This window comes from Musca domestica, unplaced genomic scaffold (assembly GCF_030504385.1).
Source record: "Musca domestica strain aabys unplaced genomic scaffold, Musca_domestica.polishedcontigs.V.1.1 47, whole genome shotgun sequence".
NCBI classification, from domain to species: Eukaryota; Metazoa; Arthropoda; class Insecta; order Diptera; family Muscidae; genus Musca; species Musca domestica.
Window position 1 is genome coordinate 3,608,404 of NW_026712338.1, and position 144,179 is coordinate 3,752,582.

At 34.1% G+C, this 144,179-nt stretch overlaps 4 protein-coding genes and 1 long non-coding RNA gene across 11 annotated transcripts; 2 read left to right on the forward strand and 3 right to left on the reverse strand.

Moving 5' to 3' along the window:
• Positions 1-576: 576 nt before the first annotated feature.
• Positions 577-10,349, forward strand: LOC131804638 (GPI inositol-deacylase-like). 4 transcript variants are annotated; one of them, XM_059127690.1, is made up of 26 exons: positions 700-717; positions 784-961; positions 1,087-1,291; positions 1,379-1,525; positions 1,591-1,666; positions 3,342-3,835; positions 3,893-4,072; positions 4,154-4,318; positions 4,381-4,475; positions 4,854-5,004; positions 5,070-5,208; positions 5,545-5,674; positions 5,740-5,865; positions 5,920-6,113; positions 6,174-6,363; positions 6,420-6,570; positions 6,640-6,992; positions 7,053-7,157; positions 7,210-8,567; positions 8,633-8,758; positions 8,813-9,006; positions 9,067-9,256; positions 9,313-9,463; positions 9,533-9,885; positions 9,946-10,050; positions 10,103-10,349. In XM_059127690.1, exons 2-19 carry the CDS (start codon positions 906-908, stop codon positions 7,373-7,375), a joined length of 3,123 nt encoding a protein of 1,040 aa, XP_058983673.1. In that variant the 5' UTR covers positions 700-717; positions 784-905; the 3' UTR covers positions 7,376-8,567; positions 8,633-8,758; positions 8,813-9,006; positions 9,067-9,256; positions 9,313-9,463; positions 9,533-9,885; positions 9,946-10,050; positions 10,103-10,349. The 4 variants fall into 4 exon arrangements, with proteins under 4 accessions (XP_058983675.1, XP_058983673.1, XP_058983674.1 ...); XM_059127692.1 differs by lacking the exon at positions 784-961 and having other exon boundaries at positions 577-717; XM_059127691.1 differs by lacking the exon at positions 700-717 and having other exon boundaries at positions 803-1,008.
• Positions 10,350-17,979: 7,630 nt separating this feature from the next.
• Positions 17,980-115,292, reverse strand: LOC131804694 (inhibitory POU protein). Of its 4 annotated transcripts, none has more exons than XM_059127755.1 (9): positions 114,098-115,292; positions 102,888-102,944; positions 95,554-95,733; positions 25,586-25,763; positions 25,369-25,509; positions 25,026-25,257; positions 24,009-24,172; positions 23,615-23,951; positions 17,980-19,452 (listed from the first exon to the last, which is right to left on the reverse strand). In XM_059127755.1, exons 1-8 carry the CDS (start codon positions 114,221-114,223, stop codon positions 23,890-23,892), a joined length of 1,140 nt encoding a protein of 379 aa, XP_058983738.1. In that variant the 5' UTR covers positions 114,224-115,292; the 3' UTR covers positions 17,980-19,452; positions 23,615-23,889. The 4 variants fall into 4 exon arrangements, with proteins under 4 accessions (XP_058983738.1, XP_058983739.1, XP_058983740.1 ...); XM_059127756.1 differs by having other exon boundaries at positions 24,009-24,166; positions 114,098-115,286; XM_059127757.1 differs by lacking the exon at positions 102,888-102,944 and having other exon boundaries at positions 114,098-115,290.
• LOC131804692 (uncharacterized) lies at positions 60,432-64,412 on the reverse strand. Its single transcript, XM_059127753.1, has 2 exons — positions 63,489-64,412; positions 60,432-63,423 (listed from the first exon to the last, which is right to left on the reverse strand). The coding sequence occupies exons 1-2, from the start codon at positions 64,073-64,075 to the stop codon at positions 60,447-60,449; spliced, it is 3,564 nt and encodes a 1,187-aa protein (XP_058983736.1). The 5' UTR covers positions 64,076-64,412; the 3' UTR covers positions 60,432-60,446.
• On the forward strand, positions 109,012-109,590 carry LOC131804695 (uncharacterized). The gene is made up of 2 exons (XR_009343227.1): positions 109,012-109,163; positions 109,219-109,590. It is a non-coding gene; the product is annotated as an uncharacterized LOC131804695 (long non-coding RNA).
• A 17,782-nt stretch (positions 115,293-133,074) lies between the features above and the next one.
• Positions 133,075-135,586, reverse strand: LOC131804632 (uncharacterized). Its single transcript, XM_059127684.1, has 7 exons — positions 135,051-135,586; positions 134,857-134,978; positions 134,659-134,799; positions 134,387-134,599; positions 133,965-134,315; positions 133,758-133,911; positions 133,075-133,085 (listed from the first exon to the last, which is right to left on the reverse strand). Exons 1-7 carry the CDS (start codon positions 135,352-135,354, stop codon positions 133,075-133,077), a joined length of 1,296 nt encoding a protein of 431 aa, XP_058983667.1. The 5' UTR covers positions 135,355-135,586.
• Positions 135,587-144,179: the final 8,593 nt, after the last annotated feature.

Below are 144,179 nucleotides of genomic sequence, written 5' to 3' on the forward strand. Positions count from 1 at the left end.
AGTGAACACTTAGGCAGTAGCGGGTGGTTATTTTCGAACTGCCTCACTGCTTTCAGGTTTGCCCTGATAATGGCCTTTTCTCTCTGACTGCAAACCTTGGAACACAGATAGGCACGGTTTACGTAACATCCCAACGCTAGTAGCATCGATATATCGGGCGTTCCACTATCCGCAACCTGTGGACGCGTCCGGTCGCACCCAGCTATGCATACAATACAGAGATATTGGCCGAATAAAATTTAGAAAACTTTGGTTCGTGTTAGTTGGACATAACCAGAGGAGAAAATAGTTTAAAATTTACAAAAAGTTGAAAATTAAGAAAACTTAAGTTCGCGTTAGCCGGTGTCGGACATACGACATAAATAGGAGGTTGCATTTTTCAACAATTTTTACAAATTTGAAAAATTTTTTCAAAACTTTCATTGTCCCAGCAGCTGTGCCGATGCGACTACCTGTATTGTTTTACCATGATTATAGCTAATGCATATTATAGCGAATAACAAAGAATGTTATCAATCCATTGTGATTAGCCATCGTAAACACCGCATATGTTTTCTGGGCGAAAATTAGGGCTCTGTAAACCGATCTTAAATTTTGTTTTGATTATAAATATTCTTCATTCCCGCTTTGCTGTTTGTTTTTATTTCTGCGGATGCGATGTCAAGTTGCTTTTATATCGGTTCGACATCTCAGCTTGAAATTTTGAAAGTTTAGAAAGTAAATCCCTTCTTATGAATTATTTTAATAATTTAAATAAAAATCTATAGATCATGTCTGGTTTAGAGCACCCTTGCGGATCTATAAACGAAGCAATATGGGTGTCATTGTGAAACTTGATGTCCTGGTTCCGATATATTCCATTTTCTTAATGAAGTCGTTGCCTTTACAAAATCTTTGAAAAATCTATGAAAATTTTAGAATTTGGAGGAGTCTCTTCTCAGGGTCCCGAGAGCTGTATATGGTAAATTTTAATCCGCAAGGGACTTTAAACGAGGCTAACAAAATGCTGTGTGTATATACATATATTGTATAAAATAAACTTTCACGGTCATCGATTTGTGTCAACTTTTTAATTGGGTGTTTCAGGAACCACAGGACTAACAAAACTATTGCCAAGGAAATCAAAAGACCTACCAAGACACATACTACAAATAAAATGTTTAGAAATGCAACAGTATTACTAATATTGGCGTCATTTCTTTGTTTTCTTTATGGAATAAAAAATCTATTTTTGGAAGTTGAGGAAAATGCTTGTCGCATGACATATATGTTTGGTGTTCCCCAATTTTCTGTAAGTATTCTGTAGCAATAATACGAATATGAATTTATGAATGCGCAAATGCATGTCATCAACGAACTAAATGAGATTTTTTTTAAGAAAGTAAATATTAAGGATAATTCAGAGTTCCCGCACTATGGCCTGTTTTACTATTACGAAGGAAGAATACTTCAAGATGTAAATAGGATGAAATTGAAAGGCGCGCCCGTCATTTTTGTTCCTGGAAATGCAGGCTCTTACAAACAGGTAAGTAGTGTTATTCAATCACTGGAGTTTGACTTTGTCTTGTTATAAGGTTTTTTCTCAAATAGGTTCGTTCATTGGCTTCGGTAGCGTTGCGTAAAGGAATGGATAATGATCGCGGCATACATATGGACTATTTTACAGGTATTTTTTATAAATTGAAACAAAATGCCGGTTTATGGGCCTAAGTACTCACCTACTCAGCAATTTTTTAGAGAAGTTTTTGATAGTGGTCCGTCTAGGGCCGGCAACTTAAGAGTACTACGTAACTTAATAGTTTTTACTACGAATTCATACGTCCCAGGTCTTTCGCCGGGATGCAATTTTGTAATATTTTATCATATCAGTAAATTGAGTGTTGATTTTATACACTTCGGTATATATGTAGGTACTTTAGTCGAATATAATTTTGTTTCGATCTGCTGACGAAGTCTATTTTCGGTAACGATAAGCATTTGGAAAAGTTAGAATAAGGAAACTATATCTTGAAAAAATGTTATTTTCATATTCTAAAATCCTTGTTATATTTTCAACTGAGCGTTTATAATTTGATATTTCGGTAGCGGGTAGAAATGGAAAATGAAAAACTTTTCGTTATGGGTGCAGATTTTGGAATTTGGTACATTCAAAACAATCCCTGATCTGGGAACTTTTCTCCAAAACAAATATAAATCAAAAATATGTGTTTGTTATTTTTATATCATTCCTCTGAATGTATAGTTGTAAGCTGTAGGTACAAAATTTGTAGGAAAAAAGATTTAGAAATCATGTAAGATACAATATTAACAAATGCTTTTTCCCTTTTATAATATTTCATTTCATAATATAATAACGTAGTTATTTTAGCCTTAATTAAAACTAATCTGCATTTTGTGCATCATCATTTGTGGTCATTAGTTAAAAAATGCTGATTTCAAATCTGTTGATTTAATAATGTTGATCATTACGTGCAAAGAAAAAGCTGTGGTCATTAGGTATATCTAGCTACGCCACATTTGGTCACAATTGTTACAAATTGTTACTGGATATGTCAACTAGCAGAAAACTCACTTTTCCGCGTAAAATGTTTGGGTAAAAATATCAAAATTTCCATTTAACGTTGAATATTTTTTTATGCTGAAGCTAAAGTTAGTAAAAATTTAATTAGAAAAACGCTTTTGGGCTTGTTAGATTAAGAAACCAAAAAACTCTACTTAAGCGGAGTTCCACACTCTTGAAATAGCGACCGTAAATGTTGTATCCAAATAGAAAATTCAAAGAAAAATATAAATCTATGCAGCTGTAGGTTTTACAATCACGGACATCATTTCTTAATACAATTGCTATACAAACTATTTTTGTACAATTGTGTTGGTGAACACACATACATCCCATGGAACTCTCTTTGCCTTGCCTTGATTTAGAGATTTCCATTTGCGCATCTCAAAAAGAACCAAAACTCAACAAGCCCTATACACCGACCTAAAAATGCCAACACTCAACGCAATGGATATATTAAACAAATTATATACTTCCTGACATAAGGATTTTCCACATCTTCCCCTTTAGACACTGAAATGTCCACTGCATTTAAGTATCAAGAATTAAAAATTGTACATAAAAAACTAGTTGTTTTCAACATATTTTTTCCTATTTTTAACGCATAGAAAATTGAACATTAGAAATTAGTTGTCTTCGACATATTTATTCCAATTTATAACGCAAATATGGCTACAGCTCCCACACAAATTGACAACAAACAGATTTTAATTATTTATTAAAATTAATATCCTTCGTAAATGTATGAACAATTTTTATTCATTAATTATACTCTTTCTAGTAAATTTTGAGGAACAGCTTTCGGCTTTATACGGAGGATATTTAGAGAATCAAAAACTTTTCTTGCGAATTGCTATTTTAGCAGTCAGAACATTATACAAAGAGGCGAACAATGTGGACAAATCTATAATACTTGTGGGTCATTCGATGGGTGGTAAAGTGGCTCAAGCTGTAATACAAGACCCCGCAATTGCCAAATATATCAACACCATAATATTCATATCATCGCCAATAGACAAGCCAGTTGTAAATTTCGATCCCAAAATTAATGAGTTTTATTCGAATACTGATGGATATTTCCATAACAAACGAACTACACATCTGCCAAACCGACAAACAAATGTATGCTTAAATTATCAGGATAAAATACCGCACCAGGGAAATGAGTCGAAAATATTAGATAACATTCTTATGATTTCTATGGGCGGAGGCAATCGCGATCTGTTGGTACGTGATGGTTTAACTACTTCTCAGTACAATGATATTCACGCAATGGTAAATAAATTACACATTTTATTTTTTGTACTTGCTCTAATATGCATGTTATTAAAGACTTCATCGATACCTAAAGTTTGGTTGAGCTGTGACCATTTGTCTGCTGTATGGTGTTTGCAATTGGTATTGGTGATTAACCGCTTCATTTTCGGGATATCTGTCATTGATGAAAACAAAAATGTGTTCTTTTCTCCCGATAAATACTATCGCACTCAAACAGCTATAAATTACTTTGTGGTTTGTATTTACATACATGGATTTTAACTGGCGTAATGGCAAATATATATATGATCATACAATTTGGTGTTGCTTTTTCAGAAACCCTTAAATAAGCCTAAATCTAATGAAGTATATTTCCCCAAATTAAATTCTGGCTCAAGTTGGCAGGAAGATTCTAAAATTGCTTTTCGAAAAGTGTTTAAAAATGGATTACGTGCTGATTATAATCACTTATTACCAACAGCGAAATACAAGGAATTGAAGGTTTGTTCGATAATTGTGACATAAACGCAAAATGAGATGCTTATACTTCATGCGACTTTTAGAAAATCTACATTGAAATTGATAGCTACGAAGATTTCGAAAATGATTGGGTTTTCGGCTGTACAGCACATAGAACTGAGGCCAGTGGATTGTACTGGTGAGTATTTATCATCTCTATGAATAGTCTTTGTGTAATAAATTGCAGAACACCAAAATGCAGTTAAAAATGCAAATTTATACATTTGATTTGTTAATGTAGCGGTTTTGTGAAATATTAAGTCAAAGTATATCATCAATGTATGTAACTGTGGGTCTATATTCCCTGCATTACATGTGATAAAAACTTATAAAATTGTACTCATTTGAACCAAAAAGAAATATCCTACAAAAAATGAAGAATCGATGCAACAGAATGCTTAAAAAAAATCAAATAATTTCGTGCATATTTTTTTCTTGAAAAACGAAATAATTGAGCTCTCTAAAAAATATGAGACAGTTCAAACAGGTGCTAATCTTTATTAAAATTTTTAAACAGTCAGAAGGGAACTTCGCTTTCACATTTTGTTCAAACCATACCCTCTCATGATAACTATCGATACATGGTACTACTCGATATCCACCGCATGCTAAAGTACTATCCAGATTGGACACATATCCTCGTTCGGCTAAAACCCACCAACAAGCCGGTTAGTTTGCCAAAGTATAATGAAATTTCTGCAAATTTAAATTTATTTTTTTTTATTTTGCATAGACTTCACTAAAAATCGATGCTTATAGTGTAGAAGATCGGAAATACAAAATAAAAGCTCCCAAGTTTTCCCTACCAAAGCTAAAAACACTCGTTAATGAAACAGTCATGGGAACAATACACACCGGAGTTCTTATTGAAGGTAAGTGGTTTTATACTGGACATTTTTCTATATACCTGTGGAAACGAATATTTTTACTAAAGCATTAATATATTATCTCAAAATTGTGAGAATCGGTAGTGGGATTCTCTAATCATTTCACGACACAATTAACTACAATAGTACTATTTCTTATAATTTCGGTAAAGAAAACGAAAATTGTCGGTAAGCTAACGACGAAAATTAAGTACTTGTTAGGTCCCCGACAGAAAAAATGTGGTTGAATGTTATTTCATGTTTGCTGGAACATTTTGTATTTAAATGTAGAATATACCTATGGTGTTGATATGTTTGTAATTTTTGAATCATACTTTAAAGGATTGGACGAGCCATTTCCCACTGTACAATTTGATATTGAACCTGTAGAATGTGGAGATGATGAGTTTGGAGTAACTGCAAAAATATGCATTCCTTGGGCTCGTGGCTTCAATAGGCATATTCATCTAACGTATGTCGTGAAGCTATCACTAGTTTTAGTAGCCTCTAATAAACTACAGCCGTTATTTCTTTCAGACATGATACAAAAGTAAAAACAATATATGTGAATGTGCCATTTTCTACGCCAAGTGGTTATAACACAACTCAAAATCCAGTAACTTTAGATTTATTTTTAAATCCAAGTTGCCGTTACAAAATAAGGTTTGACTTTAAAAGCATTTTGTATAATAATAATTAATAGTGAAATCATTTTAGTTACCAATTTTCTATTGCTGGAACTTTCTCCAAGATTGTACAGGAGTTCTATCATTGGTTGCCGGCGCATTTAACTGCAGTACTATTTTTAGTTCTTCGGAATCAAATCGTGTCATTTCAAAACTCCGAAGATGCATTGTTTGTGAAGCCCTATGCCGGGTTTTTTCAGAGTAAATCGCTTTACATTGTAACAGGTGACCAATTGCCTTGAAAGTATAAATATGAGTGTTGAAACTAAAATTTGTCTTTTTTAGGGTGCCGACTTTTAAAGAAACTCTTACTAAATTTGAAATTTCTTCCAATATCTCCTGATACTTCGAACTACAGTTTCTATGTTTCTATAATTATACACGGAACTGCAATTGTGCTATCCATCGTTTCAGTTTTTTCAATATGGACGATCTTGACATTTCATGGTAACATTCTTCACAAAATTGCACTTAAGTAAGTTTATTTAGAGAATTTATTTCTGACTACTGACCTTTTCTATATATACAAAGATTGACAAGACTATCAACGGCTTCGTCGGAAATTTTAATGAAAGTTGTTACCACTTTACCCTTATCCTTTGGAGTACTGTTTATATCGATATCAGTAGGCACATGTAGTGGAATTGGATTAACACTGGCAACAATATTTTACTTTTTAGTGGTACGTATTACAGTAGTAATATTGTGTGAACTCGGCAATGTTCTTTTTACACGTTGTTTTTATTTAAAGATTTCTAATGCGTACAAAGATTACCTGGAGAATTGGGCATGGGATAAAGCAAAGGGGATATTTAAAAGAATTCGTCAAAAAATTAGATCAACCTCAAAAAATAAAGGGACAGTTGCCCTGTCACAAAGGGAAATAATTGCTGTTGATGGAAACCCTGGACAAGAATTGATTCCAAATAACGAGAATGGGGACACCAATGAACTTGACGACTCCAATGAAGTGGCCAATGAGGAGAAATGTTCTTATTTTGAAGGATTAGAAAATGTTGCCTTTCACATTACAATGCTTATGTTACTCGGCATAATGTCCGCACTTAATTTCGGTCTTAGTGTAGCATGGATAAAAGCTAAGTAGTATGTGTCTTAAATCTCAGTTTTAATGTTCAATATGTATAATAGTTCATCACTTTTTAGCCAAGGTCACATACACGAACATCTTCCGGATCCATTTATTATACCCACAATAATAACTCTAACATGCCTCAGCGTGCTGTTACAATTGGGAGCTCCTCGCAAATCGTAAGTATATATAAATAGGTACGTTGCAAAATTTAATCTTTTTGTTTTGCAGATCTGGATACCATTATGTAGCGATTATACTATACTTATGTGTTTGCGGGTGTATTTTGTTTTGCCAGGAGATAGTTTATCGTTTGAGTTATTTGATAACCTTCGTCTATGTATGCGTAGCACTGCAAGAGGTTTGTTATAACTTTTACACACTTATGCATAAATAATAAAAATGTTTGTTATAATTTTTTCTATGTCTTTTATTTTTTTAGTATTTTTGATTGATCTAGCAGTGGGTAGGTCTTTAAATTACGGAACCCATATCAGAAAAGTTTAGTAATCATTGTACCTTTTATTTCTTTCCAAATGTGCAGGTTAAAACTGTGTAGTCGATAAAGATCAAATAGCACACATTGGTACTACGGTTTACAATATTACAATTTTGTATTTTATACATAAATATTTAATACAAAATTGTTTATGATTCAACAGAAGATACACTTGTTTGTGCAAGTTGGTCCAAGAAGAAGAGCATCATATTAAAAACTGGGGGGTTACTATGTAACTCGATTCGAAAGTAAAATATTTCGGATGCGATTTTTTTAAAAACTAACTCAAATTCGCAAACCCATTTCCTACTTCCGGACTGTCATATCCGAGTATAGGATACTCATACTCTACTTTAGGATTTGAATCACTATGTACTTCGAATTTAGAAGTAAAAGTCGTTCAATAGTTTACATTTCTACTCGTTTGATATTTAGCTAACGAATATGAATAAAAAACGGGAAAGTTGTTGAAATTCAAACAACTGAATAAAACACTGAAAATTGAAATGAAAAACTTTCGAGGGTATTGAACCATTAGCTAAAGTGTATTCTATAAATAATAAAGTGGTTTGAACCGTTATATGGGGGCAATGCCAAAACAAAAACCCATATAGGTTTGTTGTTTTGTGAGTTTTAAATACCATGTGTGTAACAATTATGTGGAAAATATGGCTTATATAATCGAAATGCCGAATATCGGTGGGTATCGTTATATAGAAACCATGGACCAGTATGGACAATGTTCTAATACCGAACGTTCAAATTCCGAATTTTAAATAAATCCGATGGAAAATGTGGCCTAAATCGGTAAGCTAACGACGAAAATTAAGTACTTGTTAGGTCCCCGACAGAAAAAATGTGGTTGAATGTTATTTCATGTTTGCTGGAACATTTTGTATTTAAATGTAGAATATACCTATGGTGTTGATATGTTTGTAATTTTTGAATCATACTTTAAAGGATTGGACGAGCCATTTCCCACTGTACAATTTGATATTGAACCTGTAGAATGTGGAGATGATGAGTTTGGAGTAACTGCAAAAATATGCATTCCTTGGGCTCGTGGCTTCAATAGGCATATTCATCTAACGTATGTCGTGAAGCTATCACTAGTTTTAGTAGCCTCTAATAAACTACAGCCGTTATTTCTTTCAGACATGATACAAAAGTAAAAACAATATATGTGAATGTGCCATTTTCTACGCCAAGTGGTTATAACACAACTCAAAATCCAGTAACTTTAGATTTATTTTTAAATCCAAGTTGCCGTTACAAAATAAGGTTTGACTTTAAAAGCATTTTGTATAATAATAATTAATAGTGAAATCATTTTAGTTACCAATTTTCTATTGCTGGAACTTTCTCCAAGATTGTACAGGAGTTCTATCATTGGTTGCCGGCGCATTTAACTGCAGTACTATTTTTAGTTCTTCGGAATCAAATCGTGTCATTTCAAAACTCCGAAGATGCATTGTTTGTGAAGCCCTATGCCGGGTTTTTTCAGAGTAAATCGCTTTACATTGTAACAGGTGACCAATTGCCTTGAAAGTATAAATATGAGTGTTGAAACTAAAATTTGTCTTTTTTAGGGTGCCGACTTTTAAAGAAACTCTTACTAAATTTGAAATTTCTTCCAATATCTCCTGATACTTCGAACTACAGTTTCTATGTTTCTATAATTATACACGGAACTGCAATTGTGCTATCCATCGTTTCAGTTTTTTCAATATGGACGATCTTGACATTTCATGGTAACATTCTTCACAAAATTGCACTTAAGTAAGTTTATTTAGAGAATTTATTTCTGACTACTGACCTTTTCTATATATACAAAGATTGACAAGACTATCAACGGCTTCGTCGGAAATTTTAATGAAAGTTGTTACCACTTTACCCTTATCCTTTGGAGTACTGTTTATATCGATATCAGTAGGCACATGTAGTGGAATTGGATTAACACTGGCAACAATATTTTACTTTTTAGTGGTACGTATTACAGTAGTAATATTGTGTGAACTCGGCAATGTTCTTTTTACACGTTGTTTTTATTTAAAGATTTCTAATGCGTACAAAGATTACCTGGAGAATTGGGCATGGGATAAAGCAAAGGGGATATTTAAAAGAATTCGTCAAAAAATTAGATCAACCTCAAAAAATAAAGGGACAGTTGCCCTGTCACAAAGGGAAATAATTGCTGTTGATGGAAACCCTGGACAAGAATTGATTCCAAATAACGAGAATGGGGACACCAATGAACTTGACGACTCCAATGAAGTGGCCAATGAGGAGAAATGTTCTTATTTTGAAGGATTAGAAAATTTTGCCTTTCACATTACAATGCTTATGTTACTCGGCATAATGTCCGCACTTAATTTCGGTCTTAGTGTAGCATGGATAAAAGCTAAGTAGTATGTGTCTTAAATCTCAGTTTTAATGTTCAATATGTATAATAGTTCATCACTTTTTAGCCAAGGTCACATACACGAACATCTTCCGGATCCATTTATTATACCCACAATAATAACTCTAACATGCCTCAGCGTGCTGTTACAATTGGGAGCTCCTCGCAAATCGTAAGTATATATAAATAAGTACGTTGCAAAATTTAATCTTTTTGTTTTGCAGATCTGGATACCATTATGTAGCGATTATACTATACTTATGTGTTTGCGGGTGTATTTTGTTTTGCCAGGAGATAGTTTATCGTTTGAGTTATTTGATAACCTTCGTCTATGTATGCGTAGCACTGCAATAGGTTTGTTATAACTTTTACACACTTATATTGGACCGCCGCCGTTAGTATTACTTTTTGCCAATCTTAGTTGTTGTTATTATATTATGCATAAATAATAAAAATGTTTGTTATAATTTTTTCTATGTCTTTTATTTTTTTAGTATTTTTGATTGATCTAGCAGTGGGTAGGTCTTTAAATTACGGAACCCATATCAGAAAAGTTCAGTAATCATTGTACCTTTTATTTCTTTCCAAATGTGCAGGTTAAAACTGTGTAGTCGATAAAGATCAAATAGCACACATTGGTACTACGGTTTACAATATTACAATTTTGTATTTTATACATAAATATTTAATACAAAATTGTTTATGATTCAACAGAAGATACACTTGTTTGTGCAAGTTTGTCCAAGAAGAAGAGCATCATATTAAAAACTGGGGGGTTACTATGTAACTCGATTCGAAAGTAAAATATTTCGGATGCGATTTTTTTAAAAACTAACTCAAATTCGCAAACCCATTTCCTACTTCCGGACTGTCATATCCGAGTATAGGATACTCATACTCTACTTTAGGATTTGAATCACTATGTACTTCGAATTTAGAAGTAAAAGTCGTTCAATAGTTTACATTTCTACTCGTTTGATATTTAGCTAACGAATATGAATAAAAAACGGGAAAGTTGTTGAAATTCAAACAACTGAATAAAACACTGAAAATTGAAATGAAAAACTTTCGAGGGTATTGAACCATTAGCTAAAGTGTATTCTATAAATAATAAAGTGGTTTGAACCGTTATATGGGGGCAATGCCAAAACGAAAACCCATATAGGTTTGTTGTTTTGTGAGTTTTAAATACCATGTGTGTAACAATTATGTGGAAAATATGGCTTATATAATCGAAATGCCGAATATCGGTGGGTATCGTTATATAGAAACCATGGACCAGTATGGACAATGTTCTAATACCGAACGTTCAAATTCCGAATTTTAAATAAATCCGATGGAAAATGTGGCCTAAATCGTAAAAATGAGACATATCTGGTGGTACCGTTATATGGGCGCTATATATAAACGTGGACCTATCCATTGTTCAGCTACAATAGGTAGAATCCCTTGGAAACTCTTAATACCGTATTTGGAACAATTCCGTTGAAAAGTATAATATATAGGGAGCTACCGTTATATGAGGGCTATACGAAAACGTGGACCGATGCCGACGCAATACAGGTTATTGTGCAAATTTCTGAACGTCAAATAATGAGGGCTGTTTCGTGATAGGATTTTTTTTTTCCCAGAGATAGGCATTTTTACCCTGATTCCGGGAAACTATTTTGACCCGAATATCCGGGTTCTAGACTCGGCTTGGACCCGGATCCACTTACCCGATATAGAAAATATAGGTATCGTTGGAAAGCTTAATACCTATCCAACAAGTGGTCACATGTCACATTTCTTATATAACCCCCAAACAGTCCAAAAACGGCCCATTATGGGGGTCAACATAATTGACGCCAAATTATAGCTGACACTCTTTACCTTTCCAATATGCTACAATTTGATAATAACTTTTTCGTTTCCAGAGATATGGGTCTTTCCATCCGCATAACCCGATTCTAACCAGTTCATTAAAATTATGTTTTCAGTAAAAAAGGTTTATTTCGCGTAGCCGTCGTTGAAACTTTGGTTCGCGTTAGCCGGTGTTGGACATATTCAGAGGAGAAAATCTCAACCCCCGGTTAAAGGCCGGCTATTTACAAAAAGTGTCAAATTTAGAAAACTTTGGTTTGATTATGTGACCACATGTTGGATAGGTATTTTCATAAGCTATACTGTCTATATCGGTTAATTGGATCCGGGTCCAGTCTGGGTCTTGAACCCGGAATTTAGGTTCAAAAATCTGGAGTCCCGGGTCCGTTCCCCAAGAAAAAAATAGTTTCCCGGGATCAGGTTAAAAATACCTACCACTGGAAAAAATGTCGAAAAAATTAAAGAGTTTTACTAAACTAGAGTTAAGCCAAAATTGAATATACCCTGCTTTCCATGATGGAGGATCAAAACAAAGCAAAGCCAATTTCAGACAATACTCAATTCTATAAGGGAACATCCACAGTTGGCCAAAGGCAGCAAATGAATACATTTTTTTGAGGTGCGTGAAACTTAATTATTTCTAATTTTTGAGTTTTCTATGACGGAACAATCACAGTTGGTTAAAGGCAGCAAACGAATGCATTTTTTGAGGCGTGTGAAACGTAATTATTTCTAATTTTTGAGTTTTCCTTTTTTATATTTTCGATATTTTACGAAGTAAATGCTGCCAATTCTGAATAATACACTCGAAAGTACTACCAAAATAAAAAAAAATTAGTTACAGCATTTTTTACTCGATCCGAAACTGTTACATAGTAAGAGTTTAAATTCGGATCGAATACAACTTTCGACTTGTTCGAACTATTAAAGGTGAAAATTGGCGTGCATTGATAGACCAACAATTGCATTGAGGACGACACATAAAGCAACAGGGAGTACACAATCCAACGACGGCTTGGAGGAACAATGTTCGTTTCCATTTTTCGTTAAATGATGCGCAGCTCCATAAGTTGTTTGTGAGGTAAGAGATAGAAACGTGAAAGAGAGGAAAGGGGTTAAGGAGAGATGTATATTTAGCAGCGTAGTTTGCCTAGCCAGGGAAATTTGTAAATTTGTAGACGATGATGAGATCTATTTCTGAGAGGAACATTCGTTTTTCTATCTCCCACTTACCAAATAGGCTATATCCCCTGGTTGATAACAAATGACATCATCAAGTAGATGTTCAATCGTCTCCACCGCTTCTTTATTTTCGTTAAGTCTATAGAAGCCAAGAAGTCTGTTATCCTACATTGAGGTCAGATATCTGATACTGCAGTGACCAGTCAGTATGACAACCGCAATTCTTAGATCAGACATGCTAAGTGGTAGAAGACAGCTTATTTTTTTCCCAATTCCAATTGTGTTTTTAATTTTTTAATGCATATCCCAATGCCATGAGATGTTTATTAAGAGTCTCGTTCGAACACTTTGGCGTTTGTTTTAACCCACAAATATATTTTAAGGGTCGACATGCCCTGTCTCTTCTCTTTCAGCTCGCCATTTAAGAATGGAGTTCTTAAATCCCTGAACAGTTGAAAGTTTGACAATGCGAGCATACAAGTCACTATAATACAAGTTTTTCATTTGCTGAAAACCTTTTACCACTAAACGGACTTTGTATCTTAATGGATTCTAATCTCCATTGTACTTGTTTCTGAAAATCCACTTTAATTTCAATGACTTTGTCGTTTGGGAGGTTTTAATTTTACCATACATTTTCCATATATACATTTTCCATATATATTTGCGACAGTATTCACCGGTTTTTTTTTTCAAGTTTCGTATTTGAATATTGTAATGTCTCCGTGTAGACCCCAATATAACGGTAACTCCCTATATTCAGAATTTTAATGATTTTAACAGTTTTTTTAATGTATTTTATTTTTGTGCAAATTTCCAAATTCCTTACAAATGGTGGAGGGTATACAAAGTTCGGCCCGACAGAACTTATTGGTTGTTACTTGTTGTAAAAACGAACATATGATACATCTACCTATACATTTCTAAATACCGGTCCAAGCCAGGTTCAATTATTTGTGGTTTTAGAATTTTAACTGTAAAGTGATGATTGATGTTTTTGATGTGGGCTACTTTTTTATTGGCATTTTTGTTGATAAGAATTGAGGAGGAGGATATCGATTATAGCTTCGTCTTTGTGGCAGGTTGCTCCATAATGTTGAAACCAACTGTTGTTAATATCTTCCCCCTCAATTCTTATCAACAAAAATTTGAATACAAAAAGTAGGCCTCTCTGGCCTGGACATCATTTGATGGAAACTTTAGTAGCGGTATTTGTAAATGTCAGAAATGTATAGGTAGATGTATTATATATCCATATTTACAACAAGTAATAACCAATAAGTTCGATCGGGCTGAACTTTGTATACCCTCCACCATTTGGAAGGAATTTGGAAATTTGCACAAAAATAAAATACATTAAAAAAACTGTTAAAATCATTAAAATTCTGAATATAGGGAGTTACCGTTATATTGCGGTCTACACGGAGACATTACAATATTCAAATACGAAACTTGAAAAAAAAAACGGTGAATACTGTCGCAAAAACACAAAACTACCGAATTTAGTTAGGTTCTGTTAAATGGGGGCTGACATGGACTTGCATAGACAATTTTTTTTACTGACTGGGACAAACTTACAATACGAAATTTGAAACAATCCGGTGAACAATGTCGCTAAAATCATCAAAATAGGGATTATAAGGAGGTACGGTTAAAAAGGGGCTATACGTAGAGGTGGATCCGCATGGTCAGTTTTCTGTCACAGACTGTAGCACCCATAACGTACTACAAATACGACATTTGAATTAATCCGGGTGAATAATAACGCCAAAATCATTAAAATACCGAATATAGTATAGATAGGTAGTTATAGTTATATAGGAAAAGGAATATACTTCATTTCCAAAACCAAAAAAACCTACAGACCAAACACACATCTGAGTAACATTTTATTAACCTACTTCAATTTGTTCGGAAGCTGGAGTGATTTCCACATACGGACACCATACTATGGTGGAGGGTATAAAAATATGAACATATGACTAAATGTTTTTTTATACGACGCCATTCAGAGGTTATTATGATATCTGTTTTTCAAAAAATTTAAGGAATTTAATTAACTTTTTATACACAGCTTCGAATTTCAAAAATGTTTTGACAATTCATTGTGCGGCTACCTATTCATCTTTCGAAATGTGTTGGCTACGGCAAATCCAGTAGCTATTGATTGTGCCATAATATGGCTAAGTCGGGCAAGAAAACTACTTTTGACGACAATCGGACAATAAACTTAGTAGTTTTAGTATGATTGTGATTTCACTTTTTCTGAATTTAAAATCACAACTATGTCCTTTGACAGAAAACTTAGTTGTCAGGTGAACCGAACTTCTATAGGCCATGAAAAGTTTTTTAAACAATACGACGACACTTTAAACAACAAATACTAGTAAGACCGTTTGGGTAATGCTGTTTAACTTTTCAAAAAAAAAAAAACCTTGAGAGAGGTCGTTATATGGGGGCCATACCTAAACGGGAACCTCTATAGACATTTTTATACTTTAAGTATTGTCATCTACTAAATCTTCTTAAATATCAAATTTGAAACAATTTCGTGCGTAAATGTGATTAGGATTATCAAAATACCGAATGTCGGTGGGTATCGTTATATGTGCGCCATAGGGAAACGTGGATCTATAAATATAAAGTCACGCCACCGGAGCTTGAACCTATTATGAAATACAATTACCAATTTTTAGACAAATTCATGGATACCGAATATCGGGTGGCACCGTTATATGGGGGCTATACAAAATATACAAAATGTTTCGCCACTGGAGCTAAAATTCATTATAACCTAAAAATACCATTTTTTGTGGGGAAAATCATCAAGATACCGAATATCGGGAGGTACCGTTATATGGCGGCTATACCAAAACGTGGACCGATATATCTCATTTTCAATACCAACTACCCTAGACAAAATACAAATTGTTCTGCCTAATTTTGACGCTATAATTTAAATAATGTGGACTGTATTGTGATTTCAACAGACAGACGGACATAGGTAAATTGACTTGGAATTTTATGCTGATCATCGATATATATACTTTATGGGGCCTACGATGAACATTTAGGGATGTTTCGAACGGAATGACAAAGTTAATATACCCTTCTTTTCAAGGTGGAGGGTATAACAGAATGTAAAGGCTATAGTCGCGCGGCACCGACCATGTAATACCCTACAACGCAATAATATTTTGGAAGCCCCCTTATGTCTAAATACCTTTTGGAAGATTTCGTTTTTAAAATGATGTCATAGAGCTCTGCCCAGAAATTACCTTAGCTTTTTGACCGGGGCATTTGTCTTATATTAAAGTTCTCTGTTGTGCTGATAGGTGTACAAAACAATTTCACACAAAAGTTTCTACCTTTCTAAATGTAATCCAATGGTCATCCAAAGACTTCCTTCCTGTCCTTAACTCTCTTCTCTGCAAAATTCCGTGTCGATTTGTATGGGACCTGTAGAGCCACTAGAAAAAAAAAATATTTTTTTAATCCATTTGAACCCCTAAATATACACATAGTGTTGCGGGGTGTAGAAAAACTTCAGAAATTGTACGATTCAAAATTGAAAGTCCAATTTAAAAAATCGCATGCGATAAAAATTAAAAAAAAATAACTACAGATATTCTCTTTTTATACCCTCCACCAAAATATGGAGGGTATATTAAGTTTGTCATTCCGTTTTTAACACCTCGAAATATACTTTTAAGACCCCACAAAGTATATATATTGTTAATCAGCATAAAAGTCTATATCGATTTAGCCATGTCCGTTCGTCCATCTGTGGAAATCTAAATCATTTTCAATTTCGTGAGGATCAATAATTGCGACTTGTAGCATGATTACAAATTAACGTGGACAGACGGACGGACGGACATACATAGCTAGATCGAATCAGCTCGGCAAGATAGGAAGATCTATACATACTGTTTGGCCCAATCAAACTTATAATACTTATCTCTATCTATGAAAAAGGAAAATGTTTGTATGTTTGTAATTTATAAACTTGTTTCTGATAACCTAATACCATTCCAAAGGCGTTGTAGTTCAATGGTACTTAATAATAAAATCATATCCCAATCTGAACCGATTTCAATATAATTTGATAAAATATACTTTTACACTAAATTCCGCCAAACCTTCCATATTGGAGGTAAATACCGTGTTTGGTGCACAAATATGTGAAATCGGCTGAGAATATATGTATGAGCTATATCCAAATCGTAAACGATTTCAATATAATTTGGCAACTTTTTTTAATTTGACAATTTTATTTTCTAATCGAATCCGTCACGTATTCCAAATTTCATTGAAATGTGACGTACACAGCTTGTTTAATGCAGCAAAAAAATGAATTCGGTCGAAAATATATATGGGATCTATATCCAAATCTGAACCGATTTCAATATAATTCGGCAAATGAATGTTCGTATTAAATTCCGTTACACATTCTAAATTTCATTGAAATTAGAGATACAAAGCGTGTTTGGTGCAACAAATATATGAAATCGCCCGAAAATTTATATGGGAGTTACATCCGAATCTGAAGCGATTTCAATATAATTTGGCAAAATTTATATTTGTTCCGAATTCCGTTACGCATTCCAAATTTGGAGACTGTATCTGTAATCGATCAATAGATATGTGCAGATTAAATCTAAATTTAGATATTGATGCCACATCTCTATCTATGTTACTTTCAGGCTATGTTGTAGTATACTTAGAAATTTTCAGGAAAATCTGTTCGAGTCCATAAATTACAAACAAACAATCAAACGTAGATACATTTTCCTCTTTTATAGATATAAATCGTAATATTGGCATTACACTTAGGTCAGGTGTTGTCCACGCCTTTCCCTGTCTATTGACATAATATTTTCTTAATTGTGACTGTTTGTGTGGAAACTTCCAAAAGGAGCTAGCGTAGATTCTTGATTTTTGCAACTTATATACAGGGTGAGATAAGAAAAACTGCAACAAAGTCGAACGCCATAAGTTTTACATATTTTTAAATTTTATTGAATAAAAGCAAATAGCATCAAATGTTAGAATATGTTCAGATTTGTTCGAAATGGTCAACTTTGGCACGAATTATAGCCTTCAAACGGCCAATGAAACAGTCACACGCTGCCCGAATGTTGCTCTGCGGTATTTTGGCCCATTCCCGGCGAAGCGCTTGCTTGAGGTGATCGACACTTTTGTATTTCGGCCAAGCGAAGCAACTCTTTAGCTTTTTTTAATTCTATTTTCTTTCTGTTGCGGTGTAAGCTCTTGCACTTTTTGGAATTTCAATGGCTTTATCCCGAGCTCATTTTTCAATATTTGCCAAATGGAATGTTGCGATATGTTCAGCTCATGAGCCATTTTTCGGCCACTGCGACGAGGTTTTCGATCTTACTTTTCGAACCATTTCTTCTGATGATTAAACTGATTAAAATAATGGCCGAGAGCGGATTTCCTTGTTGCAATCAAATGTCTTCAGACACAGAAAATTGAATGCCATTGCTTTTAACTAAATTTTATTATCCTCTATATTAGATAGGAGTACATCTACGGTTAGCATTTAATTGAAATTAACAAGTTACTGATTTTTATTCTCTTTAATTTGTTATTTTTCTTTTATGCTTCTCTTTCTTTTTTTTAGTTTTCAAATTACATATTTACATATTCAAAAATAGATGGTAAAGAATACTGCTTATCGGAATCGAAATTAAAATTAAAATTTCAATTGGGGTATTAAAATTTATTGCTACTTATGTAGATACAAAACTACTTAAAAGTTAATCTGATAATTTAATTAATTTTCTTTTTCTCTTTTCAAAATGTATCTTTTCTTTTTGTTTATTGTTGTTATTTATATTTGTGTGTTATGTCTGGAGAATCTATCTCGCACATAAATGTTTTAGCATATGTATGTACGTATGCGCTTCTATACATAGGTTGGTATGTATGTAAGTCTCTGTATAGGAATATGTACATACATATTCTAATAGTAGAGTTTCAATATATAAATTTTGTGTTCTGTACATCTCTAGTCTTAGGAGTATTTTGTAAAAATTTATTGAAAATTGCTAACAGTTCGGAATCGGACGATCGGTGATCGTCGTCAACTTAATCGTCACCATTAACATCGCTGTCGTGATCATCGACAGCCTCCTCCTCTCCTCCCATGTCTACAATGAAATTAATAAATAATTGTTATACATATAGTTTGGCAACATGTTAAATTCGTTGCATTTCCGAGTGCTTGAGTGCTGCTTTCGCATGAAGTTCCAATGACATTTCTCTTCTATGGTATCGGCCAGTTGCAGTTCTGTTGGTATCATTTATCTCGTAGTTTAATTTCAGTTAATTGCTTTGTAGGTAGTACTCTAAAGGAAGCATAGAGCCCACGACAATGCCTTTCATTAAAAAAAACTAAACTTAAAATACAATCCGAAATTCCTTGAAGGTTTCCGAAGTGCTTGCACAAGAATAATATTCACTATACACGGCAATGTCGTAGGTCTCAATTTTAAAAATGTATCTGAAAAAAGAGAAACGGAATACAGTAATGTAACAATAATCTTTGTACATACATATTTGCTTAAAATGTATATAAAACTAATATAAAGAGAGGTTTGGTACAAAAATACACATATATATTTTTAATTTTTTTTTGTTGTTGCAAAATGGTCAGGCTTTATCCCTTTTTTTGTTATTTTTATAAAAACAACGTTAGTTTATTAGTGGAGAACGATGGTAATGTTTACCAGGGGGTAAAAACAACAAAAAAAGGGATAAAGCCTGACCATTTTGCAACAACAAAATACTACGGTATCCCGAACAAACAAGCCACACTGTTCTATTTTTAATTAGTTAAAATAACAGTTCCTTCAACTCGAATGCAAACGGAAATAGAAGAATTCTAAAAAAACAAACGATTAGACATTAGCGCCGCGAAGTTTCATAAAAATGTTGTATGTACATTCATAAGTACATATATACTGAAATCAGAGATTGAATCCTGTTTTCTATTAAGTTGAATTTGAATTTTGAAATTTAATAAGGTAAATACATAGAAAGCTAATAACTAAATAAATACAAACGTTTGAAATTACAAAAATATTCTATTTGACCAAATTATTAAGGTTAGGTTAGGTTGAAAAGAGGGACGAAACAATTCGCGCATTCCCTGTTGGGCATACACTTTATCCAGTATAGGCCTGTTGTGCGCTCTAGACTAAGGGTGTTTTTGAAGAAGACGGGCAGTTTACAGTCTGTTATATTTGAAATTCGGTTGCCTTTATAATATTTCTTAACTGTCTTATATCATTTACCATGACCTGATTAAGGTCTGGTATGGAGTCGTTCCCTAAGAATTGGGATCTGATATTTGCAAACGCTGGTCATTGGCAGAGAAAATGTTCCAATGTTTCGTCATCTTCCCCACATGCCCTGCATATGCTGTTATCTTATCTCGTGTTTCAGTTTCAGATATTCGGTCCGGTACAAAATTTACCAAATGATTTAGTAAGATTTGAAGATATGGACCTGGGTATTTGAATAATACGACCGTACTAAACAATTACCATAGTGGGAAAGTTGAAGTTCTTTGTAGGTAGACCTACCAGGACCTAAAAAGTCCAAACAAAGTCTATGGCTGGAATTGGCTCCGTCATTTCAGCACCAGTAAACTATTTTTTATATATATGTAGAACGATTTCTCAGGTTGTATACATGAAGTCAATAACAATTATGATAAGCTTGACAAATATTCAATCGCCGTGTTTCTGACAAAAACTCTTATTATATGTCTAGGTTTACGACTTTTTTGATGTATGTATGATACGTCGGATACATCACAATTTTACATTTTTTAAGCTTTCTGTATTCTCATTGGGTGGGAGTTTTATACACAAGCTTATACATATTTAAATATGGGCAAACGTGGACCGGACCAGCTAATACTTTCTAAATATTTTAAGTCGGTAGTACCTCACGACTTAAAATATGTAGAAGGTTTCAAATGTTTTTTTTACAATCAACATGAGTTTTTATTTTAGAGGCTTGATTCAGTACTAGCTGGCCCAGTCCACGTTGCCGGCCCGTAGTAGGAGTAGGTTTACGATATGATATGAGCCCCATACGGCTGTATCGGCCATTTTTGTTTGTTTGAAGGAGTTCGCATCTCCCGGCAGAAGCGCGATATATGCCCTGAGATTCTTGAGTTATAAGCGTAGGAACTACGGCAACTTTCTTTCATATCACACTGGCACCCACAATATTTTGAAGCCTTCGAAGTACCTACAATGAAATTTTTCTTATGGTGGATCATGGTGATTTTGGCTAAACCATACCAATATCCATTCAGAATATACTGAATATCCATTCAGAAAAATAAATTCTAAATTACAGCTATTTCGGTTGGCAATTGTGGTTAAAAAGGACTAAAAACTATTTTTAATGGAATTAGCCTTCTTCCTTGATATCAACAGACAGTCGCAAGTCTGAAATCCATGTTGATGGAAATGACCAATATGGGTCGACGATTTCGAATTTGTGGTATCACTGAATTTCGGTTCTATACAAGTTCACAGAGCTGGTTTAGGTAGAAGATAAAGAACATATCTATATGAGCTGTCACTCGGGATTTAGGAACATTCATCCCAAAAAGGACAAATTGGAGAGATAAAATGATAACAAAATAATTCTCAACATGGGCTGTGCGGACTACATGAGTCCCAGAAAACACTTAGAAAACAACCACTCTAAATGAGATATTTATAAGCGATTTTTACAAGTTTTTTTTTTTTTTTTTTTAACAAAGTTTGCATAATATTAAACATTTATTTCATCTCGAAAAGGGGAATTCAATTTTTCATGGCTCATTCCGTCCAACTTATGTGAAAATTATTAACAAAACATTCCACTCCAATTCAGCTGTAAATAAAAATCCCATTATTCGGTATTTTAACGACTTAGATCACATGTTCTAACAGGATTGTTTGAAATTCAGTACCTAGGATTCGTAATGGGTTCTACCTCATGTGGCAGATCATTGCCTACATAGGTTTACGTTCTGCTATAGCCCCCATGTTTCGGTACTTCCCCATATTCTTTTAACAGATTTGAATTTGAAACTCGCAATAAAAAGAATGCGGTACTATCGACTTTAGGGCATTTTTAAAACTTTTTACAAACCGATTTCACTGGCAAAAATGGAAGTGGACCAAATATTCAATCTCAGTTTTTTAGAATTTTTTAGTATTTTGATGATTTTAGCGACATTATTCACCGGAATTGTTTCAAATTTGGTATTTGAAGTTCGTTATGGATATTACAGCCTATGACAGAAAATTGTGTGTGCAGATCCACGTCTACGTATAGCCCTCATATAACGATACCTCGCTATATTCGGTATTTTGATGTTTTTGTATTTTAGGTCCGTAATGGATACTACAGCCTATGGCAGAAAATTGTCTGTGCAGATCCATATAACGATACCTCCCAATATTCGGTACTTTGATGATATAGCTACGTTATACACCGATTTTTTCTAGTTTCGCATTTTAATATTGTAATGGCTTACGACAAAAGTTGCCTATGCATGTCCACGTCGTCGTATACATACGGCTACATTCGGCATTTTTAAGATTTTAACAGAATTTTTAACATTTTTATTTTTTTTTGAAAATTGTCAAATTCGTTCCATATTGTGGAGGATATTCAAAGTTCGCCCGGCCGAACTTACAGCTTTTTTACTTGTTTATTTTTAAAGGTTTTCTTTTCATGGTGGAGGGTATTAAAAATTCTGGCCAGCTGTACTTAACGTGTTTTACTTGTTTCAGTCTGGTTTAAAGACGTTTTCGATTGACTTAGTTCGATTTCGGCCCTAGACTCCTTTGTTCTTTTCCGAAGAAGCCTGCCGAAGACTTAAGCCAGTCAGAAAAGCGTTTTATGTATTCTCACATTAAGTCATACAACATGGTCTCGTTTTTCACCAGTGAACGAAAATAAACTATATCAAACGTTTGCAATCGATCGTTCTGTAATTTCTCGACGTACGAAACGTAACAAAACGGATTTTAAGATAACGGGACTTGTTTTTTTATTTGTAGTGTTTGCGTAGATGAGTAAAAAAAAAACAAAACGGAAATGTTCTCGGTTGGATGACGCAACATTTGAAACAGTACAAAACTCATTGGAGACTTTTCTTAGTGTATTAAGTCATTACGAATGAAGTAAAAGCCAATATTAAGTTAAATGCATGTATTTTTATTACTCATTTAAAATGTCCATCATACAATGGGAAAGGTGCAAAATAATGGCAACTCTAAATTTAGCAGTCATCATTACGCACAGCTAAGGTTTGAAAAAGTTTCCGGGCGATTCGTTCGCAAACGATACCGCTCGCAACCCTAGTCAAAGTACAATAAAGCAATCGTATTGTTTCCGGCATTGAAATGTTTATGGTTTTGTTTTGTTTGGAGTACAAAACGATTGAAAAATATTTAAATGTTTGTGACTTCGTGTCGGCAGTACGTTATTCGTTTCGTCTGTTTTCGTTCGCTGTTTTTCACAATTACTTATCCTACCTTGTATTTATTGCGTCATATATGTATGCATACTCGTATGCCTGTATGTAACCAACTATGTATGCATTTTGCACCAAACTCTCCAAACCATCAGATAGTTGATGGACTCACCTTTACTTGTAATGTTATTGCATTTGATATGTTGGTCCATTGTTTGCATTGATCGTTCCATAAATAATCGCATTTGATTGTTGGCATATTGAGGGTGAATCCGTAATTTAGATCGATGTAAATAATAAGTGCACGCTCGCTGGTGTTGGTCTCCTCCAGGGTCACCGTGGGATCGGGGGTGCTCACATCCATCGGGTATGGGGCCGGGTGTTGTCGAGCGTCTAGTGAGGGTAGGAGGAAATCTACATGTAGTGGTCTCCAGGGAACATCGGCTATCAGTAACCAAACCCCGCCGATCCGTGTCCAGTCATCGAGGGTGTAACGCTGCTAACTATACCTAATTGTGTTGTTGTATTAGTTGATTGTCATGGTTGTTGTGCAGCAAATTTCATACGTTTTTGTTTTTGTCTCTGATTACAGAACCAGACTCGTACCACATTCTTCTTCAGGTCCAGCTTCTCGGCAATGGCAGCTATCTTCTCACCAGATGGCCTCGGTTGAACGGCAAAGTACGCTTCCAGAGATCGCTTTTCAGGTGCCGCAATGGAAGTCCTTTTTCTTGAAAAAAGACTCGATATAGATTACTTTAGAAAAACAAATAAAATAAAATGCGAGTGCCTAGTTTGTGCAATTCATGTGGAATAGCTGTCAGTCCGGATTATCGCTTGACTAGTAATATGAAAAAATATCGCTATGTATTAAGTATATATCATGTCTTTCTGAGTTACAGGTATGTATGTATGTGTACGTACACTTGTAACCAGATGATAATTGTTAGAAGGCTGGTAGGTTTTCAATACACAAATTCAATACACAATTTGCATACATTTTCAAGGTTTGAAGGAGGGAATTACATTTAAGCCATAGTTGGGGCTTGTATTGTGATCGGGTACACTGTTAACAGTCTCTTTCATGATTTCTTTGACGTGAAATGTAGAAAATCATGTGCCAAATAGATGGAAAAGGAACAATTACACGACAAAGAACGTAGCCTATGTCCTATCCAAGAATTTCCCCACATGATTGAGGCGAAAATAATGCATATTAAAGAGAACCGATTTAGATGGAAATGATAATACCGTCCTACTCATGATTTACTAAGATCCGACATTCATTCATGTTACATTGTGCATGCAATGTAAATGTAGATGTAGATGTAAATGTATGTATGTTTGTAGGTGTTTTATGATTTGCTCGCAACTCCAGCAGTTGGGGACTTTAGATTTATTGTTGCTTTCAAGTTAACAATACGGAAATTTCCAATAGAATGCCCGAATAATTTCCAAACATCGTTTGGAATAGATTATCGACATTATTGCTGGACCTAGGCAAGGCTCGCTTTTTTTTGCGGACTGGAGTCGCGTGGATGCATGCCGAGTTTGGATGTAGCATTAACCAGAACGCTGTCTACCTTTTCTTTTCGCCGGCAGGAAGTACACTGGGGGCATCAGGATCTCTTCGCTTGTTTTTCGCCTGAGCCTCCGCCTCTTCTAGCCACGCCTGCAAAATGGGCTTTAGGGCAATCATATTATTGTGCGACAGCGTGAGACTTTCAAAGCGACATATTGTACTTTGTGAGAGAGCCCCAACTCCAGGTAACTTTAAATTCGCTAGTGCTTTGCCGACATCGGCTTGTGTGACACCTGTAATAAAGTTGATGATTATTTCTATAAATCTACAGACATGCATAAAGCTTGATTGGCTACTGCATGGCGGATAGCGGAGAAGATGTCCAAATAAATACGTATATTCACCTAATTTTATCCTTCGTTGCTTAAATCTCTCCGCAAAGGCTTCGAGTTCTCTGGGATCTGTGTCGGTATCAGGATGAAGGCCAGCCGCCGCAACAGCTGCCGTTATCACAGGATGATGTACTGCCGAATGTCCATGGTGTCCTGCGTTAGTGTAAGGGAGTAAAATAAACAATTATATCTGTGCCAAGAGGAGTTTTGGAACATTGAATGGCCGTACCCGCAGAATGTCCACTTAAACCGCTCGGATGATGGTGACCCATCATATGGTTCATACTGTGATAGGATCCATGTAAGTGCTGGTGCGTAGGTGTTAAAGGCGTTTCTGAAATGGGTGCTAAGGTTGTCATCGAACCCGTTGGATCCAACATATCCAATTGATCCATTGTGGGGTGCATCTGAAAGATGTAAAGATTGTAAATATTTTTATTTTAATAATCAGAAGAATGAGTTCATTTTTATTATATTAAAAAAAATAATGAGAGTGCGAAAAAAAAATTTCATGTGATGATTTTTAATGATATTTGAAAATAATGTTTTTTATCGATTAGTTTCTATTTAGCGGGAAGAAGGAAGATCAAAAATGTATCTGTTTATTCTCCAAAACATTGAAGGAACGCATAAAAAGCTAGCAAGAATTTAAAAAAGCGTCATGACATCTGATCATTCAACCGCTATTAGTGAAAAGAGTATGGGAAGTCTTTGGTATCTGCCTTCGAAAATGGCTAATACCCTTGCCATCGAAAGACTTCAAATCGTTAAGCTACTCCTCCTATGATAAGATATGGAAAATAAGAATTTAAGAAATATGAAAAAATTACCATAGTGGGGAAGCTGAAGTTTTTTGTATACAACGTCGAAGTTTTGGTAACTCTGTAACACGAATTTGTTTCCACCAATCAGAACATTGAAGTTTGAAAAATAAACTACTAGCTAGCATGGTCCGCCTTGCCGCCCCGTACTTTTAGTTTTTAATGTATATTTTTTGAGGCTTTATATGCTTTCATAAGAACCTATATGATATAGAACATCTATAATAGTAAAGAGCTTAGCAACATAATCAAATTAGCCGTAATTTGTATTTCCAGCGTTTAGAATACCGTGTTGCGTGGTATTTAGTTTTGTCCACCTCATAAATTGGTTGGGGAAGTGGACTTGGGAGTACACTAACGTGGGGGATAATAATCTGTAAGATAGCCCTCTACTTCAGAATAGCCCAAATACAATTGTTTAACCAAATCAATTGATGGATGTGGTCAAGACCAAGGTGGACCCTACTCCGAAAATTTAAAATTATATGCGAAGAGGTTTGCTGCCCCCTTGGAAAAAAATATGCCAAATAAGGGCGAAACAAATGGCCAAAACACCGAAAATAGCTTAAATCACATATTTATCACCAACACATGATAACTTTTTGCAAGGATGGATTCTTCTCAAATTACCAACATTTTCAGAAATTATTATGAAAACAAGTAAGCAAAGGCTATAGTTGTGCTGGGCCGACCATGTGATACCCTATAAATCTACAATATGTTCGAAGTCCCCTTATATCCCAAATCTATTTTGAAAGATTTCGTTTTTTGAAATAATGTCAAAGAGACCCGTCCAGAGGTTACCCTTAGTTTTTTGGCCCGAAAAATTTGGCCAATATCCAAAATGTTAGACTTCTTCCCTATCCTTAACTCTCTTACAATGCGAAATTCCGTGTCGATTAGTCTTCAATTGTGGCCTATAGAGCGACTACAAAATTAGAAAAAATTAATTTTTTAGTCCATGTGCACCTATAAATGTACATCTTAAGAACAATAGGCTTTAATTCTGACCCTAACTCTACTTCATGAAAAATTTCGTGAGGATCGGACGATAATTGCGACATGCATATAATCAGGGCTGTCATAGAAACCAATTTTGTCACTATTGGTTTTAAAACCGACAAGAAAAAATGCTTTGGTGTCATGAAAATCATGAAAATCGGTTTTATTTTCGAATTAGAATTTTGTCGGTTTTGGTTGTCATAGAAGCCAATGTTATTGGTTTTGTTATTGGAAATAAACCAAGTTGCTTAGAGCTGTCACTTTTCATTTGCGTTGGATTTTTTAAAGAATTTTTAAAGGACTATAAACGTGGATATTTTAAAGAATTTTTAAAGGGCTATAAATGTGGATATTTTAAAGAATTTTTAAGGGACTAAAAACGTGGATTACAATCCAAAACTGTCAGTCAAATTGAAAAAAATCGCATGCAATAAAAAATACGACAAAAATTGAAAAAAATCGACAAAAGATAATCATTTTTTATTGGTATATTTTCCGCGATTTTCTTAGATTTTATCGTTTTCTGTCAAGAGACCAATCCGTATTGATGGGAATTGTGAAAATCGGGCCAGCGGTTCTTGGTTTATAAGCAGAATAAATAAGATCAATTCTTTTACATGTACATATTGTACCTATTTTGCTATATCTCCGATTTCTTGGCTATTAGCATCACTGTAATGGTCAGAAGTGATCTTTTAATGTATTTGTATTGGTATTGCTGGTATTGAAAATATTTACGGTTTAGTGGACATTTTCCTTATTTTTTTAGGGTCTATTTTACCCGCTTGGTAGTTTTCCGCCCACTCCTAAACTCTAACTCCATGTAAATTTTCGGGTCGATTGGTTCATAATTGTGGCCTATAGAGCAACTGCAAAATCAGGAAATTTTCTGTTTTTGGTCCATTTCAACCCCTAAATATCGTGCGATCATCTCCAAAAATAGGGTTCTATTCTGACCATAACCCCACCTCCATTTTCAATTTCGTGAGGATCGGTTCATAATTGCGACATGTAGCTTGATTACAAATTAACAGACAGGACAGACGGACGAACAAACACAGCTAGATCGACTCACCTCGGCGAGATAGGAAGATCCTATGTGGGAAACCAATTTTTCGAGGTGTTACACAATTTTTGGCCAATCAAACTTATAATACCCCCAACAGGGTATAAATATGGTTAAAATGTAAAATATGCATGAAATCGGGATGTACCCTTATACGGGGGTTATGGCCCTCGTAATAACCTTATGTTATGGCCAAAAATTAGGAAGAACTTCTGGAAGGATAGATATATAGAAGGATTATCTTACTAAATGCCCAATTCGCTCCACTATTTTGCACCCTTTATATTCTGTATTTTACTGATTGCAGTCCCAATAAATTTTGCATTTTAAGTTCTCATTGGACGGATTATTGTCATGTGATAGTAAGTAACATAACTTTGTAAATGGTGAAAATAATTCTTTATATTGTTCAGAAAAAAAAACGATTGGATTCAATACGATAGCCAAATTAAAAAGTCGTGCATTATATGAAATTGAAAAGAAAAACAAATTAAAAAAAGAAAACAGAAACCTTCAACTTGTTCGCTGATTTTTTACAGCAAATGTTTGAAGGTCTTTACGAAGTTTGTCAATGTAATGTACTATTATTTTAAAATTTGATTCCATTGAAAACTTTTTCTCGATTTTTCCCGATTTTAAAATTTTTGCAATTTTAAAAAATAAAATATTCTTTAACTTCGGTGGGACCGCGTTAAATTATCTCGACATCATCTATTCAGTTTTGCCACCATAAATATAGTTAATCACTTAGAAAAACCCGTTCGTACACGATAAAATCTTTTTTTTTTTTTGTTCATAAATTATCCTTTTCTGAAATTATATTATTCCTACAGTTCCCCTTACCCAATAAATACATAACGTCTATAAATAACAATTTTGTCCGTTGTCGCTTTATATTACCCTAAAAAGTCTACACATCATAGGGTAAGTGTTCTCTGCTCTATTTCTGTAAAAAAACAATGAGCTCCAATCATTTATTACGAGAGAATAACGGTTTTCGTCAGTGAGTGTCTTCCAACGCGTGCGATAGAGCTTGTTTGTAAAGAAAAAAATTAGTGGTGGCGTCAACTTAATAATCGATTTAAGTAAATTAAATTTAATACTTTTGGAATCAGAAATATTTTATAATAGTAAATAAGAGTCTAAAGATCATTTTATAACTTAACAAGTTAAAAAGCAGTAAGTTCGGCCGGGCCGAACTTTTAATACCCTCCACCATATGCAACGAATTTGGAAATTTTTAAAAATAAAATCCTTAAAAATTCTGGTAAAATTTTAAAAATACCGAATATAGCCGTTATATTGGGGTCTATACGACGTGGACATACATAGGCATTGTTTGTCATAAGCCATTAAGCAAATTCGAAACTTGAAATAAACGGCGAATAATGTAGCTAAAATCATCAAAATATCGTATATAAGGATGTGCCGTTAAATTGGAGCTGTGCGAAGACCTGGACCAGCATGGACAATTTTCTGTCACAGGCTGTAGCATCTATTACGAACTTCAAATACCACATCTCAAACAACTTCGGTGGGTATTGTACCTAAAATCGTCAAAATACCGAATATAGGGAGGTACTGATGATATATGGGGCCTATACGAAGACCTGGACCCGCACAGAAAATTTTCTGTCACAGACTGTAGTTTCCATAACGAACTTCAAATACCAATTTTGAAACAATTCCGGTGAATAATGTCGCTAAAATCGTCAAAATACCGAATATAGGGAGGTACCGTTATATGGGGGCTATATGAAGACGTGGATCTGCACAGACAATTTTCCGTCTTAGGGTGTAGTATCCATTTTGAACTTCAAATAGCAAATTTGAAACAATTCCCGTGAATAATATCGCTAAAATCATCAAAATATCGAATATAGGGAGGTACCGTTATATGGGGGCTATATGAAAACGTTAGGTCCACGTTTTACGAACCCATTTACGAACTTAACCTGCCTACTGGAAAAATAAACATGTGTGCAAAATTTTAGCCATCTATCTCAATTCATTCGAAATCTCAATTCGTGATTACAACACACAGACAGACAGACGGACAGACAGACGGACAGACAGACAGACAGACGGACATCGCTAAATCGACTTAGAATTTTACGCTGATCAAGAATATATATACTTTGTTGGGTCTGATATGAGTATTTCGAGGAGTTACAAACGGAATGACAAAGTTAATATACCCTCCATAATATGGTGGGGAGTATAAAAACATACATTCTGTTATATTACCTATTGCCGACATTAGGAACAGAAAAATAGGGATTTGCCAGTAGTCGGCATGGGGTGCCGATTTCATTTTTCATTCATCATCATTTTTGACAAATTTCACCAAAACTGGAGAAACGTATAAACAAAATAATCCAAAAACTAATCAAATAAAAAAATAGTTTTGCGTCGGCAGTTGTTTTTATTTTTGCTTTTTGACCAACTTTTCTAAATTAAGTAGGGTTTTTAAATCAGCTATTTGACGTTTTAGATAGCGTTGGCATTTTTGAAAAAAAATATTGGCTATCTAAAGGAAAAAGATCAATTCACAAATTCCAAATATAAGAAAGGTACTTTTTTTATTTGATCTCATTTTTATTTTAATTGAAAATCCATATGTTACTGAAGGTAACCATACTATTCTTGATTTTCTACCTATATTTGGATAAGAATGATAATGAAATAAAACACTATTTAAAAACGAAATTAATTTCAAATTCTGGATTAAATTGTGAATTAGTAATATAGCATTATTTTATACTATTTGAAATAACAAATATACAAAATAATATTTTTTACTGAAATACCATATGCAGACTACTGGCAAATAGACATGCCGAGCATTGGAAAATGGTGCCGACTACTGGCAAAAAACTACTATTTTAGTAAAATTGCAAATTTTGCCAATTTAATAAAACCAAATTCAATTTTTGTTTATTATTTCGAAAACTAAACAAAATTTGGAATCTGAACAACTTTATTTTTCAGCAATTGAAAGATTTCACTCAGAATGTTGAAAGATTGAAAAATCGAAAATCCTAAAAGTGCCGACTACTGGTACACTTACCCTATAAGATTTCAAAAAGAAAGAAAAAAACACTGCAAATGTACATTCGAAAATAGTAATTCAAAATGGAAAAAATCGTGCAATATAAAACATTACAATTGTACCAAAAGTCTAAATGAAAATGTTCAAATTTGGAATTTTTACACGAGTTTTTTATATTTTATCCTTTTCTGTCAAGGGACAATTCCGAATTTGTCTGAATCTTTAAAATCAGACCAGCGGTTGTTGAGATATAAGCGTAGTAACTAACACAACTTTTTTATATATAGAAGATTTTGTGTTTATTTTTTTTTTTTTTGTTAAAATTGAACACATTTTAATGTTTGAATCATTGTTACCCAAAATCGATGTATTATTTTGTCAAAACATTATTTATGGTCCTGCTCCAAAGTGGATATAAACGTGGAAGTTAAAGAACCATTTGACTTCTATGAGTATTATCTTCTTCTTCTTTATATATAAAAATCAATTGTTGTTCGTTGGTAATTGAATCAGTTGAGAACGGCTGGACCGATTAGCGTAATTTTTTGTACAAACGTTCATCATACTGTTTACTTTCGCTCCTATATCTGTTTCATATTTAGTGTACGACGTACTCTTGACTCTCCCTCTAACCCTATGTATCTGTTTGGGGTCAGAGTAAATGGCCACACCTACTTCTTTAAATCTATATATATAAAATTTAAAAAAAGTATAGCAACACATCAATTGAGAACGGCTGAGCCGATTTGACTAAAATTTTCTATTGGTTATTTGTAATTACAGTGGAAACGTTTTCATGAAGAAAAATTTTGAGAAAAGACTCTAGAAAAATCGCGGAACTAAACAAAATTCAATGTTCTATTTTGATATGGAATTTTGTGTAGAACTGATTCCTAAATCGATTCAAAATTGCTACACATTATTCCAGATCACACATACACGAAGGGATTCATCGGCTTTACAGCAAGATTGATAGGAAGGGGGGGGGTCTTCTGCAGAACTTTCAAGGATCTACAAGCTTTGCAATTGTTTTTCGATATTATAAAGGAAAAAATGGTTACTGTATTAATGTTTTTACGTTATTGTATGAGAACTGATTTACCCAGAAAGCCCAGGAACAAATCAGTAAAGAAAGTCTTAAAGTCGGTCGGGGCCGACTTTATGATACCCTACACCACTTTGCTAATTTAGTAGAGCTGCGCATAACAATTAAAAGTTTTTGTGGGAGAATTCAATCATATACGCTATGATTATAATTATAATTTAAAGTTCAAAGGGCTAAATATGCCGAAGCACTTGTATCTTTTAAATTCGGACTTGTATTACCCATTTGGTGCACAATAAATTTGAAATCGGATAAAAATATATATGGGAGCTATATCCAAACCTGAACCGATCTCGATAAAATTTGGCAAAGATATTTCTGAGCTGTATTTGATATATTTCCCTGAAGGTCGTTGTTACGGAGTGCATATTACGGCTGTGGGTAACAAATACAATAAATCGGATGAACAATATATATGGAAGCTATAGCTATATCTGAACCGATCTTCACCAAATTTGACATACTAGCTTCTAGACTCAATTCTGTCGTAAGTGCCAAATTCCATCCCATTTAGACAAATATTAGACGTTTGGTGCACAATAAAAGGTAAATCGGACAAAGTTATATATAGGAGCTATATCCAAATCTGAACCGATTTCGATAAAATTTAGCACATGTATTTCACAGCTGCATTTGATATATTACCCCAAATATTGTTGTTGCAGAGTGCATATTACGGCTGCGGTGGACAAAAATAACAAATCGGACGAACAATATATATGGGAGCTATAACTATATCTGAACCGATTTCGATCAAATTTGGCATACTTATTTTCAGGCCTATCTTGGGTGTATATGCAAAATTCCATACTATTCGGGCTGATATTACAAGTTTGGTGCACAATAAAAGGCAAATCGGACGAAGATATATATGGGAGCTATATCTAAATTTTTACCGATTATCTCCAATTTCAATAGGGTTCGTCCTTGGGCCAAACAAATGTTGTTTGGAAAATTTCATCTCAATCGGATAATAAATGCGTCCTGCATTTTGTTCACAAAAATACATGGACAGACGGACGGACGGACTGACATGCATAAATCAACTCAGAAAGTGATTCCATGCAGATCATCAAAAGGAACTATGGGTCTATCTCGTTTCCTTTTGCCTGTTACAAACAAATGCACAAAGACATAATACCCTGACCACCTTGTGGTGTAGGGTATAAAAACTACACAAAATGTTGTTGCCAATTCTTCAAAATCGAAATATGAGCCAAATTTACGTAGTAATTTGTGTGTGCTTTCTCTTCATTTTGTTTACGAGTATTTTTTCGGGAATGGGAACGGTGTTTAGCTGAAAATTGTAAAGGTAGTACAATAAGTACTACATTTGCAGGTTTTGGAACACAAGTTATTTTGAGAAAATCTTTTTTTCATGTTTATACTAGCCAAACAATATGCAATGATTAACGTATTATTAGTTTTGATACAACACATCAATAAATCTGAAATCGAGATCTAATTTGGCGTGAAAAAGTAAAAAATCGAAAATGGGATGACCGATACTCTACTTTTTAGCTGGAGGCTGAAATTTCTGATAACAAATTGTCATGCATAATTTTAGGCAAGTTCTGATAAAATAGTATTTCTTGCAGGAATATCAATTGTCTCGTTTTTGCAAAACAAAGTGAGAACTTTACAAGTGTCGTTAGACTGGAGCTGAATAAAGCCGCAAAAAGGATAAATTAGTCGAGGACTGATATTTCTTTTTATACCCTCCACCATACTATGGAGGGTATATTAATTTTGTCATTCCGTTTGTAACTCCTCGAAATACTCATGTCAGACCCAACAAAGTATATATATTCTTGATCAGCGTAAAATTCTAAGACGAATTATCTATGTCCGTCTGTCTGTGTGTCTGTCCGTCTGTCTGTCTGTTGTAATCACGCTATCTTTCGAACAAATTGAGATAGAAGGCTAAAATTTTGCACACATGTATATTTTGCCAGTAGGCAGGTTAAGTTCGTAAATGGGCCATGTAGGTCCAAGTTATCATATAGCCCCCATATACCATACCCCCCGATATTCGGTATTTTGATGATTTTAGCGACATTATTTAGCGGAATTGTTCCAAATTTGGTATTTGAAGTTCGTAATAGATACTGCAGCACAAAACAGAAAATGGGTCATGTGGGTCTTCGTCTTCATATAGCCCCCATATACCGTACCCCCCGATATTCGGTATTTTGATGATTTTAGCGACATTATTTACCGGGATTGTTTAAAATTTCGCATGTGAAGTTCATAATGGATACTTCAGCCCATGCCAGAAAATTGTCTGTGCAGGTCCACGTCTACGTATAGCCCCCATATAACGGTACCCCCTATATTCGGAATTTTGATGATTTCAGCTACATTATAAACAGATTTTTCTTCAAGTTTCGCATTTAAATATTGTAATAACTTATGACAAAAGTTGCCTATGCAGGTCCACATCGTCGTATAAGCATTCGGCATTTTTAAGATTTTAATAGAATTTTTAACGGATTTTATTTTTTTAACAATTTTTTTTTTTGGAAATTGCCAAATTTGTACCAAATGGTGGAGGGTATTAAAAGTTCGGCCCGGCCGAACCTACAGGTTTTTTACTTGTTTGAAATGAAATGATTCCTACAGTTCCCCTTACCCAATAAATACATAAAGTCTATAAATAACAATATTGTCCGCTGTCGCTTTATATTACCCAAAAAAGTCTACACATCATATAAGAGTTCAAAAAAAAAAAAGAAAAAAACACTGCAAACGTACATTCGAAAATAGTAAGTCAAAATGGAAAAAAAGTTGTGCAATATAAAACATTACAATTTTACCAAAAGTCTAAATGAAAATTTTCAAATTTGGAATTTTTACACGAGTTTTTTGTATTTTATCCTTTTCTGTCTTTCATGTTTATAGTAGCCAAACAATATGTAATGATTAACGTATTATTAGTTTTGATACAACACATCAATAAATCTGAAATCGAGATCTAATTTGGCGTAAAAAAGTAAAAATCGGAAATGGGATGACCGATAGTCTACTTTTTAGCTCCAGGCTGAAAATTTCTGATAACAAATTGTCATGCATAATTTAAGGCAAGTTCTGATAAAATAGTATTTCTTGCAGGAATATCAATTGTCTCGTTTTCGCAAAACAAAGTGAGAACTTATTTTCGGCCCTACAAGAGGTGTAACCGCTTCAGCTTAATATGTGGAATGTGATAAACTTAATCAGAAGATATGACCAGATATTCCCGTAGATATCCCCATCTTTGCTTCCGATAAAAAGAAACAAAAGTTTACAAGTGTCGTTAGACTGGAGTTGAATAAACCCGCAAAAAGGATAAATTAGTCGAGGACTGATATTACTTTTTTTTACTCAGTTCCACCATTTCAATTTCATTTTTTTAACATGAATGTTCCCCAAAAGTTGTCAATAAAGCAAATTATTAAATTAAAGTACAGGAAGTAAATAAAACAACTAAGAGAAATTGGTACAAATCAGTCGATCAGTATTCATTTAAAATTATGCTACCACATAATGCCTCTATTATAATTATTTTCAAATAACATAGAGCTGGAACACAAAATGTCTGTGCGTTTGTATTTTGGGTGAGCGTACTTAAATTAATTACTAATTTTGTTTTAAAATTGTTTTTACATAGTAAAATACTAGGCACTCACACAACGATGCATCGCACAAAACAACAATTCCGAATATCCAGGAGAAAATAAATTGACACAAAGATGGGATCAGGATGATAGAATAAAAGTAAGGGGAACCAATATACATACGTATGTACATAAATCCTGAATGCAGAGTGAAAGAGATGGGGAGACTGAGTAATAGAATGATTGAATGGGCGGCGTGAGAGAAGGGGAAAGGACATTAACAATAAGACAATAATACATAATGTCGTTAAAGTGGAGCTCTTCAATTATAAACCAATCCCGAAATTAGAAAGGCTTTTATTGGTTTCACCCTTGGCTCTATCTATTCGAAATGAGCCTTTATTTATGCACAAGGCACAGGATTGTCGCTGTGTATCTCTTAGCGTCTGATGGGAGCTAGTCAGTACGCCGTCGCACAAAATTTGCAACCCCTTGTTTTATTTCACCAAAAAAAGAACATAATCTCAACTATTCTACGACTACAAGGCCCACACACAGGCATACATACACATACACACATACATCCGTTCACATATACACTTGTATACAGACAAACAGAGAGAAATCATTTGAATCTGGTCTGTGGTTGGCTGGAGTGGCTGTAAAATGTCAGTTGATGGGAATGTTCGTTTAGAATTGAATCAAATCTTTGTTGTTGATGTGTTGCGTTGTGTTGTTATTGTGCCTCTTTCACCATGAAAATCAGCAGTGGCGAAAAAACAACAATAACAACAACAACAGCAGTAGCAGCAGCAGCTACACAAAGGACTAACAATGAATGCATTTTCATTGGGAGTTCCATTAAAAATTCCATGTTCCACAGTGTTCAACAATATTGATAAGACATGTAACACACATACACATATAGATATATGTAAGGCCGTACACACCAATACAATACAGATGAAATGCCTACATAAGCCTACACTTAACAAACTGTGGTGCGTATATATGTAAGTATGTACCTACGTAGGTATATACACCCATTCATATACCTACACACATAAGTCGATGAATATAGCAAACAAATACTGCGACACGTTAAGAATAGAGAAATTGTATTTTGCATGAACATGGACCAAAGCATTTGTGTCGGTTCAGAGTTTTAGTGAGAACCCCACACCACTCCAAATAGGCGCATATTGTGTTCCAACTTTAATATATGTAAATATGTGCATATGTATGTTTGTGTGTAAATATGTTTTACAATAAGAACAAAGGAGAAAATACAATTAGATTTTGTAATATACAGTCCAGTTCGAATAGGCGAACTATAACAAGCCCATGATATTGAAAGGAGAACATCTATTGAACAAATATTGTATTAATTGGAGATGCGCACATATTTATTATGAATTAGTTTTTACTGAGAAAAATTATTAAAAATATATATCAAAAGTTTTATATAGTATGCTGCTTACATGTATGTGTCAACATTGTATATAAACTAGTTAATTATTGGTATGCTGTATGCCAACATTGGAAGGAATTTATTTGATTATTTTTGCACCTCAGATGCTTATAAATATTAGTTGGTCTCAAAACTTGTTTCAGTCGAAATAGTATTTTGATATACACAAATCGTATTATGTTCGACACAATTCGAATGACATCTCACACGGACCGCTCTAGTCAAATATTGAGAAATTTGTCAGTATTTCAATTATTTAACATTTCATTCGTTTCTGAACACATAACAACAACTGATCCCCATGACACATTCCAGAACTTTAGCTTTGCAAGCCAGTCTTAGTAATACAACATTGCCAAATAACATGCAATTAGAAATTTTTAAAAATAATGGTTTTGTGTTTTTTTGCTTGAGATAATATTAGAATTATATAAGGAGAGAAAAAACTACTGAGCAAATGAAAATTTTATTTTTTCAAACACTTCAGGCTGTGGGGGATGTTTGTTTTTAAAGTGACAATTTAGACGTATCTTTTGTTATGTACATGTTAACATTTATATACATATCTATATTGATCCAAGCAACCAAATTTACTTACGGTAATTTTCATTTGTGCAACATTTTTTTTATACATCACTTGGGAATACGATTTTCATTATGGCAAAGGGGTGTTTTCCAATAACAATATAATACTATGATTATACTGTCGTTTATAGTTTTGCAAATGATTTTGAAATGCGTCAATTGTAGACCGTTTGATCTGTTTCTATAATCAGCAATTGAATACTACTTTCGCAATTTTTTGCTAAAAATCACAAAAAAGCGTTTTCCCTACATATACAATGACAAAAGTATTAAGACCATCTTATTCTTAACGTTACAGAACCAAACATTAAATGTCCCAGTCACAGTAAATTTATCCCATGCGATGGGAAGACGGTTACAGTTGAATGTTGTTGGTCTTGAAACCCACGTCGAGAGAGAATAAATAGCTTTGGGTGACCACATTAAATTCCGTAACATATTAAGGAGTATATGAGCACATGTTAAGCAGCGTGACATCTTTTTTTAATTATTACAAAAAGTATAATTTCTAGAAATATTAGCATAAATATTTTGAGACAGGGGTGCAATATTATAATATTGATTTTGTCTGAAATACCGTAAAAAGTTGGTCCCAGACCCCCCATATAGTATGTCAATTTATCTACGCGTGTCCGTCCGTCCGTCTATTCAGGTATAAAGGTAGCAATTATTGCCGATCCTCACGGAATGCTGGAAGGAGATTTTCGAAAAAAAAAGTTAGGCGTTGAAATAAGCAAATAACAGAGTTTTTCCTAAGTTTGCACTCGCTCTATAGGTCGCAGTTATAGATCAATTGACGCGCAATATTGCAAAGGGAATAACTCGGTAAAAACCTAGCATTTTGTGGAGCAATCGAATAAAATTTGTGGGAGAAATGGACCATAACTTTGGTGCGAAAAGTACCAAAATTTTCATTCACTTGCGAATATTTTAAATGCTTGATCAGCACAAACTTCTAAGACGATTTAGCCCTGTCTGTTGTAATCACGCTAGAGTGTGCATGCAGATCAAGTACGAAGATGGTCAATATCGGTCCACGATATCGTATAGCTTCCATATAACGGTACCCCCGATATTCGGTATTTTGATCATTTTAGCCACATTTTCCAATGAAATTGTCTGAAAATCCACACAAGAAGTTTTTCCTGAGTACTTTACCCTCTGGAATAGAAATGTCTACCCACGATATTCCATATTTTGACATTTTTGTGACATTTTTCACCGGTTTTTTTTTTCGAATTTCGTACTTAGATTTCGTAATATAAGTACTTTAACCTATGACAAAAAAAATGCGTATGAAGGCCCACGTCTTCGTATAGCCTTCATATAACAATATTCGGTATTTTGATGATTTTTGCGACATTAAAAAATTGTCTAAGCAGGTTCAGGAATTTGTATAGGCACTATATGTCAGTTCCTCCCTATATTCGGTGTTTTGATGATTTTAGCGTATTTGAATATTGTAATATATACAATGTATTGCCTATATTAGGTATTTTTAAGATTTTAACAAAATTTTTAGCGGATGTTTTTTTTTTTTTTTTTTGAAGCCTTCCAAATTCGTTCCAAATGGTGGAGGGTATTCAAAGTTCGGCCCGGCCGAACACTCTGCTTTTTTACTTGTATTAATTCCTATTACCATCTGGCCTGACTACATGACAATTGCTGTGTTCCAAAACCTGCAAGAATCTACTAGTTTTTCAATTTATTTTCGATTTTATAAACGAAAATTGGTTATGGTAGTAATAACTGTTACATGCTTGCAGTTCTGGAACAGACCAATTGTTTTAGGAATGAAATGTATCAAAACACACACATGCGTGACGTAGTTGTGTCATACACCAAAATATTGGTTTGAAACCAATTGAGGAACATAATAATGACCACATTTAACCTTTAAACTTAAAATGAATGCATTTTTTTACACCAACAATCGAAAACAAACCTTGAGATTTTAAATGATTTTTTTAATATTCTTATTATGTATATCAAAATCTTGAGGAATTCGTTCATCCCAGCCAAAACCAAACTTTGCCGAAATGTACAGGGTGAGATGAAAAATCTGCAACCAAGTTCAGACTGCTGTCATTTCTAACTCACTCGTCCTACAGCTGTTAAAATTATTCCAGTGACAGCTCAATATATTGTTTACAAGCGTACAAAAGCATTTTGGTGAGAATTTTCCAGAAAAAATGTTATTAGTGATGGAATTCAAGCGTGATTTCTTTATATTTGGCTGGAAAACCGCAAGGTGATGGTGGTCTCCGCTCGTATTAATCGACCGTGGCATCAGCATATAAGCCGAATATTATCGCGAAAATATTCTCGAGGCTGTATTTAAGCCTACAGCACGCGCCCCCCAAGAATGGTTACAAAATTAGGTTCTTCGCTTCATTTCCAGCACACAATGGCCACCAAAATCTCCGGATACCAATCCGTTGAACAATTGTGTCTGGAGTATTTTGGAAAGTAAGGTTGGCACTAAAAAATACCAAAGTATCGATCACCTCGAGCAAGCGCTTCGTCGGGAATGTGCCAAAATACCGCAGAGCAACATTCGGGCAGCGTGTGACGGTTTCATAGGCCGTTAGAAGTCCATAATTCGTGCCAAAGGTAACCAATTCGAACAAATCTAATTTTTATACCCTCCACCAAAAAAGTATGGAGGGTATATTAAGTTCGTCTTTCCGTTTGTAACTCATCGAAATAATCATTTTAGACCCAACAAAGTATATATATTCTTGATCAGCGTAAAATTCTAAGACGATGTAGCCCTGTCCGTCCGTCTGTTGTAATCACGCTACAGTCTAAACGAATTAAGATAGGAAGCTAAAATTTTGCACAGATCTCTCTTTTGTCTGCAGGCAGGTCAAGTTCGAAGATGGGCTATATCGGTCCACGATATCGTATAGCCCCCATGTAACGGTACCCCCGATATTTGGAATTTTGATGATTTTATCCACATTTTTCAATGGAATTGTCTGAAAATCCACACAAGGAGTTCCTTGTGGGTACGTTATACCTCGGCAGAGAATTATCTATATAGGTCTACGATATCTTATAGCCCTTATATAACGGTACCCCCGATATTCGGTATTTTGATGTTTTTAGCCATATTTTTCAACGGAATGGTCACAAGGGTTTCTTTGTACACAAGGGGTTCTTTGTGAGCACTTTACCCCCCGACAGAGAATTCTCTATATAGGTTAACGATAACGTATAGCTCCCATATAACGGTACCCCGCGATATTCGGTATTTTGATAATTTGAGCCACATTTTCCAATCGTATTGTCAAAAAATAAACACACGGAGTTCTTTGTGAGCACTTTACCCCTGAAACGGAATTGTCTATATAGGTCCACAATATCGTATATCCCCCATATAACGATACTCCCCTATATTCGGTATTTTGATGATTTCAGCCACTTTTTCCAATGGAATTATCTGAAAATCCACACAAGGAGTTCCTTGTAAGTACTTTACACGCAGACATAGATTTGTCTTTATAGGTCCACAATATCGATAATCCCCACATATATGGGCACCTTACTTTATTAGATATTTTAAAGATTTTAAAAGAATTTTTAATGGATTTTATTTTTTTTTTAATTTTTTTAATTCGTACCAAATGGTGGAGGGTATTCAAAGTTCGGCCCGGCCGAACTTACTGCTTTTTTACTTGTTTTTCAAAAATTTGTTTGTTATTTCCGACATTTTTTGCTTTCGTTCAATAAATTTAAAAAAAATGTAAAAATTGTGGCGTTTGACTTTGTTACAGTTGTGTTATCTCACCCTGTATAGTGGTATAGTTTTTGTAATTTCTATTAATTAACTTTTTTGACAATTAATTTCATTTGTTAAGACAGTCAGGCCTCATTGTTTACAATTTCGACAAATTCTTCCTACCTTGTAGGCATGGGCCGAAACAGTATTACTTTCATACATGAAATTAGAAAAAGTAGACGTAAGCTGTGGCTAAAAATGAACGTGCACCAACTGCAACATTAATAATTGATGATTTTTTAGCTATTTTCGTTTTGAAAACACTGGCTTAAATAGCTCTCAACATTTCATGTTTTGTTTCACTGCCAAATTTATTCAGTTTGTTTTATAATTTAACCATGAATCGCCTTACAAACGATCATCGCTTGCAAATCAATCGAAATGCCTTCACTGTTGAGAGAGTTCATCGCGCGCCACTTCTATTTTACGACGAATCTCATTTTTGGCTGATGAAAATAAGCATATTTGTCTAGTGACTGAAGCTTTGCAAAAGTCACCTTGTTATAGTGAGACTTAATGTTTTTCAGTGACTTCTTGATGTAAGCCACCACCAAGGTCCATAAATATTTTATCACTATGTATTTCATTGCGGAGGTTATAAAAGATAATGATTTAAAAAAAATAGTTGAACACAAGGCTTCTATTGTCTTATTCATAAAAATACATACCCACTCATACACAGTGTTTTCGATCTATCTATGTATCCACAAAAGAATAAGACAGAAAAATACAAGTAAAACATGCAACGAATTTTAATAGCTGACTTAAACAAACAAACTCACACCTTCACAAGTATTTAATTATGTACACTTGTCCTAGTTTATGAAAAAATGTCAAACTTTTTTGCTCTTGCCACCCTTGAATATTGAAATGAATTTTTAAAACTTTTTTTAGAATTGCATCTACAAACAAACACTGACGGCTGATCATCAATAATGTTTTTGTAAATTTGCTATAATTGAAATGAAAGGGGAAGGAAAGGGGAGCGACAAAAGCATTATATATACATATCTCATATTAAACATTTACGAATGAAATGAAAAGGTAAAAAAATAATGTTCAACACTAAACAAAAATTTAATAATGACATAAACAGTTATTCACCTCACTCACACAATCACTCAATATACGAGTATTTGTGTAGGAAACTTTGTTATTACACTCAGTATATTGTAATGATAATTTGTACTGGATGTTAAGCGATAACCCAAGAGTCCTATAAATTGGAGTGAGTTCAAGAACGGGGTCTGGATCCTTGTGCTATGAAAGTATAAAATGAAAAATATTTTCCTCACTAAAATGTTCATTTGATATTTCTATTTAGTACAAAAGTTTTAATTTTACATCTTATAGAACAAGATTTGATCTCAGTTTCGATAGTAAAAATTATCCAGTACTGTCGACTGATTGTTTTGAGATCGATGTGATGTTTTGTGACTGGTGTGAAGATGTTTAAGCGTTTCAGGCAATAATATATATAATCTATATACCTGAACTGGACCGATTTGCGTGATTTTTTGTACTAAGGTTCGTCATTCCCCGAGTTAGCTTTTTAAAGAAAAAATTATTGACCAAGCCTACTTTTACGTCCACTATTTCGATTTATCTAAAATTCTTTTATTTGCCAAAATAATGAAAATACCGGTTTTTACACAAGATACTGTTGACTTTCCCTCCAACCCTAAGTATTTATTTGGGAGGAGAGGAATTGATTATGCCTACTTTTTATCCATCCATATATAAAAATCAATTGTTGTTCGTTGCTAATTGAATCAGATGAAAACGGCAGGACCGATTTGGATATTTTTTAATATTAATTGTTTAATATCTACAATATTTGCCAACATAATGAAAATACCTGTTCCACAGTTAGTGTACGACGCACTCTTGACTCGCCGTCCAATCCTATGTATCTGTTTGGGGTCAGAGTAACTGGCCACACCTACTTCTTTAAATCTATATGTATAAAATTTAAAAAAGTTTAGCAACACATCAATTGAGAACGGCTGAGCCGATTTGGCTCAAATTTTCTATAGGTTATTTGTAATTACAGTCGAAACGTTTTCATGAAGAACATTTTGAGAAAAGTCTCTGGAAAAATCGCCCAACTAAAAAGATTGCATGTTCTATTTTGATATGGAATTTTGTGTAGAATTGTTTCAAAATACGTTTTGAAATTTAAAATTCTTATTGAAAAATAAAACGAAAAAAATCGAGAGCAACCATACCAACATTTTCAATTTTAATTAAAAACTAGTTCTCAAAGCATCAAAACATATAAAATCTCTTATTATTGCCCAATGATTACCCATTAGTAAACAGTTATTGCCGGTATTAATTTCACAATACTGAAAACGCTAAATTTCGCATCACAGTCGATTCGGTAGAAATTGTAACAAAAACATGTGAAAGTACGAATTTTTATTGGTATTATTATACCTAAATGAAACGGATGCATTCTAAATTCCAAGGAATACTGTATAAAAGCTCAATATTATCCTAAATATTTCGCCTTTATTGTGATTTCTGCGAACGGTCGCATTCTCAGACAGATATAGATTAATTGACATAGTATTTTACATTGGTCAAAATAATAATACAATATGGTCTTCTAAAAGTTACGAATTCAAAATTACTTTTTGCGGTTTGAAAAATTAATTAAATACGATGAAGTAACAGTTATAAAGGCCTACTGGTGAATAGATTAAGTGGATTAAGTGGACTTTTGTTGGGATTTTTTGACAAAGTTTTTATAACCTCGGAAAGTTTTTATATACCTCAAATTGGCGGGTTATATAGGAAATCAGTATTAAAGGACTAGAATTGATTGTACTGAAATGATCAAATGCCAAATTAGAGCACATTCCGTAGGCGAATATTAGGAGATAATATTATATGAGGACTATATCTAAATGAGAACAAATATATACCTTTTGTAACATCAATCATCCTAATTATAAACTAAAAGCCTGTGCAGAGTTTGGACGACGCACATTAAATTTGCTGACAAATGGTGAACGGAGAAGCTCACGGACATAATTTAATCGAAAAAGAAAATAAGGTGTCATCGGGTTATAAAAGTTAGGCACCTCATAATGTGTGTTAAAGAGTAACTTTATGGGGCCCCTAACTTTTATAAACCGATGACACCTTATTTGTGAGAGTTAAATTAAAGTCATGTTGCCAGGACTTCAATTTAGAAATTTCTATCGATTCTGACGAAGAAAGCTCCAAAACAACAGCTCCATACCAGAGGGCTGCAAAGAGTATGCAAAAATTCAAGCATACTCGGTTTCTTACATGATTTTTGTTGATGCAGTCGTTTAGTTTGATCTGAATGAAATGACCGTTTGAATCACTCAGTTTGAATCACTTCACTCACAATCAAACATGAGCGTTCGAGACGGTTTGATGTGTTCAGCAACATAAGTTGATCGAACACAATCACAACCGTGATTGTCTTCTTTGAATCTAGTTCGCTCAGCGTCATTGTTTATTCAACCATTTAATCAAGTTGGGACAGTTTATTTTGCCTTTTTTATATTTGAAATGGAAGAATATTGTGATAGTGCGACCGAAATTGTTGCAAGTAGAAACTACACAGGTGTAGGTAAACGAAAAGGTGGAAGTTTGTGAATAATCTTGACCAATATTGTAAAATAAAAAAAATATTTAAACATTTTTAGTTTTCTAAATACCAATGATGTGTTTCTTTATTAAAAAATTTACTTTTTTTTTTTCAAATGAGTTACTGAAGTCTAGCATACCAAAAACCCAAATAAAATGAAAAATTGTATGCTTATTAAATATAATTTGTACCAATTTCTTTAATGGGGACATCTTTTAGTTATGAAATCCTTAGTAAAATTACAATCATGATTTCGCTCAAATTCGAACATGTGTGTTTTAATCAAATCAAATCACTCACTTAACTACGATTAATAAAACCGATCAGACTCATCATCAGTGTTGCCGTTTGAAATTTTTATTTCAGCCCAAATTTTTTCTAAAAACCGCCCAAAATCGACCATATCCGCCCAAACTATAAAAAGTTGAATAATTTGTATGTAGTTTGTATTCAAGTAAATTTTATTGAAAATTTTACACTATACATAAAGAAGGTACTCAAGTTTTATTACATTCAATGTATAAAATACATTAGAGAAAATAAAGATTTGATTGTTGTTTTACTTCAAGTTTAGTATATATATGATAGTTTAGTATATATATAATAAATAGTATATATATAATAAACATTTGATTGTTGTTTTACTTCAAGTTTATATATATATATATATATATATATATATATATATATATATATATATATATATATATATATATATATATATATATATATATATAACAATCAAATTTTTATTTTCTCAAGGTCGCAATTATGGTCCGATCTTCACGAAATTGGGGGGAGGGGGTGGGGCTCGGGTCATAATAGAACCCTTATTTCTTTTGGAGATGATTGCATAATATTTAGGGGTTGAAATGAACCAAAAACAGAAAAAAATCTTGATCACACAATTGAAGCCAATCGACACGCCTGAGAAGATAGGTAAGCACAGGGAAGAATTCTGGCATTTTGGATGACCATTGGAATATATTTAGCCGTAAAATGAACCACAAAAACTAACAGCACGACGGAGTGCATAAATATTGGGAAAATGTCTCTGGTCAAAATGCTGGGTTGCCCATATTCGACGGACCCATGACTATTTGGGCCCATTCCAATCGACGAGTCTTGTCCGAAGGCAACTTTCTTTGCGTCAATTGAATTTTGTACGGGAACAAATGCAAATCAATGCGAATAATCCGTTGTAAAGTGGACCGAGCCATGCCCAACTGCTGAGAAGGGCGTTTTTGGCATGTTTTTGGGGACCTTTCAATACTGGCTCGTACGGCAGCGATATTCGCGGCCGATCGCCTTGGTCGACTTTTATATGGCCTCTTCGGATTTGAAAGAGCCTTACTAGTCGAAAATGTTTCGTATAAACGCCTAATGGTGTTCTTAGAAGGCGCACTTCTCACATTTTTTAATGTTTTAAAAGCACGTTGAGTTTTCATAATTGACTTCTTCTGCTAAATGTAAATTTCAACTATTTCAGAGCGCTCGCGTGGCGTGTATTGGTTCATGGTAAAAATCTTGGACTGACGCTTCAAACGCGGTATGTCATTTAGCGATGTGACATCTCTGTCAAAAGTTATGGCGTTGCCAGATGGGTCCGTCGAATATGGACAACCCTGTATGTTGGAGTGCTCCGTGACATAGTTTCAAAAGCGAAATCTTTCAAAATGGATTTGGACATGAGGGGGCTTCTAACATATTGTAGTGTTGTAGGGTATCACATGGTCGGCCCCGCACGACTATAGCCTAATGTATTATATATATATATATATATATATATATATATATATATATATATATATATATATATATATATATATATATATATATATATTATTAAAAAACTTAACAAAAATCTATAAAATAAATAACGATTCATCTCAATAAAAAAATAAAATTCAGTTAGTAATAAAAAAAATTAAATTACATAAAAATAAACAATAAAAAATAAATTTGTACCCAATATGGAAAAAATCCGACCAAAATCCGCCCAAACCACAAAATTTATCTTTTTTCCGCCCAAATTTGGACGGAAACGCCGAAAACGGCAACACTGCTCATCATAGATGATCGACCCGTTATGAACAATTCAACATAAGTTCGTAAACAAATAACTCATGTGAGCTGTTTGATTGCGTTCACAAAACTTCGATCAATACATGTTTGATCACAACTTTTTCGTTTGGCTTGAGTAACTCGAATGAACATGTTGCATCTGACCGACTGATTGAGTTTGATTGTATTTCCACTGTGTGTGATCAAGCCTACTCAATCATACTCATTGCAGCCCTCTGCTCCATACACAAGTGTGTACGCAAAATGTCCTTCATTCACCATAAATATTGTGCACTTTAAATAAATAAGTTGAAAAGAATACAACAATAAACCACAGGACAAGAAAAACATTAACAAGTAAAAAGCAGTAAGTTCGGCCGGGCCGAACTTTTAATACCCTCCACCATTTACAACGAATTTGGAAATTTTCAAAAAATAAAATCCTTAACAAATTCTGTTAAAATTTTAAAAATACCGAATATAGCCGTTATATTGGGGTCTATACGACGTGGACATACATATGCATTGTTTGTCATAAGCCATTACCATATTCAAATTCGAAACTGGACCCGCACCGACAATTTTCTGTCACAGACTGTAGTTCCCATAACGAACTTCAAATACCAAATTTTAAACAATTCCGGTTAATAATGTCGCTAAAATCATCAAAATACCGAACATAGCGAGGTGCCGTTATATGGGGGCTATACGAAGACGTGGACCTGCACAAACAATTTTCTGTCTTAGGGTGTAGTATCCATTTGGAACTTCAAATACCAAATTTGAAACAATTCCAGTGAATAATGTCGCTAAAATCATCAAAATACCGAATATAGGGAGGTACCGTTATATTGGGGCTATACGAAGACGTGGACCTGCAAAGACAATTTTCTGTCTTAAGGTGTAGTATCCATTTGGAACTTCAAATACCAGATTTGAAACAATTCCCGTGAAAAATGTCGCTAAAATCATCAAAATACCGAATATCGGGAGGTACCGTTATATGGGGGCTATACGAAGACATAGACTTGCACAGACAATTTTCTATCTTAGGGTGTAGTATCCATTTGGAACTTCAAATACCAATTTTGAAACAATTCCGGTGAATAACGTCGCTAAAATCATCAAAATACCGAATATCCGGAGGTACCGTTATATGGGAGCTATATGAAAACGTGGACCTACATGGCCCATTTACGAACTTAACCTGCCTACTGGAAAAATAAACATGTGTGCAAAATTTTAGTCATCTATCTCAATTTATTCGAAAGATAGCGTGATTACAACAGACAGACAGACGGACAGACAGACAGACAGACAGACAGACGGACAGACAGACAGACAGACGGACATCGCTAAATCGACTTAGAATTTTACGCTGATCAAGAATATATATACTTTGTTGGGTCTGACATGAGTATTTCGAGGAGTTACAAACGGAATGACAAAGTTAATATACCCTCCATAGTATGGTGGAGGGTATAAAAAGCTTGAACACCTCTAAATTTGTAGATTGACGACGGTTGCAGCCAACAGTTTTTTTTTTTGTTAAAGTTAGGCTTTTTTGAAGAGAAAAGCTAACCGGTTAAAACTTTTTTTTTAGGTTCTTAAAAATATGCATAAAACGCTAATGCTATGGGCCAGCAACGCGGTATGGGTCAGCTAGTCTGCTATATATAAAAGTAAGTCTGAAGAACCGCTGATCTGATTTTAACGATTCAGACAAATTCGGAATTGTTTCTTGGCGGAAAAGGATAAAATCCAAAACATCGCGTAAATTGTGAAACTTGTACATTTTCATACTTTTGAAATATACAATAGGAATGTTTACATTGCATTTTTGTTTTCATTTTGACTTACTATTTTCGAGTATACATTTGTAGTGTTTTTTCTTTTGATTCTAATATGACGTGTAGCCTTTTTTGGGGGTATAAAGCCACAACGAACAAAACTGTTATTTACAGATTTTATGTATTTATTGAGTAAGTGGTCATGACTCGATTTCTGTAAAACTGAAATTGCAGGCGGGTTACATTGTAGTACATTGTACATAGTAAGTGTAGTACCGAATTATGTGGTGGGGAAACTGAATAGATGATGTCGAAATAATTTAACGCGGTCACACGAAAGTTAAAGGCTAATTAATTTTTTTAAAATCGCCAAAAAATCACAAAAATAAGAGATTGATTGCAAAAATTCTAAAATCGGGAAAAATCGAGAAAATGTTTTCAATGGAATCGAATTTTAACAAACTTCGTAAGAAGTTTTAAACATTTGCTTAGGGAACAAATTACTTTCAATTTGTCTTATCATATTTTTTGGTGAACAAAATAAAGAATTATTTTCACCATATAAAATAAAGTAACATAATACGCTTATAACTCAAGAACGCCTTCACCGTTTTTGACAATTCATACAATTTCGGAATGTCATCTCAGCAAAAAAATAAATAAATAAAATCATGCTAAAATATGCGAAATGTGGATGAAAAAATCTTTTTGGATTGATTTTTTTTTCAACTTATTGAAATGTAAATTTTTTATTGTTTATTGTGGGCACCAAAAAAATGTATATATTTTGGGGTGTAGCTTTGTTCTATCTTCTGTAATTGTGCCATGGGTAGTAGGGTATTTATGATGGCACAGAATAGATTAAATAAATTACCTTTGCCACCTTTCTGACCTTTTAGAGGTTTGTCCTTGATAAAGCCTGGGTTGTCCCAGTTTATTGACCAGCTTCTGTATGTCTAAGCATATGTTTGTGTGTCCAACTAGATTTTATTGGCTCCACGTGCCGGCATTTGTTGGAGAATGTGAGGGTTGGCCTTGTTAGAGTTGAGATTAGGCTAGTTTTTAGTCGAGATTGGCCTATTTTAAAGCTGAGTTGGTCCAGTTTATTGACCAGCTTCTGTATGTCTAAGCATATGTTTGTGTGTCCATCCAGACTTTATTGCTTACACGCGCCGTCATTTGTTGGTAAGTGTGAAGACAAAAAAAAAAAAACTTTTTCGTTTTGGTCTGTAATGGTCTCCCTCTCTCTCTTGCCCCCACCCCTTCTCCCTATTCAGCACCGTCTTCCACTATCCCCCTTCTTTCTAATCAGTGCCGAATTCCACTGTCCCCCATCTCCCTATTCAGTGCCGCCTTCCAATGTCCCCCTTACCCCCCTCCCCTTCATTGCACCGTCCTCCAACTCCCTATTCAGAATCGTTCTCCACTATCCCTCTCCCCGCCACCCCCTCTTCCACATACTTTCCTATCTTCCCATTGCTTTATACCGGCCCCTCTTCCATAGCATTGAAACAATCTCCCTGTTCCACAGAGCACTCTTCTTCATTAGACAATGATGCTCTTATCAATACAAATTATGTTAGAATTGTGTGTCGATCTGTCGAGATGTAAGTCCGACCACTTACATGCTGTGACGAAATTGGTCATAGAAGTAAATTGTAACAGAAACATTGTTTTTATTTTGTTTTTCGTTTTGGTCATATTTCAGATGCATTATTGAATATTGACATGTTTTGTCAGCCTAGAAGTTGAAGGCATGCTTTGAATTTGTATGAATAATTATTTTTCAGATTAAAAAGTGGGCATAGAATTTAAGACAAACTTGTTTTAATTAGTCATCAGTTTTTTCTTTCAAGATAACGAAAACTAGGAAAGAAAAAATGTATTTAGTTCTATAGACTATTTGACGCCCTATATGTTTAATAAATAATGTGTGTATGTCTGTGTGCGGGTATTGATTCTTTTGGTTATGTAATATTTTAATATGAGTATAGATTCATAAGATGTGTAGTTTGAAGTGTTGTCATAATTTAGATGCATTTCTAGGCGTATGTGTTTGTAATGGTGATATCGTTGTAAGAGTTGAGAAAGTCATCATGAAGTTTACAAACTTTCCCATAATAACATAATCTATTTTATATTAGCAGACCCAGAAAATATCATTGATTATATAAGAATGCACTTTCATTATCAATTATATTTGGCTGAATGTTAAATATATAAAAGCAGAAAAATTTGGAAAATGCATTCAGTTTCTAAAGAACTCTCAAAAATTAAAAAACAAAAATGGAAGGACAAAATTTAAAGTATGAAGGAGTGCATCCCATTCTCATGGAAGATGTGGAGGACGAAGCCGCGTTTTGCGAGCACGTTTCCTACATTCTACAGGACGATATTGCAGCAAGAAGGGAGGAAAATGATGACGTAGAGCTGAATTCTGATGACTGTTCAAGCGAAGACACCGAATCAACGACTTTATCGGACACCGAGGATGAAGTGGAGGCGATACGAAATAATCTTCCCGAGAATCCTGTTATAATTTCTGATGAATATTTAGGAGATGCTTTCGTGCCCCTATGCAATGCAATTGAAGAATGCATAGATAATAATTATTTACAGTTAGTTAAAATGGTAAAGAATTTAGAAAATAGCATAGAAAATAAAGAACTAAAAGATTTTTTTGTTAAATATCATAAAAAATAAAATTAAGCAATATTGAATCAAAAACAAACAAAAAACCTGTCTTCATTTTATATTGGGGTATAAATTAAGGGAGATGAGGGGGGGAGGGTAAACCTCTACTTTCTTGAATATAATTTCGTATAAATAGTGAAAAAATATGTGTTCAACAAATAGTATGAAAACAAACTTAACGTGAATATGTCCAATTCCAATTTAATAAATGTATTCAACTCCTTCAGCTTTAAAAAAATTATGAGGGTGAAGGAAATGAATGAGAACGAGGAGTATATAATCTGTGGAGCATACAGGACGCAAACTAAATATGGAGAAAGGATTGTTCTTAAATTAGATGATGCTATACTTTACTTGCCATCGAGGTTTCTATCGCTGGGAGAAGGAGATGTGAAAGAGTTGGGGAGTGGCATCTATTCCATAGTAAGATTACCATTGCGAGACGAAGATGAAAATACAGGCTACAAATTGGAATTAAGAAAAAATAAACCATTTTTCTATACACCCTACTAAACATTAATAAATGAATATTTAAAAAAGAAAATCAATTTTTGTGTGTGTTTTTTTTTATGGGAAATTTTAGTCACTAAAAATTACATTTTTGTCTTGTCGGAGTATAAAATAGAGAACCAGTTGTGGAAAATCATTCAATCTAAAAGTTACAGCCGAAAGCAAACAATATGGACACAGAAAGACATACTGGTAACACTTTTGAAAAGGATGCTGAATGGAATGATCAAGAAATTGAAAGATATCTGATGATGAAGGCATCAGAACTGGAGAGATACTATGTTATGAATGTCTTAAAGGACGAGGAATCTCTTATGTATCAACCACCTATGGGAAGTGGAGCTAATGAAAAGGAATATTCGTATTTAACCGAAGGACAATCCTTGCGAGATTTAGATGAGAATGATCCATGGTTTTTGTGACTTAATATAATAAAATATAAATAGAAAACATATATTTTGAAAGAATTGTGGAATAAAGAATGAATATGTATATTCAATAAATATTTTTTTCTGATGTATTGGCTACTGATTGTCATTTTATATTTCGCAGTCTGTGATTAAAGCTATAGAAGGAAAGATGTGGGTTCATCTTAATAGAGAAATAGAACGTTTGAAAACGTTCAAAAGTTGGCCATTAAAATATCCAAATCCCAAAACAATGGCAGCAACAGGGCTTTTTTATACTGGAGTAGAAGACATAACTAGGTGTTATTTTTGCAAAGTGGACATCTATCGGTGGAAACACACTGACTGTCCAATTGAGGAGCATTTTCGTTTGTCATACAATTGTCCCTTGATGAGGAGATCTTTCACAAGAAATATCCCGATTGAGCCAAACATTTTAGATCTATTAATTCCTGAATTAGGTTCAGATGTTTGTGGCAGTACAACTGAAAAACCCCTTTCATCGATTTTCTTTATATTCTCTACATTCATTACATTTTATTCCATTAATAAAATTTTTAAAAAATAAACTTATATTTTTGTTTCATTAAATTTTATTATTTTATTTCGTCATATATTATGTCTAAATTCTTATTCCAATTTTGTTCTATAAATACAAATATTTTAAATACATTATTTATGGCGCATTTAAATCCAAATTCTGAATGTATAGAACAGTTAGTAAAATAATTTCGACATGTTCTTAGTTTAATTTTATCTTCTAAATTTACAATATTTGTATTAATATATTTCTCTAAAAATCTTTTTTATCTCTTCCAACAACAAAAATATATTTGTATTCGTTTAATGGTGCAAGTACGCTCTCAACGTCGTTGTAGTCAACATCTCCATCCTTCCAATCTAATCCGTTTACATAGTTCTTGCAGTATACATTTGTTCTACATGCCTCGTCCGTAAGTTCTTTTATATTAAAAGGTGGACGAAACACAAAATGATTTGGAACTACAGAAATACCACACATAAACGCAAGCTCCTTCATAAATATACACTTGTGGTTTCCATGACAAAATTGGAAGTCCACAATAGCAATATCCGATCGATCAATTGAATGCATCTTGGTGGAAGTGTTAAATTGAACTAGTGAATTTTGCGGTTTGAATTTCATATTTATTGCTCTAATCCCATCAAGAATTTTAAACAGAGATGACCACAATTATATGTGTTGAACTGTTGATCCCTTTTATAATTATAAGTGATATTCGGCCCCAAGTAGTGTAATACTTCTAGGGGAGGTTGGAGATTTCCGAAACTATCATAATATTCAATTCTATTCTTATTCTTGTAATATGCAACCCAGTGCGTACCAGCCCCCCTCTCACTATCTAAATTTATTATTCCACATTCTTTTTATATGGTATTTTAGGTAATGTATCACGCATATAAACACCTCTAAAATCTGGTATATATTTTTTTCCAAATGTATATATTTGTTTATCAGTAAGTGGGCCTTTAGGGAGTTGCTTTATTAGTTTTTTGAATTGTCGTTCATAAATATACCATAGCCTTTTTTGTATGGTTTTAAATATAGCCCTTTTCCCATTGCTATAGCTTCTATAGTTCTATTATGTCTGGTTTGTTCTTCCAATTGTTGTTTAGCTTTTTTGGCATTCATAACAGCATTAGCAATTGCTGAGCTACCCGACGCTAAAGCGCCCAAAGCTCCTAAACCTGTTAGAATTGGTATAAGGGGGAGAAATCCGCCTGTTTTTGGAAGCTTAATAACTCGAGGAATAACAACCTTTGATTTTCTTCCACGGAATGTTTTTTGAATCTCTTTTCTTGCTATCTTTATGGCGTCATCAATTTCGGTTGGTTTGCTACTTTTAAGTTTAATTGTTGCATTTTTGAGAGCATTATTAAAAATCTGTTGACCAGTAACATGTTTGGGTTTTTTATTTTTCAAACCCATGCCAAGCTTGGATTTTGCTTTCATTATATTAGTGACGATATATGCATTAATTTTTTCCCCAATACTGCTATCTTTTGCTTTTACTCGTTCCCACGCTTTTTCAGCTAGTTTACGATCTGCAACGTGTCGTTGCTTAATATTTTCGTTTTGTGAATAAGCGATATCGTGTTCTTTACAAGCTGCATCCAAGGGATTAACACCTTTATCCCCTCTCTCCAATCGTTTTCTAAGCTTAGTTCCAGGGCCACAAAATTGATAGCCAGGTAGATGAAGTTCCACTGGAAAAGAATCGATTAATTTGTTTACAAGTCCTCTTCCTTTAACGTGCTTCTTTCGATTAACATTGATGTTGTTATAAACAATCATTTTATACTATTTTTATGCTCACTGTAAACAAGAGAATAAGATAAATAAGCATTGCCAATAAAATCATTCATTAGTTGTGAAATGAGGTTAGTTGAACAACAAGCTAAACTTCCAGTTGGAAACGTGGATTTCATACAAAAGAAGTCCCCTAGACATAGCATTTTATTACCGAATAGTATACGATGTATAATAGTTGGCCCTTCGAATTGTGGAAAAACTAACGTAATGATAAGTTTGATCGAAAGCCCAAATGGACTTAAATTCGAAAATGTTTATATTTATTCCAAATCTCTGTATCAACCGAAATATGAATATCTCAAGAAACTTATTTCCTCTATCAAAGGTTTGCGGTTGTTTACATTCAGTAATAACGAGGATGTCGTGCAACCAGAAGAAGTAAGACATAACTCTGTAATGATATTCGATGATGTGGCTTGTGATAAACAAAATAATATTAAAATCTACTTCAGTATGGGTCGTCATAAGAATGTTGATTCATTTTATTTATGTCAAACATATACGCGGATTCCAAAACATTTATTGCGTGATAATGCAAATATGATTATATTGTTCAAGCAAGATAATTTAAATTTAAAACATATATACAATGATCACGTTGGAAGTGATATGAGTTTTGAGAAATTTAAAGAAATATGTCATGAATGTTGGAAGGAAAAATATGGATTTCTAACAATCAGCAAAGATGATGATATTAACTCTGGAAGATATAGAAAGGGGTTTCATATATTTATACAACCATAGATATATTTAAGTCACTTCTTTTGTAACTACTTCTATTAGTACAAACACAACCATGGAAGAAGAAATGTTGAAACGTCTTGTAAGATCCAGAAAGGCATTGAAAAGAAAATTACAAAGCATTAAAAGGGGGGAGGAAGATAAAACAAACGAATTGAAAAATACTTTCAAACCCATAACAGAGCCAATTCATAAACTATTAAAATTGTCGAATGAAAATGCCTCCAATTTCCTAGTACCTAAGAAAGGTGGTATTGAGTCATATAAGAATTCTTTTGCTATGAGTACACCGGTTAAGAAATTTAAACATGATATTAAGCCAGAACCGGAGACTGAGGATACACTTGCTAACAATTCAATAGATGATACATTCTATTCTGATGTTGATGATACCGTTAATCTTTCCCTTTTGAATAAAAATAAAAAATTGGATACAGTATATGGACCGCACAAAGATATTCATGGTGAATGGAGATTTGGGGATAAACCATTAAGAGTTGATGATCAGAAAATAATTGTTGGTAATCAACATTGGGCATTTACACCAGGACTATTTGAACTTCTCTTTTATCAAAACCCTAAAAATTATGATGCCTCAGAATTAGAAATATATAAAAAAATTTTGCTAGACTCCAATGCTCATAAAGTAAATTATAGACATAATGAACGAATCAAATCCAACAGAGGATATAAATATAAACATATTATTAAACACTTGATGGAGGATACTCACAGTGGTAAAGGTCTAATGAGAGTACATCTAGATAAACCCAACTATATATACTGGGATGATCCCAATGAATTGATAGAACGATTAAAGCTGTTGCTGGCATCACAACAAGCCGGAAACAATAATCATACAAATGAGATTGTTTCTATTATTGAAGAACTAAGAGAGGGAAATATTATATATTAATCACCTGAATTACAAAATCAATGACAGTGGATAAGTTTGGTCATCATTATCATCTAAAATATACTTCAGCCACACTAAAGGGGAATGTTTCGAGAGTGCTGGGAATCAATATTGATGAAGATAAGAATCTGGACATACAAAATAAGAGAATTAAAAACCTGGCGCCCCCGGCGGGAGGATCAGATGCGGTCAACCAAGCATACGTACATACGCAAAACAAGAACCTACAAGAAATATTAAAGAAAAACATATTTCAAGAGTGTTCCGATATAAGAGAAGAAATATCGCGTTTGAAACACTCGCTTAACGACCTCTATGGTATTTTATCGAAAAACACATTTACTCACTCCACTGTAAAATATTACACTGAATAAAATGGAAAAACGGGGATTAGTGAATGAACTCCACACTCAGGCAAGAAAAAAATTTAAGAGGCGGAGGGTTATTATAAAGGGGATTGACGACCTATGGCAAGCTGATTTAGTTGAAATGGGCAACTATTCTAAAGCAAACAAGGGATACAAGTTTATGCTAACAGTTATAGATACCTTTTCAAAATATGCATGGGCTGAAGCGCTTAAAACTAAAAATGCCTTAGAAGTTTGTACAGCATTTGAAAAAATATTGAAAGCCGGACGAATTCCCAAGAATTTACAAACCGATGATGGGAAAGAATTTTTTAATAAAACATTTAAGGAACTCATGCATAAATATAGAATAAATCATTATTCCACATACAGTGTATTGAAAGCATCAATAGTTGAACGTTTCAATAGAACCCTAAAAGGAATGATGTGGAAAGAGTTTAGTTATAATGGAAATTATCATTGGATTAAACTCTATAAAGACTTGTTAAATAAATATAATAGAACACCTCATAGAACTATAAAAATGGCACCAATACAAGTTAATTCCTCAAATGAGAAGTCACTGCTTAAAACTGTTTATAATCATTTAAAAATATTTAGAAAATCGCAGCTGCATGTTGGTGATCATGTTCGCATCAGCAAATACAAACATCAGTTTGAAAAGGGTTACACACCGAACTGGACAACTGAAATATTTAAAATAAAAACCATAAGAATAACAAACCCTACAACATACTTGCTAGAAGATTTAGCAGGAAACCCAATACAAGGCTGTTTCTACAGAGAAGAACTTTTACCTACAAAACATCCGAATATATATTTAGTCGAGAAAATTCTAAAAACAAAGGGCACAAAAGTTTTTGTAAAATGGTTAGGATTTTCAAATCAACATAATTCATGGATAAATAAGAATGACGTATTGTAAAATATTTTTTTTTTTTTTTTTATTGGAAATAAAAAGTATAAAAATTCAAGTCCATATTGTTTTTTACTTACTACAAATTAGAATCTTGCAATGTCAAGAACATTTACTTTGACGGGGAGAAATTCAAGTTTATGCTCGAATTATTCACCACCTATATCATTAGGTGATGTTGAATATGAGTGTGCTTTAATTGATTTCCAATCATATAACTCAATTCCTAATGTGGATGATGATAATAATTTATTTCATATCGGGGATGATATTATAAAAATACCAATTGGATCCTATGAATTACAAGATATAGCAGACTTTTTGGAATCAGAGTACAGAGCTATTCATATAAACAAATCAATTGACATTAAAGCTAATAATAATACATTACAAGTAGAAATTACATCTTCTCATGATGCTATTTATTTCAACAAGGAAAAATCTATATCTAAGCTATTTGGTTTCACGGAAACAATTTTAGATCCGGGAAAGAAGCATATCTCAACCCTTCCTGTAAATATTATGAAGGTGAATGCTATACAAATACAATGTAATATTGTAACGGGGTCATTTATGAATAATTCACCTGCACATATTCTGCATGAATTTTCTCTAGATGTTCCACCAGGCTATAAAATAGATGAGAGGCCGTTGAACCTTATTTATTTGCCGGTGAACGTCAAGGAAATTACTCGTCTTGAAATAATAATACTAGATCAAGAAGGGCGATTAATAAACTTTCGAGGAGAAGAAATTACACTTAGAATTCATATAAGACCAAGACAAACATGATTATCTACAATAAATATAATAATAAACAATCCTCTAAAAACATTCAACATCAAGTTGTCAAACCGACAAGACCTTTTCTAACCAAAGAAAATAAAGAATTTTTAAAATTACTTAAATTAAAAGTAAAACCCAATGTCTGAAATACTTAATATAAATGATCGGCCTTTTTCCGATGAGAATATTGTAAAACGCGATTATCATAGCTATGTCCCATATATTCAATCTTTTAAAAATAATGATGAAATACGCATAAGCATACAAAATCAAGATCTTTACATATTACCGTCGGAAAGCTTTTTGTACATTGAAGGTTATTTGAGAAAAGCAAATGGGGAAATTTCCCCAAATTCAAGACTTAGGAATAATTGTGTGGGTTATATGTTTGATGAAATTCGATATGAACTAAATGGTGTTGAGATTGATCGCACACGCTATCTTGGCATGGCAACAAAAATTAAAAATTTGCTTTCCCTGAATGCATCAGAAAGTAATGTTATGAGTAATGCGGGATGGAATGTAGGTGCTGAGTTTACTACTAACTCTTTTAACTTTTGTATACCATTAAATCGATTGCTTGGATTTGCGGAAGACTTCAACAAAGTAATTTGTAACAGCAAACATGATTTGATTCTCTTGCGGAGTGCTAATGACACAAATGTGTGTTATTCAACTGACTCAAAAGAAGATATTCGTCTAACAATCACAAACATTACGTGGAAAGTTCAACACATTCATTTGTCTGACTATAGAAAAATTAGTTTCTTGAAAACTATTAAAGATGGAAAGATGCTACCTATAGCATTTCGAAGTTGGGATTGCTATTTTAATCCAACATTTGTTGGTGGAAGGAAACATACATGGAATGTCAAATTGTCAACAAATCATGAGAGACCACGATATGTCGCTTTAGTATTCGAAAAGGACAACAAGTTTCTTCATTGTGATCTTCAAAACATTAAAGTTCATTTGAATTCGGAGACTTATCCCTATGATGATTTAAATCTAAAATTCTCTGAGAATCGTTATGCAATACTTTATGATATGTATAGCAAGTTTCAACAGACATATTATATGAGGGAACCACAACCGCTTCTAACCTATTCTAGTTTTAAAGACAATTCAGTTGCTGTTATTGACATAAGCAGTCAAAATGAAACAGTAAAAAATGGTCCAATTGATTTAAAGATCGAATTTGAAACAAATACACAAATTCCACAAAATACTTCATCGTATTGTCTTATTATTCACGATCGTATGGTGGAGTACATACCATTGACAGGCAATGTGCGAAAAGTTATGTAAGCCCATCCCTCCCCTCCAGGAAATAAAACACATTTTATTATATTTTAGTTGTAAGCATACAAAAATAAAAATGTATTGTTCTTTATTTAATAAAGTAAATTAAAAAAAAAAAATACAAACGTATGTTTTAATTTAGCATATTAAAAATAGATTGTTCTTCTATTGGCGAAGGTAATTCTATGTTATGTATATCATTAATATTTAAATTCAAATCTAATAGTGGTATATGTGCTAAGTCTAATGAGTTTAATGTGCCAAAATTTGGTAATATATTTTCTACATTCATGGGAGATGTATTCCCATTGTTACTAGCAAAGTCTAAAACCTCATCTATTGTACCTAAGTTTGAATTTTGTAATTCATTGAGGTCCAAATCTACATCCATTGGGATTGTTGAATGTAAATTGCTTAGATCTGTAAAGTCCTCGTTAATCCTGTAGTGTCCCCAAGCATACGTATGTATACCATCTTCCCTAATAAACCGTTTGTCATCTTGAAAACTGAGACAAACTTTGGTTATCCTATCTGTATATACATCATGTTTCCTTGATCTAAATGTGTACATGCTATTAAAATAATTTTGTTTATTACACAGACAATCTCTGTACGTATCAATTGTATATTTCTTTAATACACATTTTTTGACACCCTTAGATTTTTTTACTTCTTCGCTATCACTCACTTTAATGGCATACATTTTTGGTCGAAGACCGACAAACTCAATCATAGTTTTACCTGCGTTCTCATCTTTCATCATACCTATAACCTTTTTATTAAGAAGCGGTAGTTTATAAACGTTAGATGGAGAGAAATCAGATGTATCGAATCGTGCCTTTATGTCGTCTAGTGTTAGTTCTCGATAAAGGTCTCGACCAAAAAATGTTAATATAAACGAATCGGTATCCATATAGTTCAGTATGAAATCATTTCCAAACTTTACTTTTAAAAAGTCGTATAGGAAATCATACATCACCCATTTGGATATCTCTAAAACGCAGAATCCTAAATAAATGGGTTTATCATACTTTACTTTGACCTTATTCATTTCAATCGCCACCATATCTTCCGAAAATTGTGATAAACTATGGAAATTTGGTTTTGAAATAAAATCTCTAGCACCCAATCGTTTTCCATGTGACTCCCAATGAGTTCTAATCTGAACAATTTTCCTTTTGTCAACATTTTCCATTGTTTTTCCGTAAACTGAATTGTTGAATAATTTGTATAAATCTTTTTCAAAAGCATTTGTAGCTTTGGCCCGAAGATTATTATTTTTCATAATATATTTTTCCAGCCAATTAGATTGAGTGAATGATAAACATCTATTAACTTTTTTAAGTATTAAGTTATGTTTCAAACACTGCTTTAAAACTCTATAATGAATGGTGTAAGACTTTTTGTCTGAAAAATCTGCAATTAGTTTTTTGGTCTTGGATCCCCCAATACATTTGTTTTCAGGGCAAAAGGGTAAATCATTATGTATATCATGAAGATTGGCTGGATATTCGATTTCTACATCGAAAATGAAACCAGTTGGAGAATCATCCGGAATTGATAATATTTTATTAATGTCATTAAACTTTTCCAGTTCTTCCTCTTCTACCCACTTAAAATCCTTTATTGGGAGATATTGTGTCATAGCCATTCCATACAAATTATTAACATCTAAGTAGTAAATGTTAACGTCAGGTTTACTCTGATCGTAATTTGACATACTGGGGTTATTGGCGACAGAGTGTCTAGTTGAACATTGAGTTAGCCCTCCTCTAATACCATTTTTACAAAAATTATACATATTAATGTCTGTAAAAAGCTCAAGTTCAACCCCAGTACAAAGCAGCATGGCATCCCAAGACAGTGAAGGAGCTGTTATATATTGGCATGGATCAAGTTTATGAACTCGTAGGCACAGATCACGGAAATTTTCGAATATGTCAGCCAAAAGCAAAACATCTGTTTTTAGATACAATTCTAAATAATCTTTAAGAGTCTGACAATTAAAATGGTTCCAAACACGCAATGCATGTTCATAGTCTTCTAATGAACACTCACTATCTGTCAACTTATTATGAAATTCTTCTCTGGAGGGCAATTGATTTTCTAATAATTTGTTGAAAGAAGATATATATTCATACGGAAAAACACCCTTTCTAGTCATAAGGTTAAAGTCGGCATCATTTGGAAATTGTGTTCTCACTGCCTTAAATTCAGAGGGCGGAAGATTTTTCGCTAAACTATCCAAACTTGCTGACATAAACCTAAAACTGTCTAAGAATCTTAATTCTAGGTTAGGTACATTTTTCTCTCTTTTTTCAGAATGAATAGAATTGTCATCTAAAGTGCTTGCGAACTCTTTCGTTTTAACAAAATATGACATGGACACGTATTTTTCTTTATTTAGAGGAATAACGCTGATATCACCTCCAAATCTGACTAACTCTTTGATGAAAAGATGACAGTCGTATGATGAGAAATTATGAAAAAGAATTGGGACAAAACGGGCAACACGATATTCTAAATTGCAACTATTGTGTGCAGCCCCTCGATATTTACCTGTTAAATGGCAATGGTCTTTAACTCTATCATTTCCTAACTCTTTTTCACATATGTGACACAGTCTACTGCTATCAAAGTCCTCTAATTCTAAGGGTGACAAACGATTCATTGGTCTAGTCTTCGTTAAATAATTATTATAAATATATTTAGAATCTTTAATAAGATTTTCTAAGAAGTCATTGGCTGCATTGGGACCACTAAAAGATTTGAACTTATTTAAATTATTATCTAAACTACAATGTATACTATAACTAAATGCACATGGTATATGTTTTTTTACCGTTACCGTTTTTTTCCCGTTAATGGTACCCCAACTAACGTCCTCCAAAATACTTTCTGCATCAGCATATACAACAAAGGGCACTCTCTCCTTTTTATGAAAATTTTTAAATGTCAATGTGTTGTTGTCCTTTTCGGGTAAAATTGTCACAACACCTCCGCATTCCTTCTTGTGTCCTTCAAGGATTTTATGTGTGGTAAAATGTTGTAGGCATCCATCACAAATATGAGTTGCATTCACATGTTTTGTTAGCTGGTTTCTCAATAACCTTAAATGAAAAATAATAAATAAGTTAACCAAAACATGTTTTGTATTATCGTGCTTTTATATTACCGTGACATATCTAAAATATGTATGTAATGAAATTGTTCTCCATTATGTAATAACAACAAGTTGATATGATGATGCTTATTCTTTTTGGTAAGGTAGTAAGGACCAACAACTTCCCCATTTTCGTAGCCAAACACGTTAACACTGATGTTATTATTATTTTCTTCGAAAATTTTTATGCTTTTAAGTGGCAACGGGAATGTCAATCCTCTAAAATCCACAACTATCCCCGTTTGGAGATACAAGACTTCCTGTCTTATATCAATGTTGTAGGATGATGTATAGATTCGGTTTCCATTTGCTGGTTCACCGAGTGCGGACACCACACACCATTTAAAACAGAATTCATCATTATTTCTAATGTTCAAACAGGCTTTCTTTTTTGCTAATGAAAATGGTGTTTCAATATACTGGGAACCGCGAGTCAAACTGGCTTTATTAATGTTAACATCAATTTTAAGAATTTTCTGTAAAGCCCAGCCAGAATCTCTCTCCTGAAATTCTGACATATTGTTAAGAATATGGTCAGCATGGTTAAGGAAGACTTCATTTACATCATCCGCCAAAGTTAGCAAGGTCATCTTGGACATATGAGTAAACACTTTAGTGCTTACAGCAGCATCCTTTGATGTTGATGGACCATCTTGTTCATTTGTAGGCTTAATGTATTCTCCTTGAAGCTCAATATTGAACTTAATTGTTGTCTTTTTATGTAAATTCGTATTTATTAGAGCAACAAGGCGTTCTTTCGCATCTATCAAAAGTTCGTTTGGCAGCAAAATGTTTTTAGAGTTTTCATACTCGTATGTAATAATATTATTATTGTATGCACTTTTCACGATTTTTATGTTGTCCTCTAGCAATTGACGAACAACGCGTCGATGTCCTTCGCTACGTGAATGTATAGCGATGTTTTGAACCGCTACATCACACTCCTTGCAGTAACTGCTCTCAATTTTATTTTTATTGTTGATTTGCTGCATTATAGCGTTGGGTAAAGATGTTGGCTGATTACTGAAATCAGGTGACGTAAAATAACTTGTTCTAGACATATGATCACCAGGAACATAACCATGATTTTTTTGGTGAAATTTTAGCTGGTATGGGTTTTTAAAATATAATTTGCAAACATTACAATGATTTTTTGCGTGTCTCACATATTCACGTTTAATATAAAAAACCAATCCGCAAATATCACATGTATGTGGTGCCATTTTTATATAATAAGTTTGTAAAAAATTAAAAAATTAAAAAATTGATGTTTTTGAATGAAATAGTTATTTAGAACTGAAATTCCTTCTCTCCTTTCAATGCGATATATTGTAAAGAAAGAAAAAAAAAAAAAAAAAGCATTACATAGTCAAAATAATCGTGTATATACACACACACACACACACAACATTTATTAAACATATTGGGCGTCAAATAGTCTATAGAACTAAATATATTTTTTCTTTCCTAGTTTTCAACACTTTGAATTCAATATATTTTCTCTAATCGTAAACTTCAAAGAAAAAACTTATGACCAATTAAACAAGTTTGTCCCCAATTCTATGCCCACTTTTTAATCTGAAAAATATTTATTCATACAAATACAAAGCATGCCTTCCACTTCTAGGCTGACAAAACATGTCAATAATCAATAATGCATCTGAAATATGACCAAGACGAAAACCAAAATATAAACAATGTTTCTATTACAATTCACTTTCGTCACAAGCATGTATTTCGTCACAGCATGTAAGTGGTCGGACTTACATCTCGACAGATCGACACACAATTCTAACATAATTTGTACTGATAAGAGCATCATTGTCTAATGAAGAAGAGTGCTCTGTGGAACAGGGAGATTGTTTCAATGCTATGGAAGAGGGGCCGGTATAAAGCAATGGGAAGATAGGAAAGTATGTGGAAGAGGGGGTGGCGGGGAGGGGGATAGTGGAGAACGATTCTGAATAGGGAGTTGGAGGACGGTGCAATGAAGGGGAGGGGGGTAAGGGGGACATTGGAAGGCGGCACTGAATAGGGAGATGGGGGACAGTGGAAAGCGGCACTGAATAGGGAGAAGGGGTGGGGGGGAGGGGGGCAAGAATAGGGAGACCATTACAGACCAAAACAAAAAGTTTTTTTTTTTTTTTTTTTTTTTTTTTTTTTTTTTTTTTTTTTTTTTTTTTTTTTTTTTCTTCACACTTACCAACAAATGACGGCGCGTGTAAGCAATAAAGTCTGGATGGACACACAAACATATGCTTAGACATACAGAAGCTGGTCAATAAACTGGACCACTCAGCTTTAAAATAGGCCAATCTCGACTAAAAACTAGCCTAATCTCAACTCTAACAAGGCCAACCCTCACATTCTCCAACAAATGCCGGCACGTGGAGCCAATAAAATCTAGATGGACACACAAACATATGCTTAGACATACAGAAGCTGGTCAATAAACTGGGACAACCCAGGCTTTATCAAGGACAAACCTCTAAAAGGTCAGAAAGGTGGCAAAGGTAATTTATTTAATCTATTCTGTGCCATCATAAATACCCTACTATGGGTACATGGTTGTATTTTCCTAGTTTCTTTTTAAGCCATGATTAGTATTGAAAATGGGGTATTTCGGTCCACGTTTTTGTATATATAGCTTCTTCTCGATATTCCGTATTTTGATGATTTTTGCCACATCCAATCTAGATGGATTTTTATCTATATTTTCACGATAGGAATGTTTGTTCACGCGATAACTTGTACAAACTGTTATTGGATGTTGTTTCTTTACCCAAAAGTGAGAGCAATTGCGACAACCGCTGTGCCACCTGCGTTACGAAGAGTTTGTAAATTCTTACCATACGAGTAGTAGGCAGTAGCAAACAATTATTGCAACCTAAATTCGATTTCCTTCCAACAGAGAGCGAACAAGGCCTTTCGGCTGCTTTATCTCTATATTCACTTAAATAATTCAAACTCTGCTTGATCTTGCACATATACTCAACACTATTTCTCGTGGACTCTTTGGAAATAATTTTCCATGTAGTGATATTGCTTTCTTTTTTCGGGAGGTCAAATTGCAATAGGTAACATAAAATGCTTTTTCTCAAAACACATTTTTTGGGATGTGACAGTCTTTGAGTAAATGAATGATACATAGTATCGTTGACATCATTGATTTGACCCTTCTTTGCTTAGTGATGGACATTTTCCTTCATACCAAAATTTGTCCAAAATGAATATGAAAAAACGAGTTCGCCTCAAGTTTGTCGTATCAGATGGAAACCTTATTAATTAATAAGTATCAAAAGTAAGCAAATATAAGTGACAGTATAGGTATCTGGACAATTGCAATGTGATAATTTTTATAATCCGATATTTTTTTATTTATTAATGCGGTCTGGATTTCCTTTTATTTCAATACCTTCTACCACAGTATGGAGGGTATATTTGCAACGCCTCAAAATAAGCACTGTAGATCTCATTTTTGATCAGCATAAAATTCTATGTCGATTTAATCATGTTTGTCTGTAGAAATCCCTCAAGCTTCTGAACGAAACTTTAGAGTTCGCAATGGGTACTACTTCGTATGATTTGAATTATGTCAAACTTGTTATTTGGAGTTCGTATTAGGAACTACCCTTGCTGGCGGATAAATGTTTAAAGAGGTCCACTTTTTTATTGCTTTTTTTATAGTTATATGGCGCTATAACTGTAAAGAATTCCAAATATCAGATGTATTCGGAATTTTTAAAATGATTTCTCAACTGGCTTTTTTTAAATTTTGTAAATTCCTTCCAAATGGTGCTATATATAACCTGCGCCACACTGTGGTACATTATTATGTCTTTGTGCATTTGTTTGTAACATGGAGAAGGAAACGAAATTTGATGATTTTCATAGAATCACATTCTGAGCCGATTTTGCATGTCCGTCCGTCTGTGCATGTATTTTTGTAACCGTCGAATATGTTGCCTGATTTAGATGAAATTGTCTATAAATAATTTTTGTAACCCATGGACGAACCCTATTGAAATTGGTGATAATCGGATCAGATTTGGATTTCATTAGCATTATGCACCAAATTCTCAATATTAGTCTGAATCAAATAAATTTTAATACACACCAAGCACGGCCGAGTATACTTCAGAAGCATGCTTGGCGATTTTTGTAAATATCGGTTCAGATTTATGTATAGCTCCCACATATATTTTCGTCCGATATAAATTTTATTGTGCGCCATATAATTAATATTTCTTCCAATGTGACGAATTCAATTTTGAAGCAAGTATGTCAAATTTCGTAAAAATCCGTACAGATATAGCTATAGCTCCCATGTATATGTTTCATCCGATTTGGTGTTTTAATCCGCCACATTTGTAATATACATTTCATAAAAATTAGATACTGCTCAGAAATACCTCAGCAAAATTTTGTAAATATAGGCTCAGATTTGGGTATAGCTTTGATATATATCTTCATCCGATTTGACCTCCAATTTGTAATATCGGACCAAATTAGATGGATTTTTGGCACATTTAATGGAATTTATCCTGGAAGTACATACGACATTTGGTAAAACTTAGTTCCCATGTATATATTCCGATATATTTCTTTATATAATAGTGTTCGACGTCAAATAATGCATGTTATTTGGCACGAGAGGTAAAAATGCCTCAGTCAAATTTGGTGGAAATCGATTCAGAGTCTGATATACATCCCATATAAAATAGTTCCCTCTGATTCCAAGTTATAACTACTAAAAAGCATTCAAAAAAGGCTCATTATTGGTACGATCCACTTCACATCAATTCCTAATATAATCCTTTATTTGTAACAAGTAGCTCTACTAAATATGAATAGTGGTGTAGGGTATCGGCTTCTCCCGATGTTTGACCTTTCTGTACTGGTTTGCAGTTACCAATGGAATTTATCAATACAATATGAATACCACAGTCGTTGGAACACACCCGAAAACCGTAAAATGTTTTGACCAATCCGGATAAGACAAGTGTCTCTATTCGTATTGAACGTGGTTTACATATTCCTGCTCTGTAATTAACATTTATTGCTTGGAATTCGGAAACATTCACACATCGGCCACAGACAGCTGACATTGCTGCTTTTTTCTAAGAGTGTAAAGTGTCTTTTGCAAGCAAACTATGAAAATTAAACAGAGAGAGAGAGAGAGAGAGAGAAGAGATCCAATGCTTTTTATTAAAATCATATTACCCAACTTATAGAGGATCCTTTGTATTGTTTTTGTAGAATACGTGTTTGTGTCGGACATAATTATTTATCCCAAGTAAAATGATAGCTTAACTAGACATATGTACATATGAATGCCGATTAGCTTAGATAGATACCTACATTACATTTCCGATTCCATTAATATATAAAACACAACACACAAACGATAATTGCTAAATGGTCTTTTCAAATCATAACAAGATAGCAAACATCAAAAATCGACCACTTCGACGTCAATGGTATCGCCAGCTTTGCAAATCCAACGGACCACGGAACCGCCATTAATTGCAACAAACACTAATGAGTAATTTTCAAGTAGTTTAAATATTTACACAATTGTAATTTGCCCAAACAAAGAGCACGAATGGGCTTTGTTTGCACTCTTGTTGGCCCGGCCGCTTGGGACTGCATACACGGATGGGTGGATGCGGGGCACAAAGAGCTGTACAAACATCCGAAGAGAATCTATTGTCACCCATTAATAATTTTCGACAATGAATAATAATACAGGCGAGTGAGTATCGCAGCATTTCAGTAAGCATCTGTTATTATTCCAAACAAATCAAAACAAGTGCAGTGGGGCAACAGTTGTAGTGGCACAGGACAAGAACCACCACCAGGCTGAATGGCCCTTTAACCACAGTTCTCAACGCATAAGGCAAGGTACAAACGAGCTCACAAATCTTCATAAATTGAAACAGTGACTAGGATAGAAGTGGAAACGGGTTCAGGTTGAGGGGTGGGGTAGGGTGAGGTGCGGTGCGGTGCGCTGCGCTGCGGCAAAACACTGAATGCACTGAGCTGCGGTGCCGTAAATGGGGAAATGATACACTTTATTTTACGCGCTGTACACAATCGTAAAACAACAAATTGCCACATAAATTTGGGGTGGTTTGCCGCGTAATAGATTTTGCTTTCATCCTTTGTTTGTTTGGGTCTCCTGCCTTGTCTTTCCTTCAGTTCGAAGGTAATTTTTTTGATAATAGCATTGCGGAGAGGTTTATTACATCCCTCTGGGTGTTGTAGAATCCGAGAAAGGAAGCAACAGTAAATGCTATCGAATAGCACTGCAAGATACACTTTATCCTACTCCCATCTGTCTGTCTGTTAATGTGCAACAGCCTTTTTTATACCCTCCACCAAAAAAGGTATGGAGGGTATATTAACTTTGTCATTCCGTTTGTAACTCATCGAAATAATCATTTTAGACCCAACAAAGTATATATATTCTTGATCAGCGTAAAATTCTAAGACGATTTAGCCCTGTCCGTCCGTCTGTCCGTCTGTCCGTCTGTCCGTCTGTCCGTCTGTCCGTCTGTCCGTCTGTTGTAATCACGCTACAGTCTAAACGAATTAAGATAGAAAGCTAAAATTTTGCACAGATCTCTCTTTTGTCTGCAGGCAGGTCAAGTTCGAAGATGGGCTATATCGGTCCATGATATCGTATAGCCCCCATATAACGGTACCCCCCGATATTCGATATTTTGATGATTTTACCCACATTTTTCAACGGAATTGTCTGAAAATCCACACAAGGAGTTCCTTGTGGATACTTTATACCTCGGCGGAGAATTATCTATATAGGTCCACAATATCGTATAGCCCCCATATAACGGTACCCCCCGATATTCGGTATTTTGATGATTTTACCCACATTTTTCAACGGAATTGTCTGAAAATCCACACAAGGAGTTCCTTGTGGGTACTTTATACCTCGACAGAGAATTGTCCATATAGGTCCACGATATCGTATAGCCCCCATATAACGGTACCCCCCGATATTCGGTATTTTGATGATTTTACCCACATTTTTCAACGGAATTGTCTGAAAATCCACACAAGGAGTTCCTTGTGGGTACTTTATACCTCGGCAGCGAATTGTCCATATAGGTTCACAATATCGTATAGCCCCCATATAACGGTACCCCCCGATATTCGATATTTTGATGATTTTACCCACATTTTTCAACGGAATTGTCTGAAAATCCACACAAGGAGTTCCTTGTGGATACTTTATACCTCGGCGGAGAATTATGTATATAGGTCCACAATATCGTATAGCCCCCATATAACGGTACCCCCCGATATTCGGTATTTTGATGATTTTACCCACATTTTTCAACGGAATTGTCTGAAAATCCACACAAGGAGTTCCTTGTGGGTACTTTATACCTCGACAGAGAATTGTCCATATAGGTCCACGATATCGTATAGCCCCCATATAACGGTACCCCCCGATATTCGGTATTTTGATGATTTTACCCACATTTTTCAACGGAATTGTCTGAAAATCCACACAAGGAGTTCCTTGTGGGTACTTTATACCTCGGCAGAGAATTGTCCATATAGGTCCACGATATCGTATAGCCCCCATATAACGGTTCCCCCCGATATTCGATATTTTGATGATTTTACCCACATTTTTCAACGGAATTGTCTGAAAATCCACACAAGGAGTTCCTTGTGGATACTTTATACCTCGGCAGAGAATTATCTATATAGGTCCACAATATCGTATAGCCCCCATATAACGGTACCCCCCTATATTCGGTATTTTGATGATTTTACCCACATTTTTTAACGGAATTGTCTGAAAAGCCACACAAGGAGTTCCTTGTGGGTACTTTATACCTCGGCAGAGAATTATTTATATAGGTCCACAATATCGTATAGCCCCCATATAACGGTACCCCCGATATTTGGTATTTTGATGATTTTACCCACATTTTTCAACGGAATGGTCTAAAAATCCAAAAAAGTGTCTATATAGGTGCACGATATCGTATATGCCCCATATAACTGTAACCTCCGATATTCGGTATTTTGATGATGTTAGCCACGCTTTTCAATGGAATTGTCTTAAAATCAACACAAGTAGTTCCTTGTGAGTACTTCACCCCCTGAGAGAGAATTGTCTATACAGGTCCACGACATCGTATATCCCCCATATAACGGTACCTCCCGCGATATTCGGTATTTTGATGATGTTAGCCACGCTTTTCAATGGAATTGTCTGAAAATCCACACACGGAGTTCCTTGTGAGTACTTTACACGCAGATATAGATTTGTCTTTATAGGTCCACAATATCGTATATCCCCCCATATATCGGCACCTTCCTATATTAGATATTTTAAAGATTTTAAAAGAATTTTTATTGGATTTTATTTTTTTGAAAATTTTCTAGTTCGTTCCAAATGGTGGAGGGTATTCAAAGTTCGGCCCGGCCGAACTTACTGCTTTTTTACTTGTTTTAATGACTTTTTTGGACGTTTGTCGCCGGAACAAGGTTTGCCTTGAAAATGGTATTCATTTGTTATAAATTGGAAAACAATTTGTTGCTAATATGAGAGAAATTGAAACGCCGCTTATAGGTCTATGTGAATCCAGGTGTCTTCTACCAAAAATACCACCTAGAAATGATAGTTAGAATTGCGGTGCTGACTCTGAGGTATCTTCTACCAATACAGTTAAACTCAATGCCTTTCCGTAGCGCGGTGCTGCAGGAAATATAGGTTGTACGATATTTCAAGTATTAAGCTGGGAATACATAAAGCGCTTATTTGGCTGGCTTAAGTCATCGGCTGGCTTCTTCGGAAATGAACAAAGGAGCCTAGGGCCAAAATCGAACTAGGTCAACCTAAAACTCCTTTGTTCATTTACGAAGAAGCCAGCCGATGACTCAAGCCAGCCAAATATGCGCTTTATGTATTTCCAGCCTTAGACTATCAAAATCCGTCGCAGGTTTTGAGTTTACGTAACCTTTACATAACACAATATTTAGCGCTATGCATCGCAGAATATAAGACAATGCTCAGAAACGCAATAACAAAATTACTAAACTAACAATATCAATTAAATGAGGTTGTGACCTGTCATACCGAACATCATCACCATACGGCGCGTATTATGACTTTTAGAAGGCTCAAATATGAAATCGAATAAAATCGATATAGTCCAAACTTGTGAGACTTCTAGTCGGAATTTGATCAAATTATTATAGCCAAAGTACATATCTATATCTATAAAAGAGGAAAATGTTTGTATGTTTGTTTGTTTGTAATTTATGGACTCGAAAACCGCTGAACAGATTTTTCTGAAAATTTCCATGTATACTACAAAATCACCTGAAAGTACATTGCCTATATACATTTTTATACCCTCCACCATACTATGGAGGGTATATTAATTTTGTCATTCCGTTTGTAACTCCTCGAAATACTCACGTCAGACCCAACAAAGTATATATATTCTTGATCAGCGTAAAATTCTAAGACGATTTAGCCATGTCCGTCTGTCTGTCTGTGTGTCTGTCTGTCTGTCCGTCTGTCTGTCTGTCTGTTGTAATCACGCTATCTTTCGAACAAATTGAGATAGATGGCTAAAAATTTGCACACATGTATATTTTGCCAGTAGGCAGGTTAAGTTCGTAAATGGGTCATGTTGGTCCAAGTTTTCATATAGCCCCCATATAACGGTACCTCTCGATATTCGGTATTTTGATGATTTTAGCGACATTATTCACCGGAATTGTTTCAAATTTGGCATTTGAAGTTCGTAATGGATACTACAGCCTAAGACAGAAAATTATCTGTGCAGGTCCACGTCTTCGTATAGCCCCCATATAACGGTACCCCTCGATATTCGGTATTTTGATGATTTTAGCGACATTATTTAACGGAACCGTTCCACATTTGGTATTTGAAGTTCGTAATAGATACTACAGCAGAAAACAGAAAATGGACCATGTAGGTCCACGTCTTCGTATAGGCCCCATATACCGTACCCCCCGATATTCGGTATTTTGATGATTTTAGCGACAATAAATTTTCAAGTAAAAATAAAGAAATAAAAATACTCAGCAACTGGTATTGATATATATATATATATATATATATATATATATATATATATATATATATATATATATATATATATATATATATATATATATATATATATATATATATATATATTATAAAGTAAGAATTATATATATTTTAAAAAACAACAACAAAATTTTAAAAAACAGTGAATTTTCATACTAAATATTACTAAACTTTTCCAATATTTGCTATATATATATATATATATATATATATATATATATATATATATATATATATATATATATATATATATTTACTCGCTTTCGTTTACTGTAGGCTTGGGTTTCTGGGGTATTTTGTACAAAATATTGGGTGTTTTAGAAAAAGTAAGAATTATTTGAAAGGACATGTTTGATAGAATTTAACAAAGTAAAATAGTATATTTTCGATTAAAAAACGAATTACTACAAAGTCTTGCATCAGTATCAGATTTTTCGAAAAATTTCTAGACAAATCCTTATGTTTGAGGATATAGAAGTATTGCTCTTACAAGAAATACAATTTGAAATATATTTCATATTGTATATGTATGGACCTATAACTGGGAACTTTACTAGTGGGCAACACAATTTATAAATTTTATAAATTATGAAGTGTACCAAGTTTTAAACGTGTCTCAGAAACAATTTACCCCGACTGAATTTATTATGCAAATTAACAAAGAGTTTATTCCACATCCAAATGAGGTATCGCTACATGCCATCTCAAAGAACTTTCATTTTCATTCCATTTCATTTTTTGTTTTTTTTTTTATCAATTTAAGACAAGTGGAAATAGGAAAAAATCAAAGCTTTAACCAGCAAACATCCTGTAGTACTTTTCACTCTTCGGTTCACTTGTATTCACTGACTCGTGGCTGGACGGACGGGCAGACTGAGAAATATCCACTGGTAGTGCCATAATAAGTTTCTGGGTTAACATATTGTCAGGGTAGTTATCACACGCAGCTACAATGCGAGAAGGAAAGCAGAAAAAATCACCCTCTTGAATTTAACGCCATAATTTTATTCACATATTGTGGTCCCACTGCAGTTCATTTGAACTTATTTTCTTTCAAATGCCGAAAATAGAACTTAGGTACACTTTTGGGAAAAATAAACCAACCAACTTGACTACCTTCTTCCCACTGAAACGCCGTGGGTTTTTCCTGCAACAACTGGTGGCATCATAAGGCAACAACCTGCGGCAGACAACCAACCGACTACTTTGGCAGTATCTCACGTCGCAAGGGCAATAAAAGAACAGTATCTTTGACCGACGAATTGTCGATTGTTGGTAAAAAGGAAGGGGGGGGGGGGGGGGGAGTAAAAGCAGAGGCATCGTGGGACAACAAGTGTAATGGAAGAAAAATGACTGGTATGAGATACGGATGGCAAACATGCGTATCGTGCCAACAATGAACAGGTTACACAACAGCTCACATACACACATTCACTTTCATACTCTGTCTGTCGGAGTGAGCCAAAAGGCATTACGGAAAGATGCATTAAACACATTAGCCGGGGTTATAACCTCGCTCTTTGCTGCTGCGGTATTGCGGGGATGGTAGTAGCGGCAACGCCGAGGTGGGTTAAAGAAGGGCACAAAATATTATGATTTATTTTTATTACGGCGGGTAAAGTGATGTTTTACGACGATGCTGCTGCAGACGCAGCAGTGGCAGACAAGCACTTGCCGCTCTCGAACAGATTGTTAATTCGACGGGAGTATTTCACTTGCTGTACTGATGCGGATACGGATGTTGTGTTATTATCGTCCCTTTCTACATTCATTTATTGGTATTGCCTGGGAATTCCTTTGGGATTGTCTAACAAATTGTATTCATTCATTCGTTGCCATAAAAACGACGACGTTGGCTCTACAAGTTCACTTTCGTGTGATTGCGTGCGTGTGTGTTTGTGATTCTACCCGCAGACATGTTGCCGCCGCTAAGGTGTATTACCAGCAGTTGAACCAGCATTATTCTACAACTAACTACAAATTGGTTGAAAAGTTATCTGGAGATCAAAAAGCTAAGTAGCCACTACTGGTTGATATTCAGATGACTTTTCAACCAATTTCTTCTTATTTAAATAATAATGCATTTATGAACTAACTCTTTATAAACTAACTATAAGTTGGTTGTAAAATCATATAGAAGTCAACCAAATTGAACGAAAAAACAGGTCTAAAAAACAAACCACTTTGCAATAATTCATTTCCAAAAATACATCGATACAAATGCAACGTACAATAATACAAGCTAGTGCTGCTACCCAGCTAGCATTTGGAAGATTGTTTTTAAAAAATCACTTTGGTGTGTCTTCATCGAGTCCTTTTGGTGATCTAAAAATGATTAACTCACTTGAATGATCGAAAAGTGACTCGAAAATGACTCTCTCAAATGAGTAAAAATAGATCAATTTAATATACAACAACAAAATGTAGGGGAACCGCAAATCAATCACTGAGTTGTGCAAAATGTGACTAATTTTTCCATTACTTATTTCCGTATTGCGATCATCTAGAGATTGAAAAATTATCAGTCTTAAAATATCATGCAGTTGTTTTAAAAGTGATTATACCAAGCTTTCACTTCAATATTGTTTTTGTAAAAATCACTTCGCAGATTCTTCTTCGAGTCCATTTAGTGATCAAAAAATGATTAACACACATGCACGATCAGAAAGCGACTCGAAATTGACTCTCTCTAATGAGTAAAAAAAGTTCATTTAGTTTTATACAATAACAAAATGTATGAAATCAAAAATGAATCATTGAGAGGTGCAAAATGTGACTGTTTCTTCCATTATTTATTATCATATTGCGATCATGTATAGATTGAGAAATGGTTAGTCTTAAAAAGATCATGCAGCTGTTTGAAAAATGATCATAATTATGTATTTTTTGATCATATTTTGCACAGACAAGTGCTTAAATACTGCTTGTTTTGCTATGCGTAACGGCTCATTTTGTTGCGTTTCTGGAGTGGCTATAAAAAAGTTGACTTATTGTTCATTTATTAAAAGAGCGTCGAGGCGTAAACAGTAAAAGTGTAAAATAAGTGAAAAAAAATATATATTAAAAAGTGTACGTTTATCACTTTGTTTGTATACTTATTTATTTTTATAAAGAATAATGCCAGACAGCCAAATTAAAAAAAAAATAGAAAAGGCAAAAATAAAAAGGATGGCAAAAAGAGATTAAAAATTTCATTTTGCAAAAAAGAAGTAAAGCTGAAGATGTGAATAATGAAGAGAATGTACAGAACCGTGAAAGAATTTTGAAGAGAACGTCGAGCCAAATCAAAATTATACTGAAGAAAGTGCTGAAAATGACGGGTTTTACGTGAGTATAGAAAATAGGGTCTCTGATTGATTTATTTACTACTTTAAAAACTATTAATACTCATATAATTTTTTGATAACCTATTTCCAGAAAGAGTTTATTGCAAAAACCGGCGGTGAAGGAGCCCCACAATTCTTTCGGGCTACCATTCGAAAGGTTTTTCCGATAATTTAGCCTGCCAATACAACTGGAAGGGGACCAGTCTAAAGTCGAGTGCAGAAAAGTACTATTTAGTGGCAGCAATCAAAAGTAAGTTTGTCTTTTTAACACGTATATAAAGAATTAGTAAAATGGACAGACTTGTACATATTTTATTTCAGATATTTGTCATCTCAAATACACAATCAACGACAGGGATATGAACACAATCCTACAGAAACTTTTTGTTAACGCTAGAGACCGGGTTACAAAAAGAAAACGGTCCGATTGCAGTTCTAATTTGTTATACCCTCCACCAAAAAAGGTATGGAGGGTATATTAACTTTGTCATTCCGTTTGTAACTCATCGAAATAATCATTTTAGAGCCAACAAAGTATATATATTCTTGATCAGCGTAAAATTCTAAGACGATTTAGCCCTGTCCGTCCGTCTGTCCGTCTGTTGTAATCACGGTACAGTCTAAACGAATTAAGATAGGAAGCTAAAATTTTGCACAGATCTCTCTTTTGTCTGCAGGCAGGTCAAGTTCGAAGATGGGCTATATTGGTCCACGATATCGTATAGCCCCCATATAACGGTACCCCCGATATTCGGTATTTTGATGATGTTAGCCACATTTTTCAATGGAATTGTCTGAAATTCCACAAAAGGAGTCCCTTGTGGGCATTTTACCTCCCCAAAAAGAATTGTCTATATAGGTCCACGATATCGTATATCCCCCATATAACTGTAACCCCTGATATTCGGTATTTTGATGATGTTAGCCACGCTTTTCAATGTAATTGTCTGAAAATCAACACAAGTAGTTCCTTGTGAGTACTTCGCCCCCTGAGAGAGAATGGTCTATACAGGTCCACGATATCGTATATCCGATATCCGACGGTACCTCCCGATATTCGGTATTTTATGATTTGACCCACATTTTTCATCGGAATTGTCTGAAAATCCACACAAGGAGTTCAAGGAGATTTTAAAAGAATTTTTATTGGATTTCATTTTTTTTGAAAAATTTCTAATTCGTTCCAAATGGTGGAGAGTATTCAAAGTTCGGCCCAGCCGAACTTACTGCTTTTTTACTTGTTGATTTTTCATTTTTTACTATATTTTTTTCAATGGCATTTATTGAAATTATTGTACAAATTATAATTATAAAAGCTGAATTATTTTTATTTTAAATAAATTTTTATATAAACATATATGAACAAATTCTTTTTTCACGGTACATCCGCATGTTTAGAAATCACGTACGTGATTCGTAGAATCGTAAACACTCATATAAGACTCGTAAATGACTCGAATTTAAGACAAAGGGGACTTAAAAAAGACTCCTAAATGAATATACATATGAGTGATATATGACCCTTAAAAGACTAATAAATTACTCATTAAAGACTCATAAATTATCAAAAAATGACTTAAAAAAGACTCGAAAAAGATTCACAAATTAAAAGTATTAGTGCAAGACTCGTAGAACGATCAGAAAATGGTCGTAAAAGACTCTTAACTAATCTAGAGGAAGACTCATATGTGATTTATTTAGAAGAGTTGCGGGAGGTCACGTTTTTCTCCCGACAAATGCGTCTTTTATGATCAGAAAATGCGCTCATATTCCGCGCAAGCGGATCAAAAAAGACTCGAATGTGATTAAAAATTTCAAAAAATGCTGACTGGGTAGCCTCAATACATAAGTACATATGCATAAAAAACAGTGCAGCCAGGGTATCTGTAAATAGCAAATTGTAACTAGTTTATATTTAGTTTCAAAGTAATGCAGGAATGGACAATTGTCCACTGCCTAGCTCATCCCCATGTTTAAATGGTTAGTTGGCGTAAAGGTAATAAATCAAAAAATAACTAGTTATGGTTTTTTTAACTAATTTTAAGTTAGTTTTAAGCTAATTTATTTTCACGCAATGGTCTATTCGAAAATTCCACCAATCATTCCCGTCGATAAATCTCTCCGCTTATGCAGTGCCAAAACACTGTGCACAGCATATGGATGAATGGTTATCTATTTATCTTTTTTACATGCGAACATATTGTACATTTGGTACCGAAATGTATGAATTGGGATTTATTAGTTGTTGTTGTTTTTGTTTTTTTTTTTTTCGTGTTTGGCTATACTTTTAAAGTATCGAACAATCGAAACAGTTCTACGGCTTGTAGTTGCTAAATCGAAAAATAATGTTTCAACGACTGGCTGTATTGGAAATGCATTGTTGTTCTTGTACAACACAGACAACAGTAATGACAGCTTTCTACCCGTTATACACTCCCCTTGGCTGGTTGTCGTTCTTTCTGTTGTGTCTGTCTGCCCCTTGTTTTGTAACACTTGTTTGATGTGTGAGCTAACCCATATCAATTCCTCATTTGTCTGCTCAGGACCCTTTTTATTCATCTCTAATTCTATTTTATTCGCTTGTTGTTCCTGTTGTCATTGTTGTTGTTTTGCCCTGCTTTGTTTGGGTCTAAGTGAGCGTGTGTTTTTTGTGTCCTTCTGATTCATGCTTTTTGCTGTTTTTATTTTCGGTTAATGGAAATCTGCGTATAATCCTCCCCGAGTTGATAAGATGGGCGGGATAAACTAGTTATTGCCATTAATACGATCAATTTGATGTGCATTTCGGTGTATGCTCGTAACATCCTTATTGAAAACATTAAAGCTTACCACTGCTGAGTGGGTGAGCCCAGCAAGTACTTAACGTGATGTTTGCCTCCCATCCCCTCCCCTATTCCTCATCGCAAGGATACCGCTGAGCACAACAAGTACTTAATGTCTTGTTTTCGTTTTTTTATATTTCTGTTTTCTTGCTTTGCCCCATTCCTCGCACTTTCAAACAGACCTTCCTATTTAGCAGGTTGTCGCTACCTTTGAGGGATGTGATGTGTTTGCCTGCCACAGTCGGACGGACGGACAGACAGACAGTCTATCTGTTGGACATTAAGATGTTCTTAAAAAAGGTTTAAATACTTTTTGAGATGTCAAAGTTTCTGTTTCATTCTATGGGTGAGTGAGTTTAATGGAAAGTGACTGTGGGGTAGCCACCGCCAGATTTATCAATAAATGTAAGCAGCTTGTATAACTTTAATTCGCTTTGGACTCTCTTCTTTGAAAGCTAAGAAGCATAGATCAGGCACTGTTTACATTGGTACTTTACAATTCTTCAATTGGGGCGTTAAGTGCATTAAGTGTTTAGTTCACTTCATTGGTTTTGGATAATGCACTTTCCAATCTATGCATCATTCAATTTGAATTTGACACATGGAAGATACACCTGCAAATGGAAGGGTGGTCAAAAATGTGTCATGTCGAAGTTAACAACTTCGGCCCTATGTTCTTTTTTTGCCCGAAATCCATTTTAGCACATTCAGAGTCGATTTGACGACATGTCCATCAGCAAAGCTTGTGAACCGATTTCTCAGATAAAAACCACTAAAGAAAGTCCTAAAGTCGGGCGGGGCCGACTTTATGATACCCTACACCACTTTGCTAATTTAGTGGAGCTCCACATAACAATTAAAAGTTTTTATGGGAGAATTCAATCATACACGCTATGATTATAAGTATAATTTAAAGTTCAAAGGGCAAAATATGCCGAATCAGTTGTATCTTTTAAATTCGGGCTTGTATTGGCCATTTGGTGCAAAATTAATTTGAAATCAGATAAAGATATATATGGGAGCTATATCCAAATCTGAACCGATCTCGATAAAATTTGGCAAAGATATTTCTGAACTGTATTTGATATATTTCCCTGAATATCGTTATTGCGGAGTGCATATTACGGCTGTGGGTAACAAATACAACAAGGCGGATGAACAATATATATGGGAGCTATAGCTATATCTGAAATTGCCCAAATGTGCCAAATTCCATCCCATTTGGGCAAATAAAAAAGTAAAGCGGATGAAGTTATATATGGGAGCTATATCCAAATCTGAACCGATATCGATAGAATTTAGCGAAGATATTTCTGAGCTGTATTTGATATATTTCCCCAATTATTGTTGTTGCAGTCTGCATATTATGGCTACGGAGGACAAAAATAACAAATCGGATGAACAATATATGTATGGGAGCTATAGCTATATCTGAACCGATTTCGATCAAATTTGGCATACTTATTTTCAGGCCTAATTTGGTTGTATGTGCAAAATTCCATACAATTCGGGCTGATATTACACGTTTGGTGCACAATAAAAGGCAAATCGGACGAAGATATATATGGGAGCTATATCTAAAGTTTTACCGATTATCTCCAATTTCAATAGAGTTTGTCCTTGGGCCAAAGAAATGATTTGTGCAAAATTTCATCTCAATCGGATAATAAATGCGACCTGCATTTTGTTCACAAGAATACATGGACAGACGGACGGACGGACGGAAGGACAGACGGACTGACATGCATAAATCAACTCAGAAAGTGATCCTATGAAGATCCTCAAAAGTAACTATGGGTCTATCTTGTTTCCTTTTGCCTATTACAAACAAATGCACAAAGACATAATACCCTGACCACCTTGTGGTGTAGGGTATAAATATGTGGGCATTGACAAGTGTAGGAAAATTGACAATATGCGTTTAGCGCGTAGCATTTCATAGTGTACTGGGAGGCAAAGGTTATAGCGCTGGATTATAGGTAACAAATCTCAGTGTGTTTTGAGTCGGTCAGAACTGATCCTTATTTTTGGGCATAATAGTCGAACTCCTTCCAACATCATACGCCCTAATAATATTACCAACAAATATGGGACACATCGCAGCATTCTTCCTCTCTCTCTCACTCTCTGATACCTCTAGCAAAGTGTAATATACAGACGACGAAATGCTCAAACCTTATTATTTTATCTGGTTAAAAACTATATCGGTACTATATTCTCAGATATAAGTACGGACAAATATTTGTAAATGTTTTTATGTGTGTGTTTATAAGTTTAAGTGGGATTTTTAAGCATTTCGTTTGTTTATGTTAATTGTGGAATAATTCATACTATATTATTTGGAAAATACCAGTTGTAATTCAGAAAATTCCATTAACAATTCAGATGTTTTTTTAATCAGACATTCAATTTGAAAATGGGAAATTATGTTTTAAATTCCGAATATTGCCATCGAAATTAAGATATTTCAGTTGATATTCAGAATTTTTCAATTGACATTCGGAATTTCTAATTAACATTCAGAAATTATATTTGAAATCAGAATTTTAAAATTTTAACCCCCAAAATAGGCAACCTATAAAATATGCTTGTATTTTATTGTTTAAACAGATAAAATAACGAGCGATATAAAGATCATTCCATCGGTATATCGGTGTTGCATGGATCGACTGCTGTCGCCGAAACTAAAAGCCAATAAAGCTGCGTCTATGATCGACTCTATATTCTGCAAACTCGACTGACTGATGATTGATGGTATCACAGTTGAAGTACACAAATGACCACTAAAGTTTACTTCCTCCAAACATACCGAAATCTGTCGGTAGCGTTACAATACCTATATAGACCAATTCGTTGAAATACTAATGTTATTTCCACAGACGGACGTTACAAAATCGGGATAGAGTTTCACATTGATCATATACGTTGTGGAATGATTTCTTTAGGGAGTTACAAACGGAATGGCGCAGTCCCAAAGTATAGAACATCTCGTTCAATTGACAAAATGCTACAGAGTAAAACTTTCTAGAAAATTATTGTAAAATCAATTGTTTTGGATAATATTTGCCCATCTTATAGAACCGAATAAAAGTCAATTTATATAAAAAACTAGCTGGCCCGGTCCGCGTTGCCGGCCCGTAATTTTAGTCTTTAATGCTATTATATCATCCACCTTGGAAAGTAGGGTATATTAACTTTTCATTCCATTTGTAACATCACTAAATATTCGTCATAGACCCCATTAAATCTATATATATAAAAATCAATTGTTGTTTGTTGGTAACGGAATCAGTTGAAAACGGCTGGACCGATTTGCATAATTTTTTGTACAAACATTCGTCATACCGCGAGTTAGGTTTTTAAAGAAAAAAATATTGACCACGCCTACTTTTACGCCCACTATCTTGATTTATCTAAAATCTGTATATTTGCCAGATAATGAAGATATTGGTTTGAAAATTATTACACGAGATACTGTTGACTTTCCCTCCAAACTTAGGAATTTATTTGGGCGCCAGGGAACTGACCACGCATACTTCTAATCTGTCTATATAACTCAAGAACCGCTGATCTTATTTTAACGATTTACACAAATTCGGAATTGTCTCTTGGCAGAAAAGGATAAAATCCAAAAAAATCGCGTAAAAATGTGAAATTTTAAAATTTTCATTTTGACTTTTGAAGTGTACAATAGTAATGTTTTATTTTGGCATGATTTTGTCCATTTAGACTTACTATTTCGGAATGTACATTTGTAGTGTTTTTTTTTTTTTTTTTTTTGAATTCTAATATGATGTGTAGTCTTTTTGGGTATTAGAAAGCGACGAAAATTATGGAGTGGCGGAACTGAATAGATGATGTCAAAATAATTTAACGTGGTCAAACCAAAATTGCTAAAAAATCAAAAAAGAGCATATTGCACTGCAAAAACTCATAAATAGGGAAAAACTAAGAACATTTTTTCAATGGAATCAAATTTCAAAATAATAGTAAGGACCTAACTTCGTAAGGACCTTTAAATATTGGCTGTAAAAACCAGCGAACAAGTTGAAGATTTTTTTCAATTTGTTTATTAGTTACTATGCTTATAACTCAAGAACGTTTTGACTGATCACGTTTTGTATAACCATGATATGATTTAAGGAACCGGACATTTGTTTAATCGTCTTTGAATCGTACTATGATAAAAGGTATGCACATTATGGGGGTCTCCAACGCGCAATTTCAATGACAAATATAACATATTACTTTAGAAACAAGTAAAAAATTAAGTTCGGCCGGGCAGAACTATTATTATTATCCACCTTAGTGTAAAGGAAACATTTTTATATAAAAGTATCCAAATTCAAGCATGTTTCACTTTAAACTTATCAAAAAACCATAAAGTGAATGACCGCCGTTATATGGGGCCATACCAAAACGGGAACCTCTGTGGACAAATTTATACTTCTATCAAACCTTCTAAAATACCAAATTTGAAACAATTATACGCGTAACTGTGTGGATTATCAACATACCCAATATAAGTAGGTATCGTTATATGTGTTAGACAAATCCGAGGAGAAATGTGGCAAAAATCATCTAAATACCGAATTTCGAGAGTTACCGTTATATGGGGACTATACCAAAACGTGAACCGATAGATCATTTTCAATACCAACCATCCTATACACAGTACAAATTTTTCGGCTAAATTTTGACGCTATACGTCAAATAATGTGGGCTGTATCGTAATTTAAACAAACAGACATACAGACGGACAAATCGACTTAGAGTTTTATGCTGATTATGAATATATATACATATTTAATGGGGTCTATGACGAATATTTAGTGATGTTACAAATGGAATGAAAAGTTAATATACCCTACTTTCCAAGGTGGATGATATAATAGCATTAAAGATTAAATTACGGGCCGGCAACGCGGACCGGGCCAGCTAGTATGCATATATATTCATAATCAGCATAAAACTCTAAGTCGATTTGTCCGTCTGTATGTCTGTTTGTTTAAATTACGATACAGCCCACATTATTTGACGTATAGCGTCAAAATTTTGCCGAAAAATTTGTACTGTGTATAGGATGGTTGGTATTGAAAATGATCTATCGGTTCACGTTTTGGTATAGTCCCCATATAACGGTATCTCTCGAAATTCGGTATTTTGATGATTTTTGCCACATTTCTCCTCGGATTTGTCTAACACATATAACGATACCTACCTATATTGGGTATGTTGATAATCCACACAGTTACGCGTATAATTGTTTCAAATTTGGTATTTTAGAAGGTTTGATAGATGACGATCCTTGAAGTATAAATTTGTCCACAGAGGTTCCCGTTTTGGTATGGCCCCATATAACGGCGGTCATTCACTTTATGGTTTTTTGATAAGTTTAAAGTGAAACATGCTTGAATTTGGATACTTTTATATAAAAATGTTTCCTTTACCCTAAGGTGGATAATAATAATAGTTCTGCCCGGCCGAACTTAATTTTTTATACCCTCCACCAAAAAAGGTATGGAGGGTATATTAACTTTGTCATTCCGTTTGTAACTCATCGAAATAATCATTTTAGACCCAACAAAGTATATATATTCTTGATCAGCGTAAAATTCTAAGACGATTTAGCCCTGTCCGTCCGTCTGTCCGTCTGTCCGTCTGTCCGTCTGTCCGTCTGTCCGTCTGTTGTAATCACGCTACAGTCTAAACGAATTAAGATAGAAAGCTAAAATTTTGCACAGATCTCTCTTTTGTCTGCAGGCAGGTCAAGTTCGAAGATGGGCTATATCGGTCCATGATATCGTATAGCCCCCATATAACGGTACCCCCCCGATATTCGATATTTTGATGATTTTACCCACATTTTTCAACGGAATTGTCTGAAAATCCACACAAGGAGTTCCTTGTGGATACTTTATACCTCGGCGGAGAATTATCTATATAGGTCCACAATATCGTATAGCCCCCATATAACGGTACCCCCCGATATTCGGTATTTTGATGATTTTACCCACATTTTTCAACGGAATTGTCTGAAAATCCACACAAGGAGTTCCTTGTGGGTACTTTATACCTCGACAGAGAATTGTCCATATAGGTCCACGATATCGTATAGCCCCCATATAACGGTACCCCCCGATATTCGGTATTTTGATGATTTTACCCACATTTTTCAACGGAATTGTCTGAAAATCCACACAAGGAGTTCCTTGTGGGTACTTTATACCTCGGCAGCGAATTGTCCATATAGGTTCACAATATCGTATAGCCCCCATATAACGGTACCCCCCGATATTCGATATTTTGATGATTTTACCCACATTTTTCAACGGAATTGTCTGAAAATCCACACAAGGAGTTCCTTGTGGATACTTTATACCTCGGCGGAGAATTATGTATATAGGTCCACAATATCGTATAGCCCCCATATAACGGTACCCCCCGATATTCGGTATTTTGATGATTTTACCCACATTTTTCAACGGAATTGTCTGAAAATCCACACAAGGAGTTCCTTGTGGGTACTTTATACCTCGACAGAGAATTGTCCATATAGGTCCACGATATCGTATAGCCCCCATATAACGGTACCCCCCGATATTCGGTATTTTGATGATTTTACCCACATTTTTCAACGGAATTGTCTGAAAATCCACACAAGGAGTTCCTTGTGGGTACTTTATACCTCGGCAGAGAATTGTCCATATAGGTCCACGATATCGTATAGCCCCCATATAACGGTTCCCCCCGATATTCGATATTTTGATGATTTTACCCACATTTTTCAACGGAATTGTCTGAAAATCCACACAAGGAGTTCCTTGTGGATACTTTATACCTCGGCAGAGAATTATCTATATAGGTCCACAATATCGTATAGCCCCCATATAACGGTACCCCCCTATATTCGGTATTTTGATGATTTTACCCACATTTTTTAACGGAATTGTCTGAAAAGCCACACAAGGAGTTCCTTGTGGGTACTTTATACCTCGGCAGAGAATTATTTATATAGGTCCACAATATCGTATAGCCCCCATATAACGGTACCCCCGATATTTGGTATTTTGATGATTTTACCCACATTTTTCAACGGAATGGTCTAAAAATCCAAAAAAGTGTCTATATAGGTGCACGATATCGTATATGCCCCATATAACTGTAACCTCCGATATTCGGTATTTTGATGATGTTAGCCACGCTTTTCAATGGAATTGTCTTAAAATCAACACAAGTAGTTCCTTGTGAGTACTTCACCCCCTGAGAGAGAATTGTCTATACAGGTCCACGACATCGTATATCCCCCATATAACGGTACCTCCCGCGATATTCGGTATTTTGATGATGTTAGCCACGCTTTTCAATGGAATTGTCTGAAAATCCACACACGGAGTTCCTTGTGAGTACTTTACACGCAGATATAGATTTGTCTTTATAGGTCCACAATATCGTATATCCCCCCATATATCGGCACCTTCCTATATTAGATATTTTAAAGATTTTAAAAGAATTTTTATTGGATTTTATTTTTTTGAAAATTTTCTAGTTCGTTCCAAATGGTGGAGGGTATTCAAAGTTCGGCCCGGCCGAACTTACTGCTTTTTTACTTGTTACTTGTTTCTAAAGTAATATGTTATATTTGTCATTGAAATTGCGCGTTGGAGACCCCCATAATGTGCATACCTTTTATCATAGTACGATTCAAAGACGATTAAACAAATGTCCGGTTCCTTAAATCATATCATGGTTATACAAAACGTGATCAGTCAAAACGTTCTTGAGTTATAAGCATAGTAACTAATAAACAAATTGAAAAAAATCTTCAACTTGTTCGCTGGTTTTTACAGCCAATATTTAAAGGTCCTTACGAAGTTAGGTCCTTACTATTATTTTGAAATTTGATTCCATTGAAAAAATGTTCTTAGTTTTTCCCTATTTAAGAGTTTTTGCAGTGCAATATGCTCTTTTTTGATTTTTTAGCAATTTTGGTTTGACCACGTTAAATTATTTTGACATCATCTATTCAGTTCCGCCACTCCATAATTTTCGTCGCTTTCTAATACCCAAAAAGACTACACATCATATTAGAATTCAAAAAAAAAAAAAAAAAAAAAAAAAACACTACAAATGTACATTCCGAAATAGTAAGTCTAAATGGACAAAAATCATGCCAAAATAAAACATTATTATTGTACACTTCAAAAGTCAAAATGAAAATTTTAAAATTTCACATTTTTACGCGATTTTTTTTGGATTTTATCCTTTTCTGCCAAGAGACAATTCCGAATTTGTGTAAATCGTTAAAATAAGATCAGCGGTTCTTGAGTTATATAGACAGATTAGAAGTATGCGTGGTCAGTTCCCTGGCGCCCAAATAAATTCCTAAGTTTGGAGGGAAAGTCAACAGTATCTCGTGTAATAATTTTCAAACCAATATCTTCATTATCTGGCAAATATACAGATTTTAGATAAATCAAGATAGTGGGCGTAAAAGTAGGCGTGGTCAATATTTTTTTCTTTAAAAACCTAACTCGCGGTATGACGAATGTTTGTACAAAAAATTATGCAAATCGGTCCAGCCGTTTTCAACTGATTCCGTTACCAACAAACAACAATTGATTTTTATATATATAGATTAAGTTTAGATTAGTACTAATAAAAACGGAAGGAGGGCCCCCTCCTTCTATCCTTTTATATCTATATCTATAAAAAAGAGGAAAATGTTTGTACGGTTGTTTGTTTGCAATTTATAGACTCAAAAACTGGTAAAAAGATTTTCCTGAAAACTTTCATATATACTAAAGCATCGCCTGAAAGTAACATAGGCTATATAAATAACAATAACAATTCCTCTTGGATCAGGAGAGATATAGCATCAGAACCGGAGGTGCAAATGTCTATTGATCGATTTTGGTATAGTACAGTCTCCAAATTTAGAATATGTAACGAAAATCGGTACAAAAATAAATTTGCCAAATAATATTTGCGGAGAAGTAAGTAGTTTTATATGTATTGCTACCTCGAATCCCACTAAAAGCAAAAAATGCGGTTCAACTTTAACAATTTGTATATAAACATTTTAATGCGTATAAAAGCGAAAGGGGTAGCGAAGCGCGTCGAGTTCAGCTAGTATAACTATTAAGATCGAAAGCGAGAAGGGCAGTAAAAACGGACTGACTGTACTGATTGCGATATATTTTGAATGTAGGCCGGTCCTTTTCAAATACATAATGCTCCTAAACAATATATTTGCAATAGTAACTAACATTTCTCACAATTTTGGCAAGGAATAATTCACATAAAGTTTTGCACTCGGATGTTTTGTGGTTTTCTCGAGGAAAAGGGCATTTGGAAACCCCCATTGCTAACACACATAGGTCCTTATGTTTCTACACCAATTTTGAATAATTTCAACTATTTTCATGGTGGATGGTATTCAAATTGAGCTCAGACCGAAATGACTCCGGTTTTGCTAGTTTATTTATTATGTATGTGCCAACAAATCGGTTGAAATTAAACCAATTCTCGAATTATGAGTTGTTAACGACATGGAGGTTTCGGTCAGTATGGGAGCTTTTTATGGATGTATAAAAAATAGGAAGGTATTGTTCATAGGGGCTTTGCTGCCCACGTATGTTGTGCACAAATTGTGGTCAAAGAGAAAGAAAATAGACGTGTGTAAATATATATGGTTGATTGGCTGGTGTATTGTATGTATGTATGTGTACATATGTATATGCTGTATTGCCTGTATGTTCAAGGAAACACCCACATACACGAGATACATATAGTGCACTGAGAAGAGAGTTTGAGTGTGTGTTTTTATGCCCAGTTGCTGGAAGAGTGGACTTTCAACATTTTCATTTTGTTGTTGCTGTAGTTGTTTTCTTGCCATTTTCGTTGATAGCGACATTTTCACTGGCTATTTATATTTTTCCTTCCAGTTGTGGTCCTCCATGGTAATGCGACATTTGAGATGTATCATACGGTATTCTGACAGCCGTAATTTCATTAATTTGTTCTCAAATTGTCATACAATGGTCATAAATCTGTTAATAAATAGCAGGTTGCAGAAGTTTGAAGGACACGGTATTTTGGTTGTGTTGAAGTGGATATTTTTACGTTAGTTTTACACAGAAATCAGTTTTGAAGTGTTATCTTACATTTATATATATTTTGATCGAAAAATTGCGGTAGTAGTGGGTAGGAGAATAGAGGTAAGGCTTTCAAGCTTTAAAGTGTAGTATAGATCACTTTACTCTGGAAAATGTGAAAATGTCCCACTATTTGATAAAAGCGATTTCTTAAATTAACTTTCCACCACATTCAAATTCGAAATGATTCGTCGGTTACGTTACGATTCGTAGCATCTATGCAGAATTACAGTCCAATGATGCCACCAGCCGATAAACCGCACCATTTTTCTGGATTTCATTGTTAGTTTTTGCAGTGCTTCTGCCTGATCTTCACTCCAAAATCGACAAATCTGCCAATTTTTGAACAGAGCACGCATTCTGATAATAAAAAAACACGAAACATATGTGAGCTGTTTAAACCAGTTTAGCCAAAATAGGGGAAAGATTACCCTTCATTAGCATTTAGCGAAACCGAGCGAATGTATATGTGGGAGCTTTATGTTAATGTAGCCCGATTGACACCAGTTCCAATAGGGTTCATCCTTGGGCGAAAGAAATGAACGATGCCCAAAATTTGCTTACAAAAATAAAATCATAAAAAACATAAATCGACACATAATGTGATTCTATGAAGATCAAAAGGAACTACGGGTTTATGGCGTTTCCTTTTGTATGCTACAAAAAAAATGCACAAAGACATAAAACCCTGTAGTACAGTGTGGTGTCGGGTATAATCAAAAATGTTTACTTGGTACCAAAAGATACAACTGTTACTGCGAGTCGTCCGTTAAATTTTACATCGCAAAGTAACATAGAATTCCTCATTATGCAAGTCACACACGATACAACTGGATGTACAACTTGGAGAAGTTGTATTCTTGATTGTATCGTTTGTGGGCCGGTTGAACGTAGTTGTATCTCAGTTGTACCAAAAATCAACATTTTTTGATATTTTGCAACCGATTGTAAAGTTTGTGGGCCTGTCACAAACAATATTATTTTGTGTTTATTTTCGAAGAGGCAACTCCATTGTTTCGCACGTCAAAACAATACGAAATCCAATCAAATGTGCGATTTTAATGAATATTATAATATTTTAAAATTAGATTCCAAAAATTTATAATAATTAAAAAAAAAAAAAAACAATGGAGTCAATTATAGAGCATGAAATTACTCACGGTGTCACATTAATCCAAATAAAATCTACAAAAAGTGAATTTATACAAAGAGGTTGTACACAAAGTTATTAATTATGTTGGCTACCCTCCTAGTTGTACCAACAGTTGTAACGTGTGTGGCTTGTATTAAAAGAAAGATTATAAAATGGAAGTAGACAAAATACAATTAAAAACTAAAAAATACAAAGAAAATTTCCAATTTGAAACATTTTCTTTTGGGAAATTAGTTCTTGAAAAAAGGTATATACCCGATTCTTTACTTTTGTAATTTGTTGGAGGTCGTAAGTTTTTGGAAAATATTGGTTGCAGATCTATGAGGATTATACGAAAGGGGGCCAAATAAGCATTTAAATTGGAAATGAGCAAGTTACTTATAAACCGTACGAATTGAAAATTAGAGAACGAACCTTGAGATTTCGAATGTTTTTTTAAGTTGTCCAATTATGTATTCCAAGGGCATCACATCTACAGAAATGTTAGTGATTACTAATCATAAATACGGAAGCCTTTGCTTATTGATTACAAAACAAGTAAAAAAGCATTAAGTTCAGGCGGGCCGAACTCTGAATACCCTCCACCATTTGGAACGAATTACGAAATTTTCAAAAGAAATAAAATCCATTAAAAATTCTTTCAAAATCTTAAAAATACCGAATATCGTAAGGTGTCGATATATTGGAGGATATACAATACTGTGGACCTATACAGACCAATCTATGTCTAGGGGTAAAGTAGTCACAATGAACTTCTTGTGGCACAATGAACTTCAATTCTACGGAAAAATGTGGCTAAAATCATAAAAATACCGAATATCGAGGGGTACCGTTATATAGGGACTATACGATATCATGAACCTATATAGACAATTCTCCTTCAGGGTATAAAGATTTCAGACAATTCCATTAGAAAATGTGGCTAAAATCATCAAAATACCGAACTTCGGGGGTACCGTTAAATGGGGGCTATACGATATAGTGGATCTATACAGACAACTCTCTTTCTAGGGGTAAAGTGCTCACGAAGAACTCCTTGTGTAGAATTTTAGACAATTTCTTTAAAAAATGTGGCTAACATCGACAAAATACCGTTATATGGGAGCTATTCGATATCGTGGACCGTTATAGCCATCTTCGAACTTGACCTGCCTGCAGACAAAAGACAGATCTGTGCAAAATTTTAGTTTCTTATCTTAATTCGTTTTGACTGTATCGTGACGGACAGACAGACGGACAGGGCTAAATCGTCTTAGCATTTTACGCTGATCAATTTACAAACGGGATGACGAACTTAATATACCCTCCATACTATGTATGGTGGAGGGTATAAAAATCAATATTCTTACCATACACCACTGAAGGGGGGAGTATGGAAACTTGATTTAAGATTGTAACATATCAAAAATTACTAGTAGGCTCATCTTCATCATATGCCCGAAGAAACGACGCACAGAGCCGTATCGACTTAATTTCGCTAGAGGTAATGTTTCAATACCCTGGTAAAAATATATATTTGGTTCTGTGATTGGTGTGTTTTGGACACTACTTTATATTGGACCGAAGAAAAATTGCAGAAAATTTCTTCAATACGAATATTAAAACGACCCCGAATGTCACAACCAGTTTCAATCATGCAATGGAAAAAAGTAAAAATCACTTGACGGTATTGAAAACATTACAAAAACAAAAAAAAAAAAACAAACAGGTGTTCTAAATGAATTTTCATTCGATTAACCACTTGCGGTTAACGGAACATAGAAAAAAGGAACAGCAAATGTACGCGTGCATGTAGGGAAATTGTTTCAGGGAAATTAAACCATATGCTCGAAAATATCCGTATCTAATTCATATGCGACTACCACAACCACAACGAACATGACAACGATGATGAGGACGAGGACAATGTTAACTTCCTAGCCGGAAGCATGTGAGTATAATTTAAATTGAATTACACATTTTTATTTTTTAGGGTGCAGCAAAGGGATGGCGGTCGGTCGTACGGACGGACGGACACACAATTGTCTCATCATAAAAAATACTTGTACAGTAAGTGGTAACCAGGAGAAACCAGTTACCCCGCCGCTATGCCAGTCGGACGTCAAGTGTACAAAATGTAACATATTTTACGACTACAAATCATAATTTCTCTAATCACAGCTAATGGTATTGTGGAGCCGAAGAAAAGTACAGATGCCAAGGCAGGCAGTGACATGCACAAGGGTGGGGAAGGGCTGTAAAAGTGTAATCCTTTACTACTTTCCCATCACCACCGCTCAACATCATCTTAACTCTTTCATTATCGTAATTATAATTTGAATTTGTTTTTCCTTTCTGAGCTGATGTAGATGTGTTGTTCTTTCTCTTCTTGTTGTTGTAGTGTTTGTCTAATTAACGCTGTTGTTGTTTTCGTTTTTGGTAATTGTAGCATAATGCCACCCATCCGAGCAGTTTACCACCACCAGCAGACTCATCCTTTTGGAAGTGGTGTAACATTCGGATCTGGTTGATTTTTATTATTACTTTAATTGAATTTTTGACAGTTTGGCTAATAACGAGAATGAATTTCATTTGCCTTTCGATTTTTTTTAATACAATTAAAGTAGAGGGAAACGGCACACTCACACACACACACACACACACAAGTGGCATTCATTCACATACATAGTATTCACCTAACACGGTGGTTTTTCTCCTGGGAAATGGACACGTGACGGTCGTTCGTCAGGTGAGTACACCAGGAATCGTGTCGTTAATTGTATTGTCGCCGTTACATGAGTATCTACTTGTACTTGTCGTGCTGTGTTCCGTTGTGGGTGATTGTGAATTAAAGTGGCAAGTGGCCACCAATCTTGCCAAGTGCAATTGTTCTCCAGTATAAATTCGAAGCAATTCCATGGGTATTCCTCGCATTAGCCCTTAAGTCATTGGTTTGATAGTTGATTGTAATCAAATTGTGCAACCAGTTTTCAATGAACCGTTGAAACCCCCCCCCCCCCATTATTTTCGACAAGGAGTGTGTTAGTATTTACACGCACTCATACTCACACACGCACAACAGCAAGACACCAAGCCTCACTCCACTACTACCTTTTGAATGGCGTTATGCAAGGTGTCGCCTGGAAATTGTTTTAAGCGATTCTATACGCTGCCGCTGTTGATGCTTAACTACATAACCCTGCAAGAAAATAATATATTGTTTGGAAACTATAAAAATGGAGATGGAACTACCCTTGTCGCTGTGACAATATACCTATCATTTTTGCATAGTCATGTTCACATGTTTGATTTCAAAAAGACAAAAAAAAAAGAAGGATGACGATTATGTTGGCGTTTATTAAAACCCTTCCGGATGTCATTTAATCGAAACAAACGAGAAATAGGTATATTTTCGCTGAAAGTTGGTTCTAATTTTTAATGTTGGTCATATGGAAAATATTTAATATTTAATTTGTCGCTCCGTGTCCCAATCGCAAGAAAACGGTTCTCTCCGACACCGGTTGATAAAAGAAGTAAATACATTATGCCTAAAAAACTCTCGTCTAAGCAGTGGTCGATTTAGAGATAAGACCCAATACAAATTATGTTTTCTCTATTCAAAGTGATTCAATAGCAAATAAAAAAGAAAACCATGTTCACATAATTTTAAACAAGTGAAAACGAGGATAAGTTTGGCTGGACGCCTGATATGTGGACATTTAACTTATGATCAAATGGGTTATCCGAAAAATCCTTTAAATTTGGAGGCTTCGTTATGTGGATTTTTTTTACATTGGATATTTTCACCAATAACCCGAACAGTGAAAATGCAGCAGATTTGATCAAAACCTTAAAAATACCGAAAATATCCTGCATTTCATTTTCAATACCTAATATCGAGTCTGTCTCTACCATTAAAAGTGCGAGCAGATGGACAAAAAAAAAAACGGAGATGACTAATTCGATATGGAATCTAGACTCTTGAATCTTTCGCTGACAATGAATATTTAATATATATGAGTTCTTCGAGGAATGTTTTGGGTTGTTGCAAACGAAACAACAAATTCGAAAAATGTACTCCATTTTATGCTGGAGGGGTTTAAAACAATAAAAATGCATTTTGATTAAGTTTACACTTTGTAATCAGTTCTTCCGAATGGATAAAAAGAAGTCATTTTCTGCTTATTTCACTCTCTATCTATCAAGTCGCGAACCAAAAGTACTTGACAATTGCTACTTGGCAGGGGTTGCATATTTTAAATCCATAAGCGTTTTTGAAAGGCTTGCCGCACCAGAACACTTTCACGCATACATGCGGTTGCTGTAATGTATATATTTATGGCTGGCAGACAGACAAACTTGAGCCTTCGGATACCTATGAATGGAAAGGTGTTCAACTATTTTTTTAGTTCCCATTCATATTGAATTTTCAAGCTACTACGAACGACATTTACGTGCTTGTCTTTTGCTTTAATCAATGTGCCCTGGATACGACGGTAATGCCGACTTACCTGCAATGGTCTTTGTGGAGGCGCTCCCATACTATGGTGATGGTACATAACATCATGTTTCATTTGGGAGGTCATTTGTGAGGGATGTACATGTGATGCTTGATGTTTGCCTATATCCATCGCGGATAGAGCTTCTGCTCTACTTAGTATACCATCATTGATACCAGCAAATATATCACCCTGCAACAAAAATAAAACATTTTTTTCAAATCATCTTTAATAAGAAAAAAACAATCAAAATGTATTTTTAGTGGTCAAAAAATATGTAATTTGGAAGGAATAAAATTATATTTTACAAATCTTAAAATTTGTATTTTAAAAGAATCTATATACATAAAAGAAAGTTATGTTAGTTATTACGCTTATAACTCAAGAACCGCTGGTCTAATTTTAACGATTCAGAATTCGCGAAAATTGTGAAATGTGGAATTTTTCATTTTGACTTTTGGAATGATTGATTTGGAAATTGTAATGTTTTATATTTCAGGATTTTTTTTTTATTTTGACTTTCTATTTTCGAATTTACTTTTGTTTTTTTTTTCTTTTTGAATTCTTATATGATGCGCAGGTGGGTAAGGACCTTTAAACATTTGCTGTAAAAAATCTGAGAACAAGTTTATAAATTTATTTCTGTTTTGTTTTTCAATTTGCCTTTCTTTTATTTGTCAATTTTATATAATGTACCATTTTTTTTTATCAGTTTAAATTATGATTATTATCATATTATTTGTCAATTTTATCATATTGAATTCAATCGTTTTTTGTGAACAAAATAATAATAATTATTATTATTTTTCCATCGATATATATATATATATATATATATATATATATATATATATATATATATATATATATATATATATATATAACAAGTAGAAAAGTATCGATCGGCTTTGCCGACAGATGTATACCCTCACCCAATGTTCGATTATTTAAAAATATTTTGACTTCTGTTATGATTTTTCAAACTTGACCCTCTCTGGAGTGGGTTTTGAAAGAATGGGCCAATATTGCCCATTTCTGAGTTGTTTCGCAATTTATGACTGATATAAGTATTGAAAATTGTGTTCTTTGTGGGTGAGGTACCAGAGGGGGTTCGCAGATATATAGCATCTTCACAACAGATCTTGTGTTAGCAAATATGTTTGTATGTGTGAAATTTAAAAATTTTATTTTGCTTTCTTTGAGCGTTTTGGTTTTCAAAACATTGAACCCTATGTGGAGCAGGTAGCAAAAGTAATGATCCGATTTCTACCATCTTTATAACAGATCTTGTGTTGATGGAAATATTTTAGATATACCATGGCTGGAATGGAATCGGATGTTGATTTCGCTTTTTACGAACTTCATGGATATTTAAAATGTTGCGCATTTTTGAGGTACCAGAAAGAACGGACCGATGTTGTCAATTTTCGCACCAGACCTAGAACTGACGCAAATATTAATATTCGCAAAGTTGGAGAAAAATCGCATTATCGTTTCTCTTTCTGTGCAAAAATATATATTTTTTGAAAATTTCGACCATTTGTAGGGGAGGTACCAGAAGGAGTGGACCGATATATTCCATCTTAACACCAGACCTTGGGTTAATATAAATATTGGGATGTGTGAAATTTGAAGACAATCGGAATCTCACATCACATTTTATGAGAGTTGTAATTATTCAAAATTTTGACCATTTGTGGGGGGGGGGGGGGTTACTTGATAAAGTGGACCGATATTGTCCATTTCACACCTGACCTAGAATTGACGCCAATATTAGGATGTGCAAAGTTGGAGCAAAATCGGATTATCCTTTCACTTTCTGCGCAAAACATTTATTTTTTTAAAATTTCTAACTTTTGTGGGGGAGGTACCAGAAGGAGTGGAGCGATATTGCCCAACTACGAACTAAGTTTGACAAAAATATTACGATGTACCAAGTGTGTACCAAATCGGATACTCCCTTCGAGAGTTATCGTGCGCACCAGCCAGCCAGACAGACGGACATCGCTAGATCGACTCCAAATGTTCTGAAACGAATTTGGTCCAAAGGTCTAAAACTGTTATATCGACTAGATACACGTTTTGATCAAATGATATACACCGTATCAAATGATATATACCCTCTGTAGCCATATGGCTGAGGGTATAAAAAGTTATGTTAGTTACTATTCTTATAACTCAAGATTTTGATAATTTACACCACTTCGGAATGGTCTCCTGACAGAAAAGGATGAAAGCCAAAAAATGGCACAAAAATAAGCAAATAAAATGGCATGTATATTTTTTTAATTTTTCGTAACGTTTTATATCGCATGAGATTTTATTATGTTGACATACTATTTTAGATTTTTTAATTCTGAATGAAATATGTAAAAAATGAAAATAGAGCATAATACGGTATTTAATTCTGATCTCTCCTTACTAAAATTGGTATCTGGCTCACCAACATTTAAACAAACAAATATGGCCAACTTAGCTGTATGGGCTCATATCAAATCGTGGATCAACGTATTTCCTTTGGTAATAATCCGACTAATGAGAACTCAAAACGCAAAATTCATTGGGACTGCAATCACTGAAATATCGAATACAAAGGGGCATGCAATAGGGGAATTAAACAAAGATATATAGCGAATTGGAAATTTAGTAAGAAAAAGATTTATTTTCTCCCGAAATTCTTCCGAAACCTTAGAGATAGTTTGAATCGAAGGAACGGGTATACGGGGAACTATGCGCAATAGTGAATAATTACAACTATGTAGGAACTATGCGCAATAGTGAGGAACTATGCAACAGCCAATCCGAGGGCTGGGAATTCTAAGAGGATAGTATTCGGTTAGAAGATCAAAATCCCAAAGTCCCCATGCAATTTTTTTTTCTCATAATATATTACCCATAATAGATATATATATATATATATATATATATATATATGTATATATATATATATGTATATATATATATATATATATATATATATATATATATATATATATATATATATATATATATATATATATATATATATATATATATATATATATATATATATATATATATATATATATATATATATATATATATATATGTATTTGTATTGTTACAAAAGGGGGCTAATAGAAAACCTCTTCGCAGAAAATTTTTAATGTAGATTAATGTTTGGCTAAAATTTGTATTTCGGCTAGCATTTAAATGTGAATAAATCTTTTGTGTCTCGTACCATCGCTCGTTACCGTGATACTGGTAGCGTAGCCCGACGTCTAGGAAGTGGACAGAAGAAAACAGCAACATCAGCAGAAATGGTTCGAAAATTAAAGAAGCGACTTGATCGAATCCCGCGTCGCAGTGGCCGAAAATGACTCGTGAGCTGAACATATCGCATTCCAGCTTTGTTCTACCTTCTGTAATTTTGTCATGTCATGGTGTAATACGGTCCCGAGCTTCTTTCTAATAATCGTCATTCTGCATGTTTTTGCCAAAATTTCCGACCGAATGAGCCCTAATCTGACATTTGACATGAATGTTTAACAATTACTCACTATTACGGCATCCTCGTGTAACAATATTTTCAATTTGGTCTACTATTTTGTAATGTCCACGTTTTGCAGTATCACTTGGTAATCGACAGTCCACTGATTTCAGTCCCGATGGATTTTATATTTGAGTTCTCATTGGACGGATAGTTGCCATATGGAATAATTAGTTTCAAGTTTTTATATGAGCCCAATATAGCTGTGTCGTCCTGGTGTTGGAAAGCTAGATGCCAATCCTTCATTTTGCCCATCAAATAAAGTGTACCTTTCAATATGGTATGTCTAACTGTAAGAAATTCATTCGACATAAAAAATTACGAAAAATTAAAAAAAGAACAATTAAAAAACATTAAGCTTGTCTGGGCCGATCTTTAAATACCCTGCACCATTGGGTAAAGAAAACATTTTTATATAAAAGTATCTGAATTCAAGCTTGTTCCACTTAAGCTATATATACCAGTAAGATCGTTTGGACAATGCAGTTAAACTTATCAAAAAATCATAAAGAGCGTAGTACGGGTTCATACCAAAACGGGAGGTACCGTTATATGGGGATATACGAAAAAGTAGACCTATACATACAATGTTCCGCCACCGGAATTAGAACCTATTATTATCAACAAATACCAATTTTTAGACAAATCCGTGAAAAAATGTGATGAAGTATTTTAAGCGATTTTTCGGATTTCATACTTCGACAAATGCACAGTATATTGATTTTAAAGTACAATGATTTTCTAAGTACTCATCTACATTACAAATATATCTCAAAGACAGAATTATTTTTGAAGAAACCGGAGATTAAAACTAAGTTTATCAACAAAAAAAAATCCTAATCAAAATCAACACGACTGTTACCATATCTCTATGTCAGACCATGAATTGGTTTAGTGGGGAAAACAAGACTTCAGTTTGAGAATACGCATCTGCTATTGAAATTACCTGACTGCAACTCGTTCATAAGGGAAGGGATCATATTGGTTCCAAATCTTATCCCTGAGAGATGCTAAATTTAACAAGCAGATTGTCATTGTGCCCGTCACTTTCACAACGATCTGTTTCCTTTTTGACAGGTAAGGCCAAATTAACTCACTAACACTGTTAGAAAAGCCGAACAAAACACTTAGTTTGGTTGTTAATTAAGAAATGGTCCACCCGAGCAAAGACCCTGGATAACTGCTACCAAAACACAGAGCTTATTGTTAGCAATATTGAAACAGATGCAATCAATTCCACCATAGAGAAGAGAAACCGAGCTTCTGTTTCTGAGGTAACACTGTGCATTCTGAAGGATACGTTTAGTATCCATAAAAACAAATACTTCAAGTTTAAGAATGTTCCATAATTTTAGAACAGGTGGCAGCATATGTATATAGCTAGAGCTGCCACGATCATAAACACCAGCTTATTTCAGAGTCACGATATGAGATACTTTCCATGCAGTTGGTGTTAAGATATTGAAGTGTAAATGACCAGATGAATTAGACTTAATGGACACAAAGGTCATATCTTTTTCCACGATGTCAGCGCAACGTTAAGAGTAGATGTTAAAATAGAATGTGATAATTGTGAATTTATAATGCTTGAAACTTGTTTAACATATCTAGAATTCGATAGAAAAGACTGGAGATTCCCTAAACAGTTCTTTATCTTTGGGTCGCGAAAGAAACTTTCTTTTTTTTTTCTAACATCTTATAATTAGAAAGCCCATCAGAAAAAATAAATGGATGGTATCTGGTTTTTATGGGCGAACGCATCCCCTTTTTAGGAATGTCATAACGTCGAATCCCGAATAGATAAACATAAGTCTAAGTGGGTAAAGGAGTAAAAGGCCTCCACCATTTGGAAAATAATTGTTTTAAACTTATCTATAAGTGCCTAGATCCAGTATTTGAGCAGTATATGCTATATCTGTTATTAGGAACTTGCCAAACCATGTCCCAAAATAGCAAATATGTTATATGGGGGCTCACCGACGTAGCCAGAAATTGCTTTCAAATCCATTTCGGGGTGTCCGACCGACAAAAAAAGGAGATTTTTAAGCAAGATAGTCTCGGTCCCCGGAGGCTGTGGGGACTATATGAAATTGTGTCAATTATCTACTAAAAAAGAGATGAGACCTGATGCGGACCTCAAAAACTAACTTTGAGTTGAAAAATGTATCGACAATCATCCAATTAACAAACCGTTAAATGGAGCTTAAATGGATACGAAAGCATGGAGCTGCATAGACAATTATATGACGGATAAGGTGGGGCCTATAACGCAATCCAAAAATATAACATTTGAAAAAAAATACGTTGAAAAATGTGGCTATAGAATCTAAAACCTGAATATCTGGTGGTATTTTACCGCAATGTAGCACTGAATTTAGAGCTTTGCTAGGTTAAAATACCTAAAAGCCGTTTCCGGTTGAATTTTGACTAAACCCACAAAAAATCTTAAATCGGGTGGTATCCTATAAGGAAGCTATGGGAAATCAAGTAGGACCTTAAATACATTTGAGTAAAATTGTCAGGTATGGATAAGTCGACACAGAATATTATGCTGGTCCAAAATTTATACACTTTTTGGTGTTTAAAAGAGCTTGTTTCAAGAGATTACAAATGAAACCTTTTCAAACTCTTATATTCTTCATAGTATGGTGGAGGGTATAAAAACATTATGCATAATATCCTGTATTCCTAATACCCTGTTGTTTATTTAATAAACAGCTTTTGTTGCTTGCAGTAAACATAATACTATTCTGTAAAAATGTGGATAGATTGTCGGTAAACTTTTAAAAGCTTTCAAGTTTAAAATTTTCCAAAAAAAAAAAAAAAAAATCATACACAACACAAGGCAAATCCAATCCAACAAAATAACAAGCACAATTTTTCTATTGTTTTTATAACAAAAAGAACAACAATAGTTAATAAAACCGTTTTGGTATAGCAATGTTGTTATTTGTGTTGTTAAAGGGAAAAACTCAATAAAATAATAATATCGACTGTCGTTAAAAAGTTACAGAATATGCCCTCAGTTAATAGTTTTATTTTATATTTCAAAATATTTGTCGATGAGATATATACTTTTGCCGGAGTTCATTGATCATGTTGTCTACCTGTACACTTATCCTGGAGAAGAAATATTCGCACTTTTACTTTCTCATGATATTTGTTTAAGCATCATCATAGACAAACATAATAATTTCCTTATTGTGAATGTAAACAATAAAAAGCAATGTCAAAAAATGTTGTATTTATTTTCATAAAAACCATTCACTTCTTTGGTCATGTACATACAATACATACGTAAATATTATGCTTGAGTATATGTGTACATATGTATTTATATGTAACACAGTAAATTGTTATAGAGAATATATTTCCATATACATATGTGTTTTTATGTACACACACATAGATATATGCATATGCATAGAGACAACACACACACACACCAGTGCGTGGGCTGGATATTTTTTTAAAGCGTGCTAAAGACAATCGCACGTATCTCAAAATTTTATTGCATATTTTCGAGCGTAAATTTATAGAAATGTATGGGAGAGTGTTTGGACTAATAAATCATAAATATTTTATTTGAGTTTTTTGTTCTTATTTTCTTTTGCTGAAGCAAAACAAAAAGCAAATAAAAACAGATCTCAGGAATTTTTTATCAACGCAAACACATACATATACATGCCAGTGAACTGGCATACATGTTGGCTGGTATCGTGCGTGTGTTGGTATTTATATTCCAATGTAGTGATGGACCAAAGGAGAAAGGAAGTGAAAGAAAGAAATTTATTTTTTGTCTGTCGACATCACTTACATTTTGACGTGCTGACCATGAATTGCATAGAAGGGATGCGTCTTCTAACAAGCGACTCTGAAAAGACGAAGAAGGAACAATACACAGAGAGTTGTAAACGTATTTTTTTGTTATTAAATATTGTATTTTGTTTTGAATCGCAAAGGTCGAATGCTCAGCAAGGTTCATATATTTGGGTATGTGTTAAATCAGGATTAAAAAATATACGAATTAACATTTCTCAGTTGTATTTCGAGAGTAATTAAAAAAAAAAAACAATACATTTATGTTGTGTTAAATTAATGAAAGATGCTATACATTCTCTGCTTATACATATGTATATAGTCGAAAACCTGTGAAAAATTAAAATGTCTACATAAAAATTGCCGACTAAATCTAGATTTCAACTTTGTTAAGGCAAAGATTTTATTTTCTATTATTTTCTTTGTGCTTTGCCATGAAAAAGCTTTGCTAGAATGAGCGCCAATCTTGGGTTGTTCATTGTATGTGCTTTATCGTAATAACGATGCTACAGCATGGCCCTTCTGAGTCATTCACGCTAATTATGCCTGCTTAAGCTTGACCCGCTATAAGCGATAAAAATATTTTTGATAAATAATATGTAGGGTCTCCATTTTTATATCCTGCGCCATAGAAAAAGGGAATACATGCATACATACATACTCGTCGGTAACCCCATAAAGTACAAAAAAAAAAACATATTCGTGATCACTAAAAAAAATTCTAGGACGATTCAATGATGTATATCTGTTGAAATCAAGTCCATATTATTTGACGTAAAGCTCCGAAATTTGGCATTATAATTTGCATTGTGTGTAAGGTGATTGGTATTGGAAATTGGCAATTGTTCGATAATTATATAAATAAATGTATAACAATCCCTGTAGAAGAATAGTATTTCTTTTGAAGTCGATTTATGCATGTCCATCGGTTTGTCTATCCGTCTGTCAATGGGCTCAAAAACGAATCCTATTGATGAAATTGGCGATTATCGTAGATACGTTTTCTAATTTATTGAGATTGTCCTCAATAGGACTATCATATTGTAAATTGATATTGGATTTTATTAGGATTGGTGAAAGAGGTTGGTAAGGGAAATGGAAAATCGTGGACAAAAGGACATGTTCGAATATAAAAGATTGATATAGTAAAAGGAGTCAATGGTGAAAATAAAATATTAACTAGAAACACAAATGACCCCTAACTTAAAATTACATGAAATTTCGGTTTTTTTCTTGCATTTTAAAGTTTATAAGGAGAGCCGATAAGAACCACTAAACATTGCTGTCAGAATATATTATAAAAGTGCACATAAGTTTTTCGGACACCAAGTTCACCCGACCTACATTTAAGTTGGTATCGGCTATACTGCAAGATGTCGATTATGCTGCTTTTTAATTTTGTTGATTTTTTTCTTCTTCAATGAGTTATTAAGCATTGTTGAACATTCAAACAACAACAACATAATTTATTGCTTAATTAATTGTTTTGTGTTTTGTTCGTTTTGCTTCCTCGAGCCAGAAATTAAGATAAATGAAACCTGGTCCTTGACATTGAAATTAAGAGATGTTCTGTGCCCGTAGATTGTGGGCCAACTTTTCCGAGAGTTTCATTTTAACAAAGGCAAATGGTTTAACATAAATTTACCGTCACCGTTTGAGCCAGACGAAAAATTACCTGTTGTACAATAGAAAAAAGACTCTGACTCACTCGCCCTCCGCCGTTCAATGGGAAACTTTTAATGGTGTAATTTGTTTTGTTGACTACTTGAAATAGAAGTGTAATTATTGTAATCACCCTCACTTACTGCAGTGTCCCAATTAATAAATGTTCACATTAATTTTGGTGTCTTTAACCGAGCGGAGACGGGTAGAAATAGAACATTGAGGGCGAATGCAATTGTGGCAAAAAGCAACATGTGTTGTTATTTTAAATAATGTATTGTTATTTCTTCAGTCTTGACAGAAGAGTATTGCAAAAATATATCATATATATATATATATATATATATATATATATATATATATATATATATATTTTTTTTTTTTTTTTATTACATTGTAATTGCACCAAAAGAGAAAAGAACGTTGAAATCGAAAATACACTTTAACATATTAGGTTTAACCAGCACGGAAGGTACAAATGTCGGGCGTATCTGGCTATATAATATCACTCTACTGTAAAGGTATAGCGCAGCTGAATTTCGAAACCGAAATAGACGAATACACCAATGGAAGTAGAAGATTAATTGCCTTTGGGAAGCATATAACGGCTTTACAATTGAAAACGGATTGTACAATGTCAAGATCCAAATTTGTTGCAGGAATGAGAACAATATTAATATATACAGGAACAAAATAGTCCGTCTTTATCTCCCAAAAAAGTATGTTATGGCGCAAAAAATCAAGTCATTAATAATTTAGTTCATAGACCACATATGTGTTAAATCTTGGAAGTCTGAAAATTTAGTACGACATATGAAACTTTGATTACGTATTATATGCAAGTTTTTCCTTTGTTTACCTAATTGTTTACCTCTAATGTTTACCTTTCACACCAAAAAGTCTTCAAATTCTTTCATTTTGAAGTTTAGTGAGGAGGATGTTGTAAAAACTATTGAGCAAAGGATCAACATCCAATTTTTTGTCTACAACCATAACAACGTCTTCATATGTAAAATCTAGAATTTCAGAATTTTAACTCAATTTTCAATACCAAATTTAGTTACATTTAGTACGCATATCCAAAACAATCTACATCTCCCCATCCTAGACAACGACACTGATTCAAAATTAGTACCATTAGTACTTTACAAACAATTATAGTACACATTTCCAAAACCACCTCAATATCTCAATTCCAATACCAACATCAAATTTTAGAGTTGTGTTGGGAAAGAGTTTTCGGAATCTAGACGTTGTGAGATGGCTATGGATGGACTAGTTGGTTGGTGCTCTTCACTACTAATATACTGGCACTTCCATGCCAAGTGGATAGTGAGATAAATTCCAAACATACAGAGTGAATATCATCCATTTCCATTCCCCCACCATTTCGCAGGGATTTGAAAAATGTAAACAAAAAAACATGTAAAAAGTCCGCTATAATTTTAAAAACTTGGTGTTGCAATTGTATATGAAAACGTTTTTGCCTATTACGAACTTCGAACACCAAGTTGGAGATAATTCTGTTGAAAAATCATAAATTCATCAATATACAATAAATCTGGAGGTACAGGACAGTTCTATGGAGAGAAGTTTCCTACATACTGCATTTCCTTCAAAATCCCAATTTACAGATGATTCGAATTAAAATTGTGACCTTATACCAGTAATATGGGGGATATACCAAAATGTGGACTTATATAGCGAATTTTGGATACTAAAAGTCCTGCAGACGTAAAACACATCTGAGTAAAATGTTATTTACCTACTTCATTCCGTTCGAAAGCTATAATGATTTCTACAGACGTACGGACGACGCTCAGTCGACATAGAATTTTATGCTGATCGTGCGCCTATTTTTGTGGGTATTTTTGTACGCAAGAGCAATAATCATGTCTGTAATTGGGTTTTTATACTCTCCACCATAGTATGAAGGCTATATAGAGTTTGGAAGCGTTACACACGGAATGACAAACTTAGTATACCCTTTATACTATGGTGGAGAGTATAAAACCCAATTACAGACGAGTAAGACGCGTAACCTGATTATTGCTCTTGCGTACAAAAATACCTACCTTTTCATCATAATCAAGCATTTTTCACTGCCGTATTAACCAAACGCGCAAGGACCATATTTCCATTTCAAAGTTATATTTCTAATGTTGAATATTTGAAACAGCCTAAAGTTGACAATTTTTCATACGCAATGCGTAGTTGGGTGAGTTGAAAATAATATCCCTGAAAAAATGGATTGTATTGGTGTGGTTGGAGTCATGAATTATTATCATGTAATCCAGGGATCGGTCGCATCAGCGATAGAATAAGTGAGGAATTTTTTAAACTAAATTTAAAGATTCATTTAAAAGAGTTCGTCTTCGTCAGTGTCTTTTGAAATGCAATGTTGTGTTGACTTCGGCAGTCAAATTGCTCCAGAATCGCAAAGAACTTAGAACATAATTCTTTACTTGCTATAAATTGCAATATTCATTTAAGAAATACAATATTTTGTAACTATTATACTTTTTGGAGTTTTATAAAAATTGGAGCGATTGTTTCAAAAAAAAATTGTTATAAAAGTTGTTTACTTTTAATTAAGAGACTATATTTTTATCATTATATTATACTCATTGCAATTCATTCCAACATTTAAGTGCATGATATGGAGCAGAGTGGACTGCAAAGTAACTGGGGCACCATCTGTAAAAATCTTGAGATACAGCGACACTTTTACCGGTGAATGAACTACATTTTTGGATGCAAACTTTTAGCTGGGATGTTTTATTTTTTTTGGTAAAAATATAAACAGAACATTTAAGCTCAAATTTCACTTAGCATTGGCCCTAGTCCGAACCTGCAACAATCTTCAAGTTTTGCAATTTTTTCCATATCATAGAGGAAGAAATCTGTTGTCGTAGCATAATTTTCAGATTCATGCATTTTCAATTTTGGTCCAATGTCGGTACACGTTTTTACATAAGTCTCATATATTTTGGGTATTCTATATAAAAAATACTTTGGAAATTTCTTCTGCATCTAAAAACTTCCATAGGTTTCCTGTAGACAGGAATCCTTCCAAATGACTTATATAGAAAATATGTTTTTTTTTTGCTTTATTCTCTCAGAATTCATCGCATTGTCTTCATCGAAATGTCACTCAACTTCACACTACCTACAAATTACTGATTTTCAGGGAGACTAGATTATTTTCAAACAAAGTAGACGGTATGACACTTTTGTGCAAGGTCTACTATAACCATTTAAATTTATTTGTATGTTTTTAAATTAAATTTTATTTGTTTTGTAATTTTTGTTATATCGCATGGAATTTTTTGAATTGTTAATTGAATTGTTAATTTTGCAATACTTTTATTTTTTAATTCACATTGAAAAACTAATGCAGATCAAATAAGTGCATAATAAGATGGTAATTGCGTATGACAATGTTTGAATTAATAAAGAACCATAATGCTAAATTGCAGACCATTTGGTTGGAAATTGGGATTGATATTAGTGAAGTGCCGGATACCACTATATGAAGGACATTGCGAATTTTAAATATTGGAGCCTTGAAAGAAATGGGCTCAAAAGGCAACAGCAATAACCCACAAAACGAGAAAAACATCAATTATCCAAAACCATGAAAGCCGGCAATTTCATATATTAACTGCAATATTCATTTAAGAAATACAATATTTTGTAACTATTATACTTTTTGGAGTTTTATAAAAATTGGAGCGATTGTTTCAAAAAAAAATTGTTATAAAAGTTGTTTACTTTTAATTAAGAGACTATATTTTTATCATTATATTATACTCATTGCAATTCATTCCAACATTTAAGTGCATGATATGGAGCAGAGTGGACTGCAAAGTAACTGGGGCACCATCTGTAAAAATCTTGAGATACAGCGACACTTTTACCGGTGAATGAACTACATTTTTGGATGCAAACTTTTAGCTGGGATGTTTTATTTTTTTTGGTAAAAATATAAACAGAACATTTAAGCTCAAATTTCACTTAGCATTGGCCCTAGTCCGAACCTGCAACAATCTTCAAGTTTTGCAATTTTTTCCATATCATAGAGGAAGAAATCTGTTGTCGTAGCATAATTTTCAGATTCATGCATTTTCAATTTTGGTCCAATGTCGGTACACGTTTTTACATAAGTCTCATATATTTTGGGTATTCTATATAAAAATACTTTGGAAATTTCTTCTGCATCTAAAAACTTCCATAGGTTTCCTGTAGACAGGAATCCTTCCAAATGACTTATATAGAAAATATGTTTTTTTTTTGCTTTATTCTCTCAGAATTCATCGCATTGTCTTCATCGAAATGTCACTCAACTTCACACTACCTACAAATTACTGATTTTCAGGGAGACTAGATTATTTTCAAACAAAGTAGACGGTATGACACTTTTGTGCAAGGTCTACTATAACCATTTAAATTTATTTGTATGTTTTTAAATTAAATTTTATTTGTTTTGTAATTTTTGTTATATCGCATGGAATTTTTTGAATTGTTAATTGAATTGTTAATTTTGCAATACTTTTATTTTTTAATTCACATTGAAAAACTAATGCAGATCAAATAAGTGCATAATAAGATGGTAATTGCGTATGACAATGTTTGAATTAATAAAGAACCATAATGCTAAATTGCAGACCATTTGGTTGGAAATTGGGATTGATATTAGTGAAGTGCCGGATACCACTATATGAAGGACATTGCGAATTTTAAATATTGGAGCCTTGAAAGAAATGGGCTCAAAAGGCAACAGCAATAACCCACAAAACGAGAAAAACATCAATTATCCAAAACCATGAAAGCCGGCAATTTCATATATTAACTGCAACTCAATGCCGATTTTTTTTTTTTTTTGGGAAAGTATATTTTTTTTTCAAACAGAAATGGCATAATATTGCAACCTATACGGTTTATATAATTCAATTCAATTTGAATATTATGGTGTTCCTAAAAGTAATTATTAAACAAATAAATTAGGGACCGGCAACGCTGACCGGTTCAGCTAGTAATCTATATAAGTCTTATAAACGAAAAAAAAAAAAAAACAGTAAGGAAAAGTCAAAGATCGAGCAGGGTCGACAATATGATACCTTACACCACTGCATATTTGCATGCATACTTAGTAGTAGGATTATATTAAAAAATATATATCGGAGCCGAGTGCACAAAATGGAAACGTACGTCCCGAAATTCAATCCATTATGCTGATATTAGCTATTATTTGTACAATAAACCTGAAATCGGATTAAGGATATATATGGGAGATATATCCAAATCCTTGTCGTTCTGGTTAAAATTTGGCACAGGTATTTCCAAGCTTTATAAGATATCTGGTACCAAATATCATCGTTGTCGAATGCATATTACGCATGTAAGGGGTAAAACATATATTTGGGAGCTATAGCTAAATCTGAACCGATTTTCTCGAATTTAATGTACTTCCTTCTAGTCTTAATTCGGTAGGATATGCCAAAATTCAGGTGATTTGGACTGATATTGGCCATTAGGTGCACAATTAACCCGAAATCGGTTGAGGATATATATGGGAGATTTGATACACTTATTTTGGAGCTGTATCTGCTATCCGATACCAAATATCATTATTCTGGAGTGCATATTACGCATGTAAGGGACTTATTTACTTATTTCTAGACTGAATTCGGTGGGATGTACCAAAATACAGGTCATTTGGACTTGTATTAGCCATTAGATGCGCAATTTACCCGAACATGCATAAATCGACTCAAAAAGTGATTCTATCCTAAGATCCTCAAAAGTAACTATGGGTCTATCTCGCATCTTTCTCCCTGTTATAAACAAATGAACAAAGACATAATGCCCTTACCACTATGTTGTGTAGGATATAATTATGATAATTACAAAAAATCCGTACTTTGCCTACTTTCTTCAGAAATATAATAGTATAACCATGGTACAATTACAGACGGTAGAACAAAGCCACCTTCTACACACAATTTGTGTCCTTTGGTGCCCCTATTCTGTCAAAAAATATACACAGTCTGTATATGTTTGTGTATTGTTGTTCAAAAAAAAAGAAAATAATTTCAAATTTAGATGCAAAATGATTTAGATGCAATTTTGGGATAAAACAAGCCTGTCCCTCTATCTTGGATTCAGTTCTTGGTACGAACTCAATACTCCATTCCTGTTTTATGGTATTCCACAATATAGTAATTTTGTGAAAAAATTTAAAAATGTAAAAAAAAAACCAAACAAATTGCTGCATGTTTAAAAGTCTATTTTTACACAATAATACTCCAGTACAGAGTCGCATTTTTCCTAGTTTCTTTGAAGTTGAACAACTGTTCTTATTGAGCCATGGGTATATCATATACAATTTACAATAGATACAATTTTTTATTTCATCTCCCTTCAGCTGGCAAGAAATTTACACTTTACTACCAAATATTGAGATAAGGTAACACGTAATCTAAAACAAATGGCTGAAATATTAGCCTCATAAGTAATATAAGACTTATTTTTTGCATGGTTGAATTTTGCTCCAAAGAATAATTTTGCTGCAACTAGGACAAGTATGAAGACCAACAATATCGCAAGATTGTTGAATTTGAATTTTCATTCGAATTGGCCTTAATTTTAATAAATTTTCAGTGTAAGATTTCGGTTCAGTACAGAATCCATATATCGGGTATTGTGAAGATTTTGCTAAGAATGTCCAACTGCTCATTCTGGGTTTTGATGCTTGAAGACTAACTAACCATGAATGTACGTATTCTTTGAAAATAAAAAAGCCATGTCTGTAATCTTTCGCTAAGTTCAGACCAAATCACTGCTTCATATTAAAATCGTTAATTTCGTTAAGATTTTGACTTTTTATGGACGAGAAAAAATATTACAATGTGTAAGGTTTGTTGAAAATCAATGAAAATATTGAAATTTTTAAACTATTGTAGGGAAGGTAATAGAAGAGTTGAGCCGATGTTGTTGATTTCTGGGAAATTGTTTAACTTGTCAGTTTGTGGGGCGGTCCTGCAGATATTCGCACCTTTCTAAAGTTAGTTATAAATATTAAGATGCACGAAACTTCATCCAAATTGAGTAATCCTTTCAAGGATTTACAAGAATCTTTTTTTTTTAAGATTTGAGCTTTGTGAGGTAGGCGACATTAGAAGTGGACCGATATATTCTATCTTTAAGCTTGATCTACGCTTGACAATTTTAATATGATATGAAAAAGTTGATAAGCTAATCGAATACTTCCATAGAGAGTTATTGTGCATGGCAACCGCACTGAAGTGGTGGTTCAGGAGAATATAACTGCATTAAATTTATACCGATATTTAACAAGTAAATATCTCTTACGTATCGAATTCTATGATATTGGATTAGCTGTATGTAGCTCACATATACTGTTTTATACTATTACACATTTCCAAGTTATTGCAAATATTTAAAAAGACCTATTTGAAAGACGGGGTCCGATAAATTTGTTGCAGGATAGAATTTACTGTGAAGTCGTACAATGCAGAGTGTAAGTTAAAGTTTTCTTGGCGGTAAAAGCATATAACACTCGCCCTTGTTGTCGCCTACTTCATGTAGAGAAACAAGTAAAAATGATTAAATACCATCCACCACGAACGAATTTGGAAATTTTCAACAAAATTAAATCCGTTAAAAATTCTGTTAAAATCTTAAAAATACCAAACGTAGCCGTTATATTAGGGTCTATACGACGACGTGGACCTGCATCATAAAATTCATCAAAATACCGAATATCGGGACGAAGACATAGACCTGCACAGACACTTTTCTGTCTTAGGCTGTAGTATCCATTACAAATTTTAAATACCAAGTTTGTAACAATTCCGGTAAAAATTGTCGGTAAAATTATTAAAATATCGAATATCGGGAGGTACCATTATAGGGAACTATACCAAAAACGTGGACCTACATGGCCTATTTTCAATACAAAAAGTCGTGCAGATATAATATACATTTTGAGTAAAATTTTATCAACCTACTTTGTGAGGTCTAAAATGTACATTTCGAGTTGTTGAAAATGGAATGATAACCTTAATATACCCCCTTTACTATGGTGGAGGGTATAAAAAGTAAAGTTTTTAATGAACTTATTGAAAGATTAAAAATAGGCGTTAGTTACTAGACAGAGAGGGTTTCTGTTCATAACATACACTTTTTGATTTAGTTCGATATTAAATCCTTAAAGATGTCCGCCTATATATCCGTCCATCTATCTGTTGAAAGGTTATTTGACTTAGATCTTTGAAATTTACCACAGTAGTTTGCATTATGACTAGGATGGTTGGTATTGAGGTATATCGGTTCATGATTTCGCATAGCAACGGTACCTTCCAATATTCGGTGTTTTTACGATTTTTATATCGTATTAGCCACATTTTCTTAGGGATTCAATTCAATCTTCGATGGACGAGCATTATATATATGGGAAGGTATTTTGGTGACTTTAGCCACATTATTCCTCAAAATTTATACAAATTTTATATTAGAGTTTGTAATAAGTCCTACCTCTTGTGGCTGAACTCTTCAGATCCCATAAAACGATTCCTTCGGATATTTGATATTGTGACGAATTAAGCCACATTTTCTATAGGATGTCTGTAAAATTTATAGTTCCAAAACCGGTTTTAGAGAATTGTTCATAGTGGTCCATTTTTTTCAACATAACAGTACCCACCGATATTCGGTATATTGATTTTCCTATCCACATATTTCCATGGGAATATAAGTTCCCTTTTTGTTATGGGCCACTTACAACGGCTCACACATTCTACTGTTTTTCTGCATTCTCCCACCGGTCTCACTGGTATTTGTAGTTTAAAGTGGACCCGTTTGAATCCAGATACTTTGATTTAGAATATTTTCTATACCTAAGGGTACATAAAGTTCGGCCCTTACTGATTTTTTACTTGTTGTATTTGATGAATTTGTTGTTTAGAATTCAATTGGTTATAGATTGTAGGGAAATCTTTACAGTTTTACTGGACAATAACCATTTCTCTATCACAATGTATAATTAACAGTTCCTTTGTCAAAGGCAAACAGTTGTTAACTTTGTGCCGAATAAAGAATGTATGGAATATTTTAAATTCCCATATAATGTATGTTAAATTCTGCTCTTAGCAAAGTCAAAATAAAATAAATCGTCATCTCAAACTGATATTTACAACTAAAAAAAAATCGACAATCAAAACTGCCAAAATTCTAGCAACTAATTTCCCATTTCCACAAAAATAGCGAGTATTATGCAATCTTTCATTTGTTTATGATTTCGGTGACGTTCAGCGACAAACAAAATGCAAAAATTAAGTTATATTTAGACGTACCGACAGGAACAATAGTTTTATTCGTGATTTGAAATTTGACTCGAAAGATATTTCTTTTTTTACTGATTTTGAATGAAATCGTTTAAATTTTAAATAAAATTTTCAATACCAAATATTTGCTGTGTGTGGGATAGATATTTTTATTACAGATACACGTTCTTTTGCTTACCGATGGATTTGGCATACATCGCCGCATTTGGTCGGAACTTCGGTAGGAAGGACTGTAGCGACCGGGAAAACAGCTGGGCGCCGACATTTTCATTTTATCCGTCGATGAATACATCGACATGGTCATGCAGCCTCCCACGAAATCTTCCTCTAGTTTGAACGCCCTGGAGGCGTCAAATGTCGTTGGCGAGTAAATTTTGAAGCACTTTTATACAATTTCAAGCACAAATCCTGCTTCCTTCGAGCAGGACAACACAAATTAGTAATAAATCAAAAAGGTATTTAAGTTGGAGCCGGTAAAAATGGCGGCTTCTTCTATTGCTATGCCGTCGAAAAAAATTCCTTTTAACTAATAATGGATTTTTTTTTAATTTTCCAGAGAGATTGCACACGCGAACGTTATCCGTTTTCAGTTGTGGAACTGCTTTCTTAAATTTTTTAATGTACAATTATTTGGGCGAAAACACGTAAATGATTTTTTCTTCTTCTTAGGATTGAGTTAAATGGAGTTGTTACTTGGTTTTCTACTAAATATGGCGCATATCCTTGCCAATTTGAGTGATATCCCAATTTCAGCGTCGGAATGTTGGCATTTGGATAATTTCTCGTTTCTTTTCTTCGATTTTTTGCCGCTTACGTCGTCTCCGTTACCGCCAGATATGAAACTTTAATTATAAAATTGATCACAATTGATAATGAAATAACGAATACTAACTATGAATCACAAATAAGCTTGATAAATTATGAAGTAAGCTGTTTTGGTTGGATGTTTGGTCTGCTGACTGGATGACGGGCTGGTTGGTTAACTGGCTTGGATAACAAACACGCACTGTTATGGGTATAATTATTGTATCTCAAGAAGTATTTGGCTGGCCCACCAGTGAGTTGCCACCAGATGTCGAAGAAGAAGAACAACAAGAAGTAATCGGGCAGGCAAGCAAGCTAGCAAGCAGGTTGTCACGCCAGTAACTGTAAGTAAGTGTAAGTATCTGCTGCTATTGTTTAAACTAAACGGACCCGAACAGATTTCACAACTAGACAACGGCCGTGTGATAAAGAATTCTATGATGAGTTTTACTAACTCCAGTTTATTTTGGGGAGGACATGTTTCCATAATTTATAAGAGGCGTGCCCAGGCGCACGGTCCACCCCCTTTTCGAATGGCCAGTGTGGCGTCTGCCACACGGAAAGGTCTCAATCCTCATTGGCTCTTCATGCATTTTGTATGACAAACGGAAGTTTCTCGTTAGCTTTTCATCAGTTTGTTATTGAATTGCTGGTATGGTATGCACGTATATATGTGTGTGTGTGTATGTGTTGGTGGGTGTAAATGTGATTTGTTGTGTGCGACACATTGCTCTCCCAAAAGGATGTCACATCGACAAACAGGGGCACAAAGAGAGAAAAGCTTTTTGTTTCTCCACTTTCACTTACACTCGCACAGAAACACCCACCCAAACGAGCCAGACAAAGAAAGCCAATGTACGTCACACACACACAGACAAACAAATGAATGTGTCCGGGACATGCGCAAACCGCCGGGCATCAAGGAATTCAGTTGAACACCGCATCTTTGCCAATGCACAACACAATACAGACGGCCTCCAATTCGAATGGATATTTCAAAACAGTGACAACGACGACCGTAATCCTGTTCTACCACCAGGATCTACTATTCTGTCACACTTTGTTCCTATATCAAATACTAGGCCGGAGCCCCTATTGCTCCTGCCGTGTTGTATTCGTCGAGATTAGGCAATGTTTCTATTTCCATTGTTGTTTTGTGCTGTGTATTTTTTATCATATAAGTTTCGAATGTGTAGTGCCAATGATTTGTTAACAATGCCTGCCAGCGTGTCTGTAAAAAAGTGGTTCGATGCTTTGGTTGGCAGGCTATTCGAAAAAAGTAAAGGTGGCAGTATCAATACAATTCATTTCATTACGTAAATGGTAAACTTGGCACAAAATTCACATCCGTATCCGCTTAAAACGACTGAGTTAGATTCGTCGAACCGAGTGCCAATAAATCCATCAATCTTTCAAATGCAATGTAAGCATACATATATGGGTGTTTTGTCATACACACATACAAACATGTAGGTTTACAAAAAAAAAAAAAAAAAAAAAAAAAAAAAAAAAAAAAAACAATTTATGTTTCAAAAAAAAAATTGTCGACGGTTGTTTTAATATATTTGCGGAACGTTTAAACTCATGCGTTCTCGACAATTACAGATTCACCGATTCATTCTTTATAAAACAGCATTAATGCATAAAAAATAGCATCGTAAATTGTGCATATAATGATATAGAATATAATTACGTTTAAACGTATGAAAATAACTTTATTTCAAATTTATTTCAATCGAAGAACAGCTGGTAGTAGTCCGAACATACATGCAAAATGTCAAGTATCGGGGGTGCCGTTATGTGGTAGCAACATCTAAACGAGGAGTCATTTATAATTTTTCCAATATCAATCCTAATATTTCAGCTGCAATGTTATGTGGTGGATATTATAAACATGAACATATAATTTTTTTTGGAGGTGCGAGAAATTGGGATTGGGACCTTCAAGCCACTTAAAATATGCTGGTTTGAAAACCTAATAGACCTTTTTGAACGGAGCGTATTTTCTTTACTATGTACAAGTAATCCGGCGGTCAAAAGCGCGAAAATACTAAAAATACCTAGCGATAGTCAGACCTTTATTGGAAAAAAGGGTTTGAGTGAACAAAGAGTAATTCAAATCTACTGTTTTACTTTATCAATCAAATACATTTGAAGGTTCCTTGTTAGATATTTCAAAAAAAAAAAAAGGGGGACACACTTCTAGCTGTAAAATTTCACAAGCACATGCTCTTAATTACGACAAGACCAAGATGGATGAAGGTATTCGTTGGAATCTAGTATTGAGATTTTAATGTTGCAATGCGGTAAACATCTCTTAACGAATGTACAATTCTTACTTTAGCATTCTGAGTGCCTCAAAATACTTAAGATTGATCTGAACCCCTCTGTGACAAACAGTGGAGATGTATTGAACAGTTTTTGGTAGAACGTTTTTCTAAGTTGATTCAAAAACAATGCCGTTAAAATTCATCTTCAAAACTTTAGCTGGAAATTGAATGTAAATTATAATGCGGTAAGACGGAGAAAAATAAATCAAGGTTCATACACTTTTTATTCCCATTTGATTTCAAGGTTTACCACGAAAATGTGAATCAATTTAAAGTAATTTCAATACGATCCAGCCATATTCTTGGATATCGCATCACATCACACACATTATATAATGAAATTAAAATATAGATAAAATGTAGGGAAACAAGTAAAAAAAAAAACATTAAGTTCGGCCGGGCCAAACTTTTAATACCCTCCACCTTAGGGTAAAAGAAACATTAGAAGAAATGTGGCAAAAACCATTAAAATGCCGAATATCGGCAGGTATCGTTATATGGGGGCTACACCAAAACGTGGACCTATAATTACAATGTTTCGCCGCACGAACTAGGACCCATTATGACCCACAAATACCAATTTTTAGACAAATCAGTGAAAAAATGTGGCAAAAACCATCAAAATACCAAATATCGGGAGGTCCCGTTATATGGGGGCTATACCAAATCAAGGACCCATACATGCAATGTTTCGCCACCGGAGCTGGAACCCATTATGACCAACAAATACCAATTTTCAGACAAATCCGTGCAAAAGTGTGGCAAAAACCATCAAAATACCGAATACCGGGAGGTACCGTTATATGGGGGCAAATCTGTGAATAAATGTGGCAAAAAAAAAAAAACTAAAATACCGAATATAGGCATAATCCATTTCGATGCAGTCCCACAAATGTCCTTGTCCAGATCAGAACAGAACAGACCTGTGGTGGATGACGTTAAAACAAAAAAATCTAAACATATGATTGCAAGACAGCGGGTGTATATTCATTTCGCCATTCAGTTTGCGTCACCTCGAAATATTCGCTGGGTACCATAAACGATAATATTCTTGATCTGAATAAAATTCTATAGTCGTTGGACACCTCATAATGAAAATTATGATTTCATTTCCAAACTTATTTATTAAAATGCACGCACGCAAAAGTCGTAAGTCCAATTTTTAATGAACACTTTTTAGATTTTGTGATTTTGACGTGGAACATTAGGCCATGAGTGGAACATTTTTCTTCCTTTCGAATAATTGCAGTCATGTACAGATTTGTTTAACAAAAATACAAGTTTTATTTTAAATATGAATCCCCAATCATCTCAGGAATATGTGATGTATGTAATCACGGTCTATGTCGATTCACACATGACTATACATTTCGGGAACTATTGTACTGGTCACATTTCTCGTCTAATAGAGGCACAATTTTGCAAATCCCATTTTTGATTTAATCCCATTTCATGTCTATTGTGCAACAAATATGTAATATAATCCCGAACATGATGGTTATTAGCACAACGAGTGAAATTTATGCTAGAATGCAATCTGCTAGTATATTATTTTGCATGATTTCAGGGGAACTTATGAAACTTCCGATTTTTGTTTACCATATTTGCGTGAGTTTAAAAAAAGTCGGTAAACATTCTATCTTTTTCATAACATTTCCATGAGCTCAACTGATGCCATGAAACATCCGATCTTTGCTATTAGATTAGAGTCGTAAAATATTCGATCCTTCTCGTCACATTTGCATACGTTTAAGTGGAAAATATATCCGAATCCAGTTGATTGATATAAGCAAAACCGTCGTCCCATTGTATGGTACAATAATACCGGTAAATATATTTTACTTTAAAATTTGAGTGAACAGTCGCGCAAACTTTTTCAATTGTTTAAAATGCATTTTATAATTCCTTTTGAATGACAAGTGTAACAAACTGTAAATTTAAATGGCAATCCAAAAGTAAAGTTCAAAAATGCGTGTGCATCCGCATGTTGTTACAGCAAAAACGGTTTTTTTTTTGTCAAAAAAATATAATAAACATTTCGTATTTTCGGTTTTTGGGAAGACTAAAGAATTGTAATACTATTAGGAAAATCGTTACTGTGAAAAATCCGCGATGTTCCAATAATTTTTCAATACATAAATATTGTGAGGAAAGTGTCAATTAAACAAAAAATAAGTAAAATAGTATCAGTCGGCTTTGCCGGCAGATGTAAACCCTCAGCATATGTTCGATTACTTAAATATATATTTTGACTGGGTTATAATTATTCATTGCATTGTATTCCTGTATGATATGATATAAATATTGAGACGTGCCAGGTTTGGACTATATCGACTACTTCCTTTCCTTTATATGAGATATCGCTGATTTATTTCGCAAGTTACGACAGATAAAATTATTGAAAATTGTTACCCACAACAGATCTTGTGTGAGCAAAAATAATTGAATGTGTGAAATGTAAAGAGAGTGTTGGAGCTTATTTCGCTATCTTTTGAGCTTGAACCCTATGTATGGAAGGTATCAGAAAAAATGTTCCCATCTCTTGTGTTGATGAAAATATTCCGATGTAGCATGTCTGAATAGAAACGGATGTTAATTTCGAGATTTATAAGCTTCATGGAAATTGAAAATTTTGAGCCTGAAGGAGTGGACCGATATATCCCATCTTCACATCATATCTTGAGTTAGTAGAAATAATGGGATGTCATGGCATAATTACAGAAGGTAGAACAAAGCTACCCCCTAAATACATTTTTTTCTTTTGGTGCCCTTATTCTGCCAACACACATATACAAATTTTGTGTATGTGTGTGGATTGTTTTGAATAAAAAATACAAAAATTCAAAATTATCTCAAATTTGGTTGCAAAATAAATGCACATTTTTGATGTGAATGGGTAAAAAATTGTATAATTTTGTGATAAAACTGTATTGTCCTACTATTTTAGATCAATATTGTGAAATAACCCCGAAATTCCATTCGAGTTTCGCGAGTTTTCCCCCAATATAATTAAAAAAAAAAAATAAAAATAAACAAATAAATTTTTAAAAGTCTATTTGACACTATAAGACTCCAGCACAGAGTTGCATTTTTCTACATTCTTTGAAATTGAGCAACCTTTCTTATTGAGCCATGATGGGATGTGTAAAATATAAAAATAATCTTATGCTTATTTCGGATTTTATAAACGTTTTAGTTATTCACAACTTTGAACCTTTGTGGGCAGGTACCAGAAGGAATGGTCCGATCTCTAACATCTATATAAGAAATAGAAATATTGAGATGCACCAAGTCTGAAAGGAAACGGATGTTAATTCCGCGTTTTAAGAGCTTCACGGATATTCATAATGTTGACCCTTTGTGGGACAGCAGACCTATTGTTAATAAAAATATTGAGATATGTGGAATTAGAAAATAATCGGACACATACATCATATTTTATAAGAGTTATAATTAATCAATATTTTGACACTTGAAGGAAATGTTCCGATATTATCCATTTTTGCCCCTGACCTAGCACTGACGCAAATGTTAGGATTTGCAAAGTTGGAGCAAAATCTGATTGTCCTTTCTGTGCAAAAAATATATATATTTTTTAAAAATTTCGACCTTTTGTGTGGTACCACAAGGAGTGGACCGATATTGTCCATCTCCTAACCCGATCTAAGTTTGACAAAAATATTACGATGACAAAAAATTACGACAAAATATCTACGGACAGACGGATATCGCTAGATCGTCTCCAAATGTTCTGAAACTGATTTCGTTCAAAGGAACCTAGGGTCTAAAACCGTTATTTCGACTAGGCACGTTTTGACCGTATCAAATGATATATAGCCTCTCTAGCCATATGGCTGAGGGTATAAAAAAATGTTTTCTTTTGTTCTTAGCCAATTTGAAATTACAAAACTCTAGCTTCAGGGTAGTGTTTTTATACCCTCCACCAAAAATAGTTTGTAACTCATCGAAATAATCATTTTAGACCCAACAAAGTATATATATTCTTGATCAGCGTAAAATTCTAAGACGATTTAGCCCTGTCCTTCCGTCTGTCCGTCTGTTGTAATCACGCTACAGTCTAAACGAATTAAGATAGGAAGCTAAAATTTTGCACAGATCTCTCTTTTGTCTGCAGGCAGGCCAAGTTCGAAGATGGGCTATATCGGTGCACGATATCGTATAGCCCCCATATAGCGGTACCCCCGATATTCGGTATTTTGATGATGTTAGCCACATTTTTCAATGGAATTGTCTGAAAATCCACACAAGTAGCTCCTTGTGGGTACTTTATACCTCGGCAGAGAATTATCTATATAGGTCCACAATATCGTATAGCCCCCATATAACGGTACCCCACGGTATTCGGTATCTTGATGATTTTAACCACATTTTTCAATGGAATTGTCTGAAATTACACAAAAGGAGTCCCTTGTGGGCATTTTATCCCCTCAAAAAGAATTGTCTATATAGGTCCACGGTATCGTATATCCCCCATATAACTGTACCCCCCCGATATTCGGTATTTTGATGATGTTAGCCACATTTTCCAATCGTATTATCTGAAAATCCACACACGGAGTTCTTTGTGAGCACTTTACCCCCTGAAACGGAATTGTCCATATAGGTCCACAATATCGTATATCTCCCATATAACGGTAATCCCCTATATTCGGTATTTTGATGATGTTAGCCACATTTTTCAATGGAATTATCTGAAAATCCACACAAGGAGTTCCTTGTGAGCACTTTACACCCAGACATAGATTTGTCTTTATAGGTCCACAATATCGTATATCCCCCCATATATCGGCACCTAATTAATTTTTTGAAAATGTTCTAATTCTTTCCAAATGGTGGAGGGTATTTAAAGTTCGGCCCGGCCGAACTTACTGCTTTTTTACTTGTTTCAAATATAATCAATCTGACCTACCTTGTTATCATTGTACCAAGCAGTTTTCAGATATAAAATTTGCTAAACATACCGCTCACACGAAGCCACAAACTTTAAATTTGTTTCAATCGTTTTGTACTCCATACAAAACAAAACCATAAACATCTCAGTGCCAGAAGTACACAAACAATACCATTACCTTAATGTACTTCGGCTGTGGGTTGTCGAACTGTATCGTTTGCGAACGAAACGCTGGGAAACATGTCCAAATGTTTGTGTGCGAAATGATGGCTGCTATATTTAGAGTTGTAATTCTACATTTGGTTTCGTTTCGTACTTCGAAACGACGCGGACGCGGGATCTTACACTTGGGCCATTATATATACAATTAATTGTTTTATTTTTTTTACAATAAATATGCAACACAATTTTTCATTTTTAAATCTAATCACAATAACGTATTTTGACAGAAAAATTGGTAATCTTATGCGAATTCAGATCTAATAAAGAAAAATACTAAAAATAAAAACTTATAATACAAAAACAAACTTTGCTGTGAAAAGATCTGCTAACAGAACTTGAGTCGAACTTGGAGAGTTTCTAGTGTTTAATTCGCATATGCTGATTCGCAATAATTCCGAAACAAGTAAAAAAGCAGTAAGTTCGGCCGGGCCGAACTTTGAATACCCTCCAACATTTGGAAAGAATTAGAAAATTGTCAAAAAAAAATTCAATAAAAATTCTTTTAAAATCTTTAAAATATCTAATATAGGAAGGTGCCGATATATGGGGGGATATACGATATTGTGGACCTATAAAGACAAATCTATGTCTGCGTGTAAAGTACTCACAAGGAACTCCATGTGTAGATTTTCAGGCAATACGATTGGAAAATGTGGCTAAAATCATCAAAATACCGAATATCGCTGGGTACCGTTATATGGGAGCTATACGTTATCGTTAACCTATATAGAGAATTCTCTGTCGGTGGGTAAAGTGCTCACAAAGAACCCCTTGTGTACAAAGAACCCCTTGTGACCATTCCGTTGAAAAATATGGCTAAAAACATCAAAATACCGAATATCGGGGGTACCGTTATATGAGGGCTATACAATATCGTGGATCTATATAGATAATTTTCTGCCGAGGTACCTATATGGACAATTCTCTGCCGAGGTATAAAGTACCCACAAGGAACTCCTTGTGTGGATTTTCAGACAATTCCGTTGAAAAATTTGGGTAAAATCATCAAAATACCGAATATCGGGGGGTACCGTTACATGGGGGCTACACGATATTGTGGAACTATATAGTTAATTCTCTGCCGAGGTATAAAGTACCCACAAGGAACTCCTTGTGTGGATTTTCAGACAATTCCGTTGAAAAATTTGGGTAAAATCATCAAAATACCGAATATCGGGGGGTACCGTTACATGGGGGCTATACGATATTGTGGACCTATATAGATAATTCTCTGCCGAGGTATAAAGTACCCACAAGGAACTCCTTGTGTGGATTTTCAGACAATTCCGTTGAAAAATGTGGGTAAAATCATCAAAATACCGAATATCGGGGGGTACCGTTACATGGGGGCTACACGATATTGTGGAACTATATAGTTAATTCTCTGCCGAGGTATAAAGTACCCACAAGGAACTCCTTGTGTGGATTTTCAGACAATTCCGTTGAAAAATTTGGGTAAAATCATCAAAATACCGAATATCGGGGGGTACCGTTACATGGGGGCTATACGATATTGTGGACCTATATAGATAATTCTCTGCCGAGGTATAAAGTACCCACAAGGAACTCCTTGTGTGGATTTTCAGACAATTCCGTTGAAAAATGTGGGTAAAATCATCAAAATACCGAATATCGGGGGGTACCGTTATATGGGGGCTATACGATATCGTGGACCTATATAGATAATTCTCTGCCGAGGTATAAAGTACCCACAAGGAACTCCTTGTGTGGATTTTCAGACAATTCCGTTGAAAAATGTGGGTAAAATCATCAAAATACCGAATATCGGGGGGTACCGTTACATGGGGGCTATACGATATCGTGGACCGATATAGCCCATCTTCGAACTTGACCTGCCTGCAGACAAAAGAGAGATCTGTGTTTAGCTTCCTATCTTAATTCGTTTAGACTGTAGCGTGATTACAACAGACGGACAGACGGACGGACAGGGCTAAATCGTCTTAGAATTTTACGCTGATCAAGAATATATATACTTTGTTGGGTCTAAAATGATTATTTCGATGAGTTACAAACGGAATGACAAAGTTAATATACCCTCCATACCTTTTTTGGTGGAGGGTATAATATATACTATTTTCCAGAGAACGGCCCATGGTAGAAGAATATAGGTAGACGCATCGACGCAGCTGCTGGGACAATGAACTGTCAAACCAATTTTGGAATTAAAAATGTTCAATGAAAAATTATTTAAATTTGTAAAAATTGTTGAAAAATGCATATCTTTACAACCCACGATTTGTGTCGTATAAGAAAACATATAAAAATCTACTTATATTTGAAAAGAAATTTAAAAAATTTTGACATATCAATGCTCCCAAGCGTTGATGCATCTACCTGTATTTTTCTACCATGGAACGGCCCTTGTAAGCCATCATCCATACCAAATATGCCTGATGAACCGCTTAAACAACGGCGAAACGCGTCGCATAGTGGCGAGTGTGTGATAGTGTCTATCTGGCTTTCCTTTTCACTGCAAATTTCAGATCATTAAGCTCGTCTCGAAAGAGAAACAAACACATAAATCATAAACATATGATCTTCGCCTTAACGAGGCAAAACTCAAAAAAAAAAAAAAAAATTAATATATCAAAAATATTTGATATACATTTTTAATTAAAAGTAAGTGTTTTGTAAATACACTATTAGATAGGCTTTCCGTTTAACCTGTTTATGGGCAATGTACAAAAAGGGTGTTTGCTCAGGCAATGTTGTGTGAGAAATTAAATAGTTATCTCATAAATAATAATGGAATAACGACATGAGAACGAATCAGTTGCAGTGGAATCGCCGCGTTATAGTGCCTTTACATACTAGATACTTACCCGTATCAACCTTAGTAATTGACTGATCACAGTCAATTTAACTTATGTTTCTCATCATGGGTCAATCAATAACAGAGTGTAGAATTTTTAGATTTAATGTCAAACTTTGTTTACATATTGTTGGTTATTTATTTTTTTACTCCATTTTCATCATATAAATAATAATTACATAAAAATTTAGCCTCAGCACAGTAATCATCTTTTGTTCTGTGATTTCAATCACAACAATGTATTTTGACATTAAATTTGGTAGTCAGATAGCTTCACCCATGGTAGATGCATCAACCGTTGGTAACATTGATATGCCAAAATTTTTAAAATGTTTTGTCAAAAATAAGTAGATTTTTATATGTTTTCTTATACGCGCGAATCGGAGGTTGTTATAATAATAAATTTTGGCAAATTTTAATAATTTTTCATTCAAAATTTTCAGTCACAAAATTGGTATGACAGTTCATTGTCTCAGCAGCCGTGTCGATGCGTCTACTTGTATTCTTCTACCATGCATGGTAAAATTAAGAAGGTACAACACAGTTTGGGATTATTATATACAGATTGCAATTATCGTCCGGCCCTCCCGAAAGTTTTCACGTGGGTAATGAAATGAAACCAACAATAAAAAAATGTTCCTGATTTTTCAGCCGTTATAAAGGTCACAAATAAAAACCAAAGGGCACGAAATCTCACATGAAGTTAGAGTCTAGGACAACGGGTAGAATTGACCACTACTTTTGTGTGAAAAATACCATAATTACTTACAGGCGATATCCGAAATACACAAAAGGTGAACTTCTGGTTTTTATACCCTACACCACAAGGTGGTCAGGGTATTATGTCTTTGTGCATTTGTTTGTAACAGGCAAAAGGAAACGAGATAGACCCATAGTTCCTTTTGATGATCTGCATAGAATCACTTTCTGAGTTGATTTATGCATGTCAGTCAGTCCGTCTGTCCTTCCGTCCGTCCGTCTGTCCATGTATTCTTGTGAACAAAATGCAGGTCGCATTTATTATCCGATTGAGATGAAATTTTGCAAACAACATTTGTTTGGCCCAAGGACGAACCCTATTGAAATTGGAGATAATCGGTAAAAAATTAGATATAGCTCCCATATATATCTTCGTCCGATTTGCCTTTTATTGTGCACCAAATGTGTAATATCAGCCCGAATAATATGGAATTTTGCACATACAACCAAATTAGGCCTGAAAATAAGTATGTCAAATTTTATCGAAATCGGTTCAGATATAGCTATAGCTCCCATATATATTGTTCATCCGATTTCTTATTTTTTTCCGCCGCAGCCGTAATATGCACTCTGTAACAACAATATTTGGGGAAATATATCAAATACAGCTCAGAAATACATTTGCTAAATTTTATCGAGATCGGTTCAGATTTGGATATAGCTCCCATATATAACTTCGTCCGATTTACCATTTATTGTGCACCAAACGTCTAATATTTGTCCAAATGGGATGGACTTTGGCACATACGACCGAATTTAGTCTTGAAGGTAGTATGCCAAATTTGGTGAAGATCGGTTCAGATATAGTTATAGCTCCCATATATATTGTTCATCCGATTTATTGTATTTGTTACCCACAGCCGTAATATGCACTCCGTAACAACGATATTCAGGGAAATATATCAAATATAGCTCAGAAATATCTTCGCCAAATTTTATCGAGATCGGTTCAGATTTGGATATAGTTCCCATATATATTTTTATCCGATTTCAAATTAATTTCGCGCCAAATGGGCAATACAAGTCCGAATTTAAAAGATACAAATGCTTTGGCATATTTAGTCCTTTGAATTTTTAATTATAATAATAATCATAACGTGTATGATTGAATTCTCCCATAAAAACTTTTAATTATTAAGTGGAGCTCAACTAAATTAGCAAAGTGGTGTAGGGTATCATAAAATCGGCCCCGCCCGACTTTAGGACTTTCTTTACTGGTTTTATGCTGATTTCGTTGACGAATTTAGACAGATATCGTAGACAAGCAAATCATATACATGAGTCTCAATTTGGAGATACAGAGAGGCCTCCTGCTTTTGGAGAAGATCGCAAACTATTTAGCGGTTCAAATAAACCAAAAACAGAAAAAAATTCCTGATCACACAATTGAAGCCAATCGACACGCCTAAGAAGATAATTAAGGCGAGGGAGGATTCTAGCATTTTGGATGACCATTAGCCTTTGCTTTCTTGTTTTTATACCCTCCACCATACATAGTATGGAGGATATATTAAGTTCGTCATTCCGTTTGTAACTCATCGAAATAATAATTTTAGAAATAATAATTCTTGATCAGCGTAAAATTCTAAGACGATTTAGCCGTCCGTCTGTTGTAATCACGCTACAAGCTAAATGAATTAAGATAGAAAGCTAATATTTTGCCCAGATTTCTCTTTTGTCTGCAGGCAGGTCAAGTTCGAAGATGGGCTATATCGGTCCACGATATCGTATAGCCCCCATATAACGGTACCCCCGATATTCGGTATTTTGATGATTTTAGCCACATTTTTCAATGTAATTGTCTGAAATTCCACACAAGGAGTTCTTTGTGAGTACTTTATCCCTTGGCTGAGATTTATCTATATAGGTCCACGATATCGTATAGCCCCCATATAACAGTCCTTAAGAATATAATTTTATAATTTATTTTTATGCCCTCCACCATACAATGGATGGCATATTAACTTTGTCATTCCGTTTGTAACTCCTCGAAGTACTCATGTCAGACCCAACAATGTATATATATTCTTGATCAGCGTAAAATTCTAAGTCGATTCAGCGATGTCCGTCTGTCTGTCTGTCCGTCTGTTGTAATCACGCTATCTTTCCAACGAATTGAGATGGAAAACTAAAATTTTGCACACATGTTTATTTTTCCAGTAGGCAGGTTAAGTTCGTAAATGGGCCATGTAGGTCCACGTTTTCATATAGCCCCCATATAACTGCACCTCCTGATATTCGGTATGTTGATGATTTTAGCGACATTATTAACCGGAATTATTTCAAATTTGGTAGTTGAAGTTCGTAATGGATACTACAGCCTACGACAAAAAATTGTTTATGCAGGTCCATGTCTTCGTATAGCCCCCATATAACGGTACCTCCCTATATTCGGTATTTTGACAATTTTAGGTACTATACCCACCGAAATGTTTTGAGATGTCGTATTTGAAGTTCGTAATGGATGCTACAGCCTGTGACAGAAAATTGTCTGTGATGTTCCAGGACTTCGCACAGCTCCGATAAAACGGTACCTCCCTATATACAATATTTTGATGATTTTAGCTACATTATTCACCGCTTATTTCAAGTTTCCAATTTGAATATGGTAGTGGCTTGTGACAAACAATGCCTATGCTAAAATGAATATGCAAAATATGGTTAAAATGTAAACTATACTTGAAATCGGGTTGTACCCTTATCCGGGGGTAATATATCATGACCTGCAAAAGCGATTTAAGGTATCTTGCATTTTGAGTTCTCATAGGACGGATTATTGTCATATGAAAGAAGTAGGTCCACGTAGGTCACTGACTTCATTTTTAATGTTATTCATTCAGAATCCAATATAAAAAAATATTCACTTCAATATAGTATGTCAAATTGAAAAAAATCACACCAGAAAGATTTGTCATTAACATTTTTATTGACATATTTTACTACGATTTTTTACCAGGGTACCATTCCAAAATTGTATGAATTGTAAAAATACGGCAAGCCATTCAACTTGTTCGAAGAGTTTTTACAACAAAAGTTTAAAGATCTTTATAAAGTTTGTCAATAGAATTTAAAATTCGATTCCATTGAATTTTCGATTTTTCTCTATTTTTTTCCCGATTTCATAATTTTTGCAATGAGATCTCTTTTTTGTGATTTTTTAGCGATTTTGAAAAGTAATTATCTTTTATGTTATTTCGATATTACCTATTCCGTTTCGCCACCACATAATTCGGTACTACATTTCAATGTAACTCTCCTTTAATTTCAGTTCTCAAGAAATCACGTCATTTAAATAAATTGGTATTAATATTCGAATACAGAAATAAAATATAAACAAGTTAAAAAGCAGTAAGTTCGGCCGGGTCGAACTTTGAATACCCTCCACAATTTAGAACGAATTTGGAAATTTAAAAAAAAATAAAATCCTTAAAAAATGCCGAATATAGCCGTTATATTGGGGTCTATATGACGTGAACCTATATAGGCATTGTTTGTCATAAGCCATTACCATATTCAAATTCGAAACTTAAAATAAACGGTGAATAATGTAGCTAAAATCATCAAAATATCGTATATAGGGAGGTACTGTTACATCGGAGCAGTGCGAAGACCTGGACCAGCATAGACAATTTTCTGTCACAGGCTATAGTATCCATTACTAACGTCCAATACGATATCTCAAACCATTTCGGTGGGTATTGTACATAAACTCGTCAAAATACCGAATATAGGGAGGTACCGTTATATGGGGGCTATACGAAGACCTGGACCTGCATAGACATTTTTCTGTCACAGACTGTAGTTCCCATTACGAACTCTAAATACGTAATTTAAAACAATTCTGGTGAATAATGACGCTAAAATCATCAAAATACCGAATTTTGGGAGGTACCGTTATATGGGGGCTATACGGAGACGTGGACCTGCCCAGATAATTTTCTGTCATAGGCTGTAATATCCACTTCGAACTTCAAATACCAAAGTTGAAACAATTTCGGTGAATAATGTCGCTAAAATAATCAAAATACCGAATATCGGGAGGTACCGTTATATGGGAGCTATATGAAAACGTGGACCTACATGGCCCATTTACGAACTTTACCAAAGACCTAAAATGGTAAAGACTAGACAAAATGCATTTTGAGCAAATTGTTTGTGTCTATAATACATAGAGTAACAGCTTATGCAGAGATATGTTATTATAAAAACCACAATTACAGAAAAGAATAACAAATAAAAATTTGAAAAATCCAAAATTTTTGTTTCAAAATTCTATTCCATGGACCTTTCCGAAAATGCACATTGCCTTAGCGGTTTAAATCAGTTAACATTGTTAACGATGTTGTTATGATATCGTAACAACAGAGGTATTTTCACAGGGTTACCATATCTTGACTCTGTCTTGTCCTATCTTTACACTTATATGTCTTTGACTTTACTAGAAAAATAAACACGTGTGCAAAATTTTAGCCTTCTATCTCAATTCGTTCGAAAGATAGCGTGATTACAACAGACAGACGGACATCGCTAAATCGACTTAGAATTTTACGCTGATCAAGAATATATATACACCCAGAGAAAAAATGACAACATCCGTGTATGAAATGACCACATCCGTGTATGATAGTGTATCAACCACGTTTGGTGTCAAAATGAGCACGCTGTTGTCATTTTGACACCGAGATTTTGGCAACGATTTCAACAACAGATGTGCATGAAATGAGCACATACGTGGTCATTTCGAGCACGCCCCGTTGTCAGATTGTCAACGCTTCGTTGTCAGATCGTCAACGCTTCGTTGTCAGATTGTCAACGCTCCGTTGTCGGATTGTCAACGCCCGTTGTCAGATTGAAATCAATGGTGGTCATTTTTTGATATCCGTTCCTTTTCCATTTTATACCCTTAGTAGAAGAAACGACATTTTTTGAAAAGTATTTTATTGAACGAAACCAATTACATAAATTCAATATAAATACATATTTGATTTAACAAAACAATTCGAATTACATATATTCAATGTATAGAAACAAATTAAATTAACTTAAATCTGAAATAAACTTTTCCATTATTCATAGGATATAAGTGAAATGGGTAAGTAATAAAATCTAAAATTGGTATTAAAAAAATTGTATCCTCATTCAGAGAACCAACTTCATACGATTGTAAATGGTAATCAAAGTTTTTAACTTTTACTTGGTTACATAAAATGTAAACATTTTCATTTTCAATTATTAAATGTTTAATTTTGAAAAGTTCAATTGCGGCATTATTTGTTGCTAAATAATAGTTTTTTTTATACCTAGTTCCCTTAAAAAAAATGTCATCAGACACTTTGCAATTTTGGTAATTTAAAACTGGCTTACTTTTTTTGTAACAATATTCCTCTTTTGCCAAATCTTCGATGGTATGCGTATTAATGATAACATTTGGTTCTAAGTTATCTTCGTGTTTTAATAAAAAATTGGAAAATTTCAATCCAGACTTAATAGATAATGAACGACAGGGATTTACTCTTGATGTAGTATTTCCTAAATAGGCTTTTGCTTCCTTGTGTTTAGCTTCGAATCTCATGCTCCAGAGATATTTAAGGGGACCACATTTTCGGATAGCTGTGGGATAGTGGACAAGAAAGTGGTGTTTCGGTTTTAACGAACCGTATAATGTTATATAAAGTGAATGGTGATCTCTAATTAATTCTTCCAATTTTATTAAATCGTCTTCTATATAACTTGGTCTTAAAAGTAAATCGATTATTTGTAATAATATTATAAAAACTTTCCAGTGATCGTTGGAGAAAGGAATTAAATCGCCTACCATTAAAGGTAAAAAATTAGTAAAACACATAGTTTCACTAGCTGTCATTTTTAAGTTATAGTTTTTCAATCTACATAAATCTAGTGGTCCAGATTTATTTCCCACTTCAATTTCTCCAAATTGGAATAAAGATTTTCTGCTGTTAATACAATCTAACGTAACAATATTTTCTTGAATCAGCCCGAGAATTACATTAGACATATCGTAGACACATATGCCCTCGAAAATGTCATGCATAATATCAAAACAAAAATTTTCAGTGACGTTAAAATTTGGTAAAGATTCGAAGATACACTTGTTTTTAATACCTGTTTCTTGAAAATTATTTTCCAATACATTTGAGTTGTAATTCTCTTGGTTTCTTAAACTATCTAAATGCTGAATTGCGTCGAATTGCATTTGGGACTTTTTTCTTCTACATACCCGGCAAAATCTTTTAGAGTTAAATGATTGCACGTAGCCTAAAATACTATTAACTGCTAAATTATCTCCAATAATTACACCTAAAATAAAATGCACCTTCTGAACACTTTGTTGAACACAAATTTCAACCCCTTCTTCTAGAATTTTTAACTCTTCTACAAGATTGTGAAATGAAACTTCATTTCCACGTTCTTTTAAATCCTTTGATGGTATAAACGCAGCAGTTAATATATAATCAAGTTTTGACAACAAGTGCTGTGGCATTGAAGGAAAGCTAATATAACAACCACATATGGAAAATGTATGGGTTCCAAGAGGATTATTAATTTGAAAATCATCCATGTAAAGGACATAGGGAATAACTAAATTGTACTGATATTTTAATAATTTAGTTTTATATAACTCACCGTTTGTAAAATTTTGTAAAACAGGTGAATTTAGGAATTTTTTGGAGTTTTCTAATGTCAAATCTAAGAGATTTGGAATTTTAAAAAGGGCACTTATCATGAATTTCAGTGGCATTATATAAATATTGGATAACTTTGGACCTAAACTGGGATTTCCGCTGATAACAATTTCCGAGACTTGATTGCTAATTACATAAACCTTTGGATCATCATAAAAGTTTAGTTCTTTTAAAATTTTTAAAAGTCTATATTCCGTTCTAGTTTCTTCGAAAGGATTTTTACAAAAGTTTAGTAAGTACCTTAAGTCTTCATAATTTGGATGATCAGTTATATATTTTTCAATTGTACATGAAATGGATGAAAGCAGAATTGAAACAGAATGTTGTATTTCTATAACATGATTTCTAGGCATATAGCTTTGACCATGTAATTGTAAAGACAGATATAAGGTTTTCTTTTTCAAAACATTTAAATCCTTTTCTATTGTATTGTTGTTAATAACAGTTTCACTGTTTGTATAATCATTTTCTTTTGATGATGACATTTCAACTGGCACATTAATGGCTTTAACCATTGGTGGAGCTTTTGTGTGATTCTTGTGAAGTTTTTCTAAATGAATTCTGAATGACGTAAATTTTGTAAATGTTTGCTTACAGTTGTCCTGAACGCATTGTACTTTTAAAAATTTAGTGGACATTAAATGGTCTGTTTTCAAATGAGCTATTAAAAGATTTGCCTTATCAAAATGCTTACGGCAACGAAAGCAAATATACATTTTGAATTGTACTTTAATTATTGTTGCAGAAATTAATAAGTGAAGTCAAATTAACTGATTTTATATCATATACAGTATTAATTTCATAAAAATATTTTTGGATAAAAATCCATGGAATTTGGCAGGCATTTGGATATTTTAAAGAAAGTGCATGAAAAATTTTAAAACATGTATCTAAACATTCGAGGAACGATTGAAATTTTAACAAATTGTGGTTAAAAAAAACATAAAAACCTTTTATATTGAAATCGGACAAACCCTCCACAATTATAAATGGCTGTATAGTTAATCCAGCATTGTAATACTTTTCAGTGACTGTATCAATTTGCCTTTTATAATCGTTAATTGTCGGTAGTCGCAGTACGAAACTTTCCTGCGAATCAGCTATTGTTACTTTTTTTCGTAATTTACCGTTTCCACATTTAAACCTAGCAGGTGATGGTAAAACTGAATTCAACAGTATTGCGTATATATAATCTTGAGCATCTGCAACCGAAATATAAAATAAATATTACTTTTAATGTTTATGATAAATCAGGAATTAAAATTTACCTATGCTGCTTGCCGTCAAAACATTTGCGAAGAGTTGTTTGCAATGTTCGTTATGAATATTTTTCCCATAATAATTGTAAATTTTTTTCTTAAATTGGTCCCATTTAGAAAGTAGAAGATTGCCTTTCTGTGGATACATAATATCGAAATCAATGTTGACCTAAAACGAAACATTAGTATCCATATACAAATAAATAGCTCATGGCTACTTACCAATTCTGAAGCTCTTGCATCGGACAACTTCGTCCATTCAAGGAGAAATGTATGGCTACTTAAATTTTTTATATCTCTTTGCCGTATGTTAAAAGATCTTTTCCATTTTTCGCAGATCGATCCCCAATCATTACATTCTCTTAGTAAGGAAGCTTTCAATGAATTTTCAACTGATTCATCAATTTCGGGAACATCTTTGTTACAAAAATTAGGAGATGTGTGAGTTGCTGCTTTGCTTGTGCTAGGCTCGGAAATCAAAAGCTTTATTCTTTTGGACTTCTTGTTTCTATACTTGGCATAAAGTTTTCCGCTTGCGTTGTTCTTTCCTTTTCTTGAAATGTAATAATAATCCTAAAAATAAAGACATATTATAAGTTAAGAAACTACATAATCAGATACGTTGTTTATATTGTTAATCTTACCCTCATTTCGTTTTCAAGAGGAAAAACGGAACAAATTTCATCCAATATGCGCATATAGTCTTGAGTGTAAAGAGTAACATTGTTGGTTAAAATATCTTCAATAATTATATTAATTATATCATCTCTTTGCTCGTCACTTAATTTCTTATTAACGCTACTACATTCAAGCGCTAGTTTCCCCTTCGAGGTATGTGTTAACAATTCCGTTAGATCCTATATTAAATAAAAAAACTACATTAACTATGCTTACACAAATATTACTCTTACCTTACCTCTGACAAAATTCCTTTGGCTTTTGAGCAGTTCGAACCTGTAGTGTCGGGAGTACCAGGAGTACTTGCAGGTGTCTCGTTGCGTTTCCACCATTCACCTATTTTAGATGGAACTGACATAGTTTCGTCATCAATCCCGAGCTATTGTTATGACAATATTAATACTGAGTTCAACTCTGTAAAACAAATAATACGTACCTTTCGTTTTTTCCAAGCAAAGAGCTTTTCTCTGAATTCAACACGCAGTCCCAATGGTGGCACTGCTTCCTTTAAATCTTCTTTTTTCAAGTACTGCAAGCTGCGAAATGTTACATGTGATGCTAAAAGAACAAAAAAGAAAATTCTTTGTTAATTACACTGATTAACTGAAAAATTCATTTTTATTTACTTACCTTTTAATTGTTCAAAAAGCGACTCCATATTTATTCCTTTTAAGAACTCCCTTAACATATAATCGTCCTCATTGTTTTCCGCATCTTGACTGCTGCAATGGTTTGTATCGCGAACCACAACAATATTGCCATCGATTTCTAACAACTCACCAATGATATTTTGAGGATCTTGCGAATTATTATTCATTTTCAATAAATTTTTTGCACAATGCGTCCTTTCTCTTTCAATAACACGGAAAAAATGGTAAATATGCAGCCGATTGCACACGAGTAAAAAAAATGACAACGGTGGTGCATGATTCATACACGGTAGTTGCTAAAATGGCAACGATCGTGTACGATTCATGCACGTCGGTGTACAAAGTAACAACGGTGGTGCATCATTATGCAGGTGGTGGTGCATAATTCATACACGACCGGTGTCATATTGACAACGACCGTGTGTGAATCATGCACCACCGTTGTCATTTTTTACTCGTGTGTAATCGGCTGCAATTACCAATATTACAAATGGACAAATTAAGCACGGCTGTTGTTGGTACCGAAAGTTGACCACGTCTCGGTGTCAATTTGAGCACGTTCGTGCACAATTCACCAACAGCCGTTGTTGAAAAATATAACAACGGGTCGTTGCGAAAATGACAACATACGTGCTTGATTTCGCAACGGGATTTTTCCCTCAGTGTACTTTGTTGGGTCTGACATGAGTATTTCGAGGAGTTACAAAAGTATGAAAACACTACAAATGTACATTCGAAAAAAGTAAGTCAAAATGGAAAAAAATCATGCTAAATTAAACATTACGATTGTACATTTCAAAAGTCAGAATGAAAATGTTCAAATTTCAAATTTCTATGCGATTTTTTTGGATTTTATCCTTTTCGGCCAAGAGACAATTCCGAATTTGTACGAATCGTTAAAATCAGTCCAGCGGTTCATAAGTTATAAGCGTAGTAACTAACACAACTTTATTTTATATATATATATATATATAGATAGACTAGCTGGCCCGGTCCGCGTTGCCGGCCCGTAGTTTTTGCTTATTATATCCTCCACCATGGAAGGATGGAAAGGAGGGTATATTAACTTTTTCATTCCGTTTGTAACATCCCTATATGATCGTCATAGACCCCATAATATATATATATATATATATATATATCCACAATCAGCATAAAAATCTAAGTCGATTTGTCCGTCTGTATGTCTGTTTGTTTAAATTACGATACAGCCCACATTATTTGACGTAGAGCAAAATTTAGCAGAACAATTTGTATTGTGTATAGGATGGTTGGTACTGAAAGTGAGATCTATCGGTCCACGTTTTGGTATAGTGCCCATATTACGGTATCTCTAGAAATTCGGTATTTTGATGATTTTTGCCACATTTCTACTCGGATTTGTCTAACAAACATAACGATACCTACCGATATTGGGTATGTTGATAATCCTAGTCACATTTGCGTACATAATTGTTTCAATTTCAATTGGTATTTGCTTTGTTTGATATATGACAATCCTTGATGTATAAAATTGTCCACAGAGGTTCCCGTTTTGGTATGGCCTCATTCACTTTATGTTTTTTTGATAAGTTAACTGCATTATCCAAAACAGTCTTACTGGTATATGAAGTTTAAAGTGAAACACCCTTGAATTCAGATAATTTTATATAAAAATGTTTCCTTTACCCTAAGGTGGATGATAATAATAGTTCTGCCCGGCCGAACTTATTTTTTTACTTGTTTTTAAAGTAATATGTAATGTGCATATCTTTTATAATAGTATAATTTAAAGACGATTAAACAAATGTCCGGTTCCTTAAGTCATATGATGGTTATGCAAAACGTGATCAGTTTTTGCAAGGGTGGTTCCTTCCCAAATTACGAACATTTGCAGAAATTAGTATGAAAATATGATTAAAATGTAAGATATACTTGAAATCGGGTTGTATCCTTATCCGGGGGTCATGACCCATAACATGAACTGCAAAAGCGATTTATGGCATCGTGAAATTTTAAGAAGAACTTCTGAAAGAATAGAAGTCCTCTTCGTTTTTTGCGCCCTTTATATTCGGTATTTCACTAATTGTAGTCCCAATGAATTTTGCATATTGAGTTCTCATTGGACGGATTATTGTCATGTGAAAGAAGTAGGTAGGTTGGAGTTGAAAGGAGTTGAAAGCTAAATGCCAATTTCAGACTTGAAAGATCGCCATTTAACATCGTATTGCCTACTATTTCATTTTTGATATTATTCATTCAGAATTCAAAACAATAAAAAATGTACACTTCTATATAGTTTTTAAATTGAAAAAAAAATCACGCCAAAAGGATTTTTTCTTCTATATTTTTTATGTTATATTTTACGCAATTTTTTTTTGCCAAGATTCCATTCAGAAGTTTTATGAATTGTGAAAATCCGTCAAAACGTTCTTGAGTTGTAAGCATAGTAACTAATAAACAAATTGAAAAATCTTCAACTTGTTCGCTGGTTTATTACAGCAAATGTTTAAAGGTCCTTACGAAGTTTGGTTCTTACTATTTTTTTGAAATCTGATTCCATTGAAAAAATGTTTTCTATTTATACCCGATTTTAGAGTTTTTGCAATAGGCTCTTTTTTTGATTTCTAGTAATTTTGAGAAAGTAATTACCTTTTAACTTTGGTTTGACCATGTTAAATTATTTTCACATCATCTATTAAGGTCCGCCACTCCATAATTGTCGTCGTTTTATACTACCAAAAAAGACTACACATCATATTAGAATTCAAAAAAAAAAAATAATAATAATAACACTACAAATATACATTCCAAAATAGTGAATCAAACTGGAAAAAAATGCAAAATAAAACATTACTATTGTACACTTCAAAAGTCAAAATGAAAATTTTCAAATTTCACATTTTTACGTTTTTTTTTTTTTTATTTGGATTTTATCCTTTTCTGCCAAGAGACAATTCCGAATTTATGTGAATCGTTAAAATCAGATCAGCGGTTCTTGAGTTATAAGCATAGTAACTAACACAACTTTATTTTATATATAGATAGATTAGAAGTATGCGTGGTCAGTTCCTCAGCCCCCAAATAAATCCCTAGGGTTGTTTTATATAAATCAAGATAGGTATGACGAACGTTTGTACAAAAAATTATGCAAATCGGTCCAGCCGTTTCAACTGATTCCATTACCAACGAACAACAATTGATTTTTATATATAGAAGAAGATATATTTAGATTAAAAGGTAGGCGTGGTTAGTTCCTCAGCTGCCAAATAAGTACTTAGCGTTGGATGGGAAGTCAACAGTATCTCGTGTAATCATTTTTAAACCGATATCTTCATTATTTTGGTAAATATAAGGATTTTAAATAAATCGAAATAGTGGGCGTAAAATTAGGCTTGGTCAATACTTTTTTCTTTAAAAACCTAACTCGGGGTATGACGAACGTTTGTACAAAAAATTATGCAAATCGGTCCAGCTGTTCTCAACTGATTCCATTACCAATGAACAACAATTGATTTTTATACCCTCCACCTTGGAAAGGAGGGTATATTAACTTTGTCATTCCGTTTGTAAAATCCCTAAATATTCGTCGTAGACCCCATAATGTATATATATTCATAATCAGCATAAAATTCTAAGTCTGTTGAAATCACGATACAGCCCACATTATTTGACGTGGAGCGCCAAAATTTAGCAGAGCAATTTGTATTGTGTCTAGAATGGTTGGTATTAAAAATGAGATATATCGGTCTACGTTCTGGTATAGTCCCCATATAATGGTACCTCCCGATGATTTCGGTATTTTGATGATTTATGCCACAATTTTTCACGGATTTGTCTGTGCCTGTGCGTGTGGCAAAACATTGCATGTATAAGTCCACGTTTTGGTATAGCCCCCATATAAAGGTATCTCCCGATATTCGGCATTTTAACTTTTTTGCCACATATTTTTTACGGATTTGTCTAAAAAATGGTATTTGTTGGTCATAATGGGTTCCCTATATAGCGGTACATCCCAATATTCGGTATTTTGATGATTTTTGCCACATTTTTCACGAATTTGGCTGAAAATTGGTATTTGTTGGTCTTAATGGGTTCTAGCTCTTTTGGCGAAACACTGTATGTACAGGTACAGGGGGAGGGTATTAAAAGTTTTCCCCGGCCGAACTTAATGTTTTTTACTTGTTATATAGGGTAAGTGTACCAGTAGTCGGCACTTTTAGGATTTTCGCGTTTTTAATCGCTCACCATTCTGAGTTGAACTTTTCAATTATTACAAAGTTAATTTATTCAGATTCGAAATGTTGTATAGTTTTTGCAATAATAAATAAAGTTTTAATAACTTTTTATTAAATTTCATAAATTTGTTGTTTTATTAAAACAATGCTTTTTTGCCAGTAGTCGGCACCACTTGCCAATTGTCGGTATGGCATTTTCCAACAGTCGGCATGCCAATTTTTTTTTGTAAGAATACTGAATAATAATAATAAATTAATTCATTAAAATATAATATTTTTGTTTAGTTAAACTGATTCGACGTCTTTATTGTACTTTTCTTAAGAATGTGAATTGTCGAGGACCTTCACAGACAAAAATTTAATTTTTATTAGAATAAATCATCTTTTCTTACCGAAATTGTACACAAAGATAGCTGATCTCTAAAGCAAATCTTTAAAGGTCCTTACAAAGTTTGTCAATAGAAATTCGATTCCATTGAAAATTTTTCCTCGATTTTTTTCCGATTTTAGAATTTTTGCAATCCTGCAATTTTTTCAAGACTATCTCTTTTTTATCTTTTAGTGATTTTGAAAAAGTAATTATCTTTTAACTTTGGCGTGACCGCGTTAAATTATTTCGACATCATCTATTCAGTTTTACCACCACATAATTCGGTACTACAGTTCAATGTAACCCGCCTGCAATTTCAGTTCTAAACAAAACCGATACACTTCAACAAAGTTAATCAAATTAAAAAAAAAAGTTCGTACACAATAAAATATTTTGATATTATTCGCATAGTTCCACTTACCCAATAAATACATAAAATTTATAAATAACCGTTTCGTCCGTTGTCGATTGGGGAGTACCCAAAAAAACTTCACATCATATTAAAATTCAAAAAGAAACCAAAAAGAAGTAAAAACAGCTGTAAGTTCGGCCGGGCCGAACTTTGAATACCCTCCCTTGGACCTGTACATACAGTGTTTCGTCAAAAGAGCTAGAACCTATTAAGACCAACAAATACCAATTTTCAGCCAAATCCGTGAAAAAATGTGGCAAAAATCGTCAAAATACCGAATATTGGGAGGTATATGGGGACTTTATCAAAACGTGAACCTATACACACAATGTTCCGCCACACGAACTAGGACCCATTATGACCCACAAATACCAATTTTTAGATAAATTAGTGAAAAAATGTGGCAAAAACCATCAAAATACCGAATATTGGGAGGTACCGTTATATGGGGGCTATACGAAGACGTGGACCTGCATAGACAATTTTCTATTATAGGCTGCAGTATCCATTACGAACTTCAAATATCAAATTTGAAACAATTCCGGCGAATAAATTCGCTAAAATCGTCAAAATACTGAATATCGGGTGGTACCGTTATATGGGGGCTATACGAAGACGTAGACCTACAAGGACCATTTTCTTTTTTATGCTGTAGTATCTGTTACGAACTTTAAATACCAATTTTGAAACAATTCTGGTAAATAATGTCGCTAAAATCGTCAAAATACCGCATATCGGGAGGCTATACGAAGACCTGGTCCTATATGGCTCATTTTCAATACCAAAATTCCTGCAGACATAATACATGCGTCAGTAATATTTTATCAACATACTTCATTTCTTTCGGAAGCTAGAATGATTTCCACAGACGGACGGACATTGCCAAATCGGCATAGAATTTTATGCTGATCAAGAATATATATTCTATGTGGGGTCTTACATGTATATTTCGAGGTGTTATGGTGGAGGGTATAAAAAGCCAGAAGTTCGCCTTTTGTGTATTTCGGATATCGCCTGTAAGTAATGATGGTATTTTTTCACACAAAAGTAGTGGTCCATTCAACCCGCTGTCCTAGACTCTAACTTCATGCGAGATTACGTGCCCTTTGGTTTTTATTTGTGACCTTTATAAGGGCTGAAAATCAGGAACATTTTTAGTTGGTGGTCCATTTTAACCCCTTAATATATTGCGGGCGTCTTTGAAAACAATAGGCCTAAACCTAACCCTAGGCATGTGAAAATGTTCGTGATGACCGGACGATAAATGCAATCTGTATATAATAATCCTAACCTGTGTTGTAAAGTAAAAAAATTTTGCAAAATATACACTTCAATATTATAAGTCAAATTGAAAAAATCACATGCGATAAAAAAATATGAAAAAATAAAAAATATCACAAAATACAACAAAATATATATCGTTATTGACATCTTTTTATGCGATTTTATGGTTTTATGCCAAGAAGGCATTATGAATTGCAAAATTTCTGGCAACATCGGTCCAGCCATTCTTGAGATATAAAAATTCTAGGCAACATCCCTTTCCTTTGTATATATACATTGTATATATTTCGCTATATATGTGCGATATATTTAGTATCGTAACGGCAGAATTGACCTGTTCGTGTATTTGTCATTTCATCGAGATTAAAAATATACGCGGTTTAATGGAAAATATGACTTTTATTTAACACAAATGTTATGGTCTATTTTACCCACTAAATATTACCCGATGATCATCAAAATTGGAATTGGCTTCTGCCCAGCCTTAAGCTCTAGCCCCATGATAACTTCCGCATCGATTGGTCTATAATTGCAACCTGGTCAATCTCATCTGTCAGATTTATGGCGAATTCTGCATGTTGGGTATTTTGAAGTTAATAAGCAGCATTTGTACTTAATAAGCAGGGTGTCGTAATGCTGAATTCATGCCACCAGAATCATATGTCCTTTGTTATCTGTAAATCACGATACAGCTTACATTATTTGACGTAGAGCGTCAACATTTAGCAGAACGATTTGTATTGTGTCTAGGATGGTTGGTATTGAAAATGAGATATATTGGCCTACGTTTTGGTATAGTCCCCTCCTGTACCTCCCGATATTCGCTATTTTTATGATTTTTGCCACATTTTTCATGGATTTGTCTGAAAATTAGTATTTGTAGATCATAATGGGTCCTACTTGGTGTGGCGAATCATTGTATGTATAGGTCCACATTTTGGTATAGCGCCATATAATGGTACCTCCCGACATTCGGATTTTTTTTTGTCACATTTTTTACGGATTTGTCTAAAAATTGGTATTAGTTGGTCACAATGGGTTCTAGCTCCGGGGTCGAAACATTGTATGTATAGGTCCACGATTTGGTATATCACCCATATAACGGTATCTCCCGATATTCGGTATTTTGATGGTTTTTGCCACATTTATTCGCACATTTGTCTAAAAATTTGTTAGTCATAATGGGTTCTAGCTCCGGTGGCGAAACATTATATGTATAGGTACACGTTTTAGTATAGCACCCATATAACGATACCTCCCGATATTCGGTATTTTGATGGGTTTTGCCACATTTATTCGTACATTTATCTAAAAATTGGTATTTGTAGGAACTAATTGGATGAGTCAATCTACCTATGTATGTCCATTCTCCGCACTATATTTAGGGGTTGAAATGGACCAAAAACAGAAAAATTTCCTGATTTTGCAGCTGCTCTATAGGTCACAATTATGAACCAATCGAAAATTTACATGGAGTTAGAGTTTAGGAGTGGGCAGAAACCTACCAATTTGGGCGGCCATCGGACAATAATTAGCTGGTAAAATAGACCCTAAATTTTATGTAAGAAAATGGGAAAATGTCCACTAAACCGCGAATATTTCAATCCCTGCCAAATTACAAATACATTAAAATACACTGTAATGGGATGCTAATAACAAAGAAATCGAATATATAGCAAAATAGGTGCAATATATATGTAAAAGAATTGATCTTATTTATTCTGCTTATAAATCAAGAACCGCTGGGCCGATTTTCACAATTCCCATCAATTCGGAATGGTCTCTTACCAGAAAATGATAAAATCTAAGAAAATCGCGGAAAAATATGCCAATAAAAAAGTGAATATCTTTTGTCGATTTTTTTCAATTTTTGTCATATTTTTTATCGCATGCGATTTTTTCAATTTGACTTACAATTTTGGATTGTAATTTCTCTAAATTTTTACGCCCCCAACACTACGTATTGAGGGTTTTATATGCATGTCGCAATTATCGTCCTATCCTCACGAAATTTGGCACGGGGTAGGGTTAGGGTCAAAATTAAAGTCTATTGTTCTTAAGATCTACATTTAGAGGTGCAAATGGATTAAAAAAAATTATTTTTTCTAATTTTGTAGTCGCTCTATAGGCCACAATTGAAAACTAATCGACACGGAATTTCGCATCAGAAGAGAGTTAAGGACAAGGAAGAAGTCTAGCATTTTGGATGAAAATTGGATTATATTTAGCTGTAAAATGGACCACAACTTTCGTGTGAAATTGTTTTAAAAACTTAACAACACTACGGAGTGTGTAAATATTGGCCAAAAAAAAAGGGTAACCTCTGGGCGGGGCTTTTTGACATTATTTCAAGAACAAAATCATCCAAAATGGATTTGGATATAAGGGGACTTCGAACATATTGTAGTGTTGTAGGGTATCACATGGTCGGCCCCGCACGACTATAGCCTTTGCTTACTTGTTAGATATACCGAATGGCATTTAGAGGGCCATAAAAGAGTTGGAAGGTGTACCTTAAGCCAGCCCATTAAGAAATGCACTTTCCTGGACCAGTCTTACTTGTCGGCCTACCAAATATTGTCGTTTACACCTTTATGGTGGAGTAATTTGCCTATAAATCTCATAATGAAAATTTTACAGGAGTGGCATCAGGAACGGGTTTGAACAACTTCGTTCCAGGGCACAATGAGTCTAGGCACTGGAAATTCGAAACGAAAATTCAACAGAGACCTTTGGGTTGAGGGAAAGTGGAAAGTTTTCGGAGGAGTATAGAGAGGCTCCAATAAACGTTTTATTTTCCCAGTGGAGGAGAGGAGAAGGGAAAGT

Excerpts from the sequence above, each read along its gene's own strand:
- LOC131804638 (XM_059127690.1), top strand. The coding sequence starts at position 906 with ATGAAAATTTTAGAATTTGGAGGAGTCTCTTCTCAGGGTCCCGAGAGC. Across the intron at positions 3,836-3,892 it reads ACAATGATATTCACGCAATG|ACTTCATCGATACCTAAAGT; the intron begins GTAAATAAATTA and ends ATGTTATTAAAG. Across the intron at positions 6,571-6,639 it reads CAATATTTTACTTTTTAGTG|ATTTCTAATGCGTACAAAGA; the intron begins GTACGTATTACA and ends TTTTATTTAAAG.
- LOC131804692 (XM_059127753.1), bottom strand. The coding sequence starts at position 64,075 with ATGTCCAAGATGACCTTGCTAACTTTGGCGGATGATGTAAATGAAGTC. Across the intron at positions 63,424-63,488 it reads CATATTTTAGATATGTCACG|GTTATTGAGAAACCAGCTAA; the intron begins GTAATATAAAAG and ends TTTTCATTTAAG.
- LOC131804694 (XM_059127755.1), bottom strand. The coding sequence starts at position 114,223 with ATGACCATGTCGATGTATTCATCGACGGATAAAATGAAAATGTCGGCG. Across the intron at positions 95,734-102,887 it reads CATGGTCAGCACGTCAAAAT|GGTGATATATTTGCTGGTAT; the intron begins GTAAGTGATGTC and ends TTTTTGTTGCAG. Across the intron at positions 23,952-24,008 it reads TCAGAGACAAAAACAAAAAC|GTATAGTTAGCAGCGTTACA; the intron begins GTATGAAATTTG and ends CAACACAATTAG.
- LOC131804632 (XM_059127684.1), bottom strand. The coding sequence starts at position 135,354 with ATGAATCATGCACCACCGTTGTCATTTTTTTTACTCGTGTGCAATCGG. Across the intron at positions 134,979-135,050 it reads GCTTTTTGAACAATTAAAAG|CATCACATGTAACATTTCGC; the intron begins GTAAGTAAATAA and ends TTGTTCTTTTAG. Across the intron at positions 134,600-134,658 it reads CCAAAGGAATTTTGTCAGAG|GATCTAACGGAATTGTTAAC; the intron begins GTAAGGTAAGAG and ends TATTTAATATAG.